This window comes from Enhydra lutris, unplaced genomic scaffold (genome assembly GCF_002288905.1).
Source record: "Enhydra lutris kenyoni isolate GAN:26980312 unplaced genomic scaffold, ASM228890v2 scaffoldscaffold1, whole genome shotgun sequence".
Lineage (NCBI taxonomy): Eukaryota > Metazoa > Chordata > Mammalia > Carnivora > Mustelidae > Enhydra > Enhydra lutris.
In genome coordinates, this window is record NW_019154085.1 from 71,264,588 (window position 1) to 71,408,766 (window position 144,179).

Here is a 144,179-nt window from a genome sequence, read left to right on the forward strand (position 1 = left end):
TAAATTGGCCTATTCTGTGCCCTTCTCTCCAATCCAAAAACTTAAATGGCGTCCAGGGAATGCTGGAGTCACAAACTCTAAGGGGCTCATCTGGGGAGGGGCATGTGGAGAAAGCGCAGTTCTCAAAGGGAATAGGGAATGTGCCCTGAGCATTTACCATAGAACATATATAATCCACATTCATCAATATTTTATTCTAGCACCTCTAGGGCTTTGAATTTTCCATACTTCTGAAATCAATTTTTGTGTAAGGTATGCTTTAGAAGTATTATTTTGTTTTTTATTTTATATTGCAAAAGGTTAGCCACCTGTCCCCAAAATGTGATCGAAAAAACGTGAAACTTGTGTCAAAATTGCTATTGAAATGAACCAGATGTCTTATATATCGGGTTGTTTAAAGTATTCGAGGAGTCCCACTATTTAAATAATAATCTAATTGTTGGAAACACCTCTTGGATATATGTTTTGTTGTTATTGTTCTTCTTTACTAATCAAAACACATGCCAAAGGAACACACACACACACACACACACACACACACACACACAAAACAATCTGATCTAAAAATGGGCAGAGGAGGCACCTGGGTGGCTCAGTTGTTAAGCATTTGCCTTCGGTTCCTGTCATGATCCCAGGGTCCTGGGATAGAGCCCCACCTCAGGCTCCTTGATCAGCAGGAAGCCTGTTTCTCCCTCTCCCACTGACCCTGCTTGTGTTTCCTCTCTCACTGTGCCTCTCTCTGTCAAATTATAAAATCTTTTTAAAAAACAAAAATAAAATGGGCAGAGGACCTGAATAGACATTTTTCTAAAGAAGACATGCATACGGCAGACACATGAAAAAATGTTCAGCATCACTGATTGTCAGTGAAAGACAAATCCAAGTAACAATGAGATATCACCTCATTCCTGTCAGATAGCTAAAATACAAAAGACAAGAAATAAGGGTTGGCGATGATGTAGAGAAAAAGGAACCCTCGTGCACTGTTGGTGGGAATGCAAACTGGTGTAGCCACTCTGGAAAACAGTGTGGAGGCTGCTCAAAAAGTTAAAAATAGAGTTACCCTATGATAGTTCTACCACTAGGTATTTACCCAAAGGAAATGAAAACACTGTTTTGAAAAGATATATGCATCCTTGTGTTTATTGCAGCATTCTTTACAAAGACCAAGATATGGAAGCAAACTAGTGTCCGTCAATAGATGAATGGATAAAGAAGATATGAGATATATATCTATACCTATATCTCTATATATCATACATACATACATACATACATACATATACACAATGGAATATTAGCCATAAGAAAGGATGGGATCTTACCATTTGTGACAATGTGGATGGGCCTAACAGGTATTATGCTAAGCGAAATAAGTCCAACTGAGAAAGACAAATACCATATGATTCCATTTAAATGTGGAATCTAAAAAAACAAATGAAAAAAACAAACAAAAAGCTGAATAAATATAGAAGACAAGTTCATGGTTGCCAGAGGGAAGGGAGTGGGAGGGGGTAGGCATAATGAGTGAAGGCCAGTGGGACACACAGGCTTCCAGTAATGGAATAAATAAGTCAGAGGAATAAAGGATACGGCACGGGGATTATGTTAATGATATTGTAATAGTGTTGTATGGTGATGGTAGCCACACCTGTGGTAAGCGTAGCATAATGTATAGAGAGGTTGAATCATTATGTTGTACACCTGAAACTAACGTAATACGGTGTGTCCACTATACTCAGATAAAGAAAACGTAAAAGACCTCAATGTGAGACAGGAATCCATCGAAATCCTTGAGGCGAACACAGGCAGCAACCTCTTTGACCTTAGCCACAGCAACTTCTTTCTAGAAACATTGCCAAAAGCAAGGGAAGCAAGGGCAAAAATGAACTATTGGGACTTCAAGATCAAAAGCTTTTGCACAGCAAAGGAAACAGTCAAAAAAACCAAAAGACAACTGACAGAATGGGAGAAGATATTTGCAAACGACATATCAGATAAAGGGCTAGTATCCAAAATCTATAAAGAACTTACCAAACTCAACTCAACCAAACTCAAAGCACAAATAACCCAATCAAGAAATGGGCAGAAGACATGAACAGACATTTCTGCAAAGAAGACATCCAGATGGCCAACAGACACATGAAAATGTGTTCCACATCGCTTGGCATCAGGGAAATACAAATCAAAACCACAGTGAGATACCACCTCACACCAAAATTAACAAGTCAGGAAACGACAGATGATGGTGAGGATGAGGAGAAAGGGGAACCCTCCTACACTGTTGGTGGGAATGCAAGCTGGTGCAGCCACTCTGGAAAACAGTATGGAGGTTCCTCAAAAAGTTGAAAATAGAGCTACCCTACGATGCAGCAATTGTAGTAATGGTCATTTACTCTAAAGATACAAATGTCGGGATCCAAAGGGGCAGGTGCACCCCAATGTTTATAGGAGTAATGTCCACAATAGCCAAACTATGGGAAGAGCCTAGATGTCCATAAATGGATGAATGAATAAAGAAGATGTGGTATACATGTACAATGGAATACTATGCAGCCATCAAAAAACACAAAATCTTGCCATTTGCAACAACGTGGATGGAACTAGAGGGTATTATGCTAAGCGAAGTCAATCAGAGAAAGACAATTATCATATGATCTCTCTGATATGAGGAATTTGAGAAGCAGGGTGGAGGGGTGGTTGGGGGGAAAGGAGGGAAAAATGAAACAAGATGGGACCAGGGAAGGAGACAAACCATAAGAGACTCTTAATCTCAGGAAACAAACTGAGGGTTGCTGGAAGGTGGGGTGGAAGGGATGGGGTGGCTGGGGGATGAACACTGGGGAGGTATGTGCCATGGTGAGTGTGTGAATTGTGTAAGACTGATGACTCACAGACCTATACCCCTGAACCAAATAATTCATTATATGTTAATAATAAATAAATAAATAAATAAATAAAATGATAGAATCAGCAAACATGATCCCTCTACTTTACGGCTCACTGACACAAGGAAGATAGGCGCCACCACTAGGCCACCATGTTTGAGGAATCTTTGTCCAGACCTTGGTGGAGAAATAGCTGAATTCAGAAAGACATGATCAGCCAAGTGACTCCACTTCTTTCCCAGCCCTTTTTCCTATGGGGAAGGAGAACCTCTAGACTAAATAAGTCACAGAGATTACTGAAGAGGCAGAAACCAACCAACCAACCAACCAAAAATATCTGTCCAGATTGTTGTTAGTAATTATTTTGTCATTTGCCCAGGAAGATAATTTTTTAATTAAGTAATTATACCATGATTTTCTTTTACTGGCAAAACAAGTGTCGGCAAATTACTTCTTTGATTCTTTTTTTTTCACTTATTAAATGTCACAGTTGAACGAGATGATTTCTAATGTTTCTACAAATGTAAAAATCCTGGTTTACAAATTTCCTAGTTTTCTATGTAGAAGTGTGTGGGGCTGTATGAAACTACAAGCTCAATGCTGTCTTCCCCCAAGGCACTCCACACTCACTAGAGCTAAGACTCCAAAGACTAACCTACCAGTGACACGTTAAGAAATTAGTATACACCAGGTGCCTGGGTGGCTCAGTCAGTTAAGCGTCTGCCTTCAGCTCAAGTCCTGATCCCAGGGTCTTGAGATCGAGCCCTGCATCAGGCTCCCTGCTCAGCAGGAAGCCTGCTTCTCCCTCTCCCACTCCCCCTGCTTGTGTTCCCTCTCTCAGTGTGTCTCTGTCAAATAAATAAAATCTCAAAAAAAAAAAATGAGTATACATTTAATAATTTCTCCAACAGTGGTGACTAGGAGAGGAGAATTATTATCCCTCTTTAAATCTTTAGTGTAGACTTTGCAAAGAACATTTTTAATAGCTTTCTTGAGGAATAACTAACATAGAACAAACTACATATTTATATGCTGATAAAGAGACCTAAGTACATACCCACGAAATCATCGTGGTCAAAATAATAAAGATATCCATCACCTCAAAAAGTTTTCTTGTTCTCCTTTCTAATTTCTTCTTCTAGCTGCTCTCCCCAGAAAACCACTGATCTCCTTTCTGTCACTAGATTAGTTTGCACTGTTTTAGAATTTTATATAAATTGAATCACATACTATGTAACCTCTTTTGACTGGCTTGTTTCATTCGGCAGAATTAGTTTAGACTCATCTATGCCCTTGTGCTCAGCAACAGTTCATTCCTTTTTATTGCTGACTAGCATTCTAATGCATGGAGATAGCAGTTTGTCTATCCATTCCCCTTTTGATGGGCATCAGGGTTGTTTCCCCCGGGGGGGGCTATAATGAACAAAGTGCCATGGACGTTCATATATGAGTCTTAGCATACACACATGCTTCCATTTCTCTTAGGGAAATAATGGTTGGGTCAGATGATAAATGCAAGTTTAGCTTTTTGAGAAATAACTGTTTTTGGAAAGAGTTTGTGTGATTCTACATTCCCACCAACAACGTAGTAGAGCTCCTATTTCTCCACATGCTCATCAACACTTGGTATGATCAGTCTTTCTAAATTTTAACCATTCTAGTATGTGTGCAAGGGTAGCTTACTCATTTTGAGTGAAGAGACATGATGGGGGTGGGGGGGAAGACTGGTGTGAATTCATTTCTGGAAAGATGCCTGCCAGTTCATCTCATGCTACTTGGGTCCCCCCAAGCTGCCTTAGTTATTGATCCTGGTGAGTCTAGATCTTCACCTGATTTTATGATGCTAAAAGCCACCCCTATGCCTTCTAATACATGTATTTTCAAGGTACCAGAACAGACCTCTGTTGCTTGTAGCTGAAGGTCTTCCTTGTCTACAGGTGGCTCTGCCTGGCAGGCTTTCCTTCACCGTCTTCTGGCAACAAACCCCACCCATGCCCTAACTACAGGATCTAGATCCTGTCTCTAGATCTTACTGCCTCCAAACCAAGATCTATTGCTCTTAGATTTTGGATACATGAGCCAATAAACTCCCTTTTTAAGCTTAATCTAGTTTGGAGTCAGGTTTCTGTCACTTAAAACAGAGAAATCTCCCTGTGCCCCACCGTCCCCTGTCTGTCCCGTGCATGGGTACCCAGAGCCAACCATGAGGCCTGGAAATCAGCAAGTGCTGAGTAAATAAACGAGCAGAGTCTTAAAATCAGAGACACTTTTTATAAGCTGTAAATAACAGGAAACTGGAAAGGTTGCTTTGAGAGGCATCATGGGTAAGCAGACTGGAGCGAGACTGCCGAAGTGTGATCCCAGCTCTGCCATGTTATCCACTCCGTGACCTTGGGCAATTTATTCATTTCTCTGTGTGTCATCTTCTGAAACCCTAAAATGTAGATGATAATAGGACCTACCTCAAAAACTGATGAGGATTAAGTGAATTAATTTACAAAAAAAGCACTTAAATAATGCCTGATACATAATTTTTTTTTTGTTGTTTTTAATTTTTGTTTTATTTGGTGATGCAGATACTTTTTCGGATGAAAGAGTCGAGATTGAGGGGCGCCTGGGTGGCTCAGTTGTTAAACATCTGCCTTGGGCTTAGGTCATGATCCCGGGGTCCTGAGACCGAGCCCCGCATTGGGCTCCCTGCTCAGCGGCAAGCCTGCTTCTCCCTCTCCCCCTGCTTGTGTTTACTCACTTTCTGTCAAATAAATATATAAAATCTTAAAAAAAAAAAGTCAAGACTGAAAAAGACTTGGATGTGTGCTATCAAGGAATGATATGCTAAAAGCTTAGTTACTAGTCATGGGATCTTTGATGAAATGCCAACTATTCCTGAGAATCAGTTTTTCACTCTTTAGCCAAGTGTGTATAAAGACCCATGTTCTGGCTCAAATAATTGAACATAAGGTGGTTTAACAGACGTTCATGTAATAAGGCTCCTGAGTCGGGGAGTGGCAGGTTAGCTGACTGCTGGTTCATGTGGAGTGAGTAGAAAGGCAAGGTTATCCTAACACTTCCAAAGATCAGACTGAGTTGCTGGCAATAGTGTCAATTAAAGAAGATTATAACCCTTGGGTCCTCCACTCAGTGCTCATCCCGTAGAGACCACACATTTAGCGCTTGGCCAGGCTGGAGAGCCTCGTGGAGAGGGAGAGGGAGGGAGATGGCAAACCTATAATTTGAAGAACAGATGAGAGCCTTCAGAATGCTTGCTCTGAATGACAGGAGACTCAGAGAAGATGACATTGCAGACTTCAGACACTTCAGATACCGGCCCGTGGAGGCCTTTATCTGACATGCTCCAGAAGCCCAGCGTGGAAGGCTGCAGGGGGCAGACCCCAGCTCAGCGGGAGGATGTTCTCTTTGCCCGGCAGAGCAGAGCAGTCTGGTGGTGGCGAGGGCTGCCCGGCAAAGCTGCAAGCCCCTGAGCCCGAGAGGTGCAGGGTGAATATGAGTTTAGGGACCCATTAGCAAAGAATTGTGGGAAGGACGGATCACCCAGGGCTGCTTGGTTTCATTTCAGATTCTAAAAAGATAGGACTCTTGGGATGCCTGGGTGGTTCAGTCAGTGGCCGCTGCCTTTGGCTCAGGTTACGATCCCAGGATCTTGGGATCGAGTCCTGCATAGGCAGGCTCCTTGCTCAGTGGGGAGCCTGCTATTCCCTCTCCCTCTGCCTGCCATTCTCCCTGCTTGTGCTCTCTCTCTCTAGCAAATAAAAAAATAAAATCTTTTTAAAAATTAAAAAAAATAAAGATACATCACTCTGTTTTGAGTTTTGGGTTTGTATTTTAGATTCAAAAGGGGTTAATCAAATACTTGACCAATGAGCTGCCACTTTTGGAAAGTAGCAACAGCTACATGTATTTGTTGGCTTTTGCCCGAAAGGCCCCATCAGAGTGGAAGAGCCATGGCTGCCACTCCCCCTCCCCCAAGGGCAGATTGTCCCCAGCTGGTCCCGTCTTTAGGCTTGTGCCCAAGCAGTTGGAGTTGAGCCTACTTTCACTATTGCTTTTACCTGTGGCCATGGCCTCCAAAGAACGCGAACACTGGTTCTGTCCTGATGTGATGCGGAGATGAAGCCTTGTGAATCTATCTAATGCTAGTTTTTCATTTTGGTCCCTTCCCTCTCAGCCCTGGAAGCACAGAAGACGGGGTTGATGTTCAAATCTTGTCTGCAAGTACATTCCTTTCCGCAGAAAGAGTTTCCAGAATGTTTGCTCACAGAACAACCAATGGCTAGTGGAGCCCACACTAAGTAAACATAAAGGAATTAAAATAAATTGAGGAGGACCAGAATTAATCCATTTGCTCCACAGTGAAAGTGGTTTACTTTTTCTTTAAAAAAAAAAACTTCCTTCCTATCCTTCTCCAAACAGTGGTCCAACCTCTCCATGCTGCTTGTATTAAAAAAAAAAAAAAAAAAAGGAAGGTAGTATATTAAAACTCTTGTTTAAAAGTCTATTTTTTTTTTTAAAGGAATCTACTTCTTGTACATTATTGACCAAATAGCAATGAGAAACAGCCAAGCGCATATAAAGACCCATGTTCTGGCTCAAATAATTGAACATAAGATGGTTTAACAGACGTTCATGTAATAAGGCTCCTGAGTTCGGGGAGTGGCAGGTTAGCTGACTGCTGGTTCATGTGGAGCGAGTAGAAAGGCAAGGTTATCCTAACACTTCCAAAGATCAGACGGAGTTGCTGGCAATAGTGTCAATTAAAGAAGATTATAACCCTTGGGTCCTTTGAGATAGCCCACAGACACTGTGAGATAGATAGATAGGTAGATAGATATAGATAAATAGAGAAAAGCAAATATCTTGCAATACAGAAATACTTAATTAAACACAGCTGTTTATCAAAATAGCGGTAACAATTTCAACTTCTCAGACCTCTATTGTTGCTTTTCCTAGAAATTTTGTTTTTGTGTTGGTGCTTGTTTTTTTGATTCTTCTGATTAAAGTAATATACAATCCTTGCTAAAAAAAATCTAGAATATTTGGAAAGAAAGTTATGAAAAAAGTTTCTGGATTCAGAAAGTGAGTATAAAAGTTAAAAGTGCACATTTTAGGTGGTTGATTTTACAATTATTAAAGTGCCTGGGCTGTTTTTACTCATAACACTTCTGACACCAAAGGTGTTGGGTTTTTTCCCCACATCAGTTGATCCTCTGACTCTCTAGACAACATCTAGATGTTCTACAGTTCAGCTCTGACGTGGACTTCCAGGAGTTAGCACAGACCTGGCAGGACGGCCCAGCCAAAAGTCCGAGATGGTCACCCATACTTCTGACCAACCAACCAGCTGTAAATTGGGGGTCCCCATGATCCTCTCCTCCTCAGGTTCAATAATTTGGTAGAGTGGCTCACAGAACTCAGAAAAGCACTTTGCTTACTATTACTGGTTTATCATAAAGGACACACTTCAAGGCTAGCCAGCTAGAAGAGATGTAAGGGAAAGATATGTGGAAAGGGACTTCCATGCCTTCTCTGGAAGGCCACCCTCCCAGCACCTTGATGTGTTCGCCAACCTGGAAGCTCTCTGAACCCCCATGGTTTAGGAGGTTTTATGGAGGTTTAAGTATGTAGGCATTATTGATGCAATCATTGGCCATTAGTGACTGACCTCAGTCTCCAGTCCGTCTTCCCTTCCAGGAGGTCAGGGATGGGGGTGGACTGTTGGAGCTATAAGTTCTCAACCCCAAATTCTGTCTTGTTTCAACCTTCACACATCCTGAAGCTGTCTAGCCACACACACCCCCATAGCAGACATCTCATGGCGTGCACAAGACACTTACCGTTCTTTAGAGACTCTAAGGGTTTTAGGTGTGTGTCAGAAACCGAGAACAAAAGCCAAGTATATACTTATTTGTCCTCCTTTTAAAAATGTTTAAAATGCCCTAGCAATAGGTGCAGACTTCTGAGGATCTCGAAACAATTTACAAATACCAGTCCTCTGACTCTAAAAAGGTAAAATGGGTCTTCTAGTTTTTAAAAGCATACGGATCCTTTTGAGCTCATTGAGTTTGTACTGACCCAATCCATGCTTGAAACTTTGTGGACCCCTTTGCTAGAAGCGGACAGGATCACCAAAGAACTCTGGGGCAGGCAAGAGAAGGTCAGCCCCCCACAGACCATCAGTCAAATACCTGGCTGACACATTTTAATTAAAGATGTTCTGCTAACGGCCTTTCCTTCTTTGTATGGTTATAAATACCAGGCAGCTTAACTAACTTTTACTGGCAGTTCCCGAGCCCAGGAGTTCTCGAAGCGTGGCCCGGAAGGAAAGCATCATCGGCATCACCTGGGAACTTGTCAGAACTGCAACTTCTCAGCCCACCCCACACCTACTGAATCAGAAGCTCTGGGGTGAAGCCCAGCAATCTGAGTTTTAACAAGCCCTCCAGGTGATTCTGATGCTGATAACATTTGAGAACCTCGGCCTTAGGTACCGCCCCCACTCCCATCCTCCACCCCGTCCAGGCGCGGAGAGGAATTTGCTCTGACTCAACACACTCAACTCCAATCACGTGTGTATCTGCACCAGGGTTGTGGTGACCATAACCCATAAAAACTCTCTAAGCTCTACACTGAAGATCTATCCATTTTACTTGATTTAATCAAACCTCAAAAAAAAAAAAAAAAAAAAAACCCAAAAAAAACAAATCCCACAAACTGTGTTTCTAAGAAAGTTGGTTAGGGCTCGGCTTGTCCCTGTGAATGTGGGTCGTCAGACTCAGGAACCTCGGCTACAGTGGCCCTGTACCCTAACTTGGCCATGGTGGGCCATTCCACAGCACTGAGAGCGAAGGAGGTTTGTGGGCGGCAGCCTCGCAGGGGGTTACTGACGTCGTGTAGCGGTGAGTTAGTCCCCAGGCAGTGGCCTCAGCTTGTTCAGTGGCACCGCGGGTCCGCCTCCCAGACGTGAACCACGAACACAGAAAGCCCTCGTGTGACACCTGGCAGCAGGTAGGAGAAGAGCAGCGGTCCCTAGAGCTGCAGAAGAGAAGGGAGAGAAACCCAGGAAGCAGCGATCAACCCCAGCTGGTGTGGGCCGCACGCACAAGTCTTGGGCAAGAGAGAAGCCATGGCCATGAGTCACACACGCAAGGAGAACGGACCTGCCGAGGCAACCTCTGCTGCTGGCACAGCCCTCGAGGGGCTGAGAAAGGAGGAGGAGGGGAGCATCCGCCCTCTGTCCACGCTGTGAGAGTGAGGCGCAGAGCACCCCGCCCCCGCCCTCCCCGGCACCCCGAGAACCGCAGAAATCCTCCGCCTCAGCCCCTGGGTTCCTCGTGCGTCCTGAAATGGAAACGAGAACACCCTGCTCCCAGCCGCCCATCCCGTCCCACCAAGCACTGCCTTCTCGGTTAGCCACCCCTCCTCCATTCTCACTCGGGGAATCCTCGCTCCACGCTGCAGGGGGGCGCACCTGGGCTAATCCCCGCCCTGCTGCGACACGCGAGCCTCGCGCCGGGAACGCCCCGCGAGAACAACCGCGGAGGAAAAACTGCACCAGCAGGGGGAGCCAGAGTCCCGGCGACGCTGTGCTCATGCGGGGCCACGGGCCTGCGCCTCTCCCCGCCGGCCGAGGTCCCCCCGCCAGCCCCGGTCCCCCCGCGTGCCTTCTGCCCCAGCGATCTGTTTCCGAGCCTCTTGAGTTGCGTCAAACGTAACTTTTTGCATGCCCGGTTGAAATAGATACAAATGTAAAGTCAGTGGCATCTAAATTCCCTTTATTTCGCGGGGCATTTCAGCCTGGGAAGCAGGTCGCCGAGGCCCTTCAGGCTCCAGCGCCCAAGCAGTTTTGTTTCTGAGGCTTCGATTGCTCTGGTTTCACTGTGGTGGATGCTTGTGGGTTCCGTTGGCTACCCAGCGTCCACCTTTTCTTTCTGTGTCGGGTGACTCTTTTGTTGTCTCAGGTGTTGGTGGGGAACGGCTCCCTCCCGCTACAGAACCTGAAGTGGACAGGGAACCCCTCCCTCCGGTCCCCTGCGAGTTGGCATGAGAAGCTGGGGACCTGGTCTCAGCCAAGCGGATCCTGCCACCTGCGACTTAAACTTCACTGAGAATGCAGAGATGAGGGGACCACTGGGACAACAGGGCGCTGTGCCCGAGTGTGAACTTGTCAGCTAACTAGTCAGGACTAGTTTCTCTTCCTAGTCTCCTCTGGCCACTTTAGTGCTTGCTGTACACTCCTCCCTTCTGTGAGACTTGGGCTCCTTTCCCCAGATTCCCCAAACTCTCCCAGGACCCCCACGTCCCCCAGCAACCATTGCTTTACATATTATTGAACAGAAATGAGGCCATCACTAAAGTAACCACTGCCAGAGGGCCTGGGATTGCAGTGATTGCTTTGGGTAGGGGCCAGAGTTCTGTGAAGCACACAGAGGGCTGATTCCCCAGCAAAGGCAGGACTCAATGGACAGAGAAGAGGGGTGCGTGCTGGTGGGCAGACATCCATGATGTCTGCTGTCCTACCTGAGACTCTATTACTTAGGACTTGCTTAGTGTGTTGGGTTTGGTATTGTTCTACTCACTTATGTTCCTTTGGGTCTTGAGGAACACACACACACACACACACACACACACACACACACACATTACTTACACTGATGAAAAATTGAATAAAGATACCCCAGAACATAGGCTAGAAGAGAGACTTAGGGCTTCAGGAAAGAACTCAATGAACACTAAGAGGAGCTAGTTCCTTGGACCTTCACATGAGCTGTTTGATTATATCCAGAAATAACAAAGACACACTCTCACAACTTATGTTCCGAATTAATTAGCTTTTAAATTTTCTTAATACCCCCAAAGTATTCTTGACCCCCAATCTTCCAAACAAAGAATAAAATGAGGAAAAAACAAATTTAATACAAGCAGCAGTGGTGAGAATCCCACCCCAGCAACTGTCCAGGACCATTGGCCATCAGCCTTCCTGTGATGGTCACTGCAAGGAACAAAAACAGCTCCAGAAGACATGTGACATGAGGGAGTTTTCCATAACCTGACAGTTCCATGCCTAGAATTCTTTTTTTTTTTTCTTTAAGATTTTATTTATTTGACAGATAGAGATCACAAGTAGGCAGAGAGTTAGGCAGAGAGAAAGGGAAGCAGGCTCCCTGCTGAGCAGAGAGCCCGATGCAGGGCTCCATCCCAGGACAGTGGGACTATGACCCGAGCCGAAGGCAGAGGCTTTAACCCACTGAGCCACGCGGGTGCCCCCCTGCCTAGAATTTTGTATCACTCTCGCCTAAATTCCTCTCTCCTGAGCACCAGTCTCTGCTATGTTTCTAGTTTTCTTTGGCATGAGTGTTCCATCTTTCAAGGGATTTGCCTTCCTCCCTCTTGCTCTCCACAAGTGACATTTTGGCTCAGGGTGAACCTCAAATTTCATAATGGCAATGAGGAAGGATGGCCCAGTCCCTAAGCTGTCATCTTGTGTTTGTTGATATCCCGAGGTCTTGTCTCTCTTAAGGGCTGGAGCTCCCTGGCCTTGTGCCAGTGTCCACGGACATTGGTGAGTCTTGCCTCCCATTGTCCTGACCCAACCACTTTTTCAGGCTCTCGAGTCTTCTCAGCACCTCTATGTCCCTTCTTCGGAGTCCAAGACGTTCTCGCTGCATTCCTTGTTCTATTCTGAAGGGTCTGGGCCCCTGTGATGCTGCCTCGGGTCCAGGCATGCAAACAGTCCTCTCATCCACTGCTGACCCGTTTCCTGAGATGGTGTTGTTCTGGCACCGTCCTCAACACAGCCATTGCTAGGACGGTTGCAGCTGTCTTTGCCCTGCCCGGGAAAGCAGGAAGCAAGCCCACGTGCTCTGAGTTTCTATCTGCTGGTCGTCGTCACTCCTGTACATCAGAATGTTGGCCCCAAAGTGGGGGTCAGGGAACAGACCCTCACACGTGTTGGGTACTCACCAGCCCCCAAATCTCTCCAAGCCCCTTCCTAACCTGGAAGACATGACTGTATGTCCCATCCTGCAGTTGCTCTTCTCAGCGGCTCTTCAGATGCTCTATAATTAATTTTCTTTGTGTAATTCTCTGTGTTTGGAGGCATCGTGAGAATCCCTGTCTCATTCAAGTGCTTCATTCTTGCAGTGGAAAGCCAGGCCTCTCACTACTATCTTTTCTCCATCAGGCTCTAAAATGTCCCTTTTGAAAATCAAAATTGAGCTAGAACTTCTTTGCTCTAAACTGGATCCATCATCCCTCTGTAGGGCATGCACTTAGAAAACTATGCGGCTTGACAGTTGGGGGAGAGGGCTAGGGGAAAGAAATGAAAAGCATGTGATTTCTTATTAAACATTACCCCATCACCAAATTCTAGCTCTGTTCCTTTCTAACTGTGTGACCTTGGGAAAATTATTTATCTGGCTAGAGACTCAGTTATAATTTGTAAAATAGAAAAAATGAATAGGGCTTTATTCATGAATTTGTGGTGAGGATGAAATGAGATCATTCATTTAAAGTGCTCGTTGTAGGGGCACCTGGGTGGCTCAGTGGGTTAAAGCCTCTCCCTTCAGCTCTGGTCATGATCCCAGGGTCCTAAGATTGAGCCCCGCATCGGGCTCTCTGCTCAGCAGGGAGCCTGCTTCCCTTCCTCTCTCTCTGCCAGCTTCTCTGCCTACTTGTGATCTCTGTCAAATAAATACATAAAGGTAAGAAAGGAATGACCCCTTGAGCAACTGCTCCAGAGAGGGCTTGCGGGCCCGCATTCCCCCTGGCTAAGAAGTGAAGACAGGTGAAGCATTGGGGGCCACAAGTGCTGACAGCCTGTAAAGAAGAAAAAGAGGCTAAAGACAGAAGTGGTCACTGAGTAAGTCTGAGGTTTGTCTGCTCTTAGGGTGGGAGAAACATCCCATCCTCACAGAGCCAGAGTCTGAGGAGTCGATGGGGAAGGAACTGGAGAAAGCAGAGGGGAGACCATCTTGAGGTGGCCTGAGGAGAGATGCCCAGATTCAGATGGGAGCATTAGGCTGGAGCTCGGAAAGCAAGAGGGAAGGAGACAGAGTGGGTGCGGTTGTTCATAAGTGTGTAGAATTGGTGGTGGAAGCTGGGTACATTCCCAGCTGCTGGATTCTCTTCTGTGAAGTCATAGGCAGGGCCGTCTCCTTCAGAGAGATGGGGTGTGTATAAAGGGCTGGAGGTGACACGGGGTGGATGGTTGGGTGTCCACTGAGAAGGTGTACTGCCGCACTCACTGATCTATCTAAGAAGGCAAACTATCATCACATGCTGTTTTGAAAATGAAAAACTTGAAATGTGGGAAGGATATTTTGGGGGGCTTCACAGTGGAGACTGTATTTATCCCACTGGCTATAAGCACTACATTGGAACACATGCATAAAGAAAGGAGTGTTCTATGACATTTGGCGCGACAGGATTTTATCTACCCAGGTTTTTACAGTCGTAAGCCCTCCCCAAACCCCAATTATGTAAGCTCTTTAATGTTTTAATATTAAACTAAAGTTTCCTGGTTAAAAAAAAAAAAAGCAACAACAAACTGAGTGAATGGATCCCAGATTTTCTACAAGAATCTGATGTTCCCTTGACTTTCAAAATATATCCATCTACCACCAGGTGGTGTTTTGTTCAATTAATTCAAAAGTAAAATTTTCACTTGATTCCTTTCAGAAGGAAAATGTACTGAAAAGTAAACATGATACCAGCTGCATTTCAATCCTAATATTTACTTTCTGACTAACTCCAATTTTCTGGACTAGTGATGGTATAAATGAAAACTGTGCTTTCCCTAAGTGTTGCACACTGTTCCATCTGTCTTTAAATATAGTGGAAATGAGTAGGTCTCTTTTTCTCCCCTCTAAAGGACCCAGGAAATGGCATGATGCAGGAGGCAGGCCCTCTGAGGAAGAGAAGCATGAATGTTGCCTGAGAGACCACTTTGTGTTTACAATGCTTATACCTTTCTTATAAAATGAAAATTTTGTATTTAAAACATCAAAATCCCTTTGGGGTGCCTGGGTGGCTCAATCGGTTAAGCGTCTGCCTTCAGCTCAGGTCATGATCCCAGAGTCCGGGGATCGAGTCCTACATCTGCAGGGAGCCTAATTCTCCCTCTCCCTCTGCCTGCTGTTCCCCCTGCTTGTGCTCTGTTAACTTAAATAAATACAATTAAAAAAAATCAAATTCCCTTTTAAATGAAAAATATTGACTGTTTTTTTTTTACCTCCTTATTTAAAAGTGCTTTTTTTAAACCTCCTTATTTAAAAGTGCCTACCACTCCTAAGGTAAACATACTAAGTCTGCAACAAATTCATTACTTAATTAAAACCAGGCACCTGGGTGGCTTAGTCAGTTAAGCATTCTGCTCCTACTTTCAGCTCAGGTGATGGTCTCAGTGCCCTGAGGTGGAGCCCCACATTGGCTTCCCCCACAACATGGAGTCTGCCTGGGATTCTCTCTCCGTCTCTTTCTGCCCCTCCACACAACCCCCGTGCAAGCTCTCTCTCGAATAAATAAATCTTAAAAAAAAAAACAAAACCCTAACTTTATTAGAAACCAACATTATGGATCTCTCTTTTTTTTTTTTTTTTTTTTTAAAAGGGTATCACTCAGCCACAGCCAGATGGAAGAGAGGCAGAGGACAGGGTATGGGGGTGACCAACCCGGAAGCTCTCCAATAACCCTCCTCTGGGTGTTTTTTTTTTTTTTTTAATTTTATTTATTTATTTGACGGACAGAGAGATCACAAGTAGGCAGAGAGGAGGAAGCAGGCTCCCCACCAAGCAGAGAGCCCGATGTGGGACTCGATCCCAGGACCCTGAGATCATGACCTGAGCCAAAGGCAGAGGCCTAACCCACTGAGCCACCCGGGCGCCCCCGATTATGGATCTCTTATGAAAGTACTCCCAGCTAGAATAACTATTTAGGTAAAATAAATACATTTTCTCTCATCAGAAATAGCAAAATAGGATTTTATGTAAGAACCCAAAGACTTCCTTTCCCTCTGTGTCCAACCTGGGTTGCAACCCCAAGTCTGCTGATTACCAGCTCCATGACCTTGGACAAGCCTCTCCTACTCTAAACCGAGGCTCTTCTGCCCATAATGCCAATATTTGTCTCCCAAGACCATTAGGGTGAACAAAAAAAATTTTTTTAATGTTGGGAAGGTTTAGGTACAGAATGCTTGATAAATAGCAGATATTAAGTACAAGCACATTTTTTCTTTTAGAATCAGTGATAATTCTGCTTGAAAATGCTACATAACAGAGGAGCTATGTAGGCTCTCTCATTCGCTTTCCCCCTTCTGCTTGGTTCAGGTGCAGATCAGACCCCCGGGTGAGGCTCCATCCCTTCTCCATTGTCCTAAGAACTCCCAGCACTTTCACCATTTTGTGATGTTCTTTGACTTTGCTGAGAAGTGACATGGGCAGGGACCCCATAACTTCCCCCGACTCCAGCCATCTTTACTGCCACCCAAAGCCTGTTCCCCTTTCAAATGAGCCCCATTCTCTGTCATCTCATGTCATCCAACTCCCCCACTTCCCAGCATCTACTGTTTCTCAGACTGGAGCACCCACAACAGCTCAGTCTGCTTTCCCCCGTCCCTTCTAGACTTCCATGAAACAAAATCACCTGATCTTATGACCCTCGGGGAAACAGGGTCAGCAAAGTCCTGAAATCACCCAATATATTCCAAATTTATGCTAACTCCTCCCCTAACCTCACCGACAAAGATGCCCCTGGGACCCCACAGCAGATGCTGGAGGAGTGCACAGGGTCAGGGCCATTGGCAAGAAACAAACCAACTTTGAGGACTTTTGAGAACCACACGTTTACCCCAGGACTCTATCCCAAGCCCCAGCTTGGTGGACTTGGGGCTTTCCCTCCAGTGTACCCAAACCTACTTTTACACAGTTGAAAGAGCTCTTCTAAATCAGTGATTGAATACATTGCCTTCCTCCCCTGGCTGCCCAGATGGGCAAAGAACCAAAATCTGTCTATTGGAGAAGCCCCAGCCCCGGGCTGTGCACACTGTGCCTGGGCCGCTTCCTCTTGTCGCAGGAGGCGGGCTGGTGAGAAGGTCCTAGACCTAGAGCCTCTTTGGTAAGGGTGATGGCAGGTGATGTTAGGTGAACCAGAGCACGCCGGCCCAGCTGACTGCCTGTGGCAATGGCATCTAGTTACAGAGTCCGAGGAGAGCTTAAGACGAAGCGAGAGCTAAGAGGCCACAAGGACTTTCTGATGGTCACTGGCCATGTCAGCCTGCTGTGTGGGGCTGTGTTCTCAGGCTGGGCACTCCCCCACACCAGCCCTTCTGACTGGCAGGTATACCGGAAGTCTGCCATATAATGTCAGGAGAGCTCCAAAGGACATCTAACTTCAAATCCAACTCTTTGCTGTGGGAATGGGATTCTTCTTTATTCATGGCACTGGTCTTTATAGCTCCACTAGGTATTAACATATTTCAAATATTGGGGTGCTTGGGTGGCTCAGTGGGTTAAGCGTCTTGATTTCAGCTCAGGTCATGATCTCAGGGTTGTGAGACTGAGCCCCATGTTGGGCTCACGCCGGGTGTGGAGCCTGCTTGAAATTCTCTCTCTCCCTCTGCCCCTTCCCCCTGCTGCACACTCTCTAAAAAAAATTCACATATTATATATCTATTTTTACGTATGGGGAAGAGATAGGGTTTCGTTCTACGTTAGCTCTACCTGCCATCCTGAAGTTCTCCCCAACAATAACAAACATAGAATTCCAAAATAAAAAAAAAAAAGTTAATTGGGAAAGCACTAGTTTTATTTTCTTTTAAAATATATTTATTTCATCTTACCCTACTCATCTTTTTACATAGTTATGATTAGAACATAAATCATTTTAATTCTTGTTTAATATTCACTCGGTTTCCAGGCAATGCTTTTGTAGTGAATTTCTTAGTAGCTTCTGCGTGTTCATCAAGTAGAACATAATCTAATTTACAGTTAGATTTGATCTTAAGATCTTGAAATTATTAAAAAATTCCTAACTATGACTCTCCTTCTAAATACAATTTTTGTAGTAGACTTTCCATTTAGGAAGATACAACAGTTCTTGTAAGTTTTAGAAAGAAGTTCTATACTTTGAAAGGAGTTGCTTAAATTGGGTCTATTTTGGTTTGTCTTGAAGGAGTACAATGTAGTGCTAGATCGACACCTTTCCTCTGTCCAAAGGAGTATTTATATTTAACTCAAATGAAAGAGTGGATCTCAGAAGCGTGATGAATGTTAGAGAAACCGGTCCACAATGGCATTTTAGGGCATCAAATCCCTGGCCATTTATTTCAAATACTAGTCAACTACATCTGCTCTTGCTACAAATATTTGCAATTACTTAAGAGTATGAATAGCCTCATGAGAAGTAACATAAGGGGACAGGAATTTGGTCATGCTGTTTGAGTGACCTCAGCCCTACAACTCTAGGAAACTGAATTCTGTAAATAGCAGTGAGTTGGGACGAGGATATGAAGTCTCGAGTGGGATTACAGGCCCAGCCAACAGCTTGATTTCAGCCTTTGAGACTTAAAGCAGAAGCCAGCACTGCCATGCCCAGACTTCTAAAAAACCGAGATAATAAATAGGTATTATTATAAGGTGATAAGTTTGTGGTAATTTGTTGTACAAATAGAAAATGAATGCATCTGGGCGCCTGGGTGGCTCAGTTGCAGTTGGTTCGGCTCAGGTCATGATCCTGGGGTTCCAGGATGGAGTCCCGCATTGGGCTCCCAGCTCCACGGGGAGTCTGCTTCTCCCTCTGACCTTCTCCTCACTCATGCTCTCTCTCACTGTCTCTCTCTCAAATAAATAAATAAAATATTAAAAAAAAGAAAAAGAAAATGAATGCATCTTTTACCCAGTGCTTTTTGTTTTATTGAGTTATCATTGACATTTAACATGAAATTAGTTTCAGGCGTACAACATAACGATTTAATATTTGTACATACTGCAAAATGATCACCACAGTAAGTCCAGTTAATATCCATCACCATACATGGTTATCACATCTTTTTCTTAGGATAAGAACTTTTAATATTTATTCCCTTAGCACCTTTCATATATACAGTGCAATATTATTAACTAATAGTCACATGCTGTATGTTATATCCCCACTGGATTGCAAGTTTGTACATTTTGACCCCTTGTACCCATTTTGACCGTCTCCCCACATCCCTCTGTCTGGCAACTATCAGTCTGTTCTCTGTATCTATGAGCTCAGGGTATGTTTTTATTTTATGAAGATTCCAAATAAAAGTGAGATCATACAGTATTTGTCTAGGTCTGACTTATTTCATTTAGCATAATGCCCTCAAGGTTCATCCATGTTGTCACAAATAGCAAGATTTTCTTCACTTTTTATGTACTCCATTGTGTGTATATATAAACACTGGATGTATACACACATTCATCCATCTAAGAACACCAAGGTTATCCCCATAGACTGGCTACTCTAAGTAATGCTGTAATGAACATGAGGGTACATCTATTTTTTTCAAGCCAGTGTTTTAATTTTCTTTGGATAAATACCCAGAAGTAGAGTTGTGGATCATATGGTATTTCTCTATTTTTTTTTTTTTTTGAGGAACCCCGAAATAGTTCTCCACAATGGCCACACCAATGTACATTCCCAACAGTACACAAGGGTTCCCTTTTTCTCCATATTCTCACATTTCTCCACATTATCCTCATTATTTCCTTCTGATAATAGCCATTCAAAAGTGGTATCTCATCGTGGTTTTAATTTGCATTTCCTTGATGATTTGTGATATTGGCCATCTTTATGTCTTCTTTGAAAAAATGTCTATTTGGTTCCTCTGCTATTTTTCTATCAGATTTTGGGTTTTCACTATTGAGTAGGAGTTCTTATACTTACTTTGTATGAGTTCCTGATATATTTTGGATATTTCTCCTGATCAGACATATGATTTGCAAATATCTTTTTCCCATTCTATAGATTGACTTTTCATTTTGATGGTTTTCTTTGCTGAGCAGAAACCTTTCAGTTTGATGTAGTCCCACTGGTTTATTATTTTATTTTATGTTTTTAAGATTTTATTTCTTTAAAGGAGAGAGAGAGAGTGGGAGGGAGAGCATGAGAAGGGAGAGGATCAGAGGGAGAAGCAGACTCCCTGCTGAGCAGGGAGCCCGATGCAGGACTCGATCCCAGGACTCCAGAATCACGACCTGAGTGAGAGGCTGTAGCCCAACCAACTGAGCCACCTAGGCAACCCAGCACTGGTTTATTTTCACTTTTGCTGCCTTTGCCTTTGATGTCAAATCCAAAAACTCATCATCAACACTGATGTCGAGAGCTTACTGCCTATGTTTTCTTCTAAGAATTTTATGAGTTAATTTTAGTGTATGGTTTAAGATAGTGGTCATTTCATTCTCTTGCTTGTGACCCTCCAGTTCTCCCAACACCATTTCTTGAAGAAATTATTGTCCTTTCCCCATTGTATATTCTTGGCTTCCTTGTTGTAAATTAATTGACCTTATGTGCATACCGTACTTCTGGGCTCTCAATTCTGTTCCATTGATGTGTCTGTTTTTATGACATATCATACTGTTTCAATTATAGCTTTGTAATGTAATTTGAAATCAAGGAGAATGATGCCTCAGCTTTGCTCTTCTTTCTCAAGATTGTTTTAGCTATTTGGGGTCTTTTGTGTTTCCACACAAATTTTAGAATTGTGTTTTCTATTTCTGTGAAATTTTGTAGGCATTGCTTTGAGTCTATAGATTGCTTTGGGTAGTATGGACATTTTAACAATCTTTATTCTTCCAGTTTGTGAGTACAGAATATCTTTCCATTTATTTGTGTCTTCTTCGGTTTCTTTCATCAACATTGTATAGTTTTCAGCATATAGGTTTTTTGCCTCCTTGGTTAAGTTTATTCCCAGGTATTTTATTCTTTTTTTTTATTTTTTAAATTTTTTATTTATTTTTTTATTCTTGTTGATGCAACTATAAATGTGATGGCTTTCTTAATTTCTTTCTTCATTGTTAGTGTATAGAAAGGCAAAAGATCTTTGTGTATTCATTTTGTAACCTGCAACTTTACTGATTTCAATTATAAGTTCTCAAAGGTTTTTTTTTGGTTGAGTCTTAGGGTTGGGTTTTGTATATTATGTCATCTGTATGTCGTGACAATTTCACTTCTTCCTTTGCAATCTGGATGCCTTTTCTTTGTCTTGCCTAGTTGCTCTGGTTAGGAATTCCAGTACTATGTTGAATAAAAGAGCAGACTGGCATCTTTACCTTGTTCCTGATCTTACAGAAAAAACTTTCAGCTTTTCACTCCTGAGTATGATGTTAGTTGTGGGCTTGTCAGATATGACCTTTATTATATTCAGGTAGTTTTTCTTGTATACTCACTTTGAGAGGTTTTATCATAAATGGATGTTGAATTTTGTCAAATGCTTTTTCCAGCATCTTTTGGGATGATCATGTGATTTTTACTATTCATTTTTTAATGTGGCCTATTGCATTGACTTGCATGCCTGGAATAAATCCCACTTAATCATGAAGTATGATTCTTTTTTTTTTTTTTAAGACTTTATTTTTATTTATGAGAGAGAGAGAAACATAAAGCAAATGTGAGTGCAGGGGGAGGAGCAGAGGGAGAGAGACAAGCAGGATCCACACTGAGAGTGGAGCCCAACATGGGACTGGATCTCAAGACCCTGAGATCATGACCTGAGCTGAAACCAAGAGTCAGATGCTTAACTGACTGAGTCACCAGATGCCCCTGTATGATTCTTTTAATGTCTTGTTGAATTTGGTTGGCTAATATTTTGTTGAAGATTTCTGTATCTATGTTCATAAGGCACAGGGACCTGTATTTTCTTGTGACACCCCTGTCTGGTTTTGGTGCCATGTTGTTTATTCTCCACATAGTTTTGAATTTTAGAATTCTATTTTCTAAAAAAATTATCTCTTTATCAAGTTCTTCAGTTATTTCAATGGAGTTGTTATTTTACTATTTTATATCTCTGCTGAATTTAATCCCCTTTCCTCCCTAAGGTTGTTTACCTGTTTATTCAAGTAGAACATTATAAACAGAAAAGTACACCAACCATAATCCTTTCTTTCAGTTTTTAAACTATTTCTTACCCAGGGTTTTGTCTTTCCCTCCCTTCCTTCCTTCCTCAAAGCCAACTTTGGGTGTTGTTACTCCTTTCATTTTTTAAAATATACATTTCCACTGGTATTGTCCTTTAAAAATTATCCTTTTTAAAGTATTCTTTGTTATTATTTTCATAACTTAGATTGTTAGCCCATTTTTAGCCTTTCTTCTTTTCCTTCCATCTATGCACTATATGTACTAATTTAGCAGGAAGCCACAGGTTTTGACATGTTGGGTTTTCAATCTTTTATCTTTGCCTTCACTCTTAAGTAACAGTTAAGTAACAGAATTCTGGGTTGACTGTCATTTATTTCTGTTTTTCAATTTTTAAAATAAGCTTTTTCTGGGAAAAATTCAAAAACGCCAAGTAGAGAAATAATACTCTTGTATTAGAAATTAGCAAGGATTCTTCAGCACTTTGAAGATACTCCCTTTTTTTCTGACCTCTGTTTTAAGTCCATTGTCATTTGTTGGTTCTTATTCCTCTGTGGGACAGTATCTTTCCTCTGCTTTTAAGATTTCTTTGTCTTTGGTGTTCTAAAGTATTAACATGATGTGTCCAGAAGAGATTTAAATTTATGTGAACTGTTTCTTGACTTTGAGGATTCATGTCTTTAATGTATTGTAGATAATATTGTCATTATCTCTTTGAATATAATCTCTCCCATTCTTTTAATTCTTTCCTTCTGGAATTCCTATTAGACTCATGTAGCAGCTTCTTATTCTACTGTCTCACAACCTCTCCTATTTCCTTAGCTCTTGATACACTGTATAATTTCTTCGGGTCTGATTTGAGTTTACTATTCTCTGCTTCTAGTCTACAGTTAACATACACTGACCTTTTAATTTTTTTAAAGATTTTAAAAGATTTGACAGAGAGAGAGGGGAAAAGAGAGAGAGAGAGAGAGAGAGAGAGAACAAGCACAATCAGGCAGAGTGGTAGGCAAAGGGAGAAGGAGAAGCAGAATCCCCGCCGAGCATGGAGCCCGACATGGGGCTTGATCCCAGGATCCTACGATCATGACCTGAGCCAAAGGCAGCCACTTAATGATTGGGCCACCCAGGTGCTCCCTGAGGTTGATTTCTTACTTAAAATGAGGATAGGGGAGCCTGGGTGGCTCAGTTAATTGAGCATCTGACTCTCGACTTTGGCTCAAGTCATGATCTCAGGGTTGTTGGATTGAACCCCACGCTGGACTCCCCACTGAGTGTGGAGTCTGCTTGGGAATCTCTCTCTCCCTCTGCCCCTCCCCCATGCACACACTCTTTCTCTCCGAAATGAATAAATAAATCTTAAAAAAAAAAATGAGGTAATGCCATCTTCACAATTCAGAGGTTCTAATAAATTAGTATCTATAAAAGTACTTAATATATTGTAGAGCACCACAGAAATGAATTATACTATCTTAGTTCTCTTCTGACCACTCTGCCTTTTCTCTCCTATTATATGGTAATATTCAAGACTTGATCTTCTGTCTGTCTTCCATTACATCTTGTCTTTCAAATAATTCAAGGTAATTAATTCAGTCTCAGGATTTTAATTATCAACTTCTAAATCTGTTGTCAATTCTTTTTTCTTACTAAAACAACAGTACCATCATAGAGTTTTGATGATGGCTGAATGAGATAAATGGAGGTACCCTAGTAAACAATATACTCAATAGAGACTATTATTACATTTTTATGTGCTTACCGGATATTTACATTTTTAAAAATTCCAGCATAATATACGGTGTTATATTAGTTTCAGTTGTGCAATATAGTTGTTCAACAATTCTATACATTACTCAGTGCTCATTCCGGTGGGTACTCTTAAACCCCTCCACCTATTTCAACCACTGCCCCTGACCTCTTTTCTGGTAACCACCAGTTCTCTATATTTGAGAGTTTTGTTTGTTTTTTGGTTCTTTTTTTCCTTGTTCATTGGTTTTCTCAAATTCCACGAGTGAAATCATATGGTATTTTTCTCTTTTATTTCAGTTAGCATTATGCCCTTTAGATCCATCCAAGTTGTTGCAAATGGCACGATTTCATTCTTTTTTATGGCAGGGTAATATTCCACGGGACACACACACACACACACACACACACACACACACACACACACACACCCCTATATACCACTTCTTTATCCATTCACCTATCAATGGACTTGGTTTGCTTTCATGATTTGGCTATTGTAAATAATGTTGCAATAAATATCTGGGTGCATGTATCTTTTTGAATTAGTGTTTTTGTATTCTTTGGGTAAGTACCCAGCAGTGGAATTACTGGATCATATGGTATTTCTATTTTTAACTTTTTTTTTTTTTAAAGATTTTATTTATTTGTCAGAGAGAGAGAAGGAGAGAGAGCAAGCACAGGCAGACAGAATGGCAGGCAGAGGCAGAGGGAGAAGCAGGCTCCCTGATGAGCAAGGAGCCCGATGTGGGACTCGATCCCAGGACGCTGGGATCATGACCTGAGCCGAAGGCAGCTGCTTAACCAACTGAGCCACCCAGGCGTCCCTCTATTTTTAACTTTTTGAGGAAACTCCATACTGTTTTCCACAGTAGCTGCACCAGTTTGCATTCCCACCAAAGTGCAAAAGGGTTCCTTTTCCTCCACATCCTTGCCAACACTTGTTTTGATTCTTGTTGTTTTGATTTGCATTTCCCTGATGATGAGTGATGCTGAGAGTCTTCTTATGTGTCTGTTGGCCATCTGTATGTCTTCTCTGGAGAAATGTCTGTTCATGTCTTCTGCCCATTTTTTTTTAAAGATTTTATTTATTTTTTTGACAGATTGAGGAGCTCACAAGTAGGCAGAGAGGCAGGCAGAGGGGGAAGCAGGCTCCCCGCCAAGCAGCAAGCCCGATGTGGGGCTTGATCCCAGGACTCTGAGATCATGACCTGAGCTGAAGGCAGATGCTCAACCCACTGAGCCACCCAGGCGCCCCATCTTCTGCCCATTTTTAAACTGGATTATTTACTTTTGGGTGTTGTGTAAATTCTTTATATATTTTTTATATTGTTCCCTTATCAGATATATCATTTGCAAATACCTTCTCCCATTCTGTAGGTTGTCTTTTTGTTTTGTTGATAGTTTGCTGTGCAGAAGCTTTCTTATTTTGATGTAGTCCCAATAGTTTACTTTTGCTTTTGATTCCCTTGCCTTAGAAGACATATCTAGAAAAATGTCACTATGGCTCATGTCAGAGAAATACTGCCTATGCTCTCTTCCAGGATTTTTATGGTTTAAGGTCACTCATTTAGAACTTTAATTCATTTTGAGTTTGTGTATAAGAAAGTGGTCCAGTTTCCTTTTTTTGCATGCAGCTATCCAATTTTCCAAATATCATTTGAAGAGACTGTCTTTGCCCCATTTTATATTCTTGCCTTTTTTTTGTTATTGATTAACCATGTAATTGTGGGCTTATTTCTGGGCTCTCTATTCTGTCCTTTTGATCTATGTGTCTATTTTTGTACCATTCCATATTGTTTTGATTACTATAGCCTTGTGGTATTTCTTGAAATCTTGGGATTGTGATACTTCCAGTTTTGTTTTTTCAAGATTGCTTTGGCTATTTCGGGTCTTTTTTTTTTTTTGGATTTAATGTCTGATCTTATTTGTCACTCTTAGAAAATCTCATTTTTGACTGGACTCAGACTTAGAGGTAGAAGCTCTCAGAGAGGACAGCCTCTGTCTCTTGGCAATCTGTTCCTGGCGTTTTTCTTTGGCCTCCTTCATTCTCTTGGCCCAAAGTTTAGCATATTCTGCAGCCTCTTCCTTGTTTTTCTTAGTGCGCTGTTTCTTCAAAGCAATACGCCAACGTTTGTGTTGGAGGACATATGGAGTATCTTGGGCGTTTTGGTTCTAGGTTTCTTACCTTCTTTGTTTAAGGGCTTTCTCACAACATACTGGCGGACATCATCTTCTTTAGAGAGAATGAAGTTTGCGGATTCTGCTGGCTCTTTTGGGCCCCAGGCATCAAGGCACAGTAGTATCAGCAGGAATATCCTTCTCCCCTTTCTTTACAATGACCAAGTAGAGAACACTGAGATTGGCATCCATGATGCAACCCCAAACAGATTTGCGCTTTCTCTTTCCCGTTCTCCTTGGTCTGTAGCAGGAATGCCCCTTACTCAGCAGCAGGTGGACACAGCCATGGGTCAAGACACCCTGCTTCATGGGAAAGCCTTGTCATTGTCACCGATTCGGACCACATAACCCTTCCATTCTTCACCAAGGGTGTCAGCAGCAACTTCTGTGGCCATACGCTTCTCATAAAAGGTACAAAGTTTGCGTTCATCGTCCACTTCAATGAGTTTCTGGCAGCCAGTAGCTGGGAAAGAGATGTTCAGCTTCATCCTGAAGCAGCCTACCGCCTCCGAGGCGCCACGAAAAAAAGCTATTTCGGGTTTTTTGTGTTCCATACAAATTTTCGTATTTGTTCTAGTTCCGTGAACAATGTTGTTGTTATTTTGATAGGGATTGCATTAGATCTATAGATTGTTTTGGGTAGTATGTTAACAATATTTGTTCTCCCAATCCATAAGCATAAAATATCTTTCCAATTGTTTGTGTCATCTTCAGTTACTCTCACTGATGTTTTATAGTTTCCAGAGTACAGGTCTTCCACCTCCTTGGTTAAGTTTATTCCTAGGTACTTTACTCTTTTTGATGCAATAAGAAATGGAATTGTTTTCTTAATTTCTCTTTCAGCTACTTCATTATTAGTGTATAGAAATGCAACAGATTTCTGTATGTTGATTTTGTATCCCGTGACCTTACTGAATTCATTCATAGCTTCTAGCAGTTTTTTGGTGTAGTCTGGACATTTAATCTCCAAAATACTAAACACCCATCCTTCCCAAATTAGCTCCCTTTCCCAACTTACTTATTCTTGTGACACCACTAATCTTTTCATGCCTGAAAAATGGAGTCTTCTTCCTTTGCTTTTCATAATTTCCCTTTTAGTAGATTAATTCCGTAGGTACTTCTTGCAAAATATTTCCTACACCTATTCCTTTTGCTACTTATTGGCCCTTCTTCCCTAGTCCTTATTACAACTCATGCCTGAATTACTGCAACTTGGTAGTCGGTTTCCATGTGGGCCAGCCTTCCTACTATTGTCTGTTCCTTAAAACACTTTCCTAATGTCCCCTTTCTGAAAGTCAATGGTTTGCTAGGTTTTGTAGCCCCAGTCAACCTTAAAGGCCTTCTATAATCTAGACTACTAGTTATAGCAGGCATACAGATGTCTTTTATGTAAGTTCTCATAGAACAATGTCATTTCAACAATAGCACACTACTTTTGAGGTACTCATAAAGGATCTACAAATAAAACATATTAATGAGGGGCACCTGGGTGGCTCAGTGGGTTAAGCCTCTGCCTTCGGCTCAGGTCTTGATCTCAGCGTCCTGGGATCGAGCCAGCACTGCTCAGCAGTGAGCCTGCTTCCCGCTCTCTCTGCCTGCCTCTCTGCCTACTTGTGATCTCTCTCTGTCAAATAAATAAAATCTTAAAAAAAAAAACAAACACATTAATGAAAGTGATACTGGAAACTTATCTCCAAAATTGTTATCTAATGTTACTTGTCACAAATACACTCTAGTCCATAAAAAAGAATTACAGCCAGTTTTACTTACCTTTAATATCATGGGAAAGAACTTTAGAGCTTTGTTTGCAGTATAACTTCAGCTATTGACAAGGATGTTTATGCTTTAGCAGACTGACTCATGGTGATGGAAGTCACCTCAGAAACCCTTAGCTGAGCTGAATAAATTGAGATGTAAAAGAAGTACTTTCCTAAAAATTTGGCAGTTGGGGAAAGTCAGTAATTATCTGATTTTTTAAATGTCCAAATTAATTAATGCTAGGATAGTTATATTACCTTTTATTTTTCACTGATATTATTTAATTAGACCCTCTGACAATTTTAACAAGCACAATTCCCAAAATGGACAGAAGAATATTAGCTACATATTTAAACTACATGTTTAAATTTAAAAAAAATTTGGTAGAAAAAAATCAAACAATAATAATGGATAATGCAAAAGGGTTTGCTTTTGAAGACAAATGTATTGGCAAATTTTATTTCCTCATAAACAATGCATTTGTTCCCAATTCTGAGAAACTTACAACAGACTATTATCTTAAATTCTGCTAGGTAAACCCCATTAAATAATTACTGCTTAATTTTTCTGTCAGGCTATAGAAAACCACATCTCTTCATAATGTACATGCTTTTAAACAATTAGCAAAAAATAATTTTAAAATGTCTTTTGGGAGAATATTCTTTTTTTGGTGGTGGTGGGGGGGGGGTCTACTTTCACAGAAAACAAAATCTAATATAAGTAAACCAACCTTCATTTGACATAACTGACAGTTAAAAATGAGATTCAGACTCAAATACTTTCCCAAATAATTGAGGTAATGCATGATAGAGCCATGGAAACTAAAACAAATTCTAGCTCAAGGAATGGTCTTAAATGTAAAACTTAATGCAAAATAAAGAAGAAAGGGAAGGCATTGTGACCATGACCAGGTTGTATCAATGTCTTCCTCTTCTCTGAAAGCCACTGGAAAAATTTTCATGTATATTTGAGGAAGAAAGATGGAACTCACTGGCCCACTGTTGAATAACAAAACCCTTTTAGAGTGCCATGACAGATTTGATAATTTTATAACTAACATCTGATTTGGTGCTTTGGACTGCTACAATAGAATAAAACTATGTATATTTTCTCTTTTATTGTAAGTTCCAATGTCACAAGGCCTTTGTTATTTCAGAACTAATCCTTTAGTTTTGAAACATTTTCATGATTGTGCTTTTCCTATGGGAACTCACCATTAACTTAAATGGTAGGAAGCTTTTTCCAGAAAGGTCTTTGTTCTAAATTTTATGTGCATTTTTCTCCACACAGAAGGATATTAACTTTCAAGGATCTATTAAGATCCTAAATTGCCTCAATGAATGACCATGTCTCAGTCTACTGTCTGGAAAAGATCTTTTTTTTTTAAACCCTGTGAGAATTAGGGAATAAATCTGTATTTATTAATAGTTTAAAGAAATTATTTTTCATAACTACATCAGACACAAAATGGTGTAACTTTCCTTCGAAAGTAACCATTATCCTATGATCAAGATACTCTAGAAATGTCAGATTTAAAATGTTTTTCTTCTAGGTGTTTTTTTTCTGTCTGTCTGTGCCTGTGTATAAATAAAGGCCTAGAAGTAAACAGGATTCCCTCAGTTCTACTCTCACAAGTAAATTCTTAAGTGTCAAGCATTAATTGCTACACAGTCTGAGATGTAGAATTAATAAACTATATTTAACATTAAATACATGCCAGAGACAAGATTATTTTCCTGTCCTCTGAGACAAATCAATGCCAACATGAATTTGACCTTTTAGTATTTCATCAAATTTTGTTAAAGAACATCACCTTGTCTTCATGAAATCTTTCATTTAAAATCATGTAATCCAGATTAAATACATTTGTTAGAATGTGTACCTTAATGTAAAAATTCGCCATGTGATTTTTTGCATCTCTTCAGATTGACTCAACCTAAAAGAGAAGACTGAAATACCACTTCACATGCTCTCCAGCCTCTGTTTAGTAAACACTTAGCCCTGGCCACTTCTAATAAAATATACAATGTATTTAGTATGTTAACTGTTTTTCCCCAACACCTTCCTGCCCACCCTCCTCTTTAGAATGTAGCTCCACAAAGTCAGGGATTTTTGTTTGGGCTACTGGTGGATTCCAAGTGCCCAGAACAATGACCGACACACCTAGTTAAGCAGTCATTCACCGAATAAAACGAAGTTATACATGTGTTCAGTGATGTAAAAACATGGGGGTGGGGGAGAAAATCATCTTGCAGGCCACTTTAAGGACTCTAGCTCTGAGTGCAGTGAGGAGTGGGTGCCAGGATTTGGAGTAGGGAAATGCTATAAGCGGATTCACGTTTGGAAAGGACGACTCCAGCTGTTATACTGAGGATGGGCTACAGGAGGCAGGGTGGAAGCAAGGAGACAGTTACAAGGCAAATACAGTAACCTGGGTGAGAAAAAAATGAGGGCAGGGATCAGGATGATAGCAATGAACAGGGTGAGAAGTGGCTGAATTCTCGATTGTTCTGAAGGAAAAGCCAACAGCGTTTCCTAATAGTTTGGAGGTGGGCTGTGAGAAAAGAGGAATCAAGGGTAACAACAGAGTTGTCCCGGCTTAAGCAACTGGAAGGATGGAGCTGTCATCAGTGCCTTATGAAAGACTGCTGGAGAAGCACACTTGCAGGGAAGGTGGGAGATGATGAAGAGCCAGTGCTGGACATGTCACATTGAACTACAGTTGAGATGCAATGTTGGACACGTCATGTTCAAGATGTTTTGTTAGGCAGTTGCCAAGAAATGCCAAAGACTGGTAGATCTGTGTGTGGCTGTAGTTGGGGGAATGTTCCAGGTTGGGGAAGATTAAAGGTTCACTGTATACAAATGGGGTTTAATGAATGCAAAGAAGAAAAGGCCTGAGCACCCTGCAGTTGAAAAGTCTTTCAGAAGGAATGAATTTTTATCATATAAATAGAAAGACTACCTGGTTCTTTTCAGGTAATAAACTTCCTGCAGGGGAAAAAAAAAAAAAAACCAGTATCATTATCAGGTGATCTTACTTTATGAAAGATAGGTAAGGACAAGCAAATTATGAACATAATTTAAAGATAGAATTTATTCTCTGATGGTTTACTCATGCAAACTGCACATAAAAGAAAGTAGTACAGTTTGTGTAACATTGCAAATATAAGGACTCAAAATGCTAGGTACAGAAGTAGTGTGACATCCTGAAAGTCAAAATGGAATTTGTGTTTATACAACTAATAATGATTTTTATTTGCTGAGTACAGACTGATTTACAATGAAAGTTTTGCTAACCTTGGTAAGTTCATTAACCGTTTACATGACTTCTTACATCTATGTAGTTTTATTTTACAGTTGCAAGAATTCCTGTTACCAAAAAACTTTAACTTGCATAAATAATAAAAGAAAAATATACTGAAGGACTTAGGAGAGTGAAAAAATTGAGGCTTTTCCTAACCCATCCAAACTACAATAAAAAATAGCGTTCTTGCAGAATTCATATTTTGTGCCTTTGAGATCAACTCCTTAGCATAACTATGGCAAAGTCACGATTAGAAATTCATTACTTTAAAATTATAAAATCAGTTAAAAATAAAAAAAAATTTAGAAGTAGGATTATCAACTAAAAATGCTCACTTTTAATAAGCCAAACAATAAAAATCCTATTATCTTCATACCTAAAAGTCCTGAAATGTCATTTGTATAATTTGAATGTTTCCCAGTTTGGAACTTAGGCAGGTGGGATATTTCCTTGAATTATCAAGGATATTTGATATAGGTTTTTTAAATGTCAGTCTCATTAGGAGATGGCACTGAGACGTTTGTAAATAGTGTAGTATAGATGCAGAACAAACTACACAACTTATTATAAATGCATTACAGATATTTACATAATGGAATCCTGCTTGAATGCCAGAAGTTGCTACTGGGTAGGACTCATAACTATTTTACAAAGTTGTCTTACACACATCTACTACTTTATTTTTAACAATTTAGTCTATTTTAAAATATTGTACTGTATTTTGAACATAACTGCAGAATAAAAATAGATAATGGCACATTAGAAAACTCAGTATCCCACAGATGATTGGATAATGAGAAAAGTGTACCTACAATCATCTCATCAGAAACAAACTACATCATGGAATGTTAGTTATCCAAGCCTGCACAGTAATGACATTTTAAATTGCAATCATCTATTGGCCAGCATCACACTGAAGGCAACCTTAAACATTCAAGCAAAGACTGCTGGCATAAACTATTGAAAGAAACATACATACATACATACACATACACACACACTCTCTCATCCACTCTTGCTTCCCACATTATAATTACATTGTTCTAAAGATAGATACTGATTTTTTTTCCCACAAGAAACGTTATCAAAATTTGCTACTAAAAGATGACAGTGCTTTCACAAGAATAAGTACAACTTAGCTTGCAAGTACAAGACAATGGGGGTAAACAGTCTTAAATTTTCTAAGTAATTTTTAGGCTTTTTCTGGCAACCATACCATACGTGATTATGCATAAACTTCTCCGTTTGTAACCTGAAATCTGCAAAAAACCAAAACCAAAACCCAATTTCAAAAAATTATTAAGATATTGGATAACCGTGTATCATAGATTATATAATTTCATATTTTTAACAGCCTCAAAACATAGGGTTTAAAATACTGAATTTAAGACTCGAAAAATAGTCATTTTGAAATGATAAAGGATTCCAAAATTCATGTCTACTTAAAATCTTAAAGAAAACACACGATTAATGATCTTGATTTAGTTTCAGAGTGTGCATAAAAGCATCGTATGTCTCTTACCATGTTTCACTCACTTAAAAAGTGTTCTCTAATGTTTTTCCTTTTGCATAATGTGCAAAATAAAAGGCAAAAAGATTAAAAGCAAATCTCTATCTCTCTCTTGCTAGTGCTTTATGACCTTGTTAATATTACAAAGTCAACAGGGACTATGCAGAACTTTGGTATAAATGATAAACAATACTACCATCACAGTTGAGGATTAAGAGGTGGTCAAAAGAAATGGAAGTGGGAAGAGATTCAGTAACACCCCCATTTATTAAAACACCACCAAATTAAAAATGAAATAAACCACAATGAATTATAATACAATTTACACATTGAGCACAGAAAATTAATAAATCTAACAATATTTATAAAAAAAGCAAAATCAGTCTTTTTCCAGAGACTAAAATCTGTTGTTCAGTCTGATCATCAACTGCTGCTACACCAACTTTAGAGCCAAATTTAATTTCAAGTAAAAAAAAAAAAAAATTTACAACCACAGATTTCGCATAAATGGAAACTGGTCTTTCCTTGATTTCCCTTTGAAGTCACTAATGAGTATCTAAAACTGCTGCACTGCAGGTTTTTAATCAACTTCCTGAGGGCTGTGACTGGGAGGCAGGAGCCATAACAATCTGCGAAAGTGCAGGCTCTGTACTCTGGTCCGCCATCTGCGTGAGGACTGAGGTGGCCACTGCTTCGGCCTTGGAGGTTGAACTGACTCCATTGGATGTGCTGACAGAACTATGCTGTATAGCTTCCGTATGTGGACTACTTGGCACTGACAGGTCTTCTGAACTATCATCTTTATCGGCGGCTGGGTGGAAAAAACAAAAGTTACTGTTTCTTAAAGACATCTGTAAGAATGTGTCAGTCATTTGTCAATATACAGAGTGAAAAGTCAGGCTTTTACAAAGTTGGTTACTGAGCTAAGTTGGTATGACTGGGCCTGAATAAATGAAAGGTGGCTCTAAGCTCGAAGCAGGCCATTTTACCACAGCAGGTCAGATGAAGGTACAATCAGGCACGGGGAAGCCTCATGTGCCTCACAGAACAGAGTTAAGGTATTTGCTAAACAGTGTTAAGAAATCAGGCAGGAATTTGGGAGATAGCCTTGTACTTACAGATATAACCAAACACCAAGTAACACATTTAACAAAACCAGTCTGTTTGCCTACCTGCCATTCTTATTAAAAAGTAAAAAAAAATTTATAACCACATGCATAAACAAAATGAATTCTTACATAAAATTACATTTTCAAATTATTCCCTCTGCATTCTCCAGAACTATATTTATTCTGGCTGACTTTCCATCTACTGCAGCGATGGGTGATTACAACACCTGATTCTAATGATGCAGCCACATGAGAATAAGCAGTATTTAGACTCTAAATGCCACCAGCTGTTATAGCTGCATGAATTAATTGGGGTTCAAATAAAAAATTATATAAAACTCTAGACACTGCAATGGAAAAGATATTCAGAAAGGGGCTTTCTAAGTTTTTATGAAAAGCTACCAACTTTTAGGCTTGAACAATGAATCTCCTACACCTTTCTCATTTTAACAGGATAGATTCTAATAATTTCAGTTAGTGAAAAATTTGATATGCACAACACACAAGCAATTATAGTGTATGTAACTTAGGAGATACAATGATAACGTGAACCAGGAACTGTGATCCTCATCCCAAACTTCAGAGAACACTGCCAATAACAGTGATGCTTCCTGGAGACTCCTCATCAAAGGTAATCACCATTCTGATGGTTCTTTAACCATTCCCTTGTTTTTTGTTTGAAGCTTTACCAAATAGGTATGTATCTACAATATTATTTAGCTTTATCTTTGAACATCCTGAAAACAGTATCATACTGGATGTATTCTTTTGTACGTTTCACTTGGCATTAAAATAATTTTTTATTTAGTGCTTAAAAATAACAAGAAGGCTTTCCATCAAATCTGACAATGCAAACTGGCCTGCTTAATAATGGCCAGGTGCGTATTCTGAAAGTCAGTTATTAAAAGCCTCTGGACCCTTAAAACAGGACTTATCCCATCATTTGTGATACAGAAGACAGAAGGGGAGGAACCTGGCCAGCTAGACTTCAGTTCAAATAAAATTCATCATTTTGAAAATTTTCTAAATACAGTACTTACAGAATTTTGACAAGTTTACCTCAAATCCACGCAATTTTATAAAGCAGTTTTTAAAATGTATTAGACAGAATGCCATCTTCTCTATAAATCTGCTAGAAATGCAAAATCATACCTCAAGATAAAAATTTGACCTCCAGATACAATAAAAAAAAAATCTATCCATAATCCTTTTAAAATTATATAAAGCAGAAAGGATACTTTTCTGATGAAGCAATAACAAATGTTATAAAATATTTATAATTCAGTTAAAGAGCCAATACAACAGTTATATATGTGTTCAGAAAAACCCAAACCCTGGCAATGACACTTTAACTGAAAAGAACACTAAAAAGTTCTCTTTATTTCACTTCTCTTCTTCAACAGGAAAACAAACTGACCTTTCTCTCAATGTTAAGTTCTAGGGATATGCCTTCTTTCAAACATAAAGAGGCTGATCTGTGATGAACAGTATAAGGAAATATAAATATGCAGTGGAAGGACTCATAATTAACTAGTAAACTATAAGGACAAGTGCCTATCTCCAGACTTTCAGAATTAAGTAAAGCAAATCCTTAGGCTGCACAAAGCATCAGGTACTCCCTTATAAAGGACATAATTATAAATTTTACATATATAAAATATCTTTATAATGTGAAAACCTGTCCAATTCTAGAAGGTGAGGAGAGAAAAATCATTAGTATAATCACAAGCACTAGAAAGACTGAAATCTTATTGCACTCCAAGAGCCATTTTCAGCTCGAAAGCTACAAAACCCCCAGCTGTTTGACAATTCACACTATGAAGTTTTCCACCTATGTTCATACATATTTTCATTAATGAAAATATAAGCTCTCAATTATACTTAGGGCCCAAGAAGCTTTCTTTCCCACTTAAGATTATGGAAACAAGTAAAATACCATTTTAATTATGCCTAGAGATCTAGAAAATATGAATTAATGGTAGTAGGATCCACTCATGTTTTATTCTTCATAGAATCCAAACATTAAAAATGTACTCATATGTTCATTCACATTTTATACCATTTGATTGTTAATGTGACCCCAATTGTCAGGGCTTTCCCATGACTGAGGGATTTCATCCTACAAGGTGGGGACTTTGAGCCTTAGAACTGAGAAACTCTATGGTGTGTGCTTTTATACTGTGACCTTTACCTGAAAGATTTTGTAATATTCTTTAGTTTCTGTTAAACCTTAATTTCACAAATGTTTTGAAAGTGTTAACTATTACAATTCACCACCATTAGCAATAGCTGTATGCTACAACATGAACAGTGTTAGGTATCTGAATTTTCCCACATTTTCTCTAAGATTTAAGTAGTCAATCTAAAAACCTTGACTACTAAACAACAGAGAAATCTTTTTTTTTCCCTAAGACTTCAAGTGTGAAAAGAGAAATTACTTTAAAATTTTACAAAACTCAGTTACCTCCTAAGAGCTGAAGGGAACTAATTCTATGCTAAAACTAAAGTTTTACTTCAGTCTGATTATCTAGATGACTAGACAGAAAAAAAGGTAGGAATAACTCCAAACATCAAAAATGTCTTGTTCATTTCTTACAGTCTATACAACCTAGCATAATGCATATTCCCTAAAAAGTTATTAATCTAGGGGTGCCTGGGTATCAGTGGGTTAAGTCTCTGCCTTCGGCTCAGGTCATGATCCCAGGGTCCTGGGACTGAGCCCCGCATTGGGCTCTCTGCTCAGCGGGGAGCCTGCTTCCCCTCTCCCTCCGCCTGCCTCTCTGCCTACTTGTGATCTCTGTCAAATAAATAAATAAAATCTTAAAAAAAACCAAAACCCCAAAACTTATTAATATAGACTTTCAGTTTATTTAAGGGTATGTATGGCATATAAACTCGTACATCTATAATCTTTATAAAAACCTCTTTATAAATTATTGCTTAAAATGAAAAACGGCTTGCCTTTACTCAGCATATGATGCCTTGATTATAGAGATAAAACTGTTGGGATTATCCAAGAGATTATCTAAGATTAAATAATTGCAGATGAGATAAATTTTTAATTGGCTGTAACTGAAAAATTCATTTTCCTTCTAATTTTGTAGAATAATTTGTATATTTCTTTTTGAACTATCAAAATTCAAGAGAGCTCTCTTGTTAAGAAAATCATATATGCATAATGCTGAACTCAGTAGCTTCTATAGGAAATTATGTTGTTAAGTCAGATGGGAGCCATAATGGTCTCATCCCCGCAGCAATCATTGTTAATACAAACCCCAAACATATTTCTATATGGGTCCAATTTACTTCACAATGTGTTTCACCATCCTGTGAAAATGACTAGATATCAAAGGACTGAGATTTATTTGCTCAAAACTGACAAAAATCAATGTTCTAAATATATATGGCAGTAGAGAGTTGCTAAATCTACTGAATCTTTTAAATTAAAAAATATTGCCTATTCTGATGAAACTGCTTACAATGACTACAAGTAAAGATGGTGGCCATTAAGTTTTATCGTGAGCACCTGAGGAACTGTTTGCATCCAATACAAAATGTTTCTTTCTTTTGAATTACTGACATTGGCAAATTAAAATGAAGTGGATACATATGGTTGAAACAATCTTCACATTTACAAATATCCTCAAATATCACTAAATCATGAAAGGGAAAGCTGAGGGTTATATATTATGAATGTTGCCTAATGCATCCCCAGCTCTGTTATTTGTTACAAATTTGTGTACGATGGACAAAATTGGCCATTTATTCAAGAGTAACAGCTGGCTCCAATATTGTGCATCTTATCAAAAAAGAAGGACATTACAAGAAGGAAAAAGCACAATTAACCTCTAAAATGCTGAAAAAAGAAGAATCTCATTTTGGGGAAAACATGTAAGAGAAAACTTAAAAGCAGATAATTTAAATAGTGTTCTGTTTTAGCATTTTTATGACTAAAAGACTCAATATAAAGATCTGAAACAATATAAAAATTGCACAGTGCTGATATTTAATAAAGAACAAAAGGACCCGATACTGTAAACAGGTACTCTATATTGTTAAGTGAAGACAGTTAATTTAAAAAATTACTGAATGGAGGGCTGGAAAAGAAGTAGTGTTTCACTGTCATTCTAAGATAAAATGCTAATCTGGGAAGCCAAAATATCATCAGTACTTACAGTATATTTTAAATTATTAACTTGTTTTGTTGGTGTATAATAATCCCTAGGAAAAAAGCTAGAAATAGGAAAATTCAAAAATTCTCAATTCTATAAAGTATATTCCCCATTCCATAATAACCTTGCAGAAGTTCTGAAATTTAATATTAAATATTAGAACTGCAGTCTCTTGTTTTTCTTTTTTTTAATGGTAGCTCGGTTCGCTCTTGCAGTATTTCACTGATGTTGCCTAAGGCTATAGGTAATGGAACATTACTCACTATGATAGCCAGATTTCTTCTGCATGGCGGTTACAGGGCAATCTTTATGAGCCAGAAGAAGCTGTTTCAGCTGTGCTACTTCATTTCTCAGCAGGGTGACTTCACTCTGGAGAAGAAACAACTTATGTACCTTAACAGCATCAGACTAAACATTTCTTACTGTTTATAACAAGTGAAAATCAAGAATATCGGTTATTTTTAACAGAGTATCAAGGAATAAACAAAATATAGTGCTTAAATAGGTTTAATCATTACACATCAGTTTGCATATTTTAGCATTTGTACAAAGACTGCAACTTGTATAAAAATTTAAACAGATAATGACATGACTGGAGAACATATTTTGAAGTTTTTATATTATCATTTGCCTTGGGACTGCTTATGTATTACAGGTTACCCATAGAAGGTATTTTTTACTTATGTTGCATATTCTTTTGATTATTTGAAAAATTAGAAACATCAAGGGAGTCAGAATGAATTTCACTGACTCTGCACTTGAAAATGAAAAATTTATCCTGGAAACTCAATTAGGCAAGTTTCTAGTTTTCCAGAAACTATGAAGAGCTCCACAGGGGAAACCACAATAACCAAAGAATCATGGATACTTAAAATGGAGCAAGGCACTGTGCTGGACATGGAAACAATGAAAGCAGATAAAATTATCTAAACAGTTTAGCTTCCCCTCAATCTAGGTAATTTGTATACATCTATATTTAAATCTGACAAATTAATGGTGGATTGTCCTAGTCCTTATTTTTTTTTAATCGATTTTATTTATTCATTTATTTTAGAAGGAGGACACAAGTGAGGGCAGGAGCCGAGGAAGGAGAGGGAAGGAATCCCGAGCAGACTCTAAGCTGAGCCTGATGTGGGGCTTGATCCATGATGCCCAAGATCATGACCTGAGAGCTGGATGTCTGACTGACTGAGCCACCCAGGCACCCCTGGTGTAGTCCTTATTAAAAAATGAGCACTTCAATGAAATGTGTAAGCCTGATGATTCACAGACCTGTACCCCTGGGCCATATAATACATTATATGTTAATTAAAATAAATGAGCACTTCAGCCGTTGTTTTGGATGTATTAATCTGGTAAATTGTATATAAAACTTCCAAATTAAGAGATTCCATTTAATTCCTTTTGGTCACCCTCAGATATTAAAGATGCATAAATTAGTGATAATTACCAACAATCAAGAGTTAGAAATAATGTGGATTTAATAAAATGGTAAGAAATTCTTAATTTAGAAACACCACTAAACTACTTATTTGAACTTATATTAACCTTAAGTATTCAGATTTCATCTATGAACCCAAAATTAAAAAAATATAACAAGCCTGTGTACTTTTCTAAAAGCTCAGGCACTTTGTTTTCCATCCCTTGGTCTCCTAACCAGAAAGCTGAATGTAAAATAATTTAGCAGATTAGACTCATTAGCTTTCCTTAAGTGATCAATGACAGAAACATAAAAATTCAAAGAATAAAAGTTAAGCAAGTCTGTTGGTTAGTTTCTCATACCCCTATAACAACAAACTGCAACAATACATTAAAGCACAAAACAAAAACTGATGCTTACAGTAAAGCTAAACATTAAATAAAGGCTAAATCGTGTTTACAAAATTGTATCTAAGAATGGGTGTGCAATGATCAAAAATACAAAAGGGGAATTTTTAGAGTTTAGAATTTTGCTTTTAAAAAAATAAGTTGTTTAGAAAACTCATTTCTATGGAATACTGCAGTCAGTGTCAATATACTAATTTTACAGCTTTTTATTAATGACACCAAAAATGAGAAACCAGGTTATGAATAATCTAATACATAATACCCAAAATCTCTCCCTCTCTGCTGTGTCAGCTTGATCTTGAGACTCCTAACAGGTTTCTCCTTTTAACTTCTGTAATATGAAAGAGGGCTGGATATGTATTTTTATTATTTTATTTATTTATTTTTAAGATTTTATTTATTTGGCAGAGACAGAGAGAAAGAGAGAGCACAAGCAGGGGGAGTGGCAGACAGAGGGAGAAGCAGGCTCCCTGCTGAGCAAGGAGCCCGATGTGGGACTTGATCCCATGACCCAGGGATCATGACCTGAGCTAAAGGCAGATGCTTAACCGACTGAGCCACCTAGGCATCCCTGGATACGTATTTTTAGTTCACAACATATAATCTCTTATAATCTGGTGCCTGTGACCACCTTTTCACATTAGTTTGACCCTATAGGGAAAAAAAAATATTTAACCGTTTTGACCTATACAAATAGAAATTTTGAAAATATACAATGTTGTCTCTACCTACAAAGCTTTCCTCTCCTTTTTCTTGCCTTGCTAATTTTTTCACTCATCTTTAAGAGTGAAATCAGTACAGTATAAGTTCAGATAGGAAAAGAAGTCCATTTCTGTGCTCACAGACACGTATGCACATACATGTGTACATTTACATAGTATTTACTACACAGAATTGTTGTTTTTGGTTTACTTGTTTGCCACCTCTGTTGGATTGGGAATTTCTCAAGGGTAGGGATTATCTTTGCTTTTTGTATCCCCAGAGTACAGCACACAGCCTACTAAAGACTAAGTACATAGTTATATTTTAGAACTATGAGTAATTCTATGTTCAGGGGGAGGAAAAAAATTTCCAAAGAAAGGTGATATGAAGTTACTTAAATAATGTAAAACTGGTCAGAGGTCCTAATTTCATTATTTACACCAACAACTTCACCAATGTATCCGCACTGTTAATTTTCTCAGACATAAAATGATAATTGGCATATTTTACAGTGTCCTCTCAATTACAGAATTTTTAAAAAATCACAAATGCCCTCTCTTCTAAATATCCTACATAGACATTCAGCATAAACCATATTATGATCTTTTTGGTCAAGGTAAACATTTTTGGTAAGATAAAGCAGATGCTGGGAAAAATTGTTATTCTGGTCTAAAATAAAATGTAAATTACTTTGGCATTGTCTGTAGCATTTCTCCATTCCATCTACAGCTACTCAAAGGTTAATTATATACTATGAACAAAAAAAAATTTTTTAACAGTTTATATGAAGCAGATTAGACTGATGAAATCATGACAGACCAAATCAGCCAACTGATTAATCTATCAAAGCTTTTCATTGATACCTGGCCATAGACTGAGGACCTGGTATTCCATTAATTTATGATCTTTGACTTTCTAGTTCAGCCACTATCCCCAAAATTAAAGAAATAATATTGGACAGTTTCTTCTTTGGAGAGTTTCTCATTGCTAAAGATATGATTTTCTTCTTGTTTAGTCTTCACAAAAATCAAAGATTAAGTATCAAGATTCCCATCACATAGTTCCAAGGACTGTCATGGATGTAAAACCTTACAATGGAGAACATACGTCTGTAACAACAGAAAAAAAAAATGACAGGTTTCTTAATACTTTGGAAATACCTTGCAAAATGAATGGGAATGACCCTTCTCTTATTCTCCTTCAGAGTATTCTCATACTTTGTTTCGTGCCTGTCTCCTTTGCTAGACCACAAATTCTGTAAGTGTAAGGACAATGTCTTTTTCACTGTTTTATCTCCTATGTCTAATAACATGCCCTGCACACAATAGATGTTTAATGACAGAATGAATAATAAATAACTAGCATTTGCATACTGTAGTTGTAACAGATTTCTCTATACCCTCTCTCTCATTTGATCTTCATAACAGTACTTATTCTGAGTATGACAGATAGGGAAGTAAAGGCTCAAAGATTTTTAGTAAGGCCTAGGAAAAAGAAGTACTAGGTCTCAGGCTCATAATAAAATGCATGAAGTAGTAGTGGCATCACTGTTACCTTCTCCCTCTCTAGAACCTGGTTAAAACTCAGGGGAAAAGAAGAAAGGCAGTGATAGCATAGAATACTATTTTTTTTTTCTTCAGGAATTAAAACAAACAGGTTTAGCATCTTCCAATTGTCACCATTCCTTTATATTTCAAGCGATAAATAAAATACTATTTGGGTGGGTATCAGAAATAAAAGAGTTGATTCTTTTTTTTTTGGATCCCTTTTAAGTCAATAGAGCAATAACAAAACCTCTTCTGTTATCATTAACTTATCAGTGAAAACTCCTCACATATCCGGCTATGGAAGAATGCTTTTTTTTTTTCCCCCAATTTATTGAGCTTCTACTCCACACACATTTTGCAATACCTGTTTTAAAAGCAAAATCTACAACAAAAACTCCCAAGTTTTATACAAAGAGTAACTGTTAAGGAGCTACTATTAGTAAAGAATCTGCCTTTGTTCACAAAGGAAACATGCTGAATTTGTAAGCTGAAAACAAAATTCAAAAATGAGTGTAACTGAAAAAGCCACAAAGAGGTGAAAACTCTTTCAAGATAATAAAATCATATATTATCTTTTTTTTTTAAGATTTTATTTATTTATTTATTTATTTATTTGACAGAGATTCCAAGTAGGCAGAGAGGCAGGCAGAGAGAGAGGAGGAAGCAGGCTCCCTGCGGAGCAGAGAGCCCGATGCAGAGCTTGATCCCAGGATCATGACCTGAGCCGAAGGCAGAGGCTTTATTAACCCACTGAGCCACCCAGGCGCCCCAGTCATATATTATCTTTAAAAACATAATGATTGATAATCAACAGTCTCCAAGTTTTGGTCTAGATTGCCATCTCTAATACAATTTGATGAAACTGTCTTTTTAGTAACAATTTTAGAAAGCTAAAATATAATTAAATTCAGTGAGTGGAGCAAGAGAGTTGAATAATTAATGCTCTTTAAAACCTAGTATGTTTTTGGTAAAAATATGTATAGTCACACCTCAACACTTGTTAAAATTTATTTGTAACATATAAGTAACCATGGGTCATTATTGCCCACTATACTGATCAGCTAAGCCTGTATGTCATATGAAGGATTATTAAGGAAATGTAGAACGATGAATGTTTTCACATAAAGAAGAGTTTAATTATTTCTCTGACATTCAATTTTCTTTACAAGTCATTCTGTTCTTCACAGTTAATGGTTTTTCTGTTGGCAGACTGAAATTTTTTCTGCCTGAATCTGTCATAAGCATGTTATTAACTCTTAATATTCTGAAAACCAGAATCTGTCACTTTTTAAAATTGTTTTTGTTTGATAACTAAAAAGCAACAAAAAATAAAAATCACTTATCCACTTGAAACAACAGAGAAAGTCATAATTGAAGGACCTTTCTTACCAAATCATTCATGTTCTCAACAGCCTCTTCACAACTTACTCCTGGTACATGTCATTCCTAAAATTCTACTTATAATTTAGGGATTCATTCCTATACCAATTTCTTTATCTACACATTTGTCCATCTAACTATAAACCTTTTATTAATGAAACAGAGTTGTGCTATTTTAGTGTACACTATTTTTTTGAGTACTGAGCTGACATTCCCATGAGCTAGAATTAACCATTTTATTTTTTAAAAAGATTTTTTATTTATTTGTCAGAGAAAGAGGGAGAGAGAGAGAACAAGCACAAGCAGGGGGAGTGTCAGGCAGAGGAAGAAGCAGATTTGCCACTGAGCAAGGAGCCTGGTGCGGGATTCGATCCCTGGACCCTGAGACCATGACCCAACCATGACCCAAGCAGAAGCAGACACCCAACCAAATAAGCCACTCAGGCACCCCTAGAATTAACTATTTTAAAGTGAACAATTTAGTGGCATTCAGTACATTTACAATGTTGTGCAGCCACCTCCCTCAATCTGGTTATAAAACACTTCTGTCAGTCCAGAGTAAAATTCCTTACCCATTAACCAGTTTCTATTTTCTACCACCCTTCCTCCTGCCCCCATTCCTGGCAACCATCAATCTGCATTTATCTCTACGAATTTCTCTCGATACTTTCCTTTTTTTCTCACAGAGAGAGAATCTCAGACACGACACCCACATGGAAAGTGATGTGGGGCTCGATCTCACTAGCCTCAGATCGTGATCTGAGCCCAAATCAAGAGTCTGCACTTAACTGAGCCACCCAGGCACCCCCTTCTAGATATTTCATATAAACAGAGTCATAGGTGGCTTTGTTTCTGGCTTCTTTCACTTAAGGAAAAATGTTCTGAGTTCATCCACATTCTAGCATGTTCATCCACATTCACTCCTTTTTATGGCTAAATAATATTCTATTGTATATACATACCATAATTTATCTATTCATCTACTGATGGACATTTGGGCTATTTTCAATAACTTTCTTTTTATCCCTAACAATATATTCTAATTTTCCAGGTTAACACATACATATGAACTTCATTTTCTTTCGCAAAAGTATTTTAAAGAGCATCTCTTAGGGGATGCTGGGTGGCTCAGTTAAGCATCCGACTCTTGATTTCTGCTCAGGTCATGATCTCAGAGGCATGGGATAGAGCTCTCCATCAGGATCTGTGCTCAGTGTGGAGTCTCCTTGTCTCTTTCCCTCTGCACCTACCTCCATGCTCTCTCTCTCAAATAAATAAATAAAATCTTAAAAAAAAAGATAACATCATTTTATATAGTGAAATTCTGATATGCATTTCTAAAATTAAGAACACTTTATCTTACCATGATTCCATCATCACTTAGTTTTCAATGATTAAAGATACAGATTTTACTTTTCTGTTTGTAATTTGAGGTATTAACTAATGTTATATTCAACTGTAGAGCTTAATTTAGGAATTTCTTGAATTTGACTTCTATTTAAAAGTTTCATGTTGGGGGCGCCTGGGTGGCTCAGTGGGTTAAGCCGCTGCCTTCAGCTCAGGTCATGATCCCAGGTCCTGGGTTCGAGCCCCACATCGGGCTTTCTGCTCAGCGGGGAGCCTGCTTCCTCCTGCCTCTCTGCTTACTTGTGATTTCTCTCTGTCAAATAAATAAATAAAATCTTTAAAAAAAAAAAAAAGTTTCATGTTGGAAATGATGTGTTGGTAACTTTTACCTAGATGATAAATCCTGCCTTTATTCCTCCAATCAAGAAATGTCTACTGAGATTAAATACAAAAATATATTTTACCATTTAATCATAGTTTATATGGTGGAAAAAACGGGGGACGAATGAAACAAAGATTATATTTATCTTGAATACTGAATTTTTCAAGGTATTCTGAAATAACAAAACACTGCTGTTATTAGTAATGGTGACCAGGGCTGCAATACAATTACGGAAACAGCAGTATCTCATGAAAGCTATTAATTTTGCCATGACTTGGGTCAAAGCAGAAAACTGGCCCACCTAAAGTTGAAGAATATCCTGTAAATGATACTGTACATTTCTATACCCCTGTACAGTACAGTTTTCAAAAATGTTTGAAATTTTTTACTTCTTAAAAAGGACAATAAGCCAAATTACAAAGGAAAATATTGATAAATTTAAGATTCAAAATTTATGTATTTAAAAATACTTGCATTCATTCTAACTCAACTGAATTATGCAAAAAATCCTCAGGGAAGTAGGATCAACAGGTACTTATCTCTATTCTATGGGTAAAGCAATTGAGGCTAACTAAGAATGACAACTAAAAAATAGCCAAGTCATTCAGAACAGTAATTTTGTTAAGAACACCAAAGAAAAAAAATTGATGCACCTAAATCATTTTGTTAATGTAACATGAGTATCTGAAAATTTAAACTAGTAATTCATAATCTAAGAGACCTGGCAAAGAATAGCCGTTTTTTGAGCATAAATAAATTAGTACCTATAATCTGTTTCATTTTATTTAAGAGGAAAAAAAATCAGAAGTTTTTTTCCTAAGAAGTTATGAAAATAGTTCTTGAATAAGAATTTATCAGATGATGGTAAGACAATATTTTTAAAAATACCCTAGTGTATGTGTGTGTATTATATATATATCTGTGATGTGATAAATTGTGTTTAAATTTTTTCTAAACGGTTAAAATAAAATGGCTAAAAATAAATTTTGCAAGACAGTTTACTTGTTCTAGAGCTTAGGCATCAAGATCTAAAGCACAATACAGAATTTTAAAAGATGACTGCCTCACATATAAAACAATTTTTATAAAATTTACCTTAGTAAGTGCTATGTCTGGTGTTAAAAACTTTTTCCTAAGCATTTAAACAGACGTTTATATTGGTGACATCCTTAAAGATAGATTTAACAAATCAGCAAGTCTCAACAACAATTATGATTATATGGAAAGATTCATTTTTCACTGGGAATGGCTAATTCAGAAGACTGACCAGTAATGACTACAACTCATTAACATCAGTTTTCTAGCTGATGCTCATCAACTGGTAGTATACAAAACTTTCCTGGAGAATATTCACAACATTAAAACAAAACAAAAGTGGGGGGGCACCTGGGTGGCTCATTAAGTTAAGCCTTCCACTCTTGATTTCGGCTCAGGTCATGATCTCAGAGTCCTGAGATCCAGCCCTATGTCACCGTGCTTAGTGGAGAGTCACTCAGGTTCTTGTCTCCTCCCTCTCTTGCTGCTCCTCCCCTAGTTCTTTCTCTCCACCCCCCCTTGCTAAAATGAACGAATGAATAAATAAATCTTTAAACAAAACAAAACGAAAATAAAAGGAATAAAGAAAAAGCAGAATGAAGGAAATAATCTTAGTGCTCTCTGATACCATTACCAGAAATCTTAGCATAAGACTGAAAAAGGAGTCTTAAAACCTTTTTATCCCATGAGGCTCCTAAGAAACCCATCTGGGGCACAATGGCAGGGAGTATGAAGTGATTTTTTACTGCCACTGGCCATACTGTAACTGTTCTGTGGATAATTAGAGCCCTTCAGTTTCCAAAGCTGTCAATCTGACATTTTTTCTAAGCACTAAACAAAATTTATAGTTCAAAGAACCAAAGAACTTAAAAATATTACTGAAGCGACTTCACAGTTGTGATACAAACCAAAAAAACTAGAAAAGTGAAATACCAGTGACAGTTTAAATTTTAAGATTCTTTGAATTTTATATACCACAACTTTACAAAGTTTAAGTCAGATAGTTTTGGTACTTTCATAGTACACAAGTAAAAACTTACATCTAACATTTCCTTATTGTGTCAGTGTTGCAAGTTTTGTATTACTTCATCTCATTATTCAAATACATTTACAGAACTATGCTTTACTGTAGATTCCATACACACCCAATATTGTGTGTTAAAATGTCTGGATGGCTAACTGGAAAAAACAGGGAAAACTAAGTTCACAATTATTAAAAATAAGACCAAATTTACATATATACACCATACCTGCAGTTGACCATTTAATGAACTCAAGTCTTCTGCTTTCTTCTCTAAAGACTGAACCCAGACTTTCCTTTTTTGTCGGCATCGTGAAGCGGCTGCTCTATTTCGCTCTAGAAATTTCCTCCTTTTTTCATCAGGATCTTCATTAGCTGCTCTTCTTCGACGACCACTCGTATTCTGGGTCTGTGGAGTTGTGTGAGCTGGAGAAGCCTGTAATAAATATAAATGGAAGCTTTTTATGTTTGTATATAATGAGTGAGAACACAGGTAGTAAAGAGTGGCAGAAGAGGAAGATCTACTAATTTTGTTTTCTAAGTCCCACTGTATATATCAATATTTTGAGATGACATGAAATACCACTCTGTGCTTTAACAAATTCCTTGAAATAAATAAGTACTGCTAAAATAAGATTCTCATTAATTCATTATCACAGTGAATATATTTCAAGTTTGTATAACACTTCATTTATATAGAAATAAAATGAAGGGGCTCCTGGGTGGCTCAGTGGGTTAAGCCTCTGCCTTCGGCTCGGGTCATGATCTTAGGGTCCTGGGATTGAGCCCCGCATCAGGCTCTCTGCTCAGCGGGGAGCCTCTTCCCCACCTCTCTCTGCCTGCCTCTCTGCCTGCTTGTGATCTCTCTCTGTGAAATAAATAAATAAAATCTTAAAAAAAAAAAAAGAAAAAGAAATAAAATGAAGAAGTTGAAAATGCAATACAAATGAACATGTATAGATCTTATATTTTTCCAGGTGTACTTTTTAACATTATGGTATAATACAGTCCTTTGAAAAATTATAAAGTACTAAAGTAAAAAAATTTAATAATTTACTTAATTCACTATGAAAAACCATTTACTTGCTATTTTTTAAATACAATTTAAAAAATAAAAAATAGTAAAATTTTCTCTTAAAAATTGGTTTCTTTAAAATTGAGTAAAAAGTTGAAGAGTAAAAGTATAGTAGTGCCCCCTTATCAGCAGGGGATATGTTCTAGGACTCCTGTGGATGCCTGAAACCATGGACAGTACTGAACCCAATATGTTTTTTCCTATGCATAGATACCTATTACAAAGCTTAATTTATAAATTAAGTATAGTAAGAGATCAACAATAACTAATAATAAAATAGAACAATTATAACAATATACTGTAATAAAAGTTATGTGAATGACCTGGTCTTTCTCACTTTTAAAATATTGTACTATACTCACACCCTTCTTCTTGTGGTATGAGATAAAATGCCTATGTCATGATGAGTGCTGTGAAGTGTGTAAGCCTGAGGATTCACAGACCTGTACCCCTGGGGCAAATAATACATTATGTGTTAATTTAAAAAAATGCCTATGTTATGATGTGAAGTGAGGTGAACGATAAAGGCATTATGGCAGTGCTAGGCTACTAATGACCCTTCTAACAATCTGTAAGAAGGAGGATCATCTACTTCTGGACTATGGCTGACCATGAAAAACTGAAACCTTGGGAGCTAAACTGCAGGTAAGAGGGAATTACCACATGTACATATTTTGGTATACTCAGCTTTTCTTCCGTTTTTGAGATTTAGGGTCAGGTTCATGTGATTATTGATGTTCATTCTCCTGGTTGGCAGAATTCCACAGGAGTCCAGATTTTAATTTTTATTGGTTCCCCTTGCCCCTCAACACATCAGTCTAGTTATTTCAGATCAGCCAAAGACAGTTTCCAGTCACTAGTGATACTGTCTAGCATCTGGGATTATAGAACAGTATGTCCAAGCCTCTCTCAAATCCCAAAATTGTGCCACAGAACACTTGAACTTGGGAGACAGGAAATGAACCCTTGGAAATAGTGCAAAGGAAATGGCACTTTGTGACCATAGGCACATGACCCAAGAAAGCCTGAAAACAATCTTATACTATAAGTATATTCCAAAATGGTGTGAACAAACAAAACTTCTATCTTCTCCTTACCTACATAATACACAAAAGTCTTATATATAAGCTCAATGCAAGTTCCACAGAGAAATCACCAAACTACTTCTCACTCTACAAACTCCAAAAAACATACGTTATCATTTAATTCCTTTTCCAAATAACTAGGATTAAAAATTCTCAGGGCAATTTAATTTATACTGTATTTTAATTGTAATAAAGATTAATTATTAAATTAGATCATTTCTTTTACATACATAATTGTAAGTTAATCTTTTAGAAAAATATTTCTATGGCTTGCTTCAAGAATGGCAACCTTGAAATATTCTCTTTTCTTCATCCTCTTAACTTATTGATAATAGCAGTTTTTTTTTCTTTTACTCATTTGGCTGAATAGGAAAGAACAGGTTTTCTTTTTTTTTAATTGACAACTCAGTTATTACACAAATATTAATCACAAGTATTATAAGCAAAACTAACACAGTTATGTTTGTATATTTTTACACCTAACAAGAATTTAGGGCCACTTAAAAAACATGTATTCTTCCTCCTCTCCCTCTTTCCACTGACTCATTCATTCCTCATTATTAAAAAGAACACAGGGAGTACCTAGAAAGTAGTGATACAACAGTAAACAAACAGATAAAGTCCCGCCTTCAAGAAGCTCCCATCCAATACAAGGATATAAATAAAAATTAGATCCAGGTAAACTTTAGTTACTGTAAGTAAATAATATATTCATTTCTTTTAAATAAATTTTAAAGATATAAAAACCACACATAGCTCGCAGACCATACGAAAAAACACCCATGGCCTGATTTGGGCCCTGAGTCAGTTTGCTAATCTCTGAATTATGACATTAAAACATACACACTTATTTTCCTTCTCTCTTGCTCCAAGTTGTTTAATGGATGACTACCACAACTACATTCCACTTTATTATTTATTTCTTTAAAGATTTTATTTATTTATTTGACAGAGAGACACAGTGAGAGAGGGAACATAAGCAGGAGAGTGGGAGAGGGAGAAGCCGGCTTCCCCGCTGAGCAGGGAGCCCGATGTGGGACTCCTGGGATCATGACCTGGGCCAAAGGCAGACACCTAACAACTAAGCCATCCAGGCGCACCTACATTCCACTTTATTCTAAGTTTTGTGAAGATAAAATACAATTATCTAAAAAGTTACAATTATGAGGCAACCTAAAACTTGCCATTTACCTGTTTCTTTAATTGCAAAGTTTTGCTTTTTAATGCCAATGCTAGTATTAAGTATCTTTAAGTACCTTTTATCTTAAAAGTTCTAGAGTTCTAAAACATTTAGCAGAAATACAGTAATCATTCCATGTAGAGATGCACTATAGACATAACAGACATATCAGCCATCTAATATGCAGTCATAAACTGGAAATAAATGAAAAGGACCTCCAGCATAAACAGTTTCCATAAGGCATATATATCTGCTCCTTTGGCAATCTTTCTCAGATTTTAATCCAAGAATCATTTATGTTAGTAATGTAATAAACACATACACATGCACACATTATTTGCTGAATACAATCAACAAAAAAATGATTTAAAAAGTATCGATGGATATTTATGCCATGTCAGGCCAAGAAACACAGACACCCACAGAAGCATTTACATGGTGTCCTGATCAGTAACAACTGCCTATCTTATTTATTTACTTATTTATTTTGGGGTATCAATACTTTTATACTAAACTACCTTTTCCCAAGGTTTCTGGTATATTTTTGAATTATGACCAGAAATAATTTTTTTCAAAGTATATATAATGGTCATTTAAATTACACTTTATTTGTTTCTTAAAGGATGATAAAGTACTAATGATAAAAACAACACACATACCGGAGTTTCTGTAGTGGATGTAGCTGGCTGTTGTAATGACTGTGGTCTTGATTCCTCTGACTGAGTTCTAACCAATCCGCTACCATGACCTTTGACAGTATCACCATTGGTAACTGGAGGATGTTGCTGGGTCAAAGCAGCTTTTAATCTCTGAAATGCAAACACCAATTAAAAAAAAAAGTTCGCTGCTTTCCACTCAATTCCAACTTCCAACATATTCTTTGGTTAACAACAACAACAACAAAATATTTGTTAAGGAATGCAAGAACATAATTGGCTTTAAAATTAGTTTTACCATTACAAATAGTAAGATAAACACTTTGAGAAGCTTTCCTGAGTCTGTCTGGCACTACTAGAGGATATTACACTTTGCTGTTTCCTAATAAATTTCGAGAAAAGAGTGAAAAATAAAAACACTGTTGACTGAAAATATTTAGCTCTGCTCAACTAAAATAAGCACACAAGTTAATTACGTACACTTTCACCAATTTTCTCCTACTTCATTCTTATATCTCATCTTCCCAGGCTCCGCCTACATCTTAAACCTAAACCTCTTCCAAATTTGCGCCCAACTGATCTCTGCTTGATAGTCTTATGTCAGTGCCTGTTTGGTCAACAACCTGATGTTGCATTTTTTTTAGGCCACTATATTAACTGTCAGACTGAACCTCCTCCTAGGACCTACAGTTAGGTTTGCCTTCGTTATGTGTTCCCTATCTCCAGTAAGAAGATTTAGTTCCAAGTCTACCCCCTCTACTATGTTCCATTTGCCAGTTAACTGAATTGTTCCTGATCTACTGTCAGAGTATGAATAACCTAGTGTTAGGAGGAGGCCCTAAACATTTATGGGCTATCTCTTAATAAAGATGCAATTTGCATAAAGCTTATTATTCTACTAGCAAAAAGGTATATGTGAATAACTTATCTCCTCAAGTTAAGTTTTTTTTTTGGGGGGGGGTGAGGGGAGGTAAGATTTTGAGTTAGTAAGTTCTTTCAAGAACAGAGATTGCCTTATCTTTCTCTGCACCACTTTTAAGCAACTGATAAACTGATTTGCTACATAACTGAGCAACACAGGTATTTGTTAACTGACAGAAATTGGATTCTTTGGCGAAAATGGCACAAGTGATATTTGGGGTAGTTTTATTGTTAAAAAATATATAAACATGTAATAATCAGCATAAGATAATCATACTGTAATATCTTAGAAATGAAAGGGACCTGAAAGACCTGGGACTATTATTGCTGATATTGTTCTTAATAAATGAGATGTAGTCCTTAAGCCCAAAATAAAGTTTCATCACAAAATTTGATACAGGTAGGAAAGAGAGAAGAGCTTCTGAAAGAGGCCCCCAGATGACATTAGTACAACTGCTTTCACTTACTTCAACTAAGAACAACTTAGAAAATTGTACAACTATCCCCAAATTTGTAATTTCTTTGATTTCATTTATGTATATCTCCTTACCATCTTTAAGTGATCCAGACCCCTGAAAAACTAAAGCATACATGAAAAGGTCACTAACATTTCCCAAGGCAGTATTACTGGACATTTTCTCTCTACTGCTATTCATTGTAGATTCTGGGTATCATTTTAAAAACAAGTCAGTCAGTAGTTTAAAAAACAAGTTTATTGGGATGCCTGGGTGGCTCAGTCAGTTAAGTGTCTGCTTTCAGCTCAGGTCATGATTCCAGAATCCTGGTACAGAGGACCTGCACTGGGCTCCCTGCTCAGCGGGGAGCCTGCCCTCCCCACCCCCACGTGTTCCTGCTCTCTCAAATAATAAAATATTAAAAAAAAAATTTACTGAGGTATAAGTTACATATAAGTAAGAAGTCTTTTTTGTGCAAAGCTCTAGAGTTTTAACAAGTGCATTGTGTTGTGTAACCACCCTACAATCAGGATACAGAACAGTGCTACTATTCCCTCGAATTCCCTTATACTTCTCTCCTCTCAGCCCCGCCCCAGCCCCTAGAAACCACTAATCTGTTTTCTGATCCCCGAAGTTTTGCCTTTTCTAAAATGTCATATAAATGGAATTATACAATGTTAACAGCCTTTTGAATTTGGCTTCTTCCTTTTAGCATAATGCACTTGAAATTCATCCTTGTTATCAGTATTTTTTCAATGAGTTTCTACTAGGACAGTGCCCCTACTTTAGAGATTAGGAAACCAGAGATCATTTGCCCAAGGTCACAGAAATAGCTAAGACGCAGGAAATTGAGACACTTATAACTGATAGGATAATATGGACATGTGTGGATTAAACTAAAGTTAGATAATGGATTAAAGGAGTAGTTGGCTGCAACCAGAACTACTACTTAGGCAAAGTGGTCAAAGAACTCAAAATAGAGTTTGAAAGTGCAGATCATTATAAGCAGAACAAAGGAGGAAAATCAGGGGAGGTGGTCAGTCTGCATAATTAAATCTTTTAAAAACAGCATGTTACACATCAAAATACAGTAAACAGCATCCAGTCTAGTGTTAGGTTACAGGGCTTTCACTTCTGGATATAAAATGTGCATAAATATAAGTAGCAGTTGAGATGTGAAGCTTAGTAAATTATGTGTTGATAAAACATTTTTAAGTCCTTAGGTAGAAAACACAGAACTGAAGAGCATTTAAAGTTTTATAGTGAAGAGCTTAACTCTTAGAATTAATGAAATATAGTAACTGCACATAGGGGAGTCTGAAGTACATAAACATCACTCTCTTGAATAATCTTTAGTAGGGCAAGTTACTACCTTATAGAGCACTTAAAAAGCAGCATCAGTATTCATTCATTATCCTCTCTTGACTGCCCTAGTGTATACAGTACTCACCCTGTGAGGAAGCTCTAATGTTTGCTCCATGCTGTTACATTGATTACAATGGGTCTGACTTAGAAAGTGTGCCACTGGGTACAAAATTTAAGAAAAAGATTTTCAAGGGTTAATTTACCCTGTTCTGAACTGCACATATATATGTATTTTAAAAAGCAGTAAAAAAAAAAAATAGACATACACTAAAAAATTAAGAATGGGTTAGGTGAAAAAAAGATGTCACTAAATATGAGGATTCATATAAATTTTATAATAAAAGGGTATCTACATCCACCCATATATATTTGTCAGAGACAGTTTAAAGAACAACAAATAGTGTGGTTCAAAAATATCAATGAAAACATATATAAATACCATGGATATTTTTTTCCAACAGAATTCTGAAACTAGAAGATACACTGATGATCAATTAGTCCAATCAGCAGCTTCCAGACTGACAAACTAAGGTCCAAAGAGTGAATGAAGTTACTTCCCAGAATCAGAGAGTAAGTTAGAAGCAGAGCAAGGATCAGACATTCTGCTAACTCCTAATTCATTGAACACATCTTCGAAGTTTTCCCAAACTAAAGCTTTTGCCTATATGAAGTATTCTAAGTATATCAGCAGTCAATAAGATATTTCTCTCCATACAGAAATTTAATATAATGAAAAGATTGAGATCCAAAATGTCTGTATTCCCAATACATACAATAAAGCTTAAGCATAATTTTAATTTTAAACTACAGACATTATTGGAAAGAAAACTAAAATATCTTTATTACTATATTTCTAAGCAGACTAATGTTTTAATGTTTGGAATTAACTTTAGCAACGTAAAATTCAACTACTACATTGAAAACTTTTTTCTTAGATATAAACTGTGTCAGAGAATGAATAGTTCGTTGTGCTGACCGATACTACTTCCTCATTTTAAGAAGTAATCTGCTAAAAATAATTTGCTATTCAAACTCTAGGTTATATTTCACACTCCTGAAAGCAAATTTTATCACATCTGTCAGAACTTAGTAGGAACAAACTACTCCATCATAGTTTAAAGAAAAAACATAATGTTCTCTAGAAACAATTTATGAAAAAGTCAGATCCATATTTCATATGTGCCACAAAAGCTCATCAGAGTAATAACCCTCCTTCTCCTGGGTGTTATCCTACCATCTGCTGCTCTATTACTTATCTTTATTTTGCAACTAATTAACAGCATAATCTTCTAAATTCAGCAAGTTAATTATCATTATTGTGGTCTTTGCAGCATCATCAGTCCTCATGAAGCCTTGTCTCCCCACCCCCAGAGAACATATGAAAATGAAGTAGGTTGTGAGAGAGTCTGTTTCTTTGGAGTGGGCTCATTAGGTGTTTGCTGATTAGCTTGGCATGCAGAGGCAGGTCAGAAGAATTCTGCTGAACATGAGGTTCCATGCAGGGCCCAACTAAGTTAATGTAGGTTTCTGAACAGTTGCCAAGATGCCCTCTGTCAGCTCTCAGTAGAAACCCCCTGCAGAAAACCTACTGGCTACCAACTGTGTGCAAAGGTATTTCTCAGTTTGTCACACAAGACTTAAAGGAACGACTGTGGAGAATGCTACCAAAATACTTTATTAAATCTTAACAAAACTCCTAGATGGTTAATATTTTCTTATTCAGACAAGTTGCTTTTTGATTACAAATATTACATAAGAAAGTTGTTACATTACAAGAGTAACACAGATGGAAACTATCTATTGTTTACATGCTTAATGACAAAACCCCTAAACCTAAATTTGGTGAGGTCCACGGCAATTCTTTGGAAGACAGTAGATGCTAGGAATTTTTCTGTCGTATTAAAAAATACTACATAATCTTGTACTCATGGATCCTCACCTATACTTCTTTTTCTTACCACATTCCCACTTTTCCAAAGACTTAAAAGTTCTAACCAAAAAAGCCTGCTCTGAAGAAATTTCTTTAGCAATAAAAGGACCCATTTCAATATCTATAGTAGACACAAACAATGCATATTTGTCTACCTATAAGCACTAGACATCTGAAAATCAGGGTCTCATAAAAGTATCCCTGGTTATCTTAGGATACAAATAAGTTTCTCTTCGGCTATAGTGTGCTAGTCATTCTTGTGTTCTAATGCCATTTCTCCTACATGACTTATTTTTTAATGTATCATCCACTGTATTTAATTTTAATTCCAGTGTAGTTAACAGACAGTAATATATTCATTTAAGGTGTACAATACAGTGATTCAACAATTCCATTTTTGCTCCATGTTCATCTAGATAAGTGTACTCTCAATAGCCTTCACCTATTTCACCCTCTGCCCCTTCTCACTGGTAACCATTAGTTTGTTCTTTGTAGTTAAGAATCTGTTTTTGGGTTTGTCCTTTATCTTTATTCATTTGTTTTGTTTCTTAAATTCCACATACGAGTGAAATCATACGGTGTTTGTCTTTCTCTGTCTTATATTGCTTAGCATTATATCCTCTAGATCTTTCATACTGTTGGGAAAGGTAAGATTTCATTCTTTTTATGGCTGAGTAATATTCCATTGTATATACATACCATTTCTTTATCCATTCATCTACTAATGGGTACTTAGGCTGCTTCCAAAATTTGGCTCTTGTAACAATAATGCTGCAATAAACAAAGGGGTGCATATATCCCTTTCAATTAGGGTTTCTGTATTTTTTTGGGTAAATGCTCAGTAGTGAGACTACTGGATCAAAGGGTAGTACTATTTTTAATTTTTTGAGGAACCTCCATACTGGCTTCTACAGTAGCTGCCCCAGCTTGCATTCCTGCCAACAATGCATGGGGTTGCCCTTTTCCCTACATTCTTGCCAACTTGTTTCTTGAGTTTTGGATTTTAGACCTTCTGACAGGTGTAAGGTGGTATCTTGTTTTGGTTTTGATTTGCATTTCCCTGATGATGAGTGACATTGAGTATCTTTTCATGTGTCTCTTGGCCATGTCTTCTTCAGAGAAATATCTGTTCACGTCTTCTGCCCATTTTTAAGCTGGATTATTGATTATTTGTCTTTTTTTGGTGTTGTGTAGGTTCTTGATATATTTTGGATGCCAAGCCTTTATCAGATCTGTCACTTGCAAATATTTTCTCCCTATCAGTAGGCTTTTTGTTTTGTTGGTTTTCTTTGGTGTGCAGAAGGTTTAATTTTGATGTAGTTCCAATAGTTTACTTTTGCTTTTGTTTTCTCTAGCCTCAGAAAACTTTAGAAAGATGTCCTTACAGTTAATGTCCTAGAAATCACTGCCTGTGCTCTCTTCTAGGATTTTTATGGCTTCAACTCTCACATTGAGGACCTTAATCCATTTTGAGATTATTTTTATGTATGATGAAAGAAACTGGTCCAGTTTTGCCAGTATCATTTGTCGAAGAGACTTCTCCCCAATACATATTCTTGTCTCCTTTGTTGAAGATTAATTGACCATATAACTGTGGGTTTATTTCTGGGCTCTCCATTCTGTTCCATTGATCTGTTTACCTATTTCTGTGCCAGTACCACACTTTCTGATTACTATAGCTTTGTTATATAACTTCAAGTCTGGAATTACGCCACCTTCAGATTTATTCTTTTTAAAAACTGCTTTGGCAGGATGCCTTGGTGGTTCAGTTGGGCTCCCTGCTCAGTGGGAAGCCTGCTTTTCCCTCTGCCTGTTGTTCCCCCTGCTTGTGTACTCTCTTTCTCTGACAAATAAATACATTTTATATATATATATATATATATATATATATATATATATATTTATATATTTATTTTTTTTTTTTTTTTTTTTTTTTTTTTTTTTAACTGCTTTGGGGCACCTGGGTGGCTCAGTTGGTTTAGTGACTGCCTGCAGTTCAGGTCATGATCCTGGAGTCCTGGGATTGAGTCTCGCATCGGGCTCCCTGCTCAGCAGGGAGTCTGTTTCTCCCCCTGACCCTCTCCCCTCTCATGCTCTCTCTCAAGTAAATAAATACAATCTTTTTTTTTTTAAAGATTTTATTTATTTATTTGTCAGAGAGAGAGAGGGAGAGAGAGCAAGCACAGGCAGACAGAATGGCAGGCAAAGGCAGAGGGAGAAGCAGGCTCCCTGATGAGCAAGGAGCCCGATGTGGGACTCAATCCCAGGATGCTGGGATCATGACCTGAGCCGAAGGCAGCTGCTTAACCAACTGAGCCACCCAGGCGTCCCAATAAATACAATCTTTAAAACAAACAAACGAACTGCTTTGGCTACTGGGGTCTTTTGTGGCTCCATACAAATTTTAAGATTGTTTTGTTGTAGTTCCATGAAAAATGTTGCTGGTATTTTGACAGGGATTGAATTAAATCTGCATATTGCTTTGGGCAGTATAGACATTTTAACTGTAATTGTTTTTCCAATCATTGCATGAGCATGGAATGTCTTTCTGTTTGTTTGCACCATCTTCAATTTCTTCAGTGCTTTGTAGTTTTCAGAGTACAGGTCTTCACCACTTTGGCTAAATTTATTCCTTGGTATTTTATTATTTTTGGAGTAATTGTAAATGGGATTTTTTTTTTTAATTTTCTCTTTCTGCTTCTTCATTATTAGTATATAGAAATGCAATGGATTTCTGTACATTGATTTTGTATCCTGTGAACCCACTGAATTCATTCACTGGTTACAGTAGTTTTTTGGTGGAGTCTTTAGGGTTTTTTATATATAGCATCATGTCATCTACGAAGAGTGAAAAGTTTTACTTTCTTACTAATTTGGATGTCTTTTATTTCTTCCTCTTGTTTGACTGCTGTGATTAGGACTTCTAGTACTGTGTTGAATAAAACTTGTCCTGTTCCTGACCTCAGAGGAAAACCTCCCTGTTTTTCACCATTATGATGTTAGCTGTGGATTTTTCATATAAGAACTGTATTATGTTAAGGTATGTTCCCTCTAAGCCTACTTTGTTGAGGGTTTTTATCACAAATCGATGTGGTCCTTTGTATATGCTTTTTCTGCATCTGTTGAAATGATCATATGGCTTTTATCCTTTCTTTTATTGATGTGATGTATCAAGCTGAATGATCTGCAAACGTTAAACCACCCTTGCATCCCTGGAATAAATCCCACTTGATCACAGTGACTGATTTTTTTTTAATGTATTACTGAATTTGATTTGCTAACATTTTGTTGAGGATTTTTATGTTTATGCTTATTAGAGATATCAGCCTGTAGTTCTCTTTTGCGTATGTGTGTGTGTGTGGTGTCTTTACCTGGTTTTGGTAGCTGTGTGATACTGGCCTCCTAGAATGAATTTGGAAGTTTTCCTTCCTCTTTTATTTTTTGGAGAAGTTTGAGAAGAAAAGGTTTTAACTCTTCTTTAAATGTTTGGTAAAACTCATCTGTGAAGCTGTGTGGTCCTGACTTTTGTTTGTTGGGAGTTATTTGATTACTGATTCAATTTCATTGCTGGTAATCAGTCTGTTCAAATTTTCTGTTGCTTTCTGATTTTTGGGAAGTTATGTTTCTAGGAATTTATCCATTTCTTCTAGGCTGCCCAGTTTGTTGACAAATAATTTTTCATGTTCTTACAATCCTTTGTATTTCTGTGGTGTCAGTTGTTATTTCTCTTTTGTTCCTGATTTTGAGTCTCCCCCTTCCCTTTTTGATGAGTCTGGCTACAGATTTATCAACTTTGTTGATCTTTTCAAAGAACCGGTTCCTGATCTCATTCACCTTTTTTTTTTTTTTAATAGTTTCTATATCACTTATTTCAGCTCTAATCTTTTTATTTTCCTTTCTTCTGCTGGGTTTGGGTTTTGTTTGTTCTTTGTTTTCTAGCACCTGTAGGAGTAAGGTTAGGTTATCCGAGATTTTTTTTGCTTCTTAATAGGCCAATATTGCTATAAACTTTCCTCTTAGAACTGCTTTTGCTGCTTCCCAAAGATTTTGGACCACTGCATTTTCATTTGTCTCCATGTACTTTTTTATTTTTTTAACTTCCTCTTTGATTGTTGGTTGACCCATTTGTTGTTTAGAAATATATTTGTGTTCTTTTCTGATTTTTTCTTGTGGTTGATTCCTAGTTTCATTACATTGTTGGAAAAGACTCATGGTGTAACTCTGATATTTTTGAATTTGAGACATATTTTGTAGCCTAATATATGATCTATTCTGTTCCAGTGCACTTGAAAAGAATGTGTGTTCTATTTTATGATGGAATATTTTGAGTATGTCTATTAAAACATCTGATCCAATGTATCATTCAAAGCCAGTTTCCTGATTTTTAGTTTAGATGATCTGTCCATCGATGTAAATGGGGTGTTAGAGTTCCCTACTATCACTGTATTACTATCAATTAGTTCCTTTATATTTGTTATTAATCATTTTATGTATTTGAGTGCTCCTATGCTGGGTGCGTAAGTATTTATAATATTATGTCTTCTTGTTGAATCATTCCTTTAATGATTATATAACGTCTATATCTCTTGCTATAGTCTTTGTTTTAAAGTCTATTTTGTCTGATAGAAGTATTGCTACCCCAGCATTCTTTTCATATCCATTTGCATGATAAATGTTTCTGCATCTCCTCCCTTTCAAACTGCATATGTCTTTAGGCCTGAAGTGAGTCTCTTGTAGGCAGCATATAGATTGGTCTTGTTTTTTAATCCATTCTGTCACCCTATTTCTTTGATTGGAGCATTTAGTCCATTTACATTCAGAATATTAACTGATCGATATGCATTTCCTGGCATTCTTTCATTTGTTTTGTTTTTGTAGATCTTTCGCTTCTTTCTTCCCTTGCTCTCTTCTCTCACCGTAAGTTGGCTTTCTTTAGTGATATACTTGGATTTCTTTCTCTCTTTTTTTGCATATCTACTACTGGTTTTTGATTTGTGGTTACCATTAGGTTTGTATATAACATCTTCTGAACCGCATGTCATTTTAGCAGAATCACTACTACACTATTTAGTATGTATGTCATTAAGAGATTATGATGATATTAGTCAAATAAATCCTTAGGAGAGATGAAGAATCAAATGGGGAGGATGTTTAAATATTTTTAAAGAGTTGAAAACAACAACAAAGCAAAATCCAACTCAAGCATGAAAGAAGAAATTATAAGTTTTACTGGGATGGATGGCAGACTGGCAAACAGAAAAATTATTTAATGTGTAACATGAGTCTAAGGGAGATGATCTGGGAATCACTCATTTGGAGAGCATGGATTTGGAGTCCTATCACTGATGGAGAAGAGTCAAGTCCTGTGATCATTTTTCTGGTCATTAAGAAACCTACATAGACACACTGGGATATGAGCCCAGTTGATGACATGTAAGCACTGAAAAGTCTAACAATAGTCAACAATGTTCATTTTACGTTATTAAGATAGGGGAAACAGACTAGTAATATTTGATAAAAATATAAAACCAGGGTGCCTGGCTGGCTCGGCTGGCTAAGCACCTGCCTTAGGCTCAGTGATGATCTCAGGGGAGTCTGGGCTCCCTGCTCAGCGAGGGGCCTGTTTCTCCCTCTCCCTCCTGCTCTCCCTGTGTGAAATATTTAAAAATACATACCCACACGAACACGAAGCCAATGGTGAGATGTGAAATAATTTCTGTACCACAACAACCAAAAAAAACCCCAATTAATCAGAACTCCCTCAGCATTCCAGGCAATTGTTATTTTGTTACCAGTTCATGTTACCTGGATAGAATGGCAATGTCTATTTTCACAAAAGAGTCCAATAAGTATGATATATTAGAAAATGGAAACACAGGACAATCAATATACCAAAGGTGGTAAGTTCCCAAACCACAATGTCATTAAAATAGAAATCAATAAGATAAAAAGAAAGCCTCCAGATATTTAGGAAATTATATAATATACTTTTAAGTAACCCACAGCTGAAAGAAGAAATCACAAAGGAAATTAGAAGATAAATGATAATGAAAATCTAGCATATCAAAACTTGTGAGCAAAAAGAAATTTGTAGCTTTAAATGCATATATGGGAAAGGTAAAAAGATTTAATCAATAATCTAAGCTTCCACTTTTGCCAAAAAAACACAGGCAAATTAAACCCAATTAACCAGAAGGAACTAAGTACTGGAGATAAAAGTAGCAATCAATGATAGCACAAATACACCATAAAAAAAATAAAGGCAAGCTACAGACTAAGAGAAAATATTTGTAAGATACATGTAACAAAAATTTTGTATTTATTATATCTAAAGAATTCCTATAACATAATAATAAGAGACAACCCAATTTTAAAAATCAGCAGAAGATACCAAAAAGCATCTGGCAAAATCAGAAATGCAATTGAAACTATGAGATATTCCTACAAACTCCTAGAAATATCTATAATGAAAATGACAGACAACACTAAAGGCTGGCAAAAATGTGGGAACAACTAGAATTCCCATACTCTGCTTGTGAGAATGCTATCTCTGGCAAAGGGTCTGGCAGTGTCTTACAAAGTTAAATGTATAACTACCTTCTTAGCAATTCTACTCTTGAGTAGATAGACCAACTGAAAGTAAACATTCATAAAAAGAGTTCTATAAAAATGTGCACAGCATCTTTATTCACAAAGCTCAATGCTGAAAACCATTCAGGTGTCCACGAACAAGAGAATGGATAAAGAAACTGTGGTAATTTGTACAATGGAGTATTACTCAGCAATAAAAAGAGGCAAATTATGATATACTCAACAACATGGATAAATCTCACAGACATATGGTTGGCTGGACTCAAGAATATATATTGATTCCATTTGTATGAAATTCTAGAACCAATTGCTGGTGACAAAGATCAGAAGAGCTGGGAAGGTGTACTGACTGGAGAGGGAAATAAACTTTCTGGGTAGATATTAACATTCTATACCATGAGAACAGTGTGAGTTACATTAATACACTTATATATCGAAGTTAAGATTGGTTCATTTCAATGTATATAAATTTTACATTAAGAAGGGCCTATTAAAAAATAATTTAATTGGGTAGGGAATGGTCTGAGGGATAGATAAAACAAGAATGGCAGTTATATTGCTAATAATTGAAGCTGATGATGGGTACATGGGGGTTCATTATACCGTAACTGTTTACTCTGTATATGTTTGAGATTTCCCATAATGAAAAGTTAAAGAAAAAAAGGAAACAGACTAATTTCTGAGTCTTTTTATTTAATTAAAACAAGACAATCTTATTTACTACCCCAATTAAAATAGGCAATCACCTAAATATGGTTATTTTACATTAGCAAAATTCTAATAATAAATTTAATTGGACTGTTAAATTTAAGTGGGGCAATCTATGACTCCCCATGCCTCCAACCAATGATTGTTCTCCATATATAAATTTATTAAAGTTATAGCTTTGATTTTTTTCTAATATAAAAGCACACAAAACACTTTTATTCTTGTTAATTTCCTGGTGACCTAAAAGGAAAAATTACTGAAGTATTAAGTTTAATAGTTTCTACAAATATGGCCTACTCTTCTTACAGCCCAAAGTATTTCTTTAATTCAAAAGGAACAAATCAGATTTGTTAGGAAAAAAAATCCACTGAATATGTAGATGTATTTTTAGATGCAGTGTACAACTAATTTTTCACTAGTACAGTATGTTTAAGTAGTAAGTGTAAAAAACATTCCCAATGAAGCTTTTCTGCTATTAACTGAAAAGGATTCATCTTAGTATTTCCAAAGCTTTGAGCTAAACATGTTGTTATGTGAAAAAAATTCCGTCTTGGGTTTTCAAAAAGTTCTCTCCCCACAATCAATAACCAGCTAATTTTTATACTCCTCAACCATTGTTCATTCAGATGGTGTATTAAGTTTTATTGTTAAAGTCATTACATGCCAATTTTAGATTGATTATTTGCTATAATGGAGAACAGAGGTAAAAAAACTTAAAGCTTTGCAATATATAATAGTTTTTATACAAATTTATATTGGTAATAAAGCGCCTAGGACTGAACTTGAATAACAGCTGTCTAATAACTATCTATTGATTTTTCTAAGGATGCAGTCATCAGCTGATGTTAAACCCTGAAGTGTGTGAGGCTATAGAAGGGAGAATTACATGGATTAAGGAGGAAAAAAAAAAAAAAAAAAGGCAGCAGTTTTAGGTTTTTTTTACTAAGGAATTTGGCAGGTTTATGGAATCTGGGCTAAGAGAAACTCTAGAAATAAAAGTTTAATCTTTTTATTTTACAAATAAGGAAACTGAATCTCCTCAAAGTTAAAGTGGTTTTATTAAGAGTAGTGAATAGAAGAGTTAGGATTAAAATTAAAACACGTCTCCTGTCTCCTAATCTATAGCTCATCCCTTAAACAACACTAATTTCTTTTCTTTTTTTAAAGATTTTATTTATTCATTTGACAGACAGAAATCACAAGTAGACAGAGAAGCAGGCAGAGAGGAGGAGGAGGCAGGCTCCTTGCTGAGAAGACAGCCTGATGTGAGGCTCGATCCTAGTACCCTGGGATTACGACTTGAGCCGAAGGCAGAGGCTTTAACCCACTGAGCCACCCAGGCGCCCATCAACACTAATTTCTTAGTGTCAAAACACAACTCAAAAATGTAGTTTTTCTTTATACATTATGTGTAATATTTGCTAACTTGTATACGATTTCAGAATTCTTATTAACAGTTAAACTAATTTGTGTCACTGTAAAACCCTCTGTACTGCCTTCAGATGATTACACCTAGTTTCAGCTGTAATATTCCTAGCCACCACCAGGAGGAGATTTTGTTTCAAAAGCTACAGCCCAAAAAAAAAAAAAAAGCTACAGACAAACCAATGACAAGAATTAGAACTTAACTTCCAAATCCATCCATTAATTTTAAAGTACCACTAACTAGTCACTAGCTAATGGAAACTTCTCCAAATTTCCTAGTTCTTCTATAGTGTGATACTTTCTAAAATTTTATAAAATGTGATCTATATTGTACATCTGAAGCAGGCTTTAATGGACAAACCAGTTCAAAAAGAGCTCAAGAAATGTGCAGAACAAGTAAAATCTTGCTTACCATTTTTGCTTCTGACTGTACTGGTTGAGGGGAGGAAGGACCTGGAATTCCTGGAACACTAGGCACCATGGTGACTGGTCGAACAAGCTATGCAAAACATATTAAAAAATAATTGCTAGAGAATATATTCAAAATGACTGTGCTGTATCTGCACAATGGCTATAAAACCCTCAGAGTTCAGAACCAGAAAACCTTAAATCCCTATTGATCTTCTGTCCTGATTTATCCTTTAAAACTTGTCAATTTCTGAGACACTTCTCTAATCTTTAATTTTCACAATTGTTTAAATGGTTTCTTCTTACATAGGACTCATAATATTCAAAGTAATTGATCCAAATCTCCCAAAGATCTGTCACACTGCCATTTGGATGTGAAAGGAAAAAACATCAAAACTTGTGACAATGAGGCTTACAAATAACATCACAATGAATTTTGCTCTTCTAAAAAGTATATATGTAATTTCTAAAATATATAAATCATGGTTCATTGATATATTAATATACTATATAATGATAAAGAAAGAACCCAGTTACCTTTAATAATTTCTCTAAAAATAATAGTCTGGAACAGACTTCTTCATTTTTTAAAAAACCTAATATTAACATTGAGTAATTATTATATAGCTAAATTATCTCTCCATTTTCATTTCAGTTTTTTTCATCACATTTACATTTAACAGGATAATCATATAATCTCAAATACAAGGGCAAGAATGTTTCCCTCTTCAAAAATATCCTAAAAAAGAGGACGTGGTCACCTAATATCTGAGTCCTTATAATGTCACTCAAGGCATTTTGAACAGCAAAGTTCTGTCTGAAGATGATACATTATTTTATAATTACTTCAATCAATCTAATTTTCAAAACTTAGGTTACTTAGAAGAATGTGTTAATAAGAAAGTAAATATTTCACATTAATTTTAATAATTTGTATGGGGATATAACCTCAAATTGTTGGAAGTTATTGTAGACAGACTTTTAAAAACAATTTTTAAGAGTGATACAATAAATGATTATATTGTATGGATCAGAAATATCTATGAATAAGGTAAAAAAAACAAACTTTTTTTATTACATGAATGAGTATCAAGGCTTGGGTGAATTTTCTAGGAAGATAGACTCAGGAAGTGTTATGTTGAAATTACTCAGGTGAAAATAAAAATAACGTGTTTTGGAAAATTGTGTTAGATGTTTTAATAAGTGATCCTAATGATAAAAACCTGAACAATGAAGACACATTTGAAGGGTCTGAATAAAATGGTTTTATGAAAAATAAGTAAAAAAAGGTTTTATTTCTAAATTAATCAAAAGAATGTGCTTTTAAATATTCACTGATTTATTAAGTATTACAAGTAGATGTTTAACTTGTCTGTGACTTTCAAAATTTATATATTTAACATGCTCCTCAAGAAACTTTTCTTTTGGATCTTACATCTTGATTTATCTTTCAAAATGGTCAATTTCTCAGAGACATTTGTATTAGCAAAGTGAAGGACTGTTTTAGAGTGTTTAGATTTTCAGATGCCTGGGCTAGCAAAGGAATGCTGTAAACCCAACCTGACCATAAAAGCTCACAAAACAATTCCTATAATAATCAAAATATGGAGTTACTGGACATGTACTCTAGAATAAATACTTTCCTAAAGGACAAAAATTTGTGTTAATATTTGATTCTACAAATCTAGTCAAATTAAAATGTATTAAATAAGGATTAAATTTCTTAATATTAATAATACAAGGAAAACAAAATTTTTAGAGGATGGAAAAACATTTTCTAACCAATTATGTTTGTCTTTAATAAAGAGGTAAGTAAATTCTACTATAAAAACGAGTAAATACTACTAACCACTAATAAGTTTTTTGTTGGATTCAGTTACATAAACCAATCAAGCAGCCCTAGGTGTATTTTGTGATTACAAATGTCAGTTTTGGTATGAACAAAAGATTTAAAGAGTCTGAATCTCAAACTTACTGGGACTGCAGCTGGAACATGCACATTAGAACTAGTAATTGATGCAGGAATAGCAACAGGCATGGTCTGTCCATTAGGAAGATGCAATAGAAGAGGAAATGGGCCTGGTACAGGACTAAGAGAAACAGAAGAAGGAAAATTAAAGATAAGAAATCCTTATCAGTCATCTAGAAAAATACAAGAGTATTTTTACTCCTATTATCATATCATTTTAAAATACATTTCCTAGCCACTGCAAAGCAAACTGTAAAATTTTACTATTTTTAATTGCATCTTAAATGTATAATGTATAAAGCAGTATGAAAAAAACAACAGTGAAAAAAACAGGAAAAGTTATGGGTTTACTTGGGACAATCTCCAATGTTAAATGAGAAATTTTTTTTTTTTTTAATGAGAAAAATTTTTATCAGAAGCTCCTGAGGGGCATCTGACTGGCTCAGTCTTGATCATGGAGTTATGAGTATGAGTCCCACACTGGGTGTAGAAATTATTTAAAAGTAAAATCTTAAGAAAAAAAAAAAGCTTGAGAGATATGTGTAAGAACAGAAAGAAATGTCACCTGATGGAGTAATTTTTGTATTTTGTGTGAAACAGCAGGAAAATAAGAGACCACCTTAAAATCACATTCAATGTTGATTTGTTTTTAAAATTAAATTTTAGTTGGGGTGCCTAGGTGGTTGAGTTGGTTAAGTGTATGACTCTTAGATTTTGGTTCAGGTCTTGATTTCAGGGTTGTAAGATCAAACCTCACGTCAGGCATCATGCTAAACATGAAGCCTGCTTAAGATTCTCTCTTCCTCTCTCTCTGCCCCTCCCCCGCCAAATTAAATTTCAGATATTTATTTTCTAATCTACAATATTAGGAAAAAAAAAAAAACCAACCCAGTACTTTTTCAAAGCATGCAGATTAACACACACACACACACACACACACACACACACACACACAACTAAGACCACATTTGAATAATTAAATGCCTGAAGAAAAATTCTGACAAGAAAAACTTAATTCATAAACAGTTCAATGACTGGCCCAAATCATCACTTACACGATTGGCCTGTTAGAGGATGGTGCCTGGGTGATTACAGTACTTGAGGTTGGTGAAGGTACTGCTTGCTGAATAATTACACTTGAATCAGAACTTGTAAGCAGCACATTGGGAACCTGTAATGATGCTGGACGAACAATAGCCGATGTGGGCTGTGCAGTTTGTGCCAATGGTATTTCCTATTTAATAATGAGACAGAGAAAGGGTGGGATTTAAAAATATAAGACAATCCATGTAACTTAGAGTGAACAGAATGTAACACACTTCTAAAAGCATCGACAGAATATCCTCCCCAAAGTAAATTTTGGAAGTGGCTATAAAGTTTCAAACGCAATGTTCAATATTTTAATTTAAAAACATCAGAGTGCCCCCCACTCCCCAGTACAACTTGTTTTCCTATCAATCCAGAAATAGGCTGGGCAACTTGGCTCTGATTCCATGAGAACTTCTGTAAAAATATAATTCAGTCTCAGGGAATTATAGAGCTTAAAATTTAGGAGAGATTACCTAGTCCTACTCCATCATTATACTGTAAAAAGAGGAAACAGGTCCAGAGAGACTGGGTTTATGGTTGATACAAATTCAGTAACAGAAATGGTTAAAAAAGTTTTAACACAGTACAAATGTTTACTAATCTCAGGTAGCTACCATCCCCCACTACTCACTATCTCTCTGTCAAATAAATAAATAAAACCTTTAAAATAAATAAATGAAAATAAATAAAGCAATCTATAGAAAATTAGAGATGGAAGTAGAAACTCCAGTTAGAAGATAACTGTTAATAATCCACATAAAAGATGATGATGGTATGGAGTAAAGTGGTGACACTGAAGACTGAAGAAGATAAATTAAGGATAATTCAGGGGGTATGTCTGATAAGATTTGCTGTTGCTTTTATGTGAAGAAAAAGAGGGGCACTTGGGTGGCTCAGTGGGTTAAGCATCTGACTTTGGCTTAGGTCATGATCTCAGGGTCCCGACATCAAGCCCTACATCAAGCTCCCCATTCAGCGGGGAGTCTGCTCGTTCCTCTCCCTCTGCTACCCCCCAGTTGTGATCTCTCTCTCTCTCAAGGAAATAAAATCTTTAAAAAAAGAAAGAGGAAAGGAATTAAGGATTCTTGGCTTGAGCAACTAGATGGGATGGAGAGAAAATTTACTGAGACAGAGAAAGAATCAAGAGCTCTGACTTAGATATATTAAGATGGTTATTAGACATAGAAAGGGAAATGTCACAATGGGAGTCAGAGATGAATATGGAAATCAGGAGATACCTTGGTTGATATAAGTTTGAGAACCATCAGCATGTAGTTGTTTTTATAAGTTATGAATGTAGATGAGATACCTAAGAAGAAAAGTGAGAAAGAGTAGTGAAGGAGGCCCAAACAGACTATGCCTTGCCCAGGGGGAGGCTAGAGACAGGAATGCAGAAAGAATAATTATCCTTGAAATATGCTAAAGCAACAATGAAGAGGGGAAAACTGTTGAGTGTGAAGGGACTAGAAAGCTCTTTAGAAAAAAAGATACTTCTATCACAGAGTTAACAGCATTTCCTGTAACTGTGATAACACAGAAACAATCTTTATGTCCAAAAAGAACAGGATAATTTGATACATTAAGATAATGGTTAAAACAAAACAAAACAAAACAAAACAAAACAAAACAAAACAAAACAATTAAGGGGCGCCTGGGTGGCTCAGTGGGTTAAAGCCTCTGCTTTTGGCTCAGGTCACGATCCCAGGGTCCTGGGATCGAGCCCCGCATCGGGCTCTCTGCTTAGCGGGGAGCCTGCTTCCTCCTGTCTCTCTGCCTGCCTCTCTGCCTACTTGTGATCTCTGTCTGTCAAATAAATAAATAAAACCTTTAAAAAAAAATTAAAACATAGTACTTTGGAAATTTTCTAAGGACATGGGAAAGTGTTCATTAATGCTGAATGTCTAAAGCACAATATAAAAGTAAACTAGGATTGACCTGCCTGGCTGGTTCAGTTCGTAGAGTATGTGACTCCTGGTCTTGGGGTCATAAGTTCAAGCCCCACATTGGGTGTACCGCTTACTTAAAAAATTTTTTTAAATTTTTGTTTTAAATTAAAAAATAGGGGTGCCTGGGTGGCTCAGTTGTGAAGGGTCTACCTTTGGTTCAGGTCATGATCTTGAGGTTCTAGGATCGAGCCCCACATCAGGCTCCCTGCTCAGCAGAGAGTCTGCTTCTCCCTCGCCCTCCACTTGTGCTCTGTCTCTCGCTTTCTCGCTCTCCAAAAAATAAATAAAATCTTTAAAAAAATTAAAAAGTAAACTAGGATCTTTGAGTTTTTCTTTGTATCCATCTATCCTTCTAATGAAAATACATGCATATATCTATGAAAAAATGTTTCAAAATATTAGTAATTTGTATCACTCAATTATGGGCTAACAGGTGGTTTTGCTTTTCTTCCTCATAATTTTTCTGTATTCTTAAAAGTTTTTATAATGAGACTCACTTCTATAATTAGGAAATGAGGCGAAAAAACCCACAAAACATCTAAGGTCAAAGCATTTATTCCTAAGTAGATCGTTACTTTTTCTGCCTTACTTCTAGATTCCTTGCCAGGACAGAAGTCTGTTAATTCATTTACAGTTTTAGAATATCATCATCTAGAAAAAGACACTGTCACTGCCTCTTCATTGTGCCACACACAGTGCCCCATGAGTTCACTGTAAGTGTTTATGAATAAAAAGTGATCAAAAAATACCCATGCGGCACCTAGGTGACTCAGCTGGTTAAGCGTCCAATTCTTAGATTTCAGCTCAGGTCATGATCCTCAGGGTTTTGAGATTGAGCCTGTTGTCAGGCTATGTGCTGGGCATGGAGCCTGCTGAAGATTCTCTCTCTCCTCCTCCTTCAGCCCCCTCCCCACTCCTCTCCCTCTTCCCCTCTCTTAAAAAAAAAAAAAAAAGAACAAACCACAATAATGGTTACTCAACACACACTATAGCCCAGGGGTCCCAAGTTACCAAGGTATTCAAGATCCAGGAATGAGGCCCTAAACCACCTACAAAAGGCTTATACTGAGACAGTATCATCATCATCTTAGTTGGTAATACCAAAGACCCATTGCTGATAAAGAGTAACTATTCGTTTCGCCCTTAAAAAGCCTAAACAACCCTGTTTAAGCAATTTTTAGTTGTAAAGAAAAAGCTGTCACTATATAAAAGTGGCGAAGAATAAAATAGCAAAACCCAAAACCCAAAACCCAAAAACTAAATTCACTTTACAAATTCTTGTAGCCTTAAAAAAATAACTTTTATCTAAAATAAATGTTCTCCCCTATAATTTTTCTGTGTGTAATAAAACGCCAATTATCTATAAAGGTGACATCTTCTTCCCCTGAAGTTTCTATGAGTATTCACAGGCTTTCACATATAAGACTATTATAACCTGATACTCAATTATGTACAACTTATTATATTAACATTTTAGGTAAATCAAATATTTAACTTTACTTGGGATAGTTTTTTTACACCACGTTCGTGTTTCTACCAAAAATATAAATTTCTAACCTTTTCATCACTGGTAGTAGACTCTGGGTGAGGTAAAGGACTATCCTGGTGAGTTGTTTCTACAACAGAGGGCTCCTCAATTTTGCTTCTTATGATGGGTGTTGCAAGAGGGGATAAATCTAGAGGCATCTAAAATATAAACATTAAAGAAAATGTCAGAAGTTCAATAAATGCCAATCAGTGTATGTAAAATAAGAAAGCAAGAAGTGTAAGCTAGGACAATTGTTTTGTTAGAAGTACTCTTTTAATTTCATGATTAACAACATACTTTTTTAATGTCGTCTTCAGAGGCTTTCTTGAATTCATTCTCAAATGGACTTGCCAGTTCATTAAACAAACCCACTTCTTCACAGTTTTTCAAAAATCTTGTTGGTGTTGGGGTCTGATCTGAAATAAATGTCAAGAAGCAACCACATAGATTTAAATATCATACAGGACATTAATATATAGCTAGTAACTTAACAAATTAGCAGGATTGGTTCAGTCAGCTGTTAATTCTCTTTGGAAAGACCTCTTCCTTTAAAAAGCAAACAAAATTTGGTTAAGTTTTTGTTGCAGTTCAAGATATTTCCTCCAACTTTATGAACCATAAAAGTATGAAAAAAGTCCTTCTCGTTCCTTAGTCCAGACCTTCTCTTTTAGTAGAATGACATAAGCATCTTCTACTCAGAGATCAACTACTATCATTATTTAAGGCAGTAAGAATTTTTTAAAATTTATATTATTAAAAATTATGATTGTTTAAAATACATGCAGTTTGGGGAAAACTAGGGCAAGAGCATGTATATTCATTCACTCTAGCTTGGACCTTCCACTAGTGTTCATAGTCTATTAGGAAAGCAAGCTTAAGATAAAACAGAATTTTAGAAGGTAGACCAAAATACTACAAGGAAGAAAAAGAAAGTTAAAGCAAGAGCCCTAAAACAAAAACAAACCAAAACAAAACCCTCTTTTATCACTATCCACAGAAGCCAGTTTTCTATTTTAATGGATTTTTCAAGCTTTGAACTATGGGCTATATAAGAGTTACTTATTTATGGAACGTTCTACTTTAATTTCTAGGCAATAGAGTAATAGTCAACTCTACTTTCTCACAATGTAAAATATTTTAACTATACTTGAATATGTACTCATGTTCTATACATTAACACATGTACTGGTTATGGAATAAATCCAAGTTAGGGTCCATGTTGAACAAAAAATAGTATTTTTATATGGATTTTGTCTATTTGTCTTATTATTTTCCAGACTATTTATTCATACTGATAAAAGCTGGTGGCACAGGGCATCAAGTTACAAGTTTTATCAGGAATCTCGTCTAAGCTAAATAAAAGTATAAAGATGACTCCTAATTTAAGATTTTATATAAAATTAAAATTCATATATTTGTTAAATATTATATCCCCAGAATTGGCAGTAAGTAGTATTATTTCATCTTTGCCCCACATGTATCTAGAATATAACATGCTTACTACATATAAATATATTTAACACTATAATGACCTATATGTCATACATATTAGATATAATGTAAGCCTATCTCAAACACTACTAGTATTATCTAAATTACTAAAGGCATCATTTTACCTATTAGTCTACAACATACATACCCACTAACCCTAAAAAGACTTCTGAAATTGTATTACAGCAAGGGCTCAGAGTACACATATCAGCTTAAGTCCTTTATAGGTGAATTAGTAAACTGAATAGAAATTTGTCTCCTCTGTTCACAGCCAAAGGGTTCGTCTATCTCAGCTCAACAAAAGGCTCCTAATGTGTGGTAAAGGAAGAGAAAAGTCGTACAAATAAAATATACGCATAAACCACTGTTATCAGTGACTACTGGAATGATTAGGTATGAGAAAAGAAAAGTCAACACAGGCACAACTGTTTAAACATGCAGTGGCTTATGGATATTGATCATCAAATATATACCACACACATCATGCATTACACTTACACAGTAATGCTAAACTACTAATTTCAACATGTTAGTAAAAAAACAAAATGGTCAAGTGCTGTGTTTAAATGTGTTCTATTCTTCTACTGTAATAAAGGTAAACCAATAGGAAATTTCTAGAAACCAATCTCAAAACATTTTTGAGTTGAAAAGTTACAGATACTGGTCTAGTGCAATAAATTTCAGACAAGCAAAGACCTTTCATGCCTAGGAGGGTGAACTGCCTAGACTGTTGTTATTTTGTTTGACTACTTTTTTGGGTTCCAGCTCCTAATATCTGATGTACAATATTCTAAAGAAGTGCCTAACTCACTCTTCTCTGCTTCCTTTTACTTATGGAACTAAAGAAATGCTCAACATGCTCTTTCATTTTTCCTAAATAGTTTTTGAAAAACAACCAACTTTGTTAACTCAAACTTTTTCATTATAAAAATCATGATACTGAAAGTACAGGAAAAACCATCTGCCTCATTATCTCTGCAAAGCCTTGCATATGATAATTCAACCTTTATGTTGGGTAATCATTTCAAAATAATATTATAATAAAAAATAAAATAATAATATTCAGATTTCAGGATTAATTCCAGATAAATAGTAGAACCCAAACTTCAAAAGACAAAAGAATAATTTACGGTTGATTTTGAATACTCATGTGACTCTGTGGTTATGATACAAAAGGGTCTGAAATTTATATAAATATATTACATTTTATATAAAACTTTGTTTTAAAATATACAAAATGCAGTAGAACTATACATATTATGTGTGTGTCCATATACATAAATGTGTGTACATATATATTTAAATACCAAAAATGGGGCAGCTAATACAGCATGAAAGGATAATTAAAACAATGCATGAATTTTCTCTTTTCACATACTGTGAAAGATAATCATCTGATCAAAACACACAAAAGAGGCACTGACTGAATTTAGGTCCCTTGAGAGTATTTTTACTAACACAGATGTTTTAGTCGCAAAAGAAGTATAAACAAAATTCTAGTGAACAAGTCTGCTAACTGATCTTTCTCCAACAGGAGGAGCTTGATCATTTCCCACCTTCCCACAGCATTTCAAACCAGGTTGTAAAAAGCTAAAAGAAACATTGACTAAACATCACATTAGTTCAATTATCAATTAAATGTAAACTCTGGAGATGCGATAAATGCTTCTGGGGTTCTAATTAATTTCCACAATACATTGAAATCTACATTGGAAAACCACACGGAAAAGTGAAATGAATGGTCAGAAGGAAACATGGAAATGTAATGGGTAAAATACATGTTGCCAACATTCACTGTAAATGAAGTAATTGGAGTATCACCAGACTATATTATTTACAGAGAATACACAAAAATTGTGCACATTCCAGGTGAAATATGTATATAAGCTATTAATAAAAGCATATACTAACCAGCCACAATGACACTGTCATTACGTGCTGGACCAAATTTCAGTGTCATCTCATGTTTATGTTTATGGACAGCCAAATGATCCTCGTTGGTAAAACGCTGTGGCAAAAAGTTTTAAAATATAGTTAAGATTTTCAATTTGATCAAATAAGTAAAATGATAAGGAAATTCATTTCCACAACATGTAAAACCACCATTAACAATGAAATAGTTTGTTAACTATAAAAGAATCTACTGTTAGTATAGATAAACATACAAGACTTCAAATACTCATAGAAAACCCATTACCCAAGAATAAGCAATACTGATGTATTAAGTCACATAAATCATTTGAGAGCGTTTAAAAATAAAACCTGAGGCAAAGAAACTTAATATAAATTTCATTTGGACACTAAAAATAGACCACTATTGATTTTTTTTTTTTTTTTTGCCGTATTATAGTAGAAATATGTATTCCATGGTTCAGTGACTTTTGAAGGAAGTACTGTTTTACACAGACTCCAGATTACTTACCACTTTTAAAACAAGAATTCTCTTAAAAAAATATTACTCTTGACAAATTAAGTAGTAAATCAGGTTCTTTATGTTACATTAAAAAAGAATGCTTTTTTTATAATCCAGTAAAGAAATAGCAACCAATAACAAAGCAGTTCATTTTAAAATGTCTGATATCAACCTTTATGAAGATGCTCCTTATCAAGCAACAATTATAACTGAAAATAAGGAGCACTTACATTTTGTTATTTCAAAGCAATAATTATAAAATGCCAAATTAAGAAACAAATTCTCTACCCTACATCCTTATAAATGGGGATGTTAAAATTACATATATTTGAACTCGGTTCCCCTAAACTATCAAAATGGGATTCCTTGGGTGCCTGGGCGGCTCAGTCAGTTAAGCATCTGAATCTTGATTTCAGCTCAGGTCATCATCTCAGGGTCGTGAGATTGAGCCCAGGTCGTTGTCAGGGGGCGGGGGGCTCATGCTCAGCGAGGAGTCCACTTGAGATTCTCTCTCTCCCCTTCCTCTCCCCCACCCCTCTCCCAGCTTGTGTGTGTGCACTTTAAAATATATAATATTTTAAAAAACACCAAATAGATTCCTTATCTTACGGAACTATTACTCCTGAACAACTTAAGTAAATCAGGTTCTTTAGTTACCAAATTAAAAAAAAATGCTGCTTATAATCCAACAAAGAAAGAACAACCAATATGATAACAAAGCAGTTCATCTTAAAATAATCCAGCTCTTTCCCACCCAAGTACTATCTTCTTTTGTTTTATCATTATAAGAATTCTTCCCCAATTTGTAGGAAGAAGTAGTTGTCTTTTAAAAATAGAGTGTTAAATAACAGCTCTTAGGGAATGAACATATATGTGTAGAGTTTATAGAATAATGTAGGCATTTCATTATTTTCCATTAGAGTTTTAAATATACATGTATTACATTCCACACTGAAAGTATCTTAAATCAAGATTCACTTTATGTCCAAAGAACCTAATAATGGGGGTGCCTGGGTGGCTCAGTGGGTTAAAGCCTCTGCCTTCAGCTCGGGTCATGATCCCAGGGTCCTGGGATGGAGCCCCGCATGGCATCAGTTTGACCACAAATATCCAAGTCAAAGAGCAATCACATATAGAATTGTACAAAACATGAAAATGGCACTAAGATTGATCCTGAGTGAAAAGGTACAGCTAAAAGGGCCCTTAAAAAAAAAATTCAGGATCATATGATATTATTGATGTACATGGATAAAATGCACGAAACTGGAACTTGATAAGAGGAGTTTAACCTTAGCTATCACCTGAAATAATTGATTTACCTCTAACAAGGAACTTAAAAAAAAAAAGGTCAAAGGCCATCATGTCTAAGGCAGTCATGAGGAAAAGATACACATATACATATATATATATATATGAATGAAATAAATTTTTTCAACAAATGCTTATAAAATAGCTACTACTACATGTTAAGATAAAATTTTTACAGAATCTATGTGAATTGCTTTCTGAGTCAAATTAAAGGTTTCTTTTAAAAATAATTTTTGTAGAAAAATTATAATGCTGCTACTAGTAATAACATATTAAATATTTCATAATTTCTTTCTTCCAGGTAATTTACAGCACAACTCCAATGCAAAATACACAGTATTTTGTTAAACAACAAGACTTTGAGCATACAGCTGAATAAACAATGGGAAAGGCAGTCAAATAGGATGGATAACCAACCCTCTTATAAAGTTAAAAAGGAAGGGTAACCTGACAGATGGAAGGGAGCTTAAATTTTATAATGAATTTAAGCTCTGATATCTGAGAAATCTGTTTTTAGGGCTTGAACACTCACCAGAACTAACTTCCTAAGAAGTCAGTCATTCTGCATTTAATACATGCATTCACATCCATGATACACATTTTTTTCCTATTTAACAGAATAGGTACAACTAAGTTGTAAAGCTGTAAGGCCAGCAGTTCATTTTACTGCTTCTTTTACTAGTTTAAAAGAATCTATTCAACATCAGGAAGCTACACACACACACACACACACACACACACACACACACATTTACACACCTCCAGTGAAACGTCGCCTAAATAAAATGAATCTTTAACTCCTTTGTAAAACAGCTTATAATGCATAAACATTCTACCTAAGAAATAATTTTCAATGAAAGGCATCACCAAAAACAAAGATATTAACAAATAAAATAGAAGCGTTACAATGTTAAATTAATCTTTCACTAAATTATCTCACTTTGTCTCTTTTATCAAATTCAATGGAACATTACTTTAAAAACAATGCAATAGAACTCTTTCTGTGAAATATCTAATAGTGACTGAGGCATACAAAAACACTTTTAATAGCAAGAAGAAACAGTTAAAATTCTTTGCACTAATTTTATAGGTCTCGCTCCAAAATAACACTAACAAAACATGTTTTAAAAAATTTAAAATTTGGAAATTAAAATTTAAAATTTGGAATTTAAATTTAAAATCAGGAAATTTAAATTTAAGTGCATTAAAGGTAAAATTCAAATTTGGAATAATAGCAATACTTATGACAAAAAAATACCGCCACCAAATTGGTGCTTCTAAAATCAATTCCTTTTTTTTTTTTTTTAAAGATTTTATTTATTTGACAGAGAGAGAGATTACAAGTAAGCAGAGAGGCAGGCAGAGGGAGAGGGGGAAGCAGGCTTCCCGCTGAGCAGAGAGCCTGGTGCGGGGCTTGATCCCAGGATCCTGAGATTATGACCTGAGCCAAAGGCAGAAGCTTAAACCCACTGAGCCTCCCAGGTGCCCCTCTAAAATCAATTTTTTTTTTGAACTGTCGATTTCCTAGGAAATACTATTCACAAAAAATTCTGGGAAGTACAGCTTTTTTAGCTTTCTTAAATTTATAGAAAAAAATGAGTATCTAATATAGCTCCAAAATACATGTCAAATCAGTCTATTTCTCTATATTGCCCACTATTAGCACCTAGACAAAGCCACCATTATCTCTCACCTGACAGATGTCAGTCTCTACTCCCTGTTTCCACTCTTAGCTTAGTAACGGCTTTTCATTGCTCTGTGAATAAAGCCCAAACACTTTATCACAGTCTACAAAGCCCTCTTGGATATGGACTCTTATTCTACCTGACAGAATCTTTTACTCTTATCCTTGTTGGTCACTACACGCTCTAGCCACAACAGTCATCCTTCTAAACACACCTAAACCCATCCCCTCCTTCAAAACTTTGTATTTGTTGTTCCTTCAGTTTAAAAAACTTCCTCCAGAAGTCTGCTCCTACATTTTCATGTCTTAATTCAAATGTCATCTTATCAGAGGGCATTCCCTGATAAACCTAAGTAGCACCAACCCTGGTTAACTTCCTATCTTTACCCTGGTTCAACATCTTTAGATATATCATGAAAATTAAGATCATAATCAGATACCACTACACCCTCACAAATAATGACTAAAAAGACTATCCAGAAAAATCTCAAAAAGAACTAAATTGGTGAACTTACCTTACCTGACTGGAAGCATTATTGTAAAGCTAGAGTAATCAAGACATTGTGGTACTAGCATAAAAGCTGACAGACTGATGGAAGGAACAGAGTAGAAAGCTCAGAAAAAGACCTGCATTTATACCACACTTTGATTTTCAATAAAGGAGCTGAAGCAAATTAATGGAGAAAGAAAAGTCTTTTCAACAAATGATGCTGGAATATCTGAAAAACCACATGGGAAAAAAAAGTGAGCTTCAAATCCTACTTCATACCAGTATATACATATGCAAGAAGTAATTCAAGATGGAAACACAGGCCTAAATGAAAAAACAAACTTTCAGAAAGAACACAGGAGAATGCCTTTGTGACTTAAAGGTAGGCAAAGATTTCTTAGATAGTCACAGAAAGCAACAGCCATAAAAAGAGAAAAAATTAACACATTAGACTTCATTAAAATTAGAATGATCGGTTGAGCAAAAGCTTTTATCATGAAAATTTAGATGCAAACAAACGACTTGGAGAAACTTGACGATGGACTGGTATCCAGGATATATAAAGAACTACAAGTTAGCAATTAAAAGAAAGACAACTTGACTTTTAAAAACAGCAAAAGATTTGAAAAGATATATCACAAAAAATAATGCAAATGACCAACAAGCACATGAACAAGTGCTCATCTTCTCCTCAAAGAAATGTAAATTAAAACCATGATACATCAATATACACACAGTGAAAAATGGCTAAAATTAGAAGACTGACAACACCAAATATAGGCAAAGAAATGGCACAAGACTCTTATACACTCTTGGTGGAAATGTAAAGTGGTGCTTTCATTTTGGCAAACAGTTGGGCAATTTCTTCAAAGTAAATGTCTAACATATAATCCCACCATTTCATTTCTACACATTTACCCAAGAGAAAAGAAAGCATGCATTCAGACCAAAGACTTGTACACAAATAATTATATTGCCTTTATTTGTAATAAGTAAAAACTGGAAATAAGTCCAATGTCCACACTTGTGTAATAATGAAATACTACTCCTCAACAAAAAGGAATTAACTATTGCTCACATAACATGGGGAAATTGCAAATTAATTATAAGGAATAAAAGATGCCAGACAAAAAGTACATACTGTATGACTATTTACATAAAATTCTAGAAAACGCAAACTAATCAATAGGGACATATGGCAGAGTAGTGTTTTACAAAGGCAGAAGCAGTAACAACTGGGAATGACAAAACTTTTGGGGTGATGGGTATGTTCTCTATCTTAATTATGGTGATGATTTCATGAGCATATATACATTAAAACATCAAACTGACTTTGTGAGTACGTGCAGTTTATTGTACATCAATTATATGTCAATTTAAAACATCAACTAAAGAAAACAAGAACCAATGAAACACTAATGCTTTTTTATGATTTACAGTTGGTGTATTTAAGTACTCAGTAATCTGGCTACACATTAAATTTATTCTTTCATTTCTTGGTGTCTATGTTATTTTAAAGTTAGAATTATTATAACAGCAATAGATTAATAATTAATGGTCTGTTAAAAACACTGAAATACTACTTTTTGATACAATGTGGAAAGATTATTTTCTGAAAATGCTTTCATACATGCTCTGAAGATGTGAGACTTAGGTACATTAAGAACATTAATGCATTAGTGACACTGTCAGAGGTAAATATTAGTTAATATTGTTAAGAGTTCAGCAAGTAAAATAATTTTCAAGTAAGATAATGTATACTTTATTTCCAATTAAGCAATTTACAATTATTTTCAACCAGTAATGGTCAAATGGTAAACGGTCAAATCGTCAACAGTCAAACAGTAAAAGATACTATTAAGCCCTGGATTTTGTCTAGGTATCCACCTTTCCATTTAAGACTTCTAACTTTTTCTTTCCATATTAGATTGTTTTTAAAAACTGTACTATTGAAGAAAAAATTGCTTACCAAAACTTTTCTGGGTAATTTACATTCTAACTCCAGAATTTTACAAAAATTGTAGGAGAATCCTTTTAATGATAACATAAACTTTCATCAGTGTTTTAATAAACATGAACATAGAAAATGCTTTAAAGTAATTTATATATTACCTGGCCACATCCAGGGGCAGTGCATAGAAAGGGTTTGTCATCACTCATATTCCACAGGTCCTTGTATTGCCTATAATAAACATTAAGAAATGGCTTAGTGTTTTACAGCATAGATTTTTATTTTGTTTGTTTTTAAAAATTTATTTATTTATTTTTGAGAGAGGGCACTCGAGCCTTACACAAGCAGGGGGAAGGGCAGAAAGAGAAGCAGATTCCCCGATGAGCAGGGAGCCAGATGTGGAATTGATCCCAGGACCCTGGGATCATTACCTGAGACAAAGTCAGATGATTAACCAACTGAGCTACTCAGGCGCCCATACATTACAGATTTTTAAATAAAGAATAATTTTAAATGTAGTATTATATGATTTTCACTAAGCTTACTACCTTTTCTATTTTCGTGTGAAATAAAATACTTTTACTGATCTTTTAGCCCTATTTCCCTTCCATCTTTTTATAACGAGTAGGCAAATACATGTAACATGCATTTTACACTACAGAAAAAAAAGGTTTGGAACTTCGGTCTGTCAGGCTAATTCTTTCCTGTTCGACAGTTTAAGTGAAGAAAAAATGAAATAATTATAGAAAATCACCACTTTTTTTTTTTTTTTAAGATTTTATTTGTTTATTTGACAGAGAGAGATCACAAGTAGACAGAGCGGCAGGCAGAGAGAGAGAGAGGGAAGCAGGCTCCCCGCTGAGCAGAGAGCCTGACGCGGGACTCGATCCCAGGACCCCGAGATCACGACCTGAGCCGAAGGCAGCGGCCCAACCCACTGAGCCACCCAGGAGCCCCGAAAATCACCACTTTAATACCCAATGAAATAACGGACCTAGGCCACATCATATAACCATTAGGAAAAAAGGTGGCAGGAACTTCATAATGAACTCACAAGTCATTCTTAAATTAACATCACTAAGAGTGGGACAATTAGAAATTATGTGCCTCCTGATATGATACAATAGAGAGCATGAAAGTGTTCTTGGGCAGGGGTGGGGGGTGGTGTGCATGCGTGCGTGTGCGTGTGTGTGTGTATATGTGTGTGTGTTTATGTCTGTGTGTGGACAGTATGGGAAGTCAAACCTGAATTTAATCAAGCATCTCTAGATTTGCTACAGGAAATACAGGGAATACAGGAGAAACCTGTCAAAACTATCTGGATGCAGTCACCCAAATTCTATAGGACAAAGAACTGGTCACTTCAACAAATAAATGTGATGGAGAACAAAAGAGAGGAGGTAGGGGGAAACCGCTATAGATTAAAGGAGATTTAATAAATATGCTAACCAGGGGTGCCTGTGTGGCTCAGTTGGTTAAAGGGCTACCTTGGGCTCAGGTCATTATTCTAGGGTCCTAGGATTGAGCCCTACACTGGGCTCTCTGCTCAGCAGGGATGTCTGCTCTCCCTCCCCTTTGCCTATCCCTGCCGTTCATGTGCTCACTCTCTCTCAAATAAATAAATAAAATCTTTTAAAAAAAAGAGATATACTAATCAAATGTAAATCCTTTTTGAATCCTGATTTGAACAAAAATAACTGTAAAAAGAAATTTTTGAGTAAAGATTATTTTCCTATATCTGATTTAGACTTAAAGTTCCCAATTATTTTTTCCAACAACTTGTAGGTTTTAAACTTTGTCTTGTATTTGACTCAATTAAAAATCTGGAAACATTATTCCTTTTTCAACATTAGCTTGTTAACCATTCAAAGCAATGTTTCCCAAAGCATTTTCAACAGGGATGACAATAGCTATTATAGAAAAAACATATGTAATCCAACAGATTTGGGAAATGCTGGAGTACTTTTTCTTTTGTAGGAATTTTCAGAGCCTTAGTACATTCAAGTGAAATGACTAGAGAAGCACCTAGAATATGGCATTTTAGCCACATTCATTTGTAATTCAAAATGCTTTTTCATAGAACATCCCATGGGACTAGTATTATTTGGAACTCTAGAAATCAAACCCTAAAATATATTTATGTTTGTCATAGTTAGGCACATCTTGATGTTCTGTTTGATAATTTAAAGACATAATAGTGGGCGCCTGGATAGATCAGTCGGTTAAGTGTCCGCATTTAGGTCATGATCTTGGGGTCCTGGGATTGAGCCAGCATAGGCCTCCTTGCTCGGCAGGGGGTCTGCTTCTCCCTCTCCCTTTGCCCCTTCCCCTGTTTGTGCTCTCTCAAATGAATAAATAAAATCTTAAAAAAAAAAAAAAGACATAATAGGACTAGCTGCTAAACTAATATTCTGGATAAGTGGGGTTCTTTTTAATTATTAGAAGAAATACTGAAATATTTATCAAGAAATGACTATAAAATTTTTTATGATCTAAAATATGAAAAACTGGTGAAAATACCAAATACTGCATACATACCTGGCAGAATTCACATGTAACTTGAATTTCATAAGTTGAACAACTTATCACGTCCTCTTTTTCATGGAAAGGATAGAAAAAAAAAAAAAAAAAAGTGGTTTCACACTGTTAAAAATAGTTTTCTAAACACTGCTTGAAACACAGGAAATAAAAACACCTGAATAATTTTATTCTTTGGACTACCGTCAACCCCAAACCCTGTCACTTAAAAAAAAAAAAATTTTTTTTATTTGACAGAGAGAGACACAGCAAGAGAGGGAACACAAGCAATGGGAGAGGGAGAAGCAGGCTTCCCGACAAGCAGGGAGCCCGATGCAGGGCTTGATCCCAGGACCCTGGGATCATGACCTGAGCTGAAGGCAGATGCTTAACCGACTGAGCCACCCAGGTGCCCCCAAATCCTGTCACTCTTAAGAATCTTTTTTTTTTTTTTTTAAGATTTTATTTATTTATTAGACACACAGAGAGAGAAATCACAAGTAGGCAGAGAGGCAAGCAGAGAGAAAGGGGGAAGCAGGCTCTCTGCTGAGCAGAGAGCCCGATGCGGGACTCGATCCCAGGACCCTGAGATCATGACCTGAGCCGAAGGCAGAGGCTCAACCCACTGAGCCATCCAGGCGCCCTCTTAAGAATCTTTATAAGAGGTAAGAATACTGCTCCTACAATATGAATATCCATATTAATGCCTTAAACATAGGTATATATATATATACCCAACTCCATCACAGAGGGTAAAAGGAGAAAAAACATTTAATTCAGTCCTTAGGGCAGTGGTTGAAAGGCAGCTATTGAAAGAGTAAAACTCCTGATTTTGGAAATCTGATGAGAAAGAGGAGATGTAGCATTCTAGAATATCTATTTGGAAAGTTTTTAACTTCTTAAAATACAGTCTTAGTGATGATCAAGTTCTCAGCCTAATTCATCAAAATTCTATTTGTCCTATAATATAGTTCATCTATGTAAGCATCTCCCTCTTCCACAGTCTTATAACTTATTTATTTGATATTAGGGTTTTTAAAAAAGACTTGAGAGAAAAAGAGAGAAGGTGCAGAGGGAGACAATATCCAAGCAGACGCCCTCTGAGTGCAGAGTCAACACGGGGTTTGATCTCATGACTGATGAGATCAGGAGCTGAGCCAAAACCAAGTCGGATGCTTAAGTGACTTTCACCACCCATGCATCTCTGGTATTAGTTTAAGAACAAGTACAACATGTTGAAACTATCCAGGTCAGTGGCCCACTTTAAAAACTCTGCTGGGGGGCCTGGTTGGCTCAGCCGGAAGAGCATGCAATTCTGGATCTCAGGGTTACAACTTCTAAACCTACGCTGGGTGTGGAGATTGCTGAAAAAATAGTAATAATAAATAATTCTGCAAAAACCTCATCTTACATTCACTGAAACTCCATCCAGTGGTGAAGAGTAACTATATGCTTATTCAAATAAGACACTGATGAATAGAGAAAAAAATTATTTTTCATAATTTTGCTTGTAAATGTGGTTATCAGGAATGTATTGCTCAGAAAAACTGGACAATTCCTGTGGGGGAATGTATGAATCGCCACAGTTCTGAGTATTAGAGTTATGGGTGATTTGGTATAGCAGATAGAAGAAGGAAGTTTTTTCCTTGGTTTCCAGGCAAAACTTGTATCTGGTAGGGTTCTATTCCTCCATTCACATCCAACTTTATCATGCTGTCTGTAAGAAGAGGGAAAAGAACACTAAAATAATCCAAAGGGAATCTATAAAAGTTATGTTTCTGTCATTACCCATAGAATGTGAGCTTAATGAGGGCAAGGAATTTATCTTTGGGTTAACTACCTAAAACAGTGCCTACCTCACAGCAGCATTTACTCATTAAATATTAAGGAATGAATAAATAGCCATATGATATGAACAACTCAAATAAATTTAGTCTACCTCCAAAAACTCTTCTAAAACTAATAAAATACAGTTTACATTGCTATGAAAAATCAAAGCAAAATTTAAATTCAGTTAAGTTGAAGAAACATTTAAACATCAAATATATCCCAAGACACAAAGATGAAAAAAGAGTTTCTGTACTTGAGAGACTTTTAATCTAGCAGAAGAAAAGAGGACTATGGAAATATAGTTTCAATTCCTTTGGTAAGAATAAAAGTTAACACACTATGAGAATACACAGGTAGTGCAGGAACTAAACTGAGAGTTCCAGAAATGCTTTCTAAGGGAATGAGCCTGTGGTACCCTTTTCTCTCTCATCTTTTCTACTCTTCACCATTACAACTGCTCCCTTTCACTACAAAAGAAGTTCCTTACCTGCATATCAGCCGATTTCCTAGCCAACCAACAAAAATTCCCATTCCTTATTATTTTCTAAAACCTAGCTCAAGTAGTTATAAATACAACAGTTGAAGGACCCTGAGACATAAATGATGGTGTTTTAGGAGGCCTAAATACTATCTTTTCCTTAAACTGAATCTCAAGCCTCTACAGCTAGGCTTATCTCTTTTTTAAATATAGATTTTATTTATTTGAGAGAGAGCACAAGTCGGGGGAGGGCGGAAGGAGGAGAAGCAGACTCCCTGCTGAGCAGGCAGCCTGATGCAGGGCTCTATCCCAGTCTCCTGGGATCATGACCTGAACTAAAGGCAGATGCTTAACAGACTGAACCACCCAGGTGCCCAGAGGATCATCTCCCTTTTACGCCAAAGTTGGAAATATGCTTATAGGGGAAAGGAGGCTTTGTTAAACTCTAAGTTATTGGAGAATTTGATGACTATAGAGAACTGTTAATATACCACACCATTCTCTGGCAAACATCCAAACCTACACTGGTAGGAGAATCACTGTCATAAAGAATACACAACAGGATTCTAGACAAAATTTAAACATCCTTTCGTTTCTCTAATCTCAGTTTTAACTCTTCTTCTAATAGTCCTTTATCTTTCTTGCCCCCATGATACAATGATACAGTGCCATCAGAGTTACCTCTTTTCTTCTTTCAACCAACAAATATTCGAGTGTACACGTTGGGTTTGGCACCCTGTCGGATGCCAGGGATGTAGTGGTGAACTAAGATAGGTACCTGCTTTCAAGAAGCTTTCACGATTGTGAGGGAGTTCACATAAACTAATCAAACATGCAGTGCAGACTTCTTTCCAGGTTCCTAAGACAACTGCATGTATAAACATGTACATGGTCCCCCCAAAATGTTTCTCTATTTCATTGCTCTTACGAATTTTATTTTAGACCCCAAACTTAAGGTATACTTTGAAAGTTGGTATACTTTGAATTTTGTTACAACATAGCCACAGCAATTTCCAATATTAGGTATCCTAATATATAAATGATGAGTCTTACATAATTCTAAAAAACCTTTAAGGTAGAAGCCTGGAGTTCAGAAGAAGGTCACCGTTATTTGATAATATGAACTGAACTTTATCTACTAAACTAAGACATAGTAAGGAACTTTAAATTTGCTCCCATAAAAATACAGAAAAGCAAAAAGAAAAAATAAAATTCACCTAAAATATCACCACTTACTGTTTAGCAATCCACAGAGTACATATTCCAGTCTTACTAATGTACAGGGATACACAGCTTTACAAATTGTAAAGGCAGGGTTACAGCCTTCTTTAAAATACAATTACCTAAATTCTGCCACATTATTAAATAGTAATATTAAACATTAGATGTAATTTTTAATGGCTATATAGTATTCCATCATATAGGTTATGGCATATTTTCACTAATTCTTTATTAGTGGATTTTTTTTTTTTTGCTTAAACCACTATTATTAGATTTTTATCATCAGCTAATATTCTTGATAATGAATCTATGTGCAATATCTATAATAATTTTCACAGGAGGCAGAGCGCCTGGGTGGCTCAGTGGGTTAAGCCTCTGCCTTCAGCTCAGGTCATGACCTCAGGGTCCTGGGATTGAGCCCCATATCAGGCTCTCTGCTCAGCAGGGAGCCTGCTTCCCCCTCTCTCACTGCCTGCCTTTCTGCCTACTTGTGATCTCTCCCTATTAAATGAATAAATAAAGTCTTTTTTTCTAACTCTTTTATTTTTAGTTATTTATTTGACAGAGAGAGATCACAAGTAGGCAGAGAGGCAGGCAGAGAGAGAGGGGGAAGCAGGCTCCACACTGAGCAGAGAGCCAGATGTGGGGCTCGATCCTAGGACCCTGGAATCATGACCTGAGCTGAAGGCAGAGGCTTTAACCCACTGAGCCGCCCAGGTGCCCCTGAATAAGTAAAATCTTAAAAAAAAAAAATTCATAGGAGGAATTTCTAGAAATGAAATGAAATTACTAGGTCAAGGAGCCCAGTACCTCTGCCATGTTTTCTAGAGCCAGTGTAAATGCCCTGCAGCAGTGGCTCGATGGAACATGTCAAGCTGGAGGCAGGCATGGAGAGGACCAAGGTATCCAAGGTGTCTGCGGAGCTTCAGCAGTACTGCATGCAGAATGCCTGCAAGAATATCCTGCTTGTAGGTGCTCCAGCTAGAAGCAACCCTTTCCAGAAGCCTGATCCCGTGCTTTATTATTATTTTTTAAAATATTTTATTTATTTGACAGAGATCACAAGTAGGCAGAGAGGCAGGCAGAGAGAGGAGGAAGCAGGCTCCCTGCTGAGCAGAGAGCCCAATGTGGGGCTCGATCCCAGGACCCTGGAATCATGACCTGAGCTGAAGGTAGAGGCTTTAACCCACTGAGCCGCCCAGGTGCCCCACCCTGTGCTTTATTCTAAAGGCTTGCAGGGAAGATGTTTGCTGAGGAATGCATTTAAGTACAAAATGATGAATGACTACCTCTAAATCTTAAGAAAACACTTTTCTCCAGCCAAATGACTTCTAGGTATTTCAGACTTTTCCTGTGGTCTATTCCTATAGCCAAAATTCTACAGAAACTGATGAGTTTCTATTCAGATAAGGAAACTGGGTGGAGGAATAGACCTTAAATAATAATGGCCTGGTTCTTTTGTTAAAGTACTTTTATATTTAAGACAGACAAAAATGTTACCACCAAATACAACTCTTCCATAAGCAAATTACTAGTGTTTCTCTATCTGAAACATAATGTTTGTTTTATTTGCTAGATGTTTACATTTTGGGAGGGAAAACACTTTTATTCATTAAAAAATGGAATATTTTGTAATTTGTTGTTCCAGGGATTTCTGTACCATAGAAAAATAATTTTTCAAATGAATTTATAGTTTCTAAATGAAGAAAAGCATTTTATTTTTATTTATTTATTTTTAGACAGACAGATCACAAGTAGGCAGAGAGGCAGGCAGAGAGAGAGAGGAGGAGGAGGCAGGCTCCCTGCTGAGCAGAGAGCCCGATGTGAGGCTCGATCCCAGGACCCTGGGATCATGACCTGAGCCGAAGGCAGAGGCTTTAACCACTGAGCCACCCAGGAGCCCCTAGTTTTTTATTATTAACATATAACGTATTATTTCCTCCAGGGGTACAGGTCTGTGAATTATCAGGCTTACACATTGCATAGCACTCACCACAACACATACCCTCCCCAATGTCCATAACCCAAACACCCTATCCCTACCCACCCCACCCCCAGCAAGGCTCAGTTTGTTTTGTGAGATTGAGTCTCTTATGGTTTGTCTCCCTCCCGATCCCATCCTGTTTCATTTTTCCCTTCCCTGCTCCCCACAACCTCCCACAACCCCCCACCTTCCCTCTCAAATTCCTCATATCAGAGAGATCTTATGATAACTGGAAGACAAGCAACAAGCATTTTAAAACTGAGGGAAGAACAGGCTTTATTGGGGCACCTGGGTGGCTCAGTCAGTTAAGCGTCTGCCTTCAGCTCAGATCATGATCCCGGGGTCCTGGGACTGAGTCCCACATCAGGCTCTCTCTTCAGCGGGCAGTCTACTTCTCCCTCTCCCTCTGCTGCTCCCCCACTCCCCAACTTGTGTTCTCACTCACTCCACTCTCTCTCTTCCTCAAATAATAAAATCTTAAAAAAAAAAAAAAATAGGCTTTATTAATCAAATGATGTCTTGATTTTTCTAAATGAGAAGACTGCTTTATTTTTTTATTTTTCTCTGTTTTATATTTTAAATTTCATTCTTTGCTCTCCATTCTTTGACTTATAGTCCAGATTATAATTAGATTTTTTAAAAATTTCTTTTCAGCATAACAGAATTCACTGTTTGCGTACCACACCCAGTGCTCCATGCAATACGTGCCCTCCTTAATACCCACCACCTGGCTCCCCCGCCCCTTCAAAACCCTCAGATTGTTTTTCAGAGTCCATAGTCTCTCATTGTTCACCTCCCCTTCCAATTTCCTTCAATTCCCTTCTCCTTTCCATCTCCCCTTATCCTCCATGCTATTTGTTATGCTCCACAAATAAGTGAAACCATATGATAATTGACTCTCTCTGCTTGACTTATTTCACTCAGCATAATCTCTTCCAGTCCTGTCCATGTTGCCACAAAAGTTGGGTATTCATCCTTTCTGATGGAGGCATAATACTCCATAGTGACCACATGGACCACATCTTCCTTATCCATTCGTCCGTTGAAGGGCATCTTGGTTCTTTCCACAGTTTGGCGACCGTGGCCATTGCTGCTATAAAAATTGGGGTACAGATGGCCCTTCTTTTCACTACCTCTGTATCTTTGGGGTAAATACCCAGTAGTACAATTAAGAATGCTTTAGTTTTAACACTAAACATGGGAGCTGTTTGTTAGCAAACTTGTTTGGAAAGATTCATGTCATATTGTGTATTAGAATGCCCAATCCTGTGTATGAAACAGATTTGGTCTTTGTCTTCTTTAAATTTCTCTACTTTATAGCTGTGATTGTACTTTAAAAAAATAAATATGCATTATTTCATATCTTTAAAAAAATGTTTAAATGTGATTTTCAGAACATTGCAAATGATTAAAAATTAAATGTGAAAATACTACAACCTAAATGAACTTTTAAAATAGAGTTATTTAGGGACGCCTGGGTGGCTCAGTTGGTTAAGCAGCTGCCTTCGGCTCAGGTCATGATCCCAGCGTCCTGGGATCGAGTCCCGCATCGGGCTCCTTGCTCATCAGGGAGCCTGCTTCTCCCTCTGCCTCTGCCTGCCATTCTGTCTGCCTGTGCTTGCTCTCTCTCCCTCTCTCTCTCTGACAAATAAATAAATAAAAAATCTTAAAAAAAAAAAAGTTATTTATTTATTTGAGAGAGAGAGAGAGAACCCACAAGTGGGAAGGGCAGAAAAGGGAGGGAGAATCTCAGGCAAGACTCTATGCTGAGCACGGATTCCACCACCCTGTGATCATGACCTGAGCAGAAATTAAGAGTCGGACACTTAACCAACTGTGCCACCCAGGTACCCCAACCTAAATAAACTCTAAATGTCACAACCATTTTACTTTGATGATGTGGCTTTAATTTGGTACACTTTTAAAAGAATATTTTGTGTTTGTAATAATCTTTGATAAGCTTAGAAGTAAAATTTCTGCTAAATTAAAAAAACAAAAAACAAAAAGGCAATAAAAAACAAAAACAACAAGAACAAAATTACTATGTCCCAGTGAAGGGATATTTATAACACTTTTGATTTACATTGTTAACTGCCCTCACATATGTAATATTGATTTCTACTTTACCAGTAGTAAAGACCTCATTTCTCAATACCCATACCAATAATGAACATTATTATTATTATTGTTTAAAGATTTTATTTATTTGACAGACAGAAATCACAGGTAGGCAGAGAGGCAGGCAGAGGGGGAAGCAGGCTCCCTGCTGAGCAGAGAGCCCGATGTGGGGCTCGATCCCAGGACCCTGAGACCATCACCTGAGCCAAAGGCAGAGGCTTAACCCACTGAGTCACCCAGGCACCCACAATGAATTTTTTTTTTTTTAAGATTTTATTTATTTATCCGACAGAGAGAGAGATCACAAGTAGACAGAGAGGCAGACAGAGAGAGATGGGGCAGCAGGCTCCCCGCCGAGCAGAGGGCCAGATGCGGGGTTCAATCCCAGGATCCTGGGATCATGACCCCAGCCGAAGGCAGAGGCCCAACCCATTGAGCCACCCAGGCGCCCCCACAATGAATATTATTTAACATTTTTTGTCAGATTAGTGAAAAAAGTCCTTAATTTTAAAACTGCGTATCTTGATATACTAATAAGGTTAAACTTTTTCATATATATAATCATTTGTAGTTCTGTGAAGTGCTTCCTTTGCCCATTCTTAAAAAACAAAATCTCAGGGCACCTGGGTGGCTCAGTGGGTTAAGCCGCTGCCTTCGGCTCAGGTTATGATCTCAGGGTCCTGGGATCGAGTCCCGCATCAGGCTCTCTGCTCAGTAGGGAGCCTGCTTCCCTCTCTCTCTCTGCCTGCCTCTCTGTCTACTTGTGATCTCTCTCTGTCAAATAAATAAATAAAATCTTAAAAAAAAAAAATCTCAGTCCAAAATTCTCTCTTGAATACAGATCATAGGCTTTCTTTCTTAGCACATGGATTTATGATCATGTACCTTACTGATTCTTGATCCAGTCCCAACTACCTAACCTTCACAAATGAGGTACCAAAGGGCAACTTACTCAAGGTTAAAAAAAATGGGTCAAGAACATTTTTAATGCTATACTGTGCCTGTCAGCTGGTATGCCTTGCTATATACTATGTATATCAACTCTTACGCCTTGCTATTCTATGACTACCAACCATATAGAAACTTTATGTAAACCACATCTAAAAGAAAAGTAGTGTTTAAAAAATAATAATAATAAAATAAAATAAATAAATAGGGGCACCTGGGTGGCTCAGTGGGTTAAAGCCTCTGCTTTCGGCTCAGGTCATGATCCCAGGGTCCTGGGATTGAGCCCCGCATCGGGCTCTCTGCTCAGCAGGGAGCCTGCTTCCCTTCCTCTCTCTCCACCTGCCTCTCTGCCTACTTGTGATCTCTGTCAAATAAAAATAAAAATAAAAAACCTTTAAAAAAATAAAAAAATAAAAATAAATAAATAAATAAAATAAAAGTAGTGTAGAAAGATCCTTTAGGACTTTTAGAATTATTCAACAGATTTACTATCAAATAAAATCATACATAATATGAGATGCCTATAAGAAAATAGTAAAGAAGAACATTTCAAGGAAAAATGAAAAGAAGAAAATGGGAGAAATTTACTAGCAAACCATTTCTTGTAACTTAAAATACAAAGTCAAGCCTCCATAAAAAACATATATAAGGATGTCTTAATGAAAAGCAGCTTAGACAGGCTATTGGGAAGCAGACAGTCCAGAGTGTCACAGCTGAGGCAGAGAGAGAAAACTGTCCATGCATATGGAGAGTAGCTGGGGAAGTAGGAGGAGTCAACCATATGAGGTGAGTGACAGAAGTGGTACCAGTCCAGCATAGTATACCAGGGCCCAAGATGGAGAACATCTACATGATGAGGAGGAGTGGGCACGGCAGCAACAGGTGATTCATTATATACACACATAGAGATTGACAGAATACTCAGATATATCAAGGATGTAATGGGTAAAGGTAAATTCACACTAGAGGTGAAGGTAATTATACAGAATGAATCTTGGTAATCAGATGAAAATTGGAGATACTGGTGTGAATTCCTAACTTTCAAAAGAGATATAAAGGTACAGCAACAGAGATATGAAGATATAGATGATAATATGTATGTATATATCTGCATATATGTTCATATATTTCCCTAGCTGTGTCTACTGAGGGCCTGAGAACATGGATACCTTCAAAGCAATACATCTACGAGGCACCCAGATCTTGATGTCTAAATACCATTCTTTACCGAAAGGAACCTGGGCTCCTTCAAGAATTGTCTGGTTCCAGGGCTAGGGTAGGGCAAGTACAGGATGGGCCTTGAATATCTTTTGCAAGAAAATAAAGAAGGACTTGGTTATGAATTTGGCTATAACGTAGTCAAATCTGAAACAATTTCAGAATCAAAGTAAATAATGACAGTAATGGATCATATCGTGAATAAAATAGGATTCTATTAATCCACACCTATATAAAAGAATAAATTCAACATTCAAGAAGACAGAACATTTATATCCTCCAAAATATCTCCTGATAAAATATATTTTAATTACAAAAGTCTGGCAAGTATCAACTTACTCAAATGATTCACGTTAACAAAATCAGAAATAAGGAAAACCAGTATCATGTCCTCCAACAGGATGCCCAGCATCACTTCTATGAAGTCATGTCAAAAACATAAAAAATCTCAATCTAATCATGTAAAATATTACACGACCCCAAATTGAGGTAAACGCTTCAAAAACTAGTCTTTCATCTTCTAAGGTGCCCAGGTCATCAAACGTATGTAAAGACTGAAGAACTATTTCAGATTAAAAAAGATGAGTGAGACATGACAACTAACTCCAATGTGAATTCTAGACAGAATTTTTTTGTTATAAAAGGACATTATTGGAACAACTGGCAAAATTTAAATGTGATTTGCAGATTAGATGATAGCAATATATCAATGTTAACTTACTGATTTTCAGGGCTATATTGTGTAGGAAAATGTCTTATTGTAGAAAATAAAGTATTTGGTATAATGGGACATCTTGCTGGCAACTCACTCTTAAAAGCTCCTGAACTAAAAAATTAAAAATGGAAAAACTTACAGAAGGGGTTTAAATTATAGTTATTTGCACTATAATAATGTACTATATACCCATTATATAATTAGTGTCATGTAGTGTTTAGGAGTAGTTATGAGAAAAATACTACAAAACATGGATTCTCTAACGAGTCTCTGCTTGTTTCTGGTTTATAACTTTCATATAATGGGATGTGAAAGAGTAGAAAAATCACTTTTATACTGCAAGGTTAAGAGCAAAGAGAACCACGATGGAACAATTACCATACCTGAATAAAAACTCAGATGGTATCAGACAATTATCTGTCGTACTAGTTCCTTTTTTTAATATGGAATGTGTCAAAGCAAGATGATCCTTTAGATCATTAATAACAGAATTCAAAATGGCATGGGAATAGTATCATTCAAATGAGTCAGCTGATAAAAATACCTGGCTTTTCTTTAATCTTCATCAAAAACAAGAAAGAAAGAAACCAACTTACTTCATAGAAAATAGGGTGGGTAAATGAAGCTTTAAAAATGGGAAGGAGAAGGATGCTTGGCTGGCTCGGTCAGTGAAACATGTGACTCTTGGCCTCAGGGTTGTGAGTCTGAGCCCCATGTCAGGTGGAGATTACTTAAAAACAAAATCTTTAAAAAAATGGGAGGGAGCAAGTCAGTTTCTGGTGATTAACTTCAAAAATTTCTAGAGTCTTTTTTTAATTAAAAAAATATTTTAAATTTTTTTAATTTAAGTGATCTCTACACCCTACGTGGGCTCGAATTCACAAGTCCGAGATCAAAAACTGAATGCTCTTCTGACTGGGTCAGTCAGGCACCCCAAAAATCTATGGATTCTAAAATGTTAATTTTACTGATCCTCTAGTTAGCCGCAGGACTATAAATGTTATAATTTCTTATTGTAAAAGCATTTACTCAAGTTTCAAAGCAGCTTTCTAAAAATGGATAATACTAGATGTTAGGTACAATGCATAGCATTCCCCAAAATTTCTAATACAACTACTTTACAAAATGCATTTGGAAAATATCTGCCTATTTTGTACCTTATGCCATATTAAGAGATATGGTCCTTGCCCTCAAAATCAGATTAGTAAGGACAAACAAGTATAATTCAGTGATATACATATAATAATAAAGATATACACAGGCACTATGTGAACATGGGAGATTAAGATTATGGAGCTGGTCATCTCTCCTCAGCACCAACACTCTCCTTGGGAGAGCCAGATTACCAGTGAAGGACAATCCTATAATATCCATGACCCTAACATACTTGCCTCAGGTGAACCAGGGAAGACACCTAAGCGAAGCCAATCAGATTACCTCTTCAGAAAATTTGTAAAAAGAAAAAAAATCAGCCAAACAGGGGTGGGCAGCAGAGATTCCAAATCATACTCCAGACTGGTAGACATTTACTATCATATTCATACTGTTAGGAAATTAATGAAACCCAGAAGAGGGTAGGCACAGAAAAACGGAGATGAGAAACCATGCAGCCAAGAAGGAAAGTAGTTTCTGTAATGCCTGACTATGCTTTCTGTGACTGAATCATGCAAGTCTTCTGTATTCTGAGTATGAGCTCTTTTTTTAAAAAAAAAAACCTGAATTCATTCGGCTAAGTTTCTAACCCCTAACTAAGAAAAGTACATGGCCCAATGTGGAGAGAGGGTCTGGGAAGGCTACTATTGAAGAAGTAGTGCCTGATTACAGTCTCAACGGTAGAGGCGTCAGGTAGCGAAGGATGATGTTTTCAGCAGAGAAGACAGCAAAAGTGTAGAACCACAATGAAGCAGAGTACACTGAGGGATCTTTAGGAATTTCTGATGGCTGAAGCATGTGTATATAAGGTTGAAGGGAAGAGAGATAAGGCCAGAAAGAGAAGCAAACCCTGGCAATGAGTTTGGATTCCACCCTCACCACCCCCATCCCACTGCCACTCGGAGGTTATAAATATAGGCCTGTGCCAAAATGTTGAGCTAAGCAAGTTTTCACATTTTTAAATGGGCGGGGGTGGCAGGAGAATAAGCAACAGAGACCATATGTGACCCCTATAAAGTCTAAAATATCCACTATCTGGCCCTTTAAAGAATAAGTGTGCTTAATTCTGCTGTAAAAAAAATGTAAAGATTAAAAAAAAATGTAAAGATTTTATGATGATGAACTAGATAATCAAAGGGGAATTTCTGCAAGACCTAACAGAAGTATGGAGGATGGATTAAAGGGCAACACTATGCATAAGAAAGTCAGTACAAACTATTGCTAAATTCAGAAAAAAGAATGACTTGCACACCAGCAGTACCCATCAAAATGAGAGGAAAGGACCAGTTATACAAAGAAATGTTTAGGATAAGGCCTCAAATCCATAATACTGCCTCCAGACCATTGCATATGGACTGACCCCTGCCTTCTAGCCCAGTTTTATGCTACTCCTTAATCCCTTGGCTCTAGTTTCATGCAGGCTTTTAATCTGCTCTATCTCAGCCTAGAATGCACTCATTTCCCACCTACCCATCTTAGTAACTGCTCGACCTCCATTTACTCTCTCTACCCTGAAATTCAGATCACTCATTTACTTAGTCATTTAGTCAATAAATATTTATTGAGTACATGCAGGAAGACAGAAATTGTGCTGCACTTAAGGGTACAATGATACAGACACAGTCCCTGCCCTCATGGAATTTACATTTTTTCAAAAAGATTTATTTACTTTTGAGGGGGTGGGAACACACACGTAGGGGGAAGGGCACAGGGAGAGAGGGAGGGAGGAAGAAAAAGTTGCAGGGGTGGGGGGAGAGGAAGAAGCAGACTCCCCACTGAGTGCAGAGCCTGACACAGGGCTCCATCTCGTAACCCTGAGAGAGCATGACCTGAGCTGAAATCAAAAGTTGAACACTTAACTGACTGAGCCACCCAGGTGCCCCTGGAATTACATTTTATGGAAAACAATTCTAACCAAATGAGGATTTGAACATTTAAGTTGGTCAAGTAGCTCAAAAATTATTTAACATATATATATTATATATATATATATATCAGTGTGCAAGAAAAAGTTTGCCTTACTTTCCTCCTTAAAAAGTTTCCTGCTTAAAAATTACCTTTTCAAGGGGCACCTGGGTGGCTCAGTGGGTTAAAGCCTCTGCCTTTGGCTCAGGTCATGATCCCAGAGTCCTGGGATCAAGCCCCGAATCAGGCTCTCTGCTCGGCAGGGAGCCTGCTTCCTCCTCTCTCTCTCTGCCTGCTTCTCTGCCTACTTGTGATCGCCGTCTGTCAAATAAATAAATCTAAAAAAAAAAAAAAATTATTTTCAAAAAAAATTTACTTTTTCAAATACATTATACATACATATTTATTTTCTAAATTTTGTCCAAATTAGAGTAGCTGTACATTTACACATGGTTTCTCTTTTGATCTGAACCTTCAGATTCAGATGTAACAGCACAGGCCAATCATTCTGCTTGTATATCTTGATATATCTGACAAAGTCTATCACTAGACTACCATGTTTTGAAAGATTTTGTATGCCAGATCACATTTAATTTACCAAAATTTTCCTTCCATTTTTTAGAAGCTAAACCCCCAAACTATAAATGGCTTCCATTTTTAGAAGCTATATCCCCAAACTATAAATGGCTTAGAACAAGAAACCACTGTATTTTATAACTTTAACATCACCACACTGTGAAGATTTTCAATAAAGGTGTATTTGAGGACTGTATAACTTCCTATTAATGTTTACGATCAGTGTGAATAATCATGGAACTAAATTTTTTTTATTTAACTCAATACAAAAGCAAATAAATGCTGATATTTCAATTACCGTGTACAGCCTTCAAATGGGCAATACTTTTTATCCAAGATATTTTTGGACTACAGAAAATACTTCGGAGCGTTGGGCTGGCTCAGTAGGTAGAGCACGTGACTCTAGATCTTGGGGTCCTGAGTTTAAGCCCCATATTGGGCACTTAAAAAAAAGAAAGAAAGAATATACTTCAACGAGTAATTCTTTTTTTTTTTTTTTTTTAAAGATTTTATTTATTTGACAGACAGAGATCACAAGTAGGCAGAGAAGCAGGCAAAGAGAGAGAGGAGGAAGCAGGCTCCCTGCCGAGCAGAGAGCCTGATTCGGGGCTTGATCCCAGGACTCTGGGATCACGACCTGAGCCTAAGACAGAGGCTTTAACCCACTGAGCCACCCAGGCGCCCCACAAGGAGTAATTCTTGTTACTATCATGTATAAAATCCTAGAAGAATTGGGAATTCCATATGGGGATCCCTTTGCTATAGAGAATTCCCTAGTCGGGTAAGTTTAGGAGGCTCTGAATTAAATTTAAACAATTTGGGACACCTGGGTAGCTCAGTCAGTTAAGTGTCTGCCTTCAGCTCAGATCACAATCCCAAGCTCCTAGGATTGAGTCCCTCATCAGGCTCCTTGCTTAGTAGGGAGCCTGCTTTTCCCTCTGTCTGCCTTTCTCCCTACTGTGTGCTCTGACAAATACATAAAATCTTTCAAAAAAAAAATTAAACAATTTAATGTTAAGTCTTCGTGTGCTTTTCTTTGTGGATATGCACTGTAGCTCCAAAAGAACATTTCCAAATTTACTAAACCTCCAATTTTTTTTTTTCCTACTAAACACTATCAATATGGTAGGACACTAGCACCCTGAGGGTATAATCTGGAAGCACCTGCTGAATTCAGTAATATTTGAGAGACAACTGGAAAATTAAAAAAATTAAAAAAATTTTAAAAACATTTTTGCATTTTGCATCTTACCTTTCTAACTGGTGGGCCATGAGCTTTATTCACCGCTGCCAGGAATCACTTAGCTCTAATCAAGTAAGCAGTGCTTCTCAAGCTTCCATCTGAGTATCCCTAGGACAAAGGAGAGGCAGAAAAGAGACTGAACACCTTACTCTGTGAGATCTGAGGAAATGGGCTCATGCAGTTGAACTCTGACACAAAAATGTTTTTAAGTATTTACTTTAAAAATGTATGTCAAGTTTGTCTTTCATACCATTATTTTCTGATATAAAAATTAAGGTTCCCTCTAAAAGTTTCAGTGCTCCAGGAAGATGTTTATCCTGTGGTCACCTGTAACTCCTAGCAAAATGCTACCTAGAGGCGTAACAGCTTCAAAGATGGAAGTAGAGCAATGGAATCTTGGTGAAAGGAGAAAAATGAAGCTTTTAATGGGAGGCGGGGGGTAGTCATACATAATAGGTGAAATGGCAGTGCTGAATCTGATCATCAAAATTCTGAGTGGAGATGATAATATATATACATTTTTTTTTCTTCCACTTTTTATTTAGAGATAAAAATTTTTTCTTGTGTCAGGGCTGTAGCATACCATCCAGGGGACCCAGTTCATATGCTTTTCATTTGGAAACAGCTTGATTTTTTAATACCTATTTCAGCTGGATTGGGTTCAGCTATGAGTGACAGAAAACTCAAAACAATGGCTTAAATGATTCAGAAGTTAATTTCTCTCATATAAAAGCACAGGTAATCCCAAATCATGATCATTAGGCTCCTTCTATTTTGTTGTTTTGCCATCCTCAATATGTGGTGTCCCCTTCATGGTTTAAAATAAGTGCTTAAGGTCTAACCATAGCATCTGCTGATCAGATAGCAGGAAAGAGAATGAGATGAGCAATAGCCCGCTACTTCCAACAACTCACAGGAAACTTCTATTTACATTCCATATACCAGAATGTAACAGCTATACCAGGCTGAGAAATAAATTCTTAATTTCATCATATGCTTAGTTAAAAACTGGAGCATCTATAATGAAGAAAATGAACACCGGTCAACATTTCTGTCATCATACACCTCACCTTAAAATGTAAGATGGTTGGATACCTTGTAGAAATGTCTTAGCAGTCCACTGAAGGGAGCTTTCAAAAGCAGAAAGTCCTGCCAGTGGCCAAGGAGCAAGACCAGTGTTCATAAAGAACTTCTCTAAATATAAAAGGCCAATCTGTAGGTGACAGAAAAAAGAGAGAGAAATCTGAAGACCAGAATAACAATGCAAGAGCAAAGAAACAACCTAAGTAAGTTGTAGTTTGAGAGGATAAACTCACATATGCAGTCCACAAAACTCAGAAACTATTAACATAGGACCATTATGTAAGTAATGGAGTGCCCAAGCGGGTCTGGGTAAAAAACCTGGCAGAAAACCAAGTTACCAACTCCATTAGGAAAAGGCAGTCATCCTGGAACAAGATTAAAAGGGAAAGTAGACTCTCCTCTACCATTATTTAAGGACTGAACTCTCATTATTAGGCTGTGTATGAACTTGGGAGATGTCCCTATTGCAGACTGTTGAAAAGAAGGAATGCACTTTACCTTGAATAAGGCTGCTGAAACAGTCTTCAGGTTTAAAACTCTGATGAGAAGACTAGAAGCTGGAAAGACTCTCATTTCAAAGCTGGCATCAAAATTCTGTTTTACACAGACTGTTCCTTAAAGGGAAAGGGACCTGAACGGGATATTTAGCTATACAAATGTAAAATAAGGACTATAAATGGAGCAGCAGTTCAAAGGACAAATGTCTCTGTGTAAAGGTTCATATTTTCTAGGCTGAGATAAATTTCTGCAAATTGTTTTTCAAGGAAATGTATATTTTTAAGTAGGGCTTCAGATTTTCCTACAGAGTGTTGTGTTCTTATTTTAGCAGTTGCTCACAAAAGACCAGGAACTAACACCCTAGAAAACAGCAAGATGGACCTCTGGTCTTCACTTCAAGAGAAAGGCAAGAAGATTAAGCTAGCAAGCTATACCTGACCTGGCCTATACAGCTTATGTTTTATGCATGCAGTGTTAAGATTAATGACTTTGAAACACATTAAACAGTACTTTTTTTGCTAACTTGAAACACACAGATGTAAAGACCTTCTCTTTTACCACTGCTACCCTACCCTAGTTATTGTATATGTATTTCTTATACAGGTGTATCTTATTTTATTGAGCTTCACTTTACTATGCCTCACAGACAGTTCATTTTTTATAAACTGAAGGTTTTTGGCACTCTTCACTGCATGGAACAATTCTATTGGTGCCATTTTTTTCCAGCAGCATTTGCTCACTTCACGCCTTTGTGTCTCCTTTTGGTAATTCTTGCACATTTCAAGCTTCTTCACTCTTACTATATTTGTTATGGTGACTTGTGATCAGTGATCTTTGATGTTACTATTACAATTGTTTTAGGGTGCCAGGGACTACACCCACATAAGACAGCAAACTTAACTGGTAAGTGTTCTGTAAATTCTAACTGTTCCACTTACCAGCTCCTCCATCTCTCTCCCTCTCTTTCTGCCTCCCTGTGTTGTCTTGAGACACAACAGTATTGAAACTAGACCAATTAATGACCCTACAATGGCCTGTAAATGTTCAAGGGAAAGGAAGAGGGGCACAACTCTCACATTAAACCAAAAGCTGGAAATGATTACATTTAGTGAGGAAGGCATGTTGAAAGCCGAGACAGGCCAAAATCTAGGCCTCTTGGACCAAACAGGTAGCCAAGCTGTGAATGCAAAGGTAAACTTCTTGATGGAAATCAAAAGTGCTATTTTAGTGAACATGCAAAAGATAAATGAAACAGCCTTACAACTGAAACTTTTAGTGGTCTGAATAGATCAAACCAGCTACAACATTCCCTTGAAGTAAAACCTAATCCAGACTAAGGCCCTAACTCTCCTTAATTTTAAGAAGGCTGAGAGGAGGAGGAAGCTGCAGAAGAAAAGTTGGAAGCTGGCAGAGTTGGTTCATGAGGTTTAAGTAAAGAAGCCACCTTCATAACATAAAAGTGTAAGATGAGGGGGCACCTGGCTAGCTCCATCAGTAGAGCATGCAACTCTTGATCTTGGGGTCTTGAGTTCGAGCCCCACACTGGGTGTAGAGATTACTTAAAAAAAAAATTTTTTTTAAAGTAGAAGGTGGGGATGCCTGGGTGACTCAGTAGGTTAAAGCCTCTGCCTTCGGCTCAGGTTGTGATCCCAGGGTCCTGGGATCAAGCCCCACATCAGCTTCTCTGCTCAGCTGGGAGCCTGCTTCCAGCCCCCCTTTCTGCCTGCCTCTCCGCCTACTTGTGATCTCTGCCAAATAAATAAAATCTTAAAAAAATAAAATAAAATAAACAAAAAGTAGAAGGTGGGGATGCCTGGGTAGCTCAGCTGGTTGAAGTGTCTGCCTTGGCTCAGGTCCTGATCCCAGGGTCCTGGGATAGAGTCCCGCAACAGGCTCCTTGCTCAGCAGAGAGCCCGTTTCTCCCTCTGCCTGCTGCTCCCGCTGCTTGTGTTCTCTCGCTCTCTCTCTCTGACAAATAACTAAATAAATAACTAAAATCTTTAAAAAGTAGAAGGTGAAGGAGCAAGTGCTAATACAGAAACTGCAGGGGCGCCTGGGTGGCTCAGTCAGTTAAGCGGCTGCCTTCGGCTCGGGTAATGATCCCAGGGCCCTGGGATCAAACCCCACATCAGGCTCCCTGCTCAGCAGGGAGTCTGCTTCTCCCTCTCCTTGCTGCTCTACCTACTTGTGCTCTTTATCTCTCTGTTGAATAAATAATAATAAAAAAAATCTTTAAAAAAATACAGAAACTGCAACAAGTTATGTAGAGTATCTAGCTAAGATCATTAGTGAAGGTGACTACACTAAATAAAAGATTTTTAATGTAGATGGAACAGCCTTAGATTGGAAGAAAATGCCATCCAGGGCTTTTATAGCTAGAAAAAACTTCATGCCTGGTTTCAAAGCTTCAAAGAACAGGCTCTCTTGTTAGGGGCTAACACAGCTGGTAACTTTAAGTTGCAGCCAATGCTCCTGATCATTCTGAAAATCTTAGGGCCCTTAACAATTACACTCAATCTACTCTGCCTGTGCTCTATAAATGGAACAAATTCTGGATGACAGCACATGTTTTCAACATAGTTTACTGAACATTTTAAGACCTCTGTTGAGAACTGCTGCTCCGAAAAAAAGATTCCTTTCAAGGGACGCCTGGGTGGCTCAGTTGGTTGAGCAGCTGCCTTTGGCTCAGGTCATGATCCCAGGGTCCTGGGATCGAGTCCCACATTGGGCTCTTGCTCTGCAGGGAGCCTGCTTCTCCCTCTGCCTCTGCCTGCCACTCTGTCTGCCTGTGCTTGCTCTCTCTCCCTCTCTCTCTCTCTGACAAATAAATTAATAAAATCTTAAAAAAAAAAAAGATTCCTTTCAAAATGTTACTGTTTGTTGACAATGCACCTGACACCCCAAAACGCTTATGAGGTGTGTAACAAGATTAATGTTTTCTTGCCTGCTAAACACATCTATTCTGCTGCACATGGATCAAGGAGTAATTCTTTCGAGTCTTATTTAAGAAATACATTTTTTATAAAACTGTAGCTACTAGAGACAGTGATTCTTCTCATGGATCTAGACAAAGAAAATTGAAAACCTTCTAGAAAAGACTGACCAGTCTAGATTCCATTAGCAGCATTTGTGATTCATGGGAAGCGGTCAAAATATCAACATTAACAGAGGAGTATGGAAGAAGCTGACTCCAACTCTCATGATGATTTTGAGGGGTTCAAGACTTCAGGGAAGGAATTAACTACACATGTGGTGGAAACAGCACGAGAACTAGAAGTGAGCCTAAAGATGTGACTGAACCGTTTTAAATCTCATGATAAAACTTGAACAACTGAGGAGCTGCTCTTTATGCATGAGCAAAGAAAGTGATTTTCTTGAGATGGAATCTACTCCTGGTAAAGACGTTATGAAGATTATTGAAATGATCACAAAGAATTTGGAATATTACATAAAATTAGTTGAAAAAGCAGTGACTGGGTTTGAGAGGACTGACTCCAACTTTGAAAGTTCCTCCATGGGTAAACTTCATTGATGTTTTACTTAAAGAAATGGCCATAGCCACCACACCTTCAGCAACCACCACCTCATCAGTGAACAGCCACCATGGGCAAAACCCTACACCAGCTAAAAGATTACAACTGGCTGAAAGCTCAGATGATCGTTGGCTTTTCTTTTAGCAAAAAATATTTTTAAATTAAGGCATGTAAATTAAAAAAAAATACTAGCACACACTTAATAGACTACAGCATAGTGAAAACATAAATTTTATATGCACTAGGAAACCAAAAAATCCATCTGACTTGCTTTACTGTGGTCGTTTGGAACCTAACCCACCATATCTCAGGTATGCCTATACTTGGATATAATTAACCTGTGGTTAAGGGGAATGGGCTCTGCTGAAGGAGGCAAACACTGCTAATGGTAAATATTCTGGGAAGCAGATATTGTGTCAAAAAAACAAAGCTCAGAAAGTAGATATACATGTGAGAAAGGAACGAAGTCTTTCTTGACATGGACTCAGAAGACTCTATAGGCTTCTGGCCTTGTGGAAGGATAGGGTCTAGGCAGGAAGAGGATAGTCTTTTCAAGGTATTATTCAAGCAGGTTTATGTATTACTGAAGGTACACTAATGCATTCCAAGGGACATCTGAGAAGGATAAATTGTAAGAAAATTTCCTATCTGTATTTCCCTATGTTTTCTTTCCTAAAAATGATCTACTTTCCCTAAATCCTCATCCTTCCACAGTTCAAAAGAAACTCCCACTTCCCATCCATACCAAATCTCATTACCATGCATTGCCCCAGGTTGTAAAACCTCCACAGAACCAAACAAGGGGATTATTTAAAAAGTGTCTTAATGCCTACCTTAATTCAGGCACCATTAAACCTCAGGTTTGTGTCTTTGCCTGTCTTATATTTCTGCTAAAGCACTGTTCTTAAGAATGGCATTTTGCCCTGTGTTTAGGAATGTTCTGATTTCATATATATTGTTTAGCATGGTGACAGGAAAATAAAAACTTTTCATTTAATGACTGCTTCTTCCATTCTCAAAATACTGTTCAAAAATACATTGTTCCAAGAAAGCTCCATGAAAAGAAATCAATAAACTTAAAAATCTAAGTTCAATTTATTATATTTATTGCAGAGAGGTATGAAAAGGTATCAATACTTTAAAACATTAAAATCCACTGGATTCAAATAAAATTATGTTGGAGAAATGGAAGTTAAACAGACGGTCAATAGGAGGAATAATGAAAATTTCCAACTTTTAAAGATTAATTCTAGTGTTTTTTAAAATGACAACATCAAATTGCTACTGACATTAGGTACTTACAAAAAATAGTGTCAGTATCTAGAAAAGCCAGAAATTGTACTTTCTTTCAACTTTTTAAACCTAAGATGAAAACTTTTAAGATTCAACTTAGAAATGTGCAAGGGTACAGAGTTTATCAAATTTCTTTTCAGGAGCACATGAGTGTAATAGGTAGAATGGTCCCACAAAGTAGTCCACACCCAAATCCCTGGAAACTATGAATAGTTATATTACATTACAAAATGGACTCTGAAGATGCAAAAAGATAACAACTCCTAAAACAGGAAGATTATTCTGGGTTATCCAGGGGGCCCAATCCAGGAGCCCTTAAGAACAGAAAACTTTCTCTGTCTGAATTCTGAGAGATTCAGTAGTAGCATAAGTCACAAAAACTAGAAGTATAAAGGAGACTTGTCTTGCCATTACTGGAGGGGACAGGACTGAAAGCCTTTCAGCTTTTTTTTTTTTTTAAAGATTCTATTTATTTGACAGAAAGATGGAAAGCACCAGTAGGCAGAGCAGCAGGCAGAGGGAGAAGCAGGCTCCCCACTGAGCAGGGAGCCCGTTGTGGGACTCGGTCCCAGGAGCCTGGGATCAGTACCTGAGCCCAACACTGATGCTTAACCCACTGAGCCACCCAGGCCTCCCAGCTTTTCAGCTTCTAAGAGCAAATACCAACTCTGGTTATCAGTCCACAAGGAGTCTGCATTTAGCCAAGAATCTCAATGAACCTGGAAGTGGATTTTCCCCCCAGACACTCTAGCATGTAATACAGCTCAGCCAACTAATTAATTTTGGATTTGTAAGACCCTAAGCAGAAGACCCAGCTGAGCCCACCTGGACTTCTGACCTACAAAAACTGTGAGATAAATTTGTGTTGTTTTAAGATGCAAAATATGTGGTAATTTGTGATGCAGGAAGAGGACATTAAAAGAGTAAAAATGTTAATAAGTAAGGCACCCAGGAGGGTAGGCTTGTGTCACAAGGCTTCAGGGGCAGCAATACCTTATATAGACACATAATTCTGCGCTTTAATTTTCTTCCTATATCTTGGTCAAGAGCCACAAAATGCAAAAAGCGATCCTAGAGCAATCCTGGGGTCCTGGGAACATCACTATGGTCATAATAACAAAACTTGGAACCTAAGAGTTTGAAAACCTGTAACTATGAGCTAGTAGGACTTTACTCCCTTTCAAGGTTAAGGTACTTTTGACTTTCTATATTAGAAAAATTTTAAATGGTATGAGTTCACTATGATCCTCAACAGTAAGAAATAATACACCACGTTCAGTGTTGTTGAAAATAATAAAAGATGGGGTGACTGGGTGGTGAAGTCGTTAAGCGTCTGCCTTCAGGTCAGGTCATGATCCCAGCATCCAGGGACTGAGCCCCACATCAGGCTACCCGCTCAGCAGGCAGCCTGCTTCTCCCTCTCCCACTCCCCCTGCTTGTGTTCCCTCTCTCGCTGTGTTGGTCTCTGTCAAATAAATAAATATCTTAAAAAAAAAAAAAAGATAACAATATATGTAAAATACATAGTATAGTGCATGGTGCTTACATGGTATCTATTAAGTTTATTACAAGTTCTGTATTTTACTTTGACATTAAATGTACATTTTCCTAATGCTTAATCAATCCTAATCTTACTACCTTCTTTAAAGCCCCAAACTGAGAACTACATGTTTAGTTTAACTTTTGAACAAAAGGCTTTAAGTCTTTAACCCATGAATTTGATGTTATCCCATAAGGTTATTTGATATATAACGTTTAGTTCTATGTAAGGAAATAAAAAACCTCAGAAGTGTGAAAAACAGAAGCCCAGCTTTAATGAGAAAAGCAGCTTTTAATTTTGCCCCACTTGCAGCAGACATGACAGATGCTCTTCACACATATCCCTAATTCCCAAGAGTATATAAGCGTTTTGATGAAATTCCTCAAAGTTGATGGCACACACAGAGAACACCTCAGACTTTTCCCAATACTGTATTCATGAAAGTATGTCAATATTGAGACCAACCCAATATATCAAAATATCCGTTAATAAAAATATCAGTTTTTAAGTTAAACTTCATTTTTAAAGTGGGTCTTAATTATTCCCAGACCTCTAATCCCTAGGTGATATAAGGTAAGCAAGTTCTAGTCTTACGGCCTAAAATCACAACAAAACATTAGAAATACACAAATACAAGGGCACATGGGTGGCTGAGTTGGTTAGGTGTCCGATTCTTGGTTTCGGCTCAGGTCATGATTTCATGGGTAGTGGGATCCAGCACTGTGTCAGGCTCCACGCTCAGCAGGGAGTCTGCTTGAGGATTCTCTCTTCTCCACTCCCTCTGCCCTCCCCTACTAAACATACACTCTCTCCCTCTCTAAAATAAAATAAATAAATCTAGGGATGCCTGAGTGGCTCAGTCGGTTAAGTGTCTGCATTCAGCTCAGGTCACGATCCCAGAAGGGTCCTGGGATGGAGTCCTGCATCAGGCTCCTTGCTCAGCAGTGAACCTGCTTCTCCCTTTGCCTGCCACTCCCTCTGCTTGTGCACATGCTCCCTCTCTCTGACAAATAAAATCTTAAAAAAAGGAAATAATCTGGGACGCCTGGGTGGCTCAGTTGGTTAAGCAGCTGCCTTCGGCTCGGGTCATGATCCCAGTGTCCTGGGATCGAGTCCCACATCGGGCTCCTTGCTTGGCAGGGAGCCTGCTTCTCCCTCTTCCTCTGCCTGCCATTCTGTCTGCCTGTGCTCACTCTCTCTCCCTCTCTCTCTCTGACAAATAAATAAATAAAAACTAAAAAAAAAAAAAAAAAAAAGGAAATAATCTAAAAAAAAAAAAACCCACACAAATAAAAAGACCTTATAGATTAATGGTTAGGAATATGAACAGTGCTAATCCAAGTTTTTACTAATAACATCCTTTTAGATTTGATAATCACATCTGTCATACAAAATACTGCCCACAGCATTATTTTTCTAAAGGTAGATGTAAAAAAAAATGTACTTATCTATTATTATTTTTATTATAATTATATTCTTGTATCTTTTATTATTATTGTATGCTTACTAAAAACTTTTGTAAAGGTAAAAAGAAAATAGAAATTCACAGCTCACCAAGAATTACAGTAAGTCCTAGTTATCACTACTATTAAGAGGACATTAAGTGCTTGCTTCAGCAGCACACATACTAAAAAAGTATATTGATACTAATTTCTCATTATAAAGAGAGCACAAATAAGAATGGGTATAGATTATGTATAATTCCTACTGCAACACCAGTAAGCTCCTCTTTCGCTCTTCCTCTCAAAGAATATCAAAATTAAGTGAGATATTACTAAAGGAATAACCATCAATCCAACATCGTGTCGATGATGATTAAAACCTTCCTTACAAATGATAAAAGACACAAGTTACTCTCAACACTGTGATTGAGAACAGTTACATTAGTTGAATAATCAGTAAAGAATTCAAAAAAACATTAGAAGACATACAGACGGCCAACAGACATGTGAAAAGATGCTCATCATCCCTTATCAGGCAAATTCTAATCAAAACTACAACGAGGTACCACCTCACACCCATTTTAGAAGGGCTAAAATCAACAACACAAGAAATAACGGGTGTTGGCGAGAATGTGGAGAAAAAGAACACCTGTGCATTGCTCGTGGGAATGCAAATTGGTACAGCCACTGTGGAAACCAGTATGCAGGTTCCTCAAAAAGCTAACAGAACTACCTTACGATCCACCAATTGCACTACTGGGTATTTACCTAAAGAATACAAGAACACTAATTCAAAAAATGCGTGCATCCTTGTGTTTATAGTGGCATTATTTACAGCAGAAGCATCCCAAGTGTCCATTGACAAATAAATGGATAAAGATAATGTGATACACACACACACACACACACACACACACACACACACACACACACGGGAATATTACTCAGCCATAAAACACAATGAAATCCTGCCATTTGCAATGACATGGATGGAACTACAGAGTATTATGCTAAGTGAAATAAGTCAGAGAAAGATGAATACCATATGACTTACCTGTGTGTGGAATTTAAGAAACAAGGGGGAAAAAATGAGAGAGACAAACCAAGAAACAGACTCTTAATTATAGAAAAATGACAGTTATCAGAGAAGAGGTGAGGAGTGGAGGGGATGGACTAAACAGGTGATGGGGATTAAGGAGTGCACTTGTAGTGACGAGTGCAGGGTTATATATGGAAGTTCTGAATAGTGTATTGTGCACCTGAAACTAATACTAGGTTAACTAACTAGAATTAAAATAAAACTTAGAATTAAAAAAAAGAACATTAGAAATGTATTTTATTTAATCATCTCTTCCACTATGAAGAGGGAGGAATGAAAGGTTTCACCGAAATATTTCTAGTGGAATAGAAAAAAATGATAATTAGATTTTATGGAAATCATACTGTCACAATGTTATCATCTCAAAATATGAGCATGCTATACTACAGAAGTTTAATATAAGAAAAGTCTGACTTAGGGACAAAGGGAACAAAAAATAGGAGACACTCTCTCACATGCATTTATGAAAATTCTAACATAGTGAGTTGCACCACAAATTATAAGTTCCTACAGAAAACTCAACTTTATGGCCAAAGCTACTAAAGAGATGATTAATGTCCTGCCTTCAAGCTACTTCACATATACCTGGTGGGGCTTTGGTAGATTATTATTATTTCTGAATGTACTTTAACAATAATTACCACACCATATACTAAGTATTCATTAGTTCCTAACACTGCTTTAAGCATTTTATATACACTAATTCTTTGAACAAAGCTATGAATTAAGTATTACCTTTAAAATTAAGGAAATTGAAGCACAGAGATAATGATACAGATAGTAAGATGATACAGATAATAAGTGGCAGACCCATGACAGTCTGGCTCCTAATAAGTACCCTAAAACACTGATTATATGCATACTATGCACCAGAAGACAACACTAAGGAAACAACTCAATCGGGCTGTAACATACACATTCTTTATTTCAAGGATTACCTATTTGGAAATAAATGCCATTATGAATTTCAATAACTCATAAACCTATAGATTAAAAAGTAGCTCTTATATCAAAGTAAACTAGCATAAAATACCCAACATGTAAACCATGTAAAACTACATCAAATATAAGGATTACTGTTACTACACTGTCAAGTTCTTTATGTCAAGTAATCTATATGAGAAATAGTGAAATGAAGAAAATATAAAATATACATTATCTGTCCCAGCACACAGATCACTGGTAAGCAAGTAACTTGAGACTGATATGGTCTACTAAACAAAACTGCTAAATGCAACTTATTCCCACTAATAATTCCTAATTATGCAATCCTACTTTATTAATCAGCACAACTCCGAAGTTAGTAAAATTATGATAAAGTTGGTGTACTCAGATTCTCCTGACAGTGTAGACTTGCTCTATCAACTCTTTGGAGAGGCAAAAATCTGGCAATATAGAAACACTTATATCCTTCGACCTGGAGCGCCTGAGTGGCTCAGTCAGTTAAGGTCATTATCCTGGAGTCCTGGGATCAAGCCCCGCATTGGGCTCCTTCCTCGGGTGAGAGCCTCCTTCTCCTGCCTGCTGCTCCCCCTGCTTGAATTCTCTCACTCTCATTCTGTCTCAAATAAATAAATAAAATCTTTAAAAAAAAATTTTTTTTAAAAAGATTTTATTTATTTATTTGGCAGACAGAGATCACAAGTAGGCAGAGAGGCAGGCAGAGAGAGAGAGAGAGAGAGGAGGAAGCAGGCTCCCTGCTGAGGTGAGAGCCCGATGTGGGGCTTGATCCCAGGACCCCGGGATCATGACCTGAGCCGAAGGCAGAGGCTTTAACCCACTGAGCCACCCAGGCACGCCCCCCCCCTCAAAAAATTTTTTTTTAAATATATATCCTTTGATCTGGTAATTTCACTTGAGATTAGTATCCTACAGAAACAATTCAAAATAAGTAAAAAGACGCATAGGGATGCTCAATTCAATGCTAAAAGAGAAACTGAAAACAATCATTTTTCCATTGGGCATTTAAAATAGAGGAAATTTTAATGGTCAACTGGTAAACTATCATGTAACCATTATATATCACGAAGGTTAGGCAATATGGGGAAATGCTAAAGCTCTAAAAATAAAACATAATGCTAACTAATGATAAAACTCTGTCAAAGCTATAATATATATACAGAAATTAGAAGGCAACAAAAATAATGAAAAGTTATTTATATTCAAGTAAATAGAAACACACTAGCCCCCGCACAAGAATTAGAAAAAACAAAGCTATAAAATTGGGAAAACTATGAAGCTGGAATGACAAAAGTTTAGGTTCAGGTAAGCAAACTAAAGAACATCTAGGGAATTTGTAAATTAAGGTAGTAGTATAGATAAAGATATACACTACTAGCCAAAGAACCAAAATACACTTGGTATTTTGCCAACTGGCTTTTTGCCAATTGTAATCATTCCCACCGTTTTCCCTACTTATCTTGTTGAGAATCTCTGTGGTAAAAAGCTACTACTACTGTTGGGGGTGTTTCTATTCCTTGGGTATTAAGACAGAAAAAAAATGAGAATCACTATCTTTGTTAAGATAGACAATGCAGACATGGGTGAATAGCCTTGCCCCAAAAGCACTCTATTTACATTCATTCTTGTTACAAAAAAAGTTTGTTAACACTCTACTACTACTGCCAAAATGCCAAGAAGGGAAAAAAATAAAAGCATCACTTAAACATACTTAAAAATGTAAATGAATATACATTTCAAGATTGTTAAAATGAAAATAGTATATATATGGGTATCTATAATTATAGAATACATGACACTTATAGTAATATATGTAAAATAATTCCAATTATTGTTGGCCAGAGAGTTCCACAAACTTCTTTAAATTTTTATGAAATTATATTTTACTCTTTCTTTTTAATCTTGAGCTCAAGAAACAGAGGAAAAACATAAAATGTTTTGTGGGTTTTTCCCTGGACATAAACAGTGAATACTAACATATTCACTTCATTAAGAATTTCATTAAGAAAACATGCAGTATTTTAGGTAAGACCCTTAGTCTCAAGTAACAGATGGGAGTTAAAGGATAAACACAGAAATACTAAGTTAAATTACTGACTATAACAATGCAGATTTATTATTTTCCTATAGTACATTTTAATTACTGAGTAGTATAACAAGTACTAATGTACTTATTTTTTATAAGGATCAGTTTACTATCCAATTCTTGTTATTCAATTTTTTTTTGTTGTTATTCAATTTTTTTTAAAGATTTTATTTATTTATTTAACAGATAGAGATCACAAGTAGGCAGAGAGGCAGGCAGAGAGAGAGAGAGAGAGAGAGAGAGAGGAGGAAGCAGGCTCCCTGTTGAGCAGAGAGCCTGATGTGGGGCTCCATCCCAGGACCCTGGGATCATGACCCAAGCCGAAGGCAGAGGCTTTAACCCACTGAGCCACCCAGGCGCCCCTATTCAATGGGTTTTTGAAAAGAGATTGTATTATCTGCTCAAGATGACACAGATACGATGTACACATTTGATCTAACATGATCTTAAGAATTTACCAGCAGAGAACATCTAAATCACTAAAACTCAACTTTTTCAAAACACAAATATTTAGGTAGGAAAAATGCAGATTACTTCTTGAGACTTAATGCTAGTTATTGTAGACATCTGATGTATAGCATAACATCTTTAAAAATGATATTGAAAGCTTTCAAATCCTGAATACCAAGAAAAAGCATTCCTCCAAATTATTTGTTACAGAGCTAACACAGTAACCTTAATATTTACAGTTAATTTAGCTTAAATATATGAAACAAATACTCCAAGTAAAGTAAATACAGGAATTTCTGTATTACATGTTTAATAGATTATGGTAAAGTACCCAAAGATGAAATAACATCCTAATACGGTTATTTTTAAAAAATTTCCAGGAAATGCAATCAGATCTACAGAAGGCATGTGAACCTTAAACACAGAGTTCCTGAAAGCTCATTCCCGACAAATACAAACACCTATATTCTAAATTACCATATATTTCAAATAATTAAAAATTTAACAGCAGTAATCCTCTCAAAACAAGATAAAACAGGTTTTAGGAAAGCAGCATACGAACCACCATAAATTTTTAAGATTCTTATAAATTACAAAGACTAGGATTTTTGTTATTCAATTATTGATGACCAAAGATTCAAGAACATCCTTAACTCTTCTTTATCTGCAGAAGGGCATCTCTGTTTTTTTTTTTTTTTTTTTTTAAAGATTTTATTTATTTATTTGACAGAGAGATCACAAGTAGGGAGAGAGGCAGGCAGAGAGAGAGGAGGAAGCAGGCTCCCTGCCGAGCAGAGAGCCCGATGCGGGGCTCGATCCCAGGACTCTGAGATCATGACCTGAGCCGAAGGCAGCGGCTTAACCCACTGAGCCACCCAGGCGCCCCGACATCTCTGTTTTTTAAAACACACTTTATAAAGATGTTCCTGCAGTTCTGAAAAGTGACAACAATGGATTCCTCAAGTCAGTGTAACAAATTTAATTACAAGATGTAACTGCTACTGTATTTGTCTTTCAGGTCACTTAACTCTGCAGGGCTGACTTTTAAACAAGCTTATCACCTTTATAGTTTTGGTACAATAGACCAAGGTTACATGGCTATTTAAAAATTACACATAGTAAGGCAGTGGTTTCTTCACAAAGGACCAAAAGTGCACTCAAGAGGAATAGTTTTTGCTTTGGTTTCCAAGTATGCACATTATTGTTAGTCTCCATAATTTAAAATGCCTAAGAAATTATAACTTTCATATAATATAGGTATCAGTCAATAAGGTGAAGGTCCACGAGGTGTAATCCCTTTTATTCCATTATATTCACAGGAGTTTTGTTCTTGGCTTCAACCAGTTTTAAACTCCCCATTGAGCAAAGGCAATTTTACACTACCTAAGGACACAAAAATAGTCCCCAGCTCCTCCGCCTTCTCCCTCTTCTAGCGAGCTAACACAGAAAATACACACAACACACACATGCACACTATCTCTCGGCCCTGGTCCCCAGGGCATCAATAAAAAGCATAGGTTATTTCCCTACAGACGCTCTGCAGTCCATTCAGGGAGGTAAAAAAAAAAAAAAAAAAAAAAATGGGGGAAAATACCAGAATCAATCTGCACCCACACCTCAGCCCCGCCCCACCGGGAAAAAAGTGGGGGGTGGCGGGAGTGTGAGGGGGCAGAAAGGACAGAAAAGGCCAAGACTTTCAGCTCACAGGTTCTCCACACCATTTGTTCCATCATGTTCCAGCACAGCCAGAGACCCTGACCCTATTTTCTGCTGCGCCTCCCGATCCTCCTTCCGTCCACCATCACCTATACACAGTCCCCAACCACTGAGTCTTGGGTGGGGAGACCAGAGCCGGCCCTCTTCCTGCTAATCCAAGGACTGAAGGGGGTCTCCCAGCGCCCTCCCCGGATCCGAGGTGGGGTCCAGAGACCCCTGAACTAACCAGAGAAGGGGAAGATAAATCGGGGGGAGGGGTCTAAGAGGAGCCGTTATTCCTTTTTCCTCTTCGTTAGGAAAGCGCGCGATCGGGGAGGGGCCGGAACAACGAATGCCAGTTACCTAACGGTCCCGCCCGGCCCGTCGAGCTCCCGAAGCCGTCGCCGCAAGAGCCGCTGAGGTGGCAGTACAGCCTCAGTCGCCCCGAGGGCTAGGCACTGAGGCTGGAGCGCCCGAGGTGATGGGAAGCTGGGGGTGGGGACTACGGTGAGCGACGTCGCCATGTTAGTGCCTTCTTTCTCCATATCCCTACAGTCTCCAGTCCTACGGCTTTCTCCCCAACACTACTCACCTTTCCAGGACACTAGTTCACGCTTCTCTCGGTGGCCAAGGAAGCCCGAGCTCAGCCGTGTTTACAAACTACCCCGGGAGGAAAGGGCTGAACCACACTTTAAAGGCCACGGGCTCCCACAGGCTTCCGTCCTCTCTCGCGAGATCGGACTGACAACCCCCCTCCTCTTCTCCCCGCCCCACTCCCGGCATCCCCCCTTTCTTCTCGCTCCCCTCCCCTCCACACACACACCCCTTCTTGCCTTCTTTCCGACGGAGCTCCTCCGGGTCAGGTGATTCCGTCAGCCTTAAGGGGGAGGGGGCGGTACCTCAGAAGGGCGGGGAAGGAGGGGGCGGGAACCAAAGAACACTAAGTAGCTGACGATTGGACAAAGGGCCCAGAGGGCGGGAAACAGTTCTGGAAGGGGGGGGGACCGCAGAGCCAGGAGAGAGGCGTCGCCGTAACCCCTGCCGAAGCCTGTGATTGGCAGGGCCTGGAGACTGGCGTGGGTGTGGGACGCTGTAACAGGTGGATGTTGGGGTTGCGGGAAGGGTTTGACCGGGTGTGAAGTAAAGTGAACTCTGGAAAAGCCTGCGAAGTGGCGGGAGGAGGAGCGCAATGAGTCTTCCGAGCTTGTTGCTGTCACTTCCTGGACCAGGGTAGGAAGGAGGGCAAAACGTTAGACCGGCGCGAGCCTAAACCCACTTTACTGGTACTCTGAACCTTGAGATCGGGGGTTTTCGTTAAGCTGAGGTTTGGAAGAGGTGGAATTTGCAGCAAAGTACCCGCAAGGCCTCTACGCGCTTAAAGCAGGAAAGCAAGATTAGTCAGCTTTGAAAGAAAGAAGAAAAGCCTTTGCTTTGGATGGCATTTGTTCGAATTTAACTAAGCTATAACTGAAACTGATTCTTTCGTCTCCTGAACGCCTTGTACAGTGTAGGATATTACCATATAATTATGTTCTAAGTAACTTACCAAAAGAAATGCTGTGCCCTCCACTATGTAACCGTAAGTTAAAACAGTGCGAGTGTTTATAAAAGAAAATCTTCCATAATAAGGTGTTTTCTATTTTATCAATTTTCTTTTACTTAGTAGTAACAGATTTTAAATATATTAACTTTAATAGAGACAATTTCAAACTTTTAAAGTATCAGCAACTCCTTATTAACATTTACAAAGGACCAAAGGACACCAAATTAGAATATGGAATAGAGATGGCTCTCTTCCCATACTACTACTCTACTGCTCACTAGATTGCTACAATGACAAAGCTTTGAAAGTAGCTGTCAAGCTTTGAAAGTAGCTGTTTAAAAAAGGACGGAAGGAAGGAGGAAGACCATTTGATTAATTTAACACGAGGGACAAGAGAGACGGTATATACTCTTCTGCAATAGACACAGATATACTCCTGAAAACACAGAAGAATAGTGCTGAAAATATTTTTTATTTATTTTTTTAAAAGATTTTATTTATTTATTTGACAGAGTCACAAGTAGGTAGAGAGGCAGGCAGAGGGAGAGGAGGAAGCAGGCTCCCCGCCAAGCAGAGAGCCCGATGCGAGACTCGAGCCCAGGACCCTGAGATCATGACCTGAGCCAAAGGCAGAGACTTAACCCACTGAAAAATACTTCTTTTTAAAGTTGCTCTATGATTCTCTGTATAACTTCAATATTTCAGTGTTAAGTGTGGGGGATATTGATTGTTCAATAAATATGCACAATGAAAAGCATGATCAGGGGCTCCTGCAAAAATTTAACTATTTTTTTAAAAGCCAGTTATCTACATGCATTGTTTTTTTCACCTATTACATAACTCTAAATTATGAATAAAGTTTGTGTATTAATATAAAATGCACTCTCGAACATCCAAATCAAAGTGAAACTGAAATTATTGGAAGATTGTGCGGTGTTATATTTGAAAATTAATAAATGTGCAGTTCAATAATGGTATCTGGCATAAAAGTGAAATTCTGATGGCACTGAACCTTTTAGCAGGTTTATGGCCTGTGTACATATATGTGAGCCAAGTCACACTTTTAAAACTAATTTCATTATTCAAGAGACCAGAAAGAAGCCAGAATATTAACATTGTTTACTTCTCAAGTTAGAATGAAAGTACTATCCCTATCTATTATCAGTGACACTGTAGCAGTGTTTGTGTCATGTAGCACTAATTATCAGTTAAACCTCAGCAGCTCAGATTATTGATACTGAATATGATGATGGACAAGATGTGCAACTGACAATCACAAGTTGTTAGGACGAGTATGTATTTACTAAAATGGTGCTTCTTCTCTCCAACTTTCAAAATGTCTAATGTGAGAAAAAGAACTATAAATGTTATGGCATTGCAAAAGAAATTTGCATCAATTAGATTTTCTCGAAACAATTATTTTCCACTCGTATAAAAAATTAGAAATTCTTTTCTCCAGTTTTGATTCATTTTCAATTGGCAGTAGGTTTGGTTTTAAATTTCTCCTCCTCATCCCTACTTCTCCAGTCTTTTGTCAAGTAGTTAAATATCTACATAACGCACTAGAGGAACATGTTATTTTAAGGAAGTTCTTTCAAGAGTCCTCATAGAAGAGAGAAGAATTATAGTAATATAAATAGTACTCTGTTGTGAGATTGCAGTTTTAACTACTTTTCTTTTTTAAAAAGTAAACTTAAAGTGAGAAAAAATGAAGGAGATCACAGAGGAAAAACAGGTGGAAAGGATGCAAATCTGTTCCATACCATGTTGGTAACCTAGTAGTTAGAAAGTGTCTTACTTTATATATTTGTAATTCCACAACAGTTCCTTTACTATAACTTTTCTACGAATGGAGAAAACATTCAGCTTAGACAAATTAATGTAGTTAATTATTTTCAGTTCTGATCTCATGAACTTATAAGTCTCAGTATCCATATCTTCTTAAAACACTTTGCTCTTCAATTTTTTTCTCTTTGTCACACCTCAGTATCCCCTAACAGCTCTAAAAGTCTCTACAGTCTTCTCTTTTGCAAATGCAGGAAATTTGTTCTGGACCCCCTTTTTGCCTCTTATCATCCCAAACATTCATCTACCCCCACTTACTCCTAAGAAAATTAGTGAGGTCTGGTGAACCTCCTCTAAGAACCAGCATGACTTCTGAAGAAAATTGGTATCCCTTAGATACAAGAGGCTATTTGAAGAAAACTATTTCTATCACAGAAATGCCCATTATTACATACTGCAAGAAGCAATGGAGGCCTCTGATTGCTCTCAAAGCCTTCCAAATGCCACAGAGCATGGTATTTCTACCTTTTTCAGAAGAGTTATTATGTGGTTGTTAATCCATTAATCTGCTATGGTTCTTAAGAATTCAACTAAAACCCTGCTCAAGTATATAGTATTTAAATATACTAAAATATAAATACACGGATATGTATATATGACAAATAGAGTGAAAAGGAAGATTTAATTTGTAAGTTTCTGTTTGTAGCTAAACAAAACACAGGATATCCAGGATATCCTTTATGTCTGCCTTGGACTCACAGAAAGCCTCTGCATTTTCGCAGGTGTCCTGAAGATGCCGCCCAGTGCAGAGTGATGAGATGAGGACAGCATGGCCCTAGACATTTTAGTTGATTTTTTTGTAGTTTCTACCTCATGGCAGATCTTTTTTTCTTTCCCTCTGAAAAGCCAGGGTTTTCTTGCACATCCCTGAAATGGCCTACCTTATAGTTAACCTTCTAAAATCTGTTCTCACTCTGGGAATTTTCATTTAGAACATTTCAAGTACAAGGAGGGTCCTTGTCCACTTCCCACTCCCAGTCTTTGGGTCTCAAAAGAGTCTGTAATTAATTGTGTGTGGCATTGTGGGGGGGAAATTAGAGGGCTACATTTATCTTCAAATCATACTTTAGTTTATGCCAGCCTCAGTGAGACCAGTCCAAAGAAAGAGAATGGAATTTAAGAGCCTACTTTCTTTCCATCTTTCGTATCAGTGCCTTCTCCTTCCACTTTCTCATCCCACTCGCTTGAAAGAGGGCTTATCATCATTACTCTTAGCTTTCCACACACTATTAAGTTACCAGTGTAGGTGGATAGAACCACTCCTAGGGTAAAGAATTTTGTCTGGCATTCCAGTGTCTACCCTTTATGACTCCCCATAACTGTCAAACTGAGGCCCACATAATAGCAAAGCTATGAATTCCTTAACCCAAAAACCAAGAAAGTCCTGGTCATATGGACCTTCCCAGGCCATAGAATAATACCTTGCTCTTTCCAGTTACATTCTCACCTTGGAGATAGCCTCTTGGGTTAAATGTCAACCTAATACTCTGTTTCTATAGTTTACTATTCATAGAGTATCAGTATTTGTTGAGTATGAACATGCCAGGCACTGTTCCTGGCCCTGCAGTTACAACTATCAAAAAGACACAATCCCTTAAGAAGACTTTCATGGGAGAGGAGGGCAGTCACAACACATTTATAAACAATATGATATTTTAAACAGTAGTAAGTACTGTGGAGAAAAAGCAGGAATGTGATAACACACAGTATTCTAAGCTTACTCCCTTGCTACAATTTTAGGGGTCTTGAGAGCTAAAGATGTTTTAAATATCTCTAGAGAGGTAGATAAATATTTTGAGCTGTGCTTTAGATAGAATTAGATAGATTATCCCCCCAGGAATAATACCAAGCTGTCCAGCATTTGAGAGACTCAACCGAACTATATAACCGTTTGAGAAGGTAAACCCTGGGGCTCTCCTGTAAGATGAGCAGATCCTGAATCTCTATGGCTGGGAAATGCTAACTAAATGCTTTTTGTTGAAAAATAGCCACTGCCAGCAACCATGGGTCCTCTTAGGAGTCTCTGCCAAGATCAGTTGTAGGATGCTAGTCATGCTAATAGGTAGAACAATCAAAAGCCCTTGGATTTATGAGTCCCTATTGATCTTAAGTCATTCCTCTCTTCAATATTTAAGCTCCCTTGGAAAAGAAACTCTAAGTTACTAAACATCTAAGAGGAGATAGATTACTTGCATCATTCAGGAGAAGGAAACGCAGATTCTTACAAGGAATGTGGGCCAATTTTTAGAGATTATAAATAGATAGCTAAAAGGATGTGACCTAGAGATAGAAGGTTACCCTCAATTTACAAAACTGTTTCTATAAAGTTGTAAGTGAAATGTCATACTGGAGCCTACTTTCTCACTGACAGATTATACCAGTGGTTCTAATTTTTGCTTTTGGGAACCCGCACTCCATAACAACATGTTAACATAAATAACATTAAAAAAAATAGCTGTATGTTCCAACACAAAAAAGAAAGGCATTGTATTCACTTTTGTAAATAACTACATCACACTTAATAGTAGCTGCATTTTTGTATCTCCGTATTCTATCTGCTGCATCATATTGTTTTAGTTGAAGTTCTGATGACAATCTAGCCTCACATGGCTATGTCAGTGGAAAAGGGAAGAACTTGTGAACCCCCGAAAGTTTCTAAGGGCCCTCAGAATTTTCAGACCATGCTTTGAGAATCACTGCTAAGTACATTCCAAAAGGGGGGAAAAACCTGCCCAATTAATGAGTTGATAGCTTTTTGAAAGATAAGGAGTCTAGTCAAGGCATGTGGAGAATTGTTGTATTCTAGTACAGTGTTCTGAAAGCTTAATGTGTATACACATCACCTGGAATCCTTGTTAAGATTCAGATTCTGATTCAGAAGGTGTGGTGTGAAGCTCCAGAACCTCTATCTCTGAGAAGGTCCAGAGTGATGCCAACACTGCTGATTCCTGGACCTCACTTTGAGTAGTATATTTTAATATACACATCACCAGAAAGAATGCACAGGTGAGCTTGTGTAGTAGAAGAGGGTAGGATTAGGGTGGGTGGAGGGAAAAGAAGAGTATATATAAACTCATGCTACCCACCTTCAAAAAATCTGTAAAAATTGTGATACCACTTATAAATCCTATACTATCGTAAGTTTTGACTACTACTTATTAACTATCTGTACATCAAAGCAAGCTAAGGCATAATGTTGTTTTTGGCAGAGACAAAGTCCAACTGCCATGTTTGTTGAGGCAGAGGAGGATAGTATTAGATCTGAAAAAAAATTGTTTTGGTCCTAATAATGTAAAGAATTTGGCAAGTAATTGATGGACTATGTATTTAGGTCTTAAGTCCATAATATTTTCAATAGAGTAATACTGTGAAATTACCAAATTAGTATATGCTTAGCATGTAGTGACTTCAACAACTCATAATTTCAGGTATAGAAATCATGTACTTAAAAGCCTTTGCAGAGGATAGTCCTGATGTTTTCGCCTTTCAAACACTTAACACCCAAACCAAACCACATTGGCTAAAATAACCAAATAGTGAGTATATATTTTTTGGTTCTCAAAGGATATTTCCCATTTATCTATAATCCTTCTTTAAACTTAACTTTAGTGACATTCATTTCTACCTAACTTCAGCTGCTCAGCAAGTTTTTACCATTCCTTGGAAGTACCTTACCTCTTAGAGCTTGAACTCTGAAGTTCTTTACAGTTCTTGTCTATTTACTGGCTCTTACTGAAATGGATCTGAACCATATTGTGCTCCCTGGGCCCTTGATTGTTCTATTTTCATAAAATACACATAACAACATTTACCATCTTAACCATTTTAAGTATATATTTCAGTGATATTAAATACATCTATAATGAGGAGCGCCTGGCTGGCTCAGTTGGAAGAGCATGCAAATCTTGATTACGAGGTTGTGAGTTTGAGCTTCACGTTGGTTATAGAGATTACTTAAAAATAAAAACTTAAAAGAATGTATTCATAATGTTTTGCAACCATCATTACCATCCATGTCTATTTTGTAAAACGGAAACTCCATGCCTGTTAAACTAGATGCCCGCATTGTTCCGACCCCAGCCCCTAGCAATAACAATTCTTTTTTGTCTCTATGATTTTGATTACTCTAACTACCTAAGTGAATCAAACAGTAGTTTGTCTTTTTGTGACAGGTTTGTTTCACTTAGCATAATGTCCTCAGGGTTCATCCAATTGTAGCATCTATCAGAACTTCTTTCCTTTTTAAGGCTAAACAACATTCCATTGCATGTATATACCACATTTTGCTTATACCATTTAAACATCGATGGACACTTGGGTTGCTTCCATAGTTTAGTTATAATAGTGAATAATGCAAGTATCTCTTCAAAACCTTGCTTTCAGTTCTTTGGGGGAATATACCCATTAAGTAGAATTGTTGGATCATATGGCACTTCTATTTTTAACTTTTTGAGGAACCACTATACTATTTTCCATAGCAGCTGTACCATTTTACATTCCTACAAGCAGCGCAGAAGTGTTCCAATTCCCCCATATCCTTGCCAACATTTTTGTTTTGTTGTTTTTATAGTTGTCATACCATGGTGTGAAGTGGTGTCTCATTGTAGCTTTGATTTGCACTTCCCTAATGATTAGTAATGACGAGCATCTTTTCATCTATCAGTCAGCCATTTGAGTACCTTCAGAGAAATGTCTATTAAGTCCTTTGACCATTTTTAAATTGTGTTTTTGTTGAATTTTAGGACATCTCTCCATATTGTGGATATTAGTCCTTTATCCGATAGAGGATTTGCAAATATTTTCTCCCATTTTGTGTGTTGTTTTTTTGAGCATGTCTTTTATTGCACAAAATGTTGAAACTTTCATGATATTCAGTTTATCTAATTTTTTTCTTTTGTTGCCTGTGTCTTTGGTGTCTTGTCTAAGAAATCATTGCCAAACCCAGTGTCCTGAAGTTTTAGCAGTTTTCTTCTAAGAGCTTTGTAATTTTTGGTCTTAATTAAGTCTTTGATCTACTTGAGTTAATTTCTGTATATGTTGTTAGTTAAGGGTCCAACTTCATTCTTTTGCATGTGAATATCGTTTTCCAGGCACCATTTGTTGAAATGGCTATCATTACCCTATTGGATGGTCTTGACACTCCTGTCAAAAATTATTGGACTATAAATGCAAGGATTTCTGGGCTTTCTATTCCATTGGTCTATTCTGTCTTTATACCATTAACACTGTTTTGATTACTGCAGCTTGGTAGTAATTGTGGAATAAGGAAGTTCATGCATACATCATTTTTTAAACTTTCTCCACCTCCTTAGTTCTTTGATCATCTTTAATATGGTTTAGTCTTTGTCTAGATCTGCCATCAGGTCTTTTGCTCCAAGATTTTTTATTTTCCCTTTGAATGGGCCATACTTTCCTGTTTTTTTGAATGCCTTGTGATTTTTTTGTTCTTATTGTTGCAAACTGGACATCTGAATAATGTGGTATCTCTGGCAATCAGATTATTCTTCCCTAGGATTTATTGTTGCTATTTTATTAGTATTATCTTTGATTGTTGTATATGGTCTTTGTGCCAAGGATTAGCTTGACGTGTAAACAATGTTTTGTCTGTTCTTTTCTGAGCCTGTGCCTTTTCTTGGGCATGAGTGGTTACTTTCTAATTTTCCCTGTATATTACAGCTGTTTTTGAATGTCCTAGCCTAAAGACCCAAGCTGAAGGCAGCTGCTTAACCAACTGAGCCACCCAGGCGCCCCTGAATTGGCTATATTTTTAAAGCCAAAAATTGCCAAAGCATTGCTCATCACTAGCATCTTGGGATGCTAGTTGGTTCAGCAGCAGTTTAATACTACATGAGTATGTTAGAAGATGTAAAAATTACATCCATAGGCTTTGATGTCTAGATCTTGGGAAACAGTTGGGGAAGGACAGGGTATATCCATCACACAAGTGCCACTGCCTTTCCTGGGAATTTTATGTGCTTTATGTAATTTAGTCCTCAGGACAACCCTGCATAATTGGGATGAAAAGATGGACAGAAAAATAGGCTTAAGATGGGTTAATTCCCAAAATCAGATAACCATTAAGTGGCATGGGATCCAGATTCAAACCTTCCTTGATTCCAAAGACCATGCTTGATTCCAGGGTCCTGGGATCAAGCCCCGCATCGGGCTCCCTGCTCAGCAGAGCCGACTTCTCTCTCTCCCTCTGCCTGCCACTCTGCTTACTTGTGCTGTCAAACAAATAAAATCTTAAAAAAAAAAATAGCCAATTAAGCTTACTTTTTCATATTTGGTTTTCATTACCTTTTTAAATTTTTTGAAAATATTTTTATTTATTTGACAGAGATAGAGCCATAGAGCATAAACGAGGGGAATGGCAGAGGGAGAGGGAGAAGCAGGCTCTTAGGTGAGTGGAGAACCCAATGCAGAGTTCAATCCCAGGACTCTGGGATCATAACCTGAGCTGAATGCAGACACTCAACCAACTGAGCCACCCAAGTGCCCCACCTTTTAAATTTTTCCACTTGATACTTGGTTCCTAAAGAGAGCCTCATTCAAACAAGAAACCAGCTCCTAATGAGATTTTCTTCTTAGAAATTCTACTTTGTTATGGACACTTATTTGCTTAACATGAAACTTACTGAAAAGCAAAACCCACCCCCAACCCTAGTCTAACAAGGCTTCAATTCCTAAAAAGCCAACATGATTGATTTTTAGATCCAGCTGTGTAAGACCAGCCAAGTTAGTCATGGAAGGTAATTCTGCTCCCAGGCATTGTAATCCCTGTTACTATCTTAGCTTAATTAATTGTATCTCATAGAAGCTGAAAACACTCACATATTTCTCCTTTATACGAGTAACCAAAAGCTCTACAAATTACAATGTGCAGAATACCATATAAAAGAATTCTCATAAAATTGACTCGTTTTCATCAAGGTGCAACTGCTTAGTTTCCTCTGACTTGCATAGCATCTACTTGAATGCATATTCTTCTTTGTGATGATTGAAATTTAGGTTCAGTACAAATCACAGCAAAAACTAAAGTTTTCATCTTTAATGAAATGACCTTGGAAATAACGTACATTTCCATGACACCAATACTACAGTTTTCGGAGTCACAGTAAGATACACAGAATTATATCCGTAATTAATATGAATGCCAACATTTCAAGCAGTAATTTCTGTTACATGGCAAACAAAATCAAGAAGGCAACCATCAAACAAAAGAGACCCATAGCTTCAGACAAGGCAAATCCCAGGATAGCATATGAGAACAGCTGCTGCTTCAGCGAAGGGTTTCTAAAAGAGACACAACACATGTAATTGTTACTTTGAAATATTTTCTGAATTCCAGTTATGTTTGGTAAACTCAAAGAATCAAACTGGCAAGTCCTAGAAAAGTATCTGCCTAGATCTCTTTTGCCTCTGCCTTTGTTCGATATTCTTTCTTCTCAATCCCAATCATTCAGAGAAAAAGTAGGAAGTGATCTCTATGTTACTATAAATGGTTTGTCTTCATCCGTTTTGAGGGGTTCAGACATACTTGCTATTCCCATGAAAGTATATTCTATATGTTTTAAGATCTGATAGTTTAGAAATAAGATCTTAAATAAAATGGAAAAATTGATACTTTTATAAGAGAGACTGTGCTGTTAACTGTAGTCCCAATACAGCTTAACAATCAAGAGTGCAGACTCTGAAGTCAGAATGAGAATTTATTTCTGACACTAGCTACTTGGGCAATCAGTGTATTTCTGCAATGCTCATCCTTCCTAAGTAAGCTGGAGTATCTCCAAGCAGTACTATGAGGGTTAAGTGAGATCATGCATGCAAAGCCCTCAAAACACAAGGCAAACAGAGTTGGCACTTAATACAAAGTACCTATTATTATTTCACTAATTTTCCAAGTTTCCAACTATGTCAAGCATGCTCTTAAAGTAGCTTATTTGGTGATAGAAATTACCTGGCATAACCAATGATAAGGCTGCCAAAGACTGTTCCAATACCAGCACCAGAACCAGCCACTCCCACTGTTGCAGCACCTGCACCAATAAACTTGGCAGCAGTATCAATGTCTCTGCTTATTGCACTGGTCTGAAACTCCCTCTGGATTAGTTGAGACACACCATTCTGGGCCCCATTAAATACCGTAGAGCCCTAGAGAAAAGGAAATAAAAAGCAAGGGTTAAAGCAGTAATCACAATTAGCTATTTTCATTACTATACTGTCAAATGATAACTACTCCTTTGTGATTTTTTGAATAGGAGATTGTGTGTGGCACAGTGGAAAATCAAGAGCTTAGAATAATTCCAATGTTGTGGAATAGGGCTAACAGTATACTTCATAAGGTTGTTGAAAATTATGAAACAGTGTATTTGAATATGCTTTTTAATAGGGTAGGCTTTTCAGTAACTGGCTAGTATAATCTTAAATACAGGCAACTCAAGACACACACATACATACTAACTATTTCTTAGCCAACTCAGCCAAGTTTCTTTCATTGGCTTATCCTCAGCACTATTTTTTGGATACAAGGGTGGAAAAAGACTGCCCTCAAACCATTCACTAATGAGGTTTTTTTTAACCCCCCTTTAATTAAAACCGTAAGACTTACTTGGTGGGGTTACTTAATTTCTATTATTACTGCTATTACCTCTCCAGTCCTAGCCTCTGGTCGAGATAACACTGATGCAGAAATTGGTCTGTATGCAACTCTGGATCCAGCTCGGATCTATTAAGGAAAAAAAACATTCCAAATATTAAGTTAAGAGTAGGTTAAGACCTCAATGACCCTTCTTGTACCTTGAGTTCTAAAAAAGCCATCAGCAAAAATTTATCAGAAAGCTTATGACTTTTCTGTGTTGTCTCTTATTTTGCTGTTTGGTTATTTTCAATCCATGAAGGAATTTTATTTTAAAGTTGCTAATTGAAGTTTGAAGTGTGCTACATAATCTATCTGTAATAATCTGAATAAAACTTGTACATGCTTGAAAAGAAGGCACTATTTTTAAAATTTCAATTACTGTAGTGCCACGATTTAGATCAGAAAAACAGCAATAAACATCCCACATTCTTTGCTAAGTGGACCAACAAGTTAATGAAGGGTTACTATAAACGCTTGTCATTTAAACTAGCCCATAAGTTAGTATGAGGCCCACAACGTCCAAAATATTCCTGTATGTCCACTGATTATAAAATAAAAAAGCAGTTTAAACAATTCTGTATCAGTGTCAGGATAACCGGTGAAATATTCGACCCTACGGACGTATTGCAGTCCAGCGTCTCTGCCCTTGGAGTGTCCACTACACTAAGGTCACAGAAAATCCCTTCACAACCAAGACCTGATTCTCTAAGACAAATCCCCCACCTCCTGACTTCACCTAAAGCTTCTGAAATGGTTATGGAAATAACAGCCAGAGGCTGGATGAAAGACTTTCCACGACTCCACCACCTTCCTCCGCCCACACAGGGTGAGGCAAAGTCCCTCCCTTTGCAGCACCGAGTTTGACCTACAGATAGGCAAGAGAGAACGCTGCGGCGGCGAACTAGGCCTCAGAGGCCCCCTACATCCTTAAGAGCACCCCAACCTTCGCGCCGACCCCAACCCCACAGTACTCGAGGAGGTGGGGAAGGGGGCCGCTCCGGCACTAGGAGCAAGGAGGGGTTGACCTACAGCGAGTGGGGCCTGACAACTAGGCCTCGGCTGCTCTCCACGGCACTCGTGGACGGGAGGAGCCGAGTGAGGTGCCCCAGGATTAGTAGAAATGGAAAAAGAGGGCACAGAGGGTGAGGGATGAGCGGTCCCCACAGGTTGGTGTGCCCCGCCCAGAGGTGCCCCATTCAACAACGTGCACGCTCCAGGCCCAGAGGTCCGCCCTCAGCGTCCCGGCCCAGCCTGGGCTACGCACCAGAGCGGGGGTGCAGGCGAGCTTGGCGCAGGCGAACATCTTACACTCTTCGGGGCTGCGCGGCTGGAGGACCTGGATGACGGCCGACGTGGGCTCCTCTCCCGCTTCCCTTCTGCGGAGGTAAAGGGGCTTAAGGTCAAGTGCCCTCCCGGGCCTGTCCTTCCCACCCAGGTCCCTCGGGCTCCCGTGCACGCCGTCGGCCTGGGCCCTCGTCCATCTACGCGCCAGCAGAATGAATGGGTCCTGGCGGGACGCTGCTCCGCCCCTGCCAGGCCCAGCTCTCGCGCCCTCCGCTTACCTTCCCGGGAGGTGGCGGCGGCAACTACGGCGGCAGAGGTCGAAGGAGTGGCGCTGGACGCGCAGGCGCGTTCCGCCTCTTATTCGCGCGGCGGCACCCGGATGGAGAAGGCGGGGAAAAGGGGGCAATAGGGAAGACGCTCAAGGTCACTTTGTAACAACTTTATTGGCAACTAGTTGGGAAGGACAACGACAGCCACACCGAGGTGGGCGGGCGGGCCGCGGCTGGTAAGGGAGATGCAAAAAGAAGAAATTCTCTCTATCAGAGAGAACGGAACAGATTGCTTCTCTCTTGATCTTAGCTGGTCAGAGGATAGTGCGACTTTTTCTTCCAGTCGATATCTTGTGAGATTTGGCCTTTTCATCCGTTGTTACTGTCTCCTTCCTAGAGGGACTCCCCTTCCTGTTCATTCTCCTCCTCCGTGACATAGAACTGTGTGTGTGCATAGGGAAGGAGTTCATGCCTTGCTTGACAGAAGAAATGAGGGACCCCAGCAAAGGGAACGCATTTCTTTAAAGGAATCTGGAAAAGTATTCCAGAAGTATGGCTAATCCTTCGAGTGGCAGAGGACCTGACCTGAAGTACAGGGACAAGGGAATGAGCACATGAAGAGATCAAAGAGTTTTGTGACTTTGGGCACAAAGTTGCATCTTGGTAATGAAGTGAGGGAGGTAATTTTTCTTCCAGCTCTACGCTTGTAAAGATAAAGGGATGTAATGGAATTCATGGAACTAAAGAAAGTATGAGTATTTTTAAAACCGACCCAACTTTTAAACTGATAAGAACAGATACTACACTTGATCTTAGCCAAAAGGCCGAGAAGCGATGCCAACCCAACTTTTAACACCTGCTTTTGGTAACTTTGGAAAAATAATTTTCTTTGATGGATACAGAAGTATCTCAGAAAAAGTTAAGTCTTACTTAACTTTTGATAGATCCTCAAACTCTAAATTTTACTTAGTAGTTCTTGGTAGTTCTATTGAAAGTGACACAAGTCAACGTAAAAGATTAAACATCGAGTATGCCCAGTTGATGGGATAGGGGGGTGCTGAAATCTCACCCACTTAGCCTAGAGTCTTGGCATGGGATGACGTCCACCTAGAAGATCACCCTTTTTCTAGTTAGCACAAGGTGTGTGGTATCATCTAGGGGCAACCCTAGGGAGAAGGCCTCAGAATTGAAACATGAAGAATGAATAAGAATCTGGGGCGCCTGGGTGGCTCAGTGGGTTAAAGCCTCTGCCTTCGGCTCAGGTCATGATCTCGGAGTCCTGGGATCGAGCCCCGCATCGGGCTCTCTGCTCAGCAGGGAGCCTGCTTCCTCCTCTCTCTCTGCCTGCCTCTCTGCCTACTTGTAATCTCTGTCTGTCAAATAAATAAATAAAATCTTAAAAAAAAAAAAAAATTTAAGAATCTGTCACGGATCCGGGGCACCTGGGTGGCTCAGTTGGTTAAGCAATGGCTTTCAGGGACGCCTGGGTGGCTCAGTTGGTTAAGCAGCTGCCTTCGGCTCAGGTCATGATCCCAGGGTTCTGGGATCGAGTCCCACATCGGGCTCCTTGCTTGGCGGGGAGCCTGCTTCTCCCTCTGCCTCTGCCTGCCATTCTGTCTGCCTGTGCTCGCTCGCTCTCCCTCTCTCTCTCTCTGACAAATAAATAAAATCTTAAAAAAAAAAAAAAAAGGCAATGGCTTTCAGTTCAGGTCATGATCCTGGAGTCCTAGGATCGAGTCTTGCATCAGGATCCCTGTTCAGTAAGAAGTCTGCTTCTCTCTCTGACCCTCCCCAACTCTTGCATGCACGCACTTGCTCTCTCTCTCTCATTCTCTCTCTTGCAAATAAATAAAATCTTAAAAAGAAAAAAAAGAATTTGTCACTGATCCAACTTCAAATGCAAATGGTTCAAAAATCATGTGAAGCTAGTCAGTTTAGGCTCAATCTTTAGCCCATAAAATAGAGACAATTCATTTGAATTCACATGTGCAGTTCAAAGAGAGCTTATTTATTTTCTCAAGTACTCAGTTCTTACCTGAAGTATGTAGTATCCTGTGATGTGTAAAGTAGAATAAACAATGCTCTCCATTCATCAGAGTTCTCCAGAGAACCAGAACCAGTAGGAAATTAATTATTGAGTTATCTATTTATTTATTATGAAGAATTAGTGCATGTGGTTATGGAAGCTCAGAAGTCCCATGATCTGCTGTCTCCAAGCTGGAGACCCAGGAAAGCCAGTGGTTTAATTCGGTTTGAATCTGAAGGGCTGAGAACCAGGGAGACCAATAGTGTAATTTGCAGTCTGAATGAGATGGGGGGAAAAGGGCAAATTCTTTCTTCCTCTGCTTTTTGTTCTATTCAGACCCTCACTGGATTGGACGATGCCCACCCACATTCGGGGGGACAGTCTACTTTAACCAGCCCACTGATTCAAAGGCTAATCTCATCCAGAAAACCTTCGCAGACACACCCAGAGATAATATTTAATTTAGGCACCCCATGGCCATCAAGTTGACCCAAAATTAATCATCACATATCCTACACTTTAATAATAGATCTTTATAAAGGAATAGCTATCGTAAATGGAATTGTGTACAGAGATGGTTTAAGGGAAGTTCTGTCTCTTCAGCCATAAATCAGTAGCAGTAACTGTTGGAGAGGAAGAGGAGGCAGGAGAGAAGCTGGGATCCCTAACAGGATCACTTCCAGGGTGCACATGGGCTAGGTGCCTATGACGAGGAGAGGTTCAGTCTAAGTCTAGGCTCTGACTGTCAATATGTCAATAAGCAGGTGAACTGGCCTAGAAGAGGAGACAATATGTCCTTGGTGGGTTCAACCAGTTAGAGTTTAAATATTTATGAAGAATATTAGGTGTTCAAAGAACAGATAGTGCTACCTGTGTTTGTGTGTGTGTCTAACAAAGTGGGTCTTGCGTGATACCAGCCCATGTTCACAGAGTGTGAATATTTGCACTGAGGAAGTTTGAAGAAACATGGTGCCTTCTGAGAGGAGTAAAGTGAGACTGTAAAGATGCATGGGGGACTTCTTTTGAAGTATTCAAGTCTCTCTGTATTTTTTTTCTTAAATGGTGGAGACGATCGTCTTTTGTTCTTTGTTTTTCCAAGATTTTATTTATTCATTTATTTGAGAGCGAGAAAGAGAGAGAGAGTGGATGTGCGCACATGCCAGCAGGAGGGTGAGTGGGGGGAAGGGCAGAAGGAGAGGGGCAAGCAGACTCTGCACTGAGCTGGGAGCCTACTGGGGGGCTGGATCTCACCACCCTGAGATCACAAGTTGAGCCGAGATCACAACCTGAGCCCAAATCAAGAGTTGGGTGCTCAACCAACTCAGCCACCCAGGTACCCTAGAGACGATCATATTGAGTAATGAATCACAGTTTGGTATTATGTGAACGCCTGAGTGAAGACAGCATGGGGAAGAAAGGAATGGGACGGTAAAGAGAAGTATAGAAAATCCTTTCCCAATGTAAGTGCGATAATCCCTCCTTTACTTCGTACCCCTTTGCAATGTGACTTTGCCATTCATCAAGCAGTGGAGTCTGTTTTCCTTCTCCTTAAATCTGGGCTAATCTTATGACTTGCTTTGACCCAGAGAGTGACACTGTGTGACTTCTGGATTAGAAGAGTTCTCATAGCTTTCATTTTCTCCTTGGAAGCCAACCATCCATCAAGAAAACATGGGTTAGACTACTGAGTGATAAGAAACCTTCTCGACAGAAAAAAAGCCTCATAAAAGAGAGCTGAGGTGCCCCAGACATGTGACTGAGGCTATGTTGGGTTCTCTAGCTTTAATCAAGCCTTCCCAGCCAAAACCACATGGAAGAGAAATGAGCCTTGCCTAAATTCCTGATCCACAGAATCAAGAGCAGTGAAAAGGTTATGGTTAGAAGCTATGAAGTTTTAGGGTGGTTTGTTACATAGCAAGAGATAACTGAAACAGAAGATACTGTTTTCAAAATATGCACTCCTTTGAAATCCATGTGGGGGCAGCAGCATCTTTTTCTTTTTTTTTTCTTTTTTTTAAAGTAATCTCTACACCCAACTGGGGCTCGAACCCAGGACCCTGAGATTAAGAACTGCGTACTATACCCACTATGCCAGCCAGGTGTCCCTTTTTAAATTAAAAAAAAAAAAAAAAAAAAAGAATTTTTTTTTTTTTTTTTTTTTAAGTAATCAGGAGGCAGCAGCATCTTAATGTGGGCAATTTGAGTTCAGAATTCCAGGCATAACTCAGAGCAAATCAAACAGAAGCGCATGTCTGGTATACTGACTCCCCTTTCTTTGAAATTCTGGGGTGAAGTAGGGTTGTTATTGTTAAAACTATGTAAGGTAAAAACAAAACAAAACAAAACTATGTAAGGTAGTCCTCACCTGGACACATGGAAGGATGCTTAAATTATCTGCTTTTGGAAGTTTTCATTTTTTTTTAAAAGATTTTATTTGTTTATTTGACAGAGAGGGACAGACAGTGAGAAAGGGAATACAAGCAGGGGAAGTGGGAGAGGAAGAAGCAGGCTTCTCACTGAGCAGGGAGCCTGACACGGGGTTCAATCCCAGTACCCTGGGATCATGACCTGAGCTGAAGGCAGACACCCAACGACTGAGCCACTCAGGTACCCCAGAAAGTTTTCATTTTGATAGTCTGTAAAGTTTCACCAGCCTTCTCACATTAGTGTGATTTTTTTTTTTTAAAGATTTTTTTTTTTTTTTTTTATTTGACAAACAGAGATCACAAGTAGGCAGAGAGGCAGGCAGAGAGAGAGGAAGGGAAGCAGGCTCCCTGCTGAGCAGAGAGCCCGATGCGGGACTCGATCCCAGGACCCTGAGATCATGACCTGAGCCGAAGGCAGCGGCTTAACCCACTGAGCCACCCAGGCGCCCACATTAGTGTGATTTTAAAAATATATATATTATTTGTGGAAATGAAAACCAGAAATGTAAGTTAAAAATATTCTGGGCTTTGTTATAAAACTATTTTGCTTTTCTTATGAAAATTTTTGTTTCATATTATTGGTCTTAATTTGTTACCAATTTATCTTTTTTTTAGGAAAATGAACGTCTAAACCTATGCTAATGCTATAGGATCATTCTATCAAGGTGAGCTCCAAATAAATACTGTGTCCCCTCTTTGACATAGTGAGTATATAGGAAAATATAAGAGTTTACATTATAATTGGGGTATATGAAAAATTGAACTGATATATAAAAAATTGGAGAAAAACACAAATTAGTAACAATTTTAGAACTATGTTTTATGGTGTGTGGTAAGGGAAACACCTTCAGAAAAGAGACTAGCTTGTTTATTTTTATTTATTTATTTAAAAGATTTTTATTTATTTATTTGATACACAGAGAGAGATATCACAAGTAGGTAGAGCAGCAGGCAGAGAGAGAGGGGGAAGCAGGCTTTTCGCTGAGCGGAGAGCCCAATGCAGGGCTCAGTCCCGGGACCCTGAGATCATGACTTGAACTGAAGGGAGAGGCTTAACCCACTGAGCCACCCAGGTGCCCTGAGACTGGCTTGTTTAAAAAGTGCCTCATTGAGACAGACTTGAGCTCAGATGAGAGAGATGGGCTGATTCATTTAGAAAATGTTTCTTGCGGGGCGCCTGGGTGGTTCAGTTGGTTGAGCATCTGCCTTCGCCTCAGGTCATAATCCCAGGCTCCTGTGATTGAGCCCCACATGGAGGAGCCTGCTTCTCCCTCACCCTCTCCCTCTATACCCCCTCAACCCTCTGCACTCATGCTCTATCGCTCTCTCTCTCAAATAAATAAATAACTTCTTTTAATTAAAAAAAAGGAAGAAAGCATTTCTTGGTATCCTTTATATAAAATCTAACACTGTCTGTCTAGGACACTAATCACTTTCTAGTGCAGAAATTTTTGGCCTTAATCTTCATTTTTGACTCCTTTACAAATTATTTAGCTATTATTCATGCCATCTAGTATAGTGGAATAAAATAAATGAATAATAGGGGCGCCTGGGTGGCTCAGTGGGTTAAGCCTCTGCCTTCGGCTTGGGTCATGATCCCAGGGTCCTGGGATCGAGCCCCACATTGGGCTCGCTGCTCAGTAGGGAGCCTGCTTCTCCCTCTCTGTCTGCCTACTTCTGCCTACTTGTGATTTCTTTCACTCTCAAATAAATAAATAAATAAATGAAGAATCTTTTAAAAAATGAATAATAAATAACTCCAAAGATTTAGTAAGGAATTAAAAGTAAATGTATCATTTTATGGCCTTTCAGAGGTCCAGATGGGCCAGGCTAAAATTTATATTGAAGAGTTACATGAAAACAATATACTAATATAATAAATATTATTCCATCCTTTTTTCCTGGTAAGATACGCTAGTTATTGAGGAAGAAAACAATTTTATGCACAGTTAATAATTAATATAGAAAGACTAGTTACATTGGAAGAAAGTGAGAAAGTATGTGGATATGAGATCAGGTCTATCTTTTGCCTCTTATCCATCAGGCACAGCATAGGGAATATGGTCAATAATATCTTAATAACCTATGGTGCATACTCTTATCATGGTGAGCCCTGAGGAACGTATGGACTTGTTGAATCACTATGTTGTACATCTGAAGCTAATATAACATTGTCAACCATACTTCAATAATAGATAAAAAAGTAAGTAAGTTACCCATTTTTCACTTAATTTCACTTAATTTGTATATGGCTGGTTACCTATTCAACATATGTTCTCCCTTCCTTTCTCGGTTATAGAACTCTGTTCAGAGTTCAAAAATACTGAACTTCCCAGGTTTCCTTATAGTTAAGAATGGTCAGTGATATGTGAGTTAAAGTTACTTGGTATTGGCTCTAAGAATGCATACAAAGGATATAGATTCAACCGTCTTATTTCTTTTTTTCCTTTCCCCCACCGTTTTTTGTTTTTTGTTTTTTTTTCCCTGCTTGGAATATGGATCCAGTGTCTGGAGGTGAAGCAACAATCTCACAACCATTGAGTACAGAAACTGAATGTTAAGGATGGAGAAGTTGGAGGTGAAAAGGAGATTGAGTTCTTAACTTTTTTTTTTTTTTTTAAGTAGCTAGAGCTGCTATTATCTATTTATGGACTTCATGTTATACAAGAAAAAAACTTCTATTTGCTGAAGCCACTGAGGTCAACCTTCTTTTATACGCAGCTGAACACAACACAAACTGAGGGTCTACATCTTTGACCCTTTTTGATCTTTGGTCTGTGATTACAGCAGAAATAGCCCTCTTCCCACAGAATTTATGTTAATTTAGATCTTTTTCCCATGTTCCATGGGACCAACAAGGAGACAGAACCATTTTAGCAATTTAAACAAAGAAAATGTAATGTAAAGATCGTTAACCAATAAAAGGTATCCACTAAGAAGAATAGAGTGGTTTTTAAGAGGTGCAGAAATAGCAACTGTCGGAAGAGCTACTACCCTTGGCTAAGGATGAGTGAACAGAAAGGAAGAACTTAGAAATTTAAAGAAGAGGGCATGGCTGTCACAGGAAGGTATAGTCCCCCTGTGGTGAAGGAACTTGCTGGAGGCACCAGCCACAAGTGAACAAGGAAGACTGCTGAGGTCCACAAAACAAGGCCCCTCTTGGGAACCAATCCATGGGCTCCACACAGGAAGAAAGAAAAGTCATTTCCTCCAGCTCTGGCCTCACAGGGTCTTTCCATCACCCTCTTCTGGCAAAGCCCAACATTTTGCCAGTTGTCAAAGCAGAAATGCTTGCAGAGTCTAGCTCTAGAAACAACAAAGCAAAAGGATGGATTTATAGCTGAGAAGTCATAAGTTAATAAATGGCACAGATGGTAAGATTCTCAAGGGCAAGGGTTAGGTCTAATTCACATTTAGATCTTCTACAGCACCTAACAGAGTGTTAAACATAGTAGTCACTCAATACATTTTTGCTCAATAATATATACGGGGTTCAGTATATACAAAATAATTTGCAATAATTTTTTTGTTCTCTTCTTTTGACTAAGATATAATCTCTTTGGCTCTTCGGACAAATTAGAATGACCTCTAGAATGCCTTTTTCTTTCGAGTATTGCAAAATTCAAACTAAGAGAAAATGAGGAACATTTTTTGGTTTGTGACATGAGTTTGTTCAAACACATTTGTGTGCTTATGAAGGATCCTGGGTTTATACCCTCATGTGCTTAACGAATTCATTGAAAAACCAAAACATTAGGGCCCTCTTTTTTTTTTTTTTTAAATGTATCAATGATAGACTTTTTTTTTTTTTTTAAAGATTTTATTTATTTATTTGACAGACAGAGATCACAAGTAGGCAAAGAGGCAGGCAGAGAGAGAGGAAGGGAAGCAGGCTCCCTGCTGAGCAGAGAGCCCGACGCGGGGCTCAATCCCAGGACCCTGGGATCATGACCTGGGCCGAAGGCAGAGGCTTTAACCCACTGAGCCACCCAGGTGTAGGGCCCTCTTTTGATCCATTCTCTGAGACAACATAATTTTTGCAGGAATGGTTCATCAACTGGAGCAGCCCCAAGTTGGAGCTGTGAGGGAGGCAATGTCTGCAGTTCTCCTTTCACTTCTTTTTTCAAGGCCTTTGGTCCATCCTGAGCCACTTGCTCTTTCTGTAGGTACCTAGTATCTTTTTTTTTTTTTTAAGATTTTATTTATTTACTTGACAGAGATCACAAGTAGGCAGAGAGGCAGGCAGAGAGAGAGGGGAGGAAGCAGGCTCCCCGCTGAGCAGAGAGCCCGATGCGGGGCTCGATCCCAGGACCCTGGAATCATGACCCAAGCCAAAGGCAGAGGCTTTAACCCACTGAGCCACCCAGGTGCCCCAGGTACCTGGTATCTTCATGGTGACTACTGACCCTGCAAGTTTCCCCACGGTGCACCTACTGAAGCCATCACTCTCCCAGCAGAGTCCAGCTTCTGAACTGTTACCTATGTTAGATATTCATCTCTTAGTGTTGCTTCCGCAGCACATCTCTATAACGGCACTATAATGACAGAGAAGATTAACATGGTCCCTGTGCAAGGACTACACACAAACTCAGACATTCAGTAGTTTTATACTATGCTACCATTTACCTCAGAAGGCGGGTGGGGGTGGTGGATGTTAACGCATCAAGAAATGGAAGGAGGGGTGCCTGGGTGGCTCAGTTGGTTAAGCGTCTGCCTGCAGCTCAGGTCACAATCCCAGGGTCTTGGGATCCCACATCGGGCTCCTTTCTCAGCGGGGAACCTGCTTCTCCCACTGTCTGCCCCTCCCCCTGCTTGAGCTCTCTCTCTCTCTCTCAAGTAAATAAATAAATAAAATCTTAAAAAAAAAAAAAAAAGAAATGGTGGGGCACTGAGTGTCTTAGTGGGTTAAGCCTCTGCTTTCAGCTCAGGTCATGATCTCAGGGTCCTGGAATCGAGCCCTGTGTCGGGCTTTCTGCTCAGCAGTGGAGCCTGCTTCCGCGCTCTCTCTCTCTCTAAATAAATAAAAATCTTAAAAAAAAAATAAAGCACTGTGTGTGTGTGTGCATGTATGTATACCTTATTTATATCTTGGATGGAGTTTATTGTATGTGATTGTAAGGCATTATGTCACTTTCAGGTATTTTTAAAGACAATCAATTATAACTATATGTCCTTCAAGAAGTTAAATCTATCTATATTCAACAGACCTGGATATTCAGCTTATGGGTAAGAGATAAGAAGTTTCACAACACAAACAAAATGGGAGGACTCTTGCTTATCAAACTTTTCTGCTATTCTAGCCCTAGTGAGGTCTTTAAGGGCCATATTCCCAGCCTTAGTGCCATGTAATATATACAGTGTCTTACACGGTAGAAGTGCACCATGCTAAGTAATACTTTATTTTCTTTTTACTTTTGGATTATCATGACTCTGTGGAGCCTGGTAAGACCCACTTCAGAGTTATGTCCTCCAAAACAGAAAATAATTAGTTTGTGTTAGAGGTAGTTTGTTACAGCAACCATAGGAAACTAATATAGTCAGATTCTTGTATGATTCCAGGCACAGGTTATCAATTCTGGAGAGACAAATCAAAGATGGGGTGGGGACTTAATTTTGGAATTCAGGCAGCTGAACTGCCTGGGATTGTATGGGAAGGGTCATTCATTATAGATCTTAGTTTAGAACAAGGCTAGGGAGATGAGCATAAGGGGTGTGCTCTGACAGATGATGGCATGATCTCTGAGAGCACAGAAGGTATACCAGCTAGCTGACTAGGGCATAGGACCAGGCCCATCCTGAGCACCCAAAATTTGGGAGGATAAGAAAAGAGCCAGGTACCCAAGAAATGGACAGAAGTGTATCAGATGGAAGATTGGTATCTCTAGGCAGGCAGATACAGGAAGCTGGAACATAATGTTGCTGAGATGCTGTTGAGCATAAAGTAACAGAACACTTTGAAACCACACTGACTTTAGAAGAGCCAGGAATTTCTCTCTAGGTTGGCTTCCACATTGCTCTTAGGGTATATAAAACCCTGTAGGAAGAGGGCAGCTAGAAGAGTCATCAATGATAGGATGTTGGCCAGAACGGGAAAAGAAGGAGGGCCAGGAAATGTGAGGAGGCAGTGTCAGTCCAATTGTAAGTTAGTTTCACTGATAGCTTACTAGAGGGTAAAAGTCACAAACTTCTGTATTTACACCTCTTGACCATTCAGGGGTCTTGTCCAGGGACTTAATGAGCAGCAAGTCTCCATGTAGTCCTCTCTTTCCTTCCCCCACTGTCTTGCTAGTATGAGTCTACTCTTATCTAGTCTACTTGTCTTCATCTCTTCTTCAGATTCATGTGTCAGTCATTCAACAAACATTTTATTCATTCATTAAACACAATTGTGAGACTGTTTTCCAAAGATATTTCTTTGGTGAAAACCCTAGAATAAAATACTTACTAATTAATGTAAAATTAAAAACCTTTCTCCCACCCCACCCCCCCTCCCCCCAGTCTTCTTGCCAGTCGGCTACTAAAACCCTTTGGTTTGGCCCAAATTGTCTACTTCCCAACCTTCAAAAACTGTCACATAAAATCCTCTTTGTACCTCTGGTTGCTTTGCTCTGGCAAAGCTCACAGAGACCTCTGAAGTCTTCAGTTACATCCTACGTATATCAGCAAAATATATGCTATCCAAATACAGCTGGAGCTTAAAAACAAAGTAAATCAGGGTGAGAGGTTGTGGGGTAGGTGGAAGGTTAAGATTAAGACCAAGCCTTCTTAACTGTCTCTGTATGCTATTGCTACTGCCAGATTATCCAGACAAAACAGCATTACCCTTGAGATATGCTAATTCCTTCCCACGATGCAATTCTGCTTCAGCATTCTTTTATTTAATTTGGACCTTTAGCTTGCCAGAATATCAACCCTTGGCCTACTCATTCCATGCTTCAACATCCAATCAACTTTCTCTTAAAGACAAACAGGAAAAATACCACACTACAACTACCTTTTAAAAGTTTTATAAGTGGGGTGCCTGGGTGGCTCAGTGGGTTAAGCCGCTGCCTTCAGCTCAGGTCATGATCTCAGGGTCCTGGGATCGAGTCCCGCATCGGGCTCTCTGCTTGGCGGGGAGCCTGCTTCCCTCCCTCTCTCTGCCTGCCTCTCTGCCTACTTGTGATCTCTCTCTGTCAAATAAATAAATAAAAAAATTAAAAAAAAGTTTTATAAGTAATATATGAACATAGGCTTATAAATAATCTAAATAATATCAAATTATATAGAGCTCTTGTATATTGTCCTCCCCCAATTATTTTCTTTCCCAGAAGGAATCATTACTAACAATATAGTATAGGGGTGCCTGGCTGGCTCAGCTGGTAGAACATGTGATTCTTGATCTGAGGGTCATGAGTTTGAGCCCCACATTGGGTGTGGAGCCTACTTCAAAAAAAAAAAAAAAAAAAAAAAGGAGTATAGTGTATGTCTTGCCAGATCTTTCACTACGTTTTTACATGGAAGTGTATGAATATAGTTATATAGTTTAAAATCTTCTTTAATAAAAACTTGTATCTTCTTTTTTAACAAATAGTGCTAGGAAAATTGAATAACTACATGCAAAATAGTTGGACTCTTAACCTTATATCATATATAAAAATTAATTCAAAGTGGATTGAAGACATAAATGTAAGATCTAAAACTATAAAACTTTTAGGAGAAAACATAAGGGAAAATCTTTATGACACTGGATTTGGCAACAATTTCTTGGATATGACACCAAAAGCACAGGCAATAAAAGAAAAAAATAGATAAATTGGACTTCATCAAAATTAAAAATTTTATGCATCAAAGGACAATGTCAAGAGAGTGAAAAGATACCCCACAGAATGGAAGAAAATATTTACAAATCACACATTTGATAAGGAATTAATATCCAGAATATGTAAAGAACTCTTACAACTACACAATGAAAAACCCAAACAACCCAATTAAAAAATGGACAAAGAAATTGACATTTCTCCAAACAAGATATACAAATGGTCAATAAGCACATGAAAAGATACGCAACATCACCAATCATGAGGGAAATGCAAACAAATGAGATACTATTTTATACCCATGAGAATAGCTATTATTTTAAAAAGGGAAAATAACAACTGTTGGTGAAGATGTAGAAAAAACAGACTCCTTGTGCATTGTTGGTAGGAAAGTGACCTGGTGTAGCTACTATTGAAGACAGTGTAATGGATCCTCAAAAAGTTAAACATAGAATTACCATATGATCAGCTATTCCACTTCTAGGTATATGCTCAAAAGAATTGAAAGAAGGTACTTAGGCAGACACTTGTACACTAGAGTTCACAGCAGACACTTGTACAGACACAGGCAGAGACTTGTACACTAGTGTTCACAACAGCATTACTCACCATAGCCAAAGGAGGAAACAACACAAATGTTCACCAATAAATGAATGGTTAAGCAAAATGCAGTATATACACACAATGGAATATTTTTCCGCCTTAAGACCGAATGGAATTCTGATACATGCTATAACATGGATGAATCTTGGTAACATGTTAAGTGAAATAATGCAAAAGGATAAATATTAAATGATTCTACTTATATGCTTATTTTTTTTTAAAACATTTTATCTGTTTATTTGAGAGAGAGCAAGAATGAGAGAGATCACAGAGGGAAAGGGAGAAGCAGACTCTCTGCTGATCGAGAGACTGACTCAGGGTTCAATCCCAGGACCCTGGATCATGACCTGTACTGAAGGCAGATGCTTAGCCAACTGAGCCACCCAGGCAACCATATGCTGTATTTAGTATAGGCAAATTTATAGAAACAGAAAATAGAATAGAGACTACCAGGAGCTGAGGGGAGGGGAAATGGGGAATTATCATTTAATGGGTACAGAGTTTCTGTTTGGGATGCTGAAAAAGTTCTGGAAATGGATAGTGATGATGGCTGCACATGTGAATCTACTCACAGCTACTTAAAAATGATTAAAATAGGAGCACAGGGGTGGCTCAGTCAGTTACGTGTCTGCCTTTGGCTCAGGTCATGATCCTGGGATCCTGGGATAGAGCAGGGAGCCTGCTCCTCCCTCTTCTTCTATCTCTCCTCCCCGACTTGTGCTCTTTCTCTCTCTCAAATAAATAAATAAAATCCTTATAAAAAGATTAAAATGGTAAATTACATATATATTTTTCCATAATAAAAAACAAACAGGTTGTACTTTGATTTTTCAATGAATGTATGTATCAGTAGTATTTTGATTTCAGTAAACACATAGCTACTTCAATCTTAAAAGTAATGTTTAAAGTTTTGTAATAGAAATTTCAAACACATTCTTAAGTAAAGAAAATGGTATATTGATTCCTACCCATCACCCAGCTTCAACAGTTATCAGCACATGGTCAGTTTCATTTCTTCTGTTCTTCCTCTCAACCACTTCTTTCCCCATCTGCTCCATGTTACTTTGAAACAAATTTCAGAAGTCATAACATTTAAATTATAAATGTTTAAGTATGAGTTTCTGTAAGGACTATTTCCTGAAAAATAGAGGCACGATGCCATTATCATACCTAAAGTATTGAACAATAATATCTTAATATCACCAAATATGCAGTCAGTGTTCAGATATCCCTGATTGTCTCATAATGTTAACATTTGGTTGGCTTAAATGAAGAATCTATACAAGTTCTATGCATTGTAATTAGTTATACTATGTCTTCTAAGTCTTTTTTAACCTGTGGATTCTACTTCACTCTTCTTTTAAATTTATTAGTTGAAGAAACTTGGTTGTTTATCACATGGAATTTTCCACATTATGGATTTTGCTTATTTTATCCTCATAGTGTCATTTAACATGTTTCTTGTAAATTGGTAGATGGATCTAGAGGCTTGGTCAGCTCTTTTTCTTCTCAAAATAGCCTTTACAGGTGGTGTCAGGTACTTCCTATGTGCACCATTTAGGAGATACATAATGTCTGGCTGTCTTTTTTCTTTTTTCCTTTTTAATTAATTAATTAATTTTTTAATTATGTTATGTTAGTCACCCTACATTACATCATTAGTTTTTGATGTAGTGCTCCATGATTCATTGTTTGCATATAACACCCAGTGCTCCATGCAACACATGCCCTCCTTAATACCCATCACCAGGCTAACCCATACCCCCCCTCCAGTCCCTCAGTTTGTTTCCCAGACTCCATAGTCTCTCATGGTTCGTCTCCTCTTTTGTTCCCCCCCCTTCATTTTCCCCTTCATTCTCGAATGTCCTCTGTGCTATTCTTTATGTTCCACAAATAAGTGAAACTCTATGATAATTGACTTTCTCTGCTTGGCTTATTTCACTTAGTATAATCTCCTCCAGTCCCATCCAGGTTGATGCAAAAGTTGGGTATTCATCCTTTCTGATGGCTGAGAAATATTCCATTGTATATATAGACCACATCTTCTTTACCCATTCTTGTGTTGAAAGGCATCTCAGCTCTTTCCACAGTTTGGCTATTTGTGGACATTGCTGCTATGAACATTGAGGTGCATATGGCCCTTCTTTTCACTACATCTGTATCTTTGGGGTAAACACCCAGTAGTGCAATTATTAGAACTCATACAGCAATTCAGTAATGTGGCAGGATACAAAATCAATGCACAGAAATCAGTTGCTTTCTTATACACTAACAATGAAACTGTAGAAAGAGAAATTAGAGAATCAATTCCATTTACAATAGCACCAAAACCGTAAGATAACTTGGAATAAACCTAACCAAAGAGGTAAAGGATCTATACTCTAGGAACTACAAAGCACTCATGAAAGAAATCAAAGAAGACACAAAAAGATGGAAAAACATTCCATGCTCTTGGATTGGAAGAATAAACATTGGCTGTCTTTTTTCTGATATTAAAATTGATCAGTGAGGTCAGCCTGATTTGTCTATTATAAAGTTCCCCATCAGCTTTTTTTTTTTTTTTTAAGATTTTATTTATTTATTTGACAGACAGAGATCACAAGCAGGCAGAGAGGGAGACAGAAACAGAGAGAGAGAGAGAGAGGAGGAGGAAGCAGGCTCCCCACTGGGCAGAGGGCCCGATGCAGGGCTTGATCCCAGAACCCTGGGATCATGACCTGAGCTGAAGGCAGAGGCTTTAACCCACTGAGCCACCCAGGTGCCCCCCCATAAGCTTTTTACTTGATGATTTTAGCAGTCATTGATGATTATTTCTGAGCTCTGTTATTCCTTAGGATTGAAGTACAGTGATAATCTTTTTCTATCATTTCTTACTCATTTAGTAGCTGGAATTATTCTACAAAGAAGAACTTTCCCATATCATCTATTTTTGTCACCTTATATCATGGTTAGGACAGAAAAGACAGAATAAATAGTTGATTCTCTTTATTTACAGGTTTCAGAATAATGAATTATATATAATTTAAACCATCAGGAAATGAATACCAAGTGATTTATCCTGTAAATTAAGAGTGAGTGATGTGGGGCGCCTGGGTGGCTCAGTGGGTTAAAGCCTCTGCCTTCGGCTCAGGTCATGATCCCAGCATCCTGGGATCGAGCCCTGCATCGGGCTCTCCGCTCAGCGGGGAGCCTGCTTCTCCCCTCTCTCTCTCTGCCTGCCTCTCTGCCTACTTGTGATCTCTGTGTAATAAATAAATAAAATCTTAAAAAAAAAAAAAAAGAGTGAGTGATGTGTCTTTAAGGAAATCTGAATGATTTTCTGTCTTTGAAAGAAGTCTGGACTAGGTGATTTCTAAGGTCCCTTTGAACTCTTATAGCCCATAATTTTTCTTCCTCATGTAAAACATTTATACCTTAATTCTCAATTTCAAAAAGAATTAGTTAATATAGTCCAGTGATCTTTTTTTTT

General features: G+C 37.9%; 2 protein-coding genes and 1 pseudogene across 6 annotated transcripts; all 3 read right to left on the minus strand.

Moving 5' to 3' along the window:
- Positions 1–25,654: 25,654 nt before the first annotated feature.
- Positions 25,655–26,524, minus strand: LOC111142851 (annotated as a pseudogene).
- Positions 26,525–30,765: 4,241 nt separating this feature from the next.
- On the minus strand, positions 30,766–114,977 carry LOC111142901 (activating transcription factor 2). Of its 4 annotated transcripts, XM_022496287.1 has the most exons (14): positions 114,867–114,931; positions 98,605–98,703; positions 83,229–83,303; positions 80,852–80,921; positions 74,756–74,852; positions 71,651–71,769; positions 71,383–71,511; positions 67,846–68,024; positions 66,797–66,911; positions 64,826–64,912; positions 51,022–51,171; positions 47,252–47,458; positions 38,045–38,150; positions 30,766–33,311 (listed from the first exon to the last, which is right to left on the minus strand). In XM_022496287.1, exons 3-14 carry the CDS (start codon positions 83,258–83,260, stop codon positions 33,085–33,087), a joined length of 1,518 nt encoding a protein of 505 aa, XP_022351995.1. In that variant the 5' UTR covers positions 83,261–83,303; positions 98,605–98,703; positions 114,867–114,931; the 3' UTR covers positions 30,766–33,084. The 4 variants fall into 4 exon arrangements, with proteins under 4 accessions (XP_022351995.1, XP_022351998.1, XP_022352001.1 ...); XM_022496290.1 differs by lacking the exon at positions 83,229–83,303 and having other exon boundaries at positions 114,867–114,977; XM_022496293.1 differs by lacking the exons at positions 74,756–74,852; positions 98,605–98,703; positions 114,867–114,931 and having other exon boundaries at positions 83,229–83,289.
- A 9,721-nt stretch (positions 114,978–124,698) lies between these two features.
- LOC111150035 (ATP synthase, H+ transporting, mitochondrial Fo complex subunit C3 (subunit 9)) lies at positions 124,699–127,969 on the minus strand. 2 transcript variants are annotated; one of them, XM_022507394.1, is made up of 5 exons: positions 127,866–127,969; positions 127,568–127,696; positions 126,313–126,390; positions 125,623–125,816; positions 124,699–124,958 (listed from the first exon to the last, which is right to left on the minus strand). In XM_022507394.1, exons 2-5 carry the CDS (start codon positions 127,604–127,606, stop codon positions 124,844–124,846), a joined length of 426 nt encoding a protein of 141 aa, XP_022363102.1. In that variant the 5' UTR covers positions 127,607–127,696; positions 127,866–127,969; the 3' UTR covers positions 124,699–124,843. The 2 variants fall into 2 exon arrangements, with proteins under 2 accessions (XP_022363102.1, XP_022363186.1); XM_022507478.1 differs by having other exon boundaries at positions 127,568–127,676; positions 127,866–127,901.
- Between the last annotated feature and the right edge of the window lie 16,210 nt (positions 127,970–144,179).

Excerpts from the sequence above, each read along its gene's own strand:
- LOC111142901 (XM_022496287.1), bottom strand. The coding sequence starts at position 83,260 with ATGAAATTCAAGTTACATGTGAATTCTGCCAG. Across the intron at positions 80,922-83,228 it reads TTACATGTGAATTCTGCCAG|GCAATACAAGGACCTGTGGA; the intron begins GTATGTATGCAG and ends TGTTTATTATAG. Across the intron at positions 33,312-38,044 it reads GAAGAAATCTGGCTATCATA|CCGCCGATAAAGATGATAGT; the intron begins GTGAGTAATGTT and ends TTTTCCACCCAG.
- LOC111150035 (XM_022507394.1), bottom strand. The coding sequence starts at position 127,606 with ATGTTCGCCTGCGCCAAGCTCGCCTGCACCCCCGCTCTG. Across the intron at positions 125,817-126,312 it reads CAGAGGCTAGGACTGGAGAG|GGCTCTACGGTATTTAATGG; the intron begins GTAATAGCAGTA and ends CCTTTTCTCTAG. Across the intron at positions 124,959-125,622 it reads CTTATCATTGGTTATGCCAG|AAACCCTTCGCTGAAGCAGC; the intron begins GTAATTTCTATC and ends TGTCTCTTTTAG.